The sequence below is a fragment of the Oncorhynchus tshawytscha genome, linkage group LG33 (genome assembly GCF_018296145.1).
Source record: "Oncorhynchus tshawytscha isolate Ot180627B linkage group LG33, Otsh_v2.0, whole genome shotgun sequence".
Taxonomy (NCBI): domain Eukaryota; kingdom Metazoa; phylum Chordata; class Actinopteri; order Salmoniformes; family Salmonidae; genus Oncorhynchus; species Oncorhynchus tshawytscha.
Genome location: NC_056461.1, coordinates 32778557 through 32922735, shown reverse-complemented (window position 1 = coordinate 32922735; position 144179 = coordinate 32778557). Strand labels below are relative to the sequence as shown.

Here is a 144179-nt window from a genome sequence, read left to right as displayed (position 1 = left end):
CTAACACCTAAATACCGCTATTATATACCACCAACCAACACCAATAAACCACTATTATATACCACCAACTAACACCTAAATACCACTATTATATACCACCAACTAACACCAATAAACCACTATTATATACCACCAACTAACACCTAAATGCAGCTATTATATACCACCAACTAACACCAATAAACCACTATTATACACCACCAACTAACACCTATATACCACTATTATATACCACCAACTAAAACCTAAATATCACTATTATATACCACCAACTAACACCTAAATACCGCTATTATATACCACCAACTAACACCAATAAACCACTATTATATACCACCAACCAGCGAATATATACCAATATTATATACAACTATAATACACCAACTAACACCTATATACCACCAACTAACACCTATATACCACTAACCAGCAAATATATACCAATATTATATACAACTATAATACACCACCAACTAACACCTATATACCACTATTATATACCACCAACTAACACCTACATATCACTATTACATACCACCAACTAACACCTATATACCACTATTATATAGCACCAACTAACACCTGCATTCCATTATTATATACCACAAACTAACACCTATATACCACTATTATATACCACCAAATAACACCTATATGCCACTATTATTATATACCACTATTATATACCATTTACTAACAAATATATACCAATATTATATACAACTATAATACACCACCAACTAACACCTATATACCACTGTTATATACCACCAACTAACACCAATAAACCACTATTATACACCACCAACTAACACCAATAAACCACTATTATATACCACCAACTAACACCTAAATACCGCTATTATATACCACCAACTAACACCAATAAACCACTATTATACACCACCAACTAACACCTATATACCACTATTATATACCACCAACTAAAACCTAAATACCGCTATTATATACCACCAACTAACACCAATAAACCACTATTATATACCACCAACCAGCGAATATATACCAATATTATATACAACTATAATACACCAACTAACACCTATATACCACCAACTAACACCTATATACCACTAACCAGCAAATATATACCAATATTATATACAACTATAATACACCAACTAACACCTATATACCACCAACTAACACCTATATACCACTAACCAGCAAATATATACCAATATTATATACAACTATAATACACCACCAACTAACACCTATATACCACTATTATATACCACCAACTAACACCTACATATCACTATTACATACCACCAACTAACACCTATATACCACTATTATATAGCACCAACTAACACCTGCATTCCATTATTATATACCACAAACTAACACCTATATACCACTATTATATACCACCAAATAACACCTATATGCCTATATACCACTATTATATACCACCAACTAACACCTATTATATACAACTATTATATACCACCAACTAACACCATATACCACTATTCTATACCACTATTATATATATACCAACTAACACCTAAATATACCACTATTATATACCACCAACTAACACCAATAAACCACTATTATACACCACCAACTAACACCTATATACCACTATTATATACCACCAACTAAAACCTAAATAACACCTAAATATACTATTATATACCACCAACTAACACCAATAAACCACTATTATATACCACCAACCAGCGAATATACCAATATTATATACAACTACCAATATTATATACAACTATAATACACCAACTAACACCTATATATACCACCAACTAACACCTATATACCACTAACCAGCAAATATATACCAATATTATATACAACTATAATATTATACCAACTAACACCTATATACCACTATTATATACCACCAACTAACACCTACATATCACTATTACATACCACCAACTAACACCTATATACCACTATTATATAGCACCAACTAACACCTGCATTCCATTATTATATACCACAAACTAACACCTATATACCACTATTATATACCACCAAATAACACCTATATGCCACTATTATTATATACCACTATTATATACCATTTACTAACAAATATATACCAATATTATATACAACTATAATACACCAACTAACACCTAACACCTATATACCACTAACACCTAATTATATACCACCAACTAATATACACCAATAAACCACCTATTATACACCACCAATACTAATATACACCAACTAACACCTATATACCACTATTATATACCACTATATATATATATACCACTATTATATACCACCAACTAACACCTAAATACCGCTATTATATACCACCAACTAACACCAATAAACCACTATTATACACCACCAACTAACACCTAAATACCATACCACTATTATATACCACCAACTAAAACCTAAATACCGCTATTATATACCACCAACTAACACCAATAAACCACTATTATATACCACCAACCAGCGAATATATACCAATATTATATACAACTATAATACACCAACTAACACCTATATACCACCAACTAACACCTATATACCACTAACCAGCAAATATATACCAATATTATATACAACTATAATACACCAACTAACACCTATATACCACCAACTAACACCTATATACCACTAACCAGCAAATATATACCAATATTATATACAACTATAATACACCACCAACTAACACCTATATACCACTATTATATACCACCAACTAACACCTACATATCACTATTACATACCACCAACTAACACCTATATACCACTATTATATAGCACCAACTAACACCTGCATTCCATTATTATATACCACAAACTAACACCTATATACCACTATTATATACCACCAAATAACACCTATATGCCACTATTATTATATACCACTATTATATACAATTTACTAACAAATATATACCAATATTATATACAACTATAATACACCACCAACTAACACGTACATACCACTATTCTATAACACTATAATATACCTCCAACTAACACCTATATACCACTATGAAATACCAATATTATATACCACCAACTAACATCTATATACAACCATTATATACCACTATTATACACCACCAAGTAACACCTATATACCACTATTATATACCACCAATAACACCTATATACCACTATTATATACCACCAACTAACACCTACATACTACTTATATACCACAGACTAACATCTATATACCACTATTATATACCAATATTATATACCACCAACTAACACCTATATAAAACTATTATATACCACAAACTAACACCTATATACCATTATTATATACCACCAACTAATACCTATATACCACTATTAAATACCACTATTATATACCACCAACTAACACACATATATTAATATTATATACAACTATAATATAACAGCAACTAACACCTCTATACCACTATTATATACCACCAACTAACACCAACATACAACTATTATATAGCACCAACTAACACCTGCATTCCACACTTATATATTACTATTATATACCACCAACTAACACCTATATACAACTATTATATACCACCAACTAACACCTACATACCACTATTATATACCTCCAACTAACACCTATATAAAACTATTATAATCAACCAACTAACACCTATATACCACAATTATATACCACTATTATATACCACCAAATAACACCTATATACCACTATTAGAAACCACCAACTAAGACCTATATACCACTATTATATACCACCAACTAACACCTAAAAACTGCTATTATATACCACCAACTAACACCTATATAAAACTATTATATACCACAAACTAACACATATATACCACTATTATATACCACCAACTAATACCTATATACCACTATTAAATACCACTATTATATACCACCAACTAACACATATATACCAATATTATATACAACTATAATATAACACCAACTAACACCTATATACCACTATTATATACCACCAACTAACACCAACATACAACTATTATACACCACCAACTAACACCTATATATAACTATTATACAGCACCAACTAACACCTGCATTCCACACTTATATATTACAATTATATACCACCAACTAACACCAATATACCACTATTATATACAACCAACTAACACTTACATACCACTATTATATACCACCAACTAACACCTACATACCACTATTATATACCACCAACTAACAACTACATACCACTATTATATAACACCAACTAACACCTACATACCACTTATATACCACCAACTAACACCTACATACCACAATTATATACCACAATTATATACCACCAACTAACACCTGTATACCACTGTTATATACCACTATTATATACCACCAAATAACACCTATATACCACTATTAGAAACCACCAACTAACACCTATGTACCACTATTATATACCACCAACTAACACCTACATACCACTATTATATACCACCATCTAAAACCTAAAAACTGCTATTATATACCACCAACTAACACCTATATACAGCTATTATATACCACCAGCTAACACCTTTAAACCACTATTATATTCCACCAACTAACACCTACATACCACTATTATATAGCACCAACTAACACCTGCATTCCACAATTATATACCACTATTATATACCACCAACTAACACATATATACCGCTATTATATACCACCAATTAACACCTACATACCATCAACTAACACCTTTATACCACTATTACATATCACCAACTAACGCCTACATACCACTATTATATACCACTATGATATACCACCAACTAACATCTATATATCACTATTATATAACACCAACTAACACCTACATACCACTTATATACCACCAACTAACAGCTATATACCACCATTAGATACCACCAACTAACACCTATATATCACAATTATATACCACTATTATATACCACCAACTAACACCTTTATACCACTATTACATACCGCCAACTAACACCTACATACCACTATGATATACCACCAACTAACACCTATATACCACTATTATATACAACCAACTAACACCTACAAACCACTATTATATAACACCAACTATTGTATGTTCCTAAGACCTTTTTCACTGGGAAATAAGTATTAATAACTAAATAGAACAATAACCGTATAAAGTCAGAGCAGACCTGTATGCCCTTTAAAACAGTATCTTAGTTACTGTATACATAAAAAATAAATACAACTTTCAGTCTTCTTCGTAAGTTTGAAAATAATTTAGGCCTTCTGGTCATACAAGAACAAACTAATAAATTGAGGAACCTGAGTATTCTGAAAAATAGTCACCTGATGCATGTTAGGTAACATTAATCAATACAAGGAAAATGAGAATACCATGGCCGAAACCATCAATATGTTCCTTCTGGTGAGATTCTAGGGAGGAATATGGATTTCTGGACCGTTGATGAAGCCTCGTCCTCCAACGAAGTAAGCAGCCTTTCCCTCATTTCGTGCTTTCTTGGTCGTGGGCCACAACTTGTTCCTTCTTTCTATGTCCTCTGGGCTGAGATGCTCTGCGAAACACATACCATGGCTCTGAAGGAAGGGGTTCTTCCTAGCAGCTTTCCAGACAGCATCCCGGTAGAATCTGGCAGTGAAGAGGATGGTGATACCCCTTGGTCTTGAATCATTTTGCTGTTGCTTCTTGCTGAGGTGATGCACAACATCGATGGTATCACCAACTTTGTTCTTCTCTGCAGGCATAACTTCTTGGCAGATGCGGATAGCCTCTCCTCGCACATCCTCATTCTCCACCTCTGGCACACCTTATAGTCTGACCACACCGCTCGCGTCGCATGCGCAAGAGTTGCAAAATACATTTAGAAATCCAAGGGCTAAAATAGAACTCCTTTCTATTTCTGACACAGATCGCGCTGCAAGTCCTGCCTCTCCCATCTCCTCATTGGTTTATAGAAGCAGGTACCCACGTACCCTCTCCTCATTGTGTCAGGTAGTTAGTTCCTTTTCTATGTCTTTATTTTAGTTGGTCAGGGCGTGAGTTGGTGGGCATTCCATGTTGTTTTTCTCTGTTTTGTTCTGTTATATTTCTATGTGTTTGGCCTAGTATGGTTCTCAATCAGAGGCAGGTGTCAGTCGTTGTCTCTGATTGGGAGCCATATTTAGGTAGCCTGTTTTCTATTGTGTTTTGTGGGTGGTTGTATCCTGTGTTAGTGTTTTCACCATACGAGACTGTTTCGGTTGTTTGTTTTTACTTTTTTATTTGAATTTTACCCCTTTTTTCCCCCAATTTCGTGGTATCCAATTGTTGTAGTAGCTACTATCTTGTCTCATCGCTACAACTCCCGTATGGGCTCGGGAGAGACGAAGGTTGAAAGTCCTCCGATACACAACCCAACCGCACTGCTTCTTAACACAGCGTGCATCCAACCCGGAAGCCAGCTGCACCAATATGTCGGAGGAAACACCGTGCACCTGGCAACCTTGATTAGCGCGCACTGCGCCCGGCCCGCCACAGGAGTCGCTGGTGAGACAAGGACATCCCTACCGATCAATCCCTCCCTAACCTGGACGACGCTAGGCCAATTGTGTGTAGCCCCACGGACCTCCCGGTCGCGGCCGGTTACGACAGAGCCTGGGCGCGAACCCAGGGACTCTGATGGCACAGCTGGCGCTGCAGAACAGCGCCCTTAACCACTGCGCCACCCGGGAGGCCCTAGAAGTTTGTTTTTACTTTTGTTCAGTGTTCTGTTGATTTATTAAATATATCATTATGGACACTTACCATGCTGGACATTGGTCTGACCCTTGCTACTCCTCTGAAGAAGAGGAATTCCGTTACACATTGGTTATACCCACGTGGGTGATTGAAAGACGAACTGAGTTGCCGGTAGGTGTAGTAATACTATGAAAGTTTAGATGCCAATCACCATATAAGTTCAAAGATGAAAAAGCCTGGAAGGAGGAGAGCTGACTAGAAACGATTCGGTTGACCGTTTTATGTGTGGATGGTGTAGTGTTATGTTTGTTCCTTATATAATAACAAACCGGGGTGTAGGTTTAACTACTTTTAATGAACATATACTTCAGCTCGAAAACTCCATGTTTAGTCATGCAAGGCGTTCTTTAACCATCCACCTCCCGCATAGCCTGCTGGGTAACGTAGTTTAAATGTTTGAACATAAAACAACACATTTTCTTTATTTTAAAAGAAAACTACTTTTCTATGTAACTACACGTCACATCACATGTGTTTACTCAACCTGCATAACATGCCATTTTCAATAGCACACATTTCTTTCCCCAATTTCTTTTCCTTAAAAATAAATATTTTTTCAACTAAATAGTCTGTCCAACAATACTCTATTGTGGCCCTATTTCTTTTCACATAAACCAAACATTCAGTCCAGGTGCCCCTTTTTAAATTTTTTAGCAATTCTCAATAAGCCTTTCAGGGTCTCTGACAGTCCTTTTTGGTCGTTCTGCTGAAGTGCTTCCTGAAACAGTTGGACAGCGTTCATTGTCAGTGTTCTGACTGAATTGTCCATTTCTAAAGGCATTTGACGCTTCAGCAGTATCCTCCTGATGATCCTCAGTCCCGTGAGTGAATGGCTGAAGCCTTAGATCCACTCGGTTTCGTCTCAGTTGTGATCCATGCTCCGTTTGGATCTCATAGGATCGTGGTGCAACTTCTCTCTGCACACACCCTTGCTGAATCCAGGTTCCTGTAGTGATGTCTCGGAGTCGTACATGATCTCCATGTTTCAGTTCAGGTAAGTGTCTTGCACTTTTGTCGTGTCGCTGTTTTTGTTTGTCTTTCTGTTTTTCCTTTGCGAGTTTGACTTTCTGAGCACCTCTGGGTGTTAGCATGTCCTCATGGATGGAAGGTTGGTTCTGATGGAAGGTTGGTTCTCATGGAAGGTTGGTTCTGATGCAACGTCCCATCAACATTTGTGCAGGTGAAAGTCCGTTCTGCAGCGGTGCGCTGCGGTAGATCATCAGATTTTTTAGGAAATCCTCCTTTCCATCGTGTGCCTTTTTCATCAGACCTTTGACAATTTTGACTGAACTCTCTGCTAAGCTGTTGGACCTTGGGTAGTTGGGGCTGGAGGTGTTGTGTCAGAATCCCGTTAGCGAACGATCGGAATTCGTAACTTAAACTGCGGGCCATTGTCCGAGTACAGTTCAGACGTAACCCCATGTCTTGCAAAGACTGATTTCAGGTAGGTGATTACAGCTTTGCTGGAGGTCGTTGGCAGTGTTGCTACTTCAGGGTAGTTTGAGTAGTAGTCGGTAACAACAATGTGACTTTTGCCATTGCAGTCAAAAAGGTCAACTCCAACTTTGTAGTAGGGTCTGTTGGGTACTGGATGAGGCATTAGCGGCTCTGCTTGCTGCTTTGGCATGTAGATCAAACACAGTTCACATGAAGCAGTGGTCTGGCTGATTTCCTGGTTCATTCTTGTCCAGTACATTACTTCTCGTGCTCGTCGTTTGCATTTTTCCTCTCCCAAGAGGCCCTTGTGTATTTTCTGTAGCATTTATTTGCATAGTGTCATGGGAATGACAATCTTGTTGCCTTTGAACACTATGTAATCCACAACGGTGAGCTCTGCTCTGCACAGCCAGTAATCCTGTATTCTCCGTGGATAGTTGTTTTTCTGTGCAGTCTCTCTTTTGATCTGCTCCATTCTCTCAGAAGACACAGGAAGTGATGCTATGATCATGTCAACATAGGCCTGAAACTCAGTGTTTTTCTGTGTGTCGAAGCTCTCCTTCTTGTCGACTGCTCGAGAAAGAGTGTTGGCAGCGAACATGAACTTTCCCGGGGTATAGATCATCTTCACATCATACTTTTGCAGTCTGATCAACATTCTCTGGATTCTCAATGGACAATAATTCAGTGGCATACACATGATTGACACCAATGGTTTGTGGTCAGTTTCTACTTCGAAGTCTCGTCCGTAGACATATTGGTGAAACCTTTCGCAAGCGTATGTGCTTGCCAGTAGTTCTTTCTCTATTTGTGCATACCTTGTCTCTGCGCCTGTCAAGGCTCTGGACGCATATGCGACAGGTTGCCATCGTCATGCTGTTGCAGAAGGACAAACTGTGACGCGTCTGCAGAAAATCCTTGTGCTTTTCTCTGGATCATACAACCTGAGCACTGGCTCTTCTGTGATTGTCTTCTTCAGGTTTTTGAAGCAGTTTTCCTGTTCATGGGACCATTCACATTCATTTTTCTGTTCCAGAAGACATCTGAGTGGAGTGGACTGTCCTGACAGTTGAGGTATGAACTTTGCAAGGTAGGTGATCATGCCCATGAAGCGTCTCACATCGTCCTTGTTTTTCGGGCGCTCAATGTTGTTGATGGCTGATGTTTTCCTCGGGTCTGATTTGACTCCGTCCTCAGAAAGTACATCTCCCACGAAGGTAAGTGTTTTCACACCAAACTCGCATTTGTCCTTGTTTAGTTTTAGGTTCACTTTCCGTGTCTGGTCCAGCACTTGTCTCCCTCTCGCATCGTGCTCTTCTTTTGTGGACCCCCAGTTGATGATGTCATCCATCATAGTCTCCACTCCTGGAAGGTGCTCGCAGATCATGTGGATTGTCTTGTGGTAGACCTCTGGCGCTGAGAGAATCCCATATGGTAGACGAAGAAATCTGTACCTGCCCTCAGGTGTGTTGAATGTGCATAGCCTTGAACTTGTATCATCTAGCTTCATTTGCCAGAATCCTGATGAGGCATCAAGCTTGCAAACTGCGACATTATCTCTTCTCTGGTTGGCAACTTAAAATGCTCTCTCTTGATTGCTTTGTTGAAATCTCTCGGGTCTAGACATATCCTGAGATCGCCGTTCTTTTTCACCACAATAACAAGTGAGCTTACCCAGTCTGTAGGTTCATCCATTTTTGTGATCTTTTCCATGCGTCCGAGTTCCTCTTTGAGCTTTTTCCTCAGTGCAAATTTAACTTTTCTGCATGCATGCACAACTGGAGTAATTTTGTCATCGGTACATATTTTGTGTTCTCCTGGTAAACATCCAAGACCCTCAAACACATCCTCATACTCAGCCAGTACTGATTCTTGGTCATTTTCAGTCTGTGATGTCACTACATACACTCCTTTCAACAAATTGAGCTTTTCACATGCATTGATTCCTAGAATAGGCTGTACACTCTTTTCCAAAATCAGCAGCTGTGCTCTGAACAGTTTTCCTTTGTGCTGTAAAGTTACTATGCAGCTACCTTTGACTGGTATGTTCTCCCCAGTATAACCAGTAACCTTAATTTTCACCGGGTGTATTTTACTCTTCACCTTCAGTGTTTTGTAGTCATCCAGCGATAACAGGTTTACCTGTGCTCCAGTATCAAGCTTGAATGGTATTATAGTTTCATTCAGTCAATGGCACAATCCATTCAGCATTTACTGCATTGCACATTTCCACAGAATCAACAAAGAATTCTTCCATCTCGACTGTGTGAACCTTTTTCTTTGTAGCCTCAGCTTTGCAGCATTTTGAGTAATGATTATTTTCCCACAGTTGTTACATGATTTGCCATATGCAGGGCATTTTTTTGGCTTGTGGATAAATCCAGATTTTCCACATGTAGTGTTGATATCTCTCTTTTGCTTGTTTTTGTTTTGTAAGGCGTTGTGTGTATTGCTCCTCTCTTTTTATTGCATACACTGACGTCTCATCCCTGCACAGCTCTTTAGCTTGTGCTCTGGTGGTTTCAGCTGCTTGACACATATTCACTGCTTTATCCAAAGTTAAATCTTGCTCACGCAGCAATCTCTCCTTGAGTCCATTATCAAGTATGCCACAGACTATCCTGTCTTTCACTAGTGAGTCTTTCAGATTTTGAAATTCACACGTTTTGCTCAGTGTTCAGCTCAGCCAAATACTGGTCAAGACAGACTCCGTTTCTGAACATGAGAGAAAAACTTGTATCTCTCAAATGTGACGTTCTGGCTTGGTACAAAGTACTCCTCAAATTTAGCCATTAGCACAGTCAATGTCAAGTTTGCCTCGTCTTGCTGAAAGCTATTGTAACTGTCCAATGCATCCTCTGCAATAACATGCAGAAAAATGGAAGCTTTCAATTTGTCATCATCTCCCCCTGCACCACTGGCTGCTAGGTAGATATTGAATCTCTGCTTGTTTCCAATTGTCAGCTAAATTGCCTGTCAACTGCATAGGAGTAGGAGGACTAAGCCTATCCATGACGGAGAACAGGAACAGTGTAAATTTCTCTTATGTTGCTCATCAACTTGCTCATCAACAGATTCCAATGCAGCCTCGCTCTCGCTGCTGTCACTCTCGCTGCTGCGGCTCATTGCCCTCGCTCTTGCAAGCTAGCATCTTCGACTACTCACGTCACTTGACTTGTGGTAGAATGTTCCATTTTCCTCATGGAAATTTGCAGAGTTACTTCTCTCTTATCTTTGTCTCGTCATAGCGACTACCAATCTGACACCGTGTTATGTTTGTTCCTTATATAATGACAAACCGGGGCATAGGTTTAACTACTTTTAATGAACATATACTTCAGCTAGAAAACTCCATGTTTAGCCATGCAAGGCGTTCTATAACCATCCGCCTCCCGCATAGACCTTGTGCATTTCAGGTAAAATAACAACTCAATGTTTATATCCCAGGACAAATTAGCTAGCAACTTCAAGCTAGCTAAATAGGACAAATTAGCTAGCAAGTGCAAGCTAACTAGCTAAATTGACATAAATGTTTAATGCTTTTCGACCTGTTCCCAAATTAATGTAATTGGTTCAGAGTTAGTTTTGATATTTTAACCTGCATGTCGTGATCGCGTTTGGCGTATAGGGACAATATAAATTTCTGCACGATGGCGCATTTGCGCACCCGGTTCGGGTTCCGTGTTAGTTTCAGGTTCCATCTTCTTGTGTATTGTTCCAGATCAGTGAGATATCTATGGTAGACAATGTTATTCTTTTCCACACTTTTTTCAACTTCTGCCACTCTCGTTTTCACATCCTTGATTTCACCACATACAAACTCCACAGTCTTTTTCAAGCCTTTGATAACCATGGTGTTCGCGCCTACCATTTTCTCAATGGCTTCAGACCTGGAATTGATTAGTAAGGAGAGGGTAGTCACGATGTCAGAGTTCACGTTGGGTTTTTTGGAGGGTGGAGGTTTGCATGGAGTAACCGGTAAAGAGGGGAATTCGTCATCTTCAACAGCATTCGAAAGCATGATATTATCCATAGGGCAAGCGTAGTTATGGCAGTTGTCTATAAGCAAGTTTCTCTCTTGTTGATTAGCAATAGAACGGCTAGCTTTTTCCTTTTTCTTTTTTGTCACAACTTCGCATGCCAAAATAAATGATCCAATTCTTATTCCAGTCACAGGAAAGTTCTTATCTTGAACAAATAAAAATAGTAATGACTGTAAACTAGTTTTTTTCACAATCTTTCTGAAGTTTGGTGCGGAGCTCGGTAAAAAAAGCGTCTGTTCAAGCCCGATCTTGGACTCCAGGCAGCTAACCAGCTAAAGTTAGCCAAGCTCGCTAGTTGACGTGCTGATCCCACCTCTGTCACCAATTTGTAACGAACCTGTGAGGCCACTGAAACTCGCACGCCTATTGTTTTTCACATTTTTACTAACTACTATGGTAATTTAAACATCTGACAACATGCAGCCTTTCTCCACCATGCCAACTTTTTCAGTCACCAATTAATCAATAAACAGACAGTGGAATTAAGCAATGGGAATGTCACAGAATTCAGAGCGTGCGCAGATTCAAAATTTGCAAGTGTATTTTTGATTCACAGCAGAATATTCAAACTCGTAAATGGCTTTGTAATAATTCTTAAAATTGTCCTTACAAATCTTATTGAATGCATTCAAATGTAAAGTTACAAGTTACAAGATCGTTGTTTAATTTTTCACGCATTATGATATAAGCTTGCAAAATTAAATGACACATTTGCCAATTTGACTTGCAACCACGAAATTCAAAATACAAACTCATGTGGTTCTGTCATTATAATCGCATATCCCTTTATGTTCACCTGTGGTGCCGCGTTCAAAACAACTGGGAACTCGGAATTATCTGCCTTCCGACTGGGAAAATCGATTTGAACGGTCATCCAACTCGGAATTACAAATCTCTAGAACCCAGATTTTCCGAAGATAAAATATTTGACCACGTATTTTTCCGAGTTCCCAGTTCTTTTGAACCCGGCATGAGTCTTGAACCTGGTCCAAACACTCACATCCTTCCACGTAAACGGTGTTTGCGAAAGTAGTAGCCAGCCAGGATCCAGCCCAAAACAACATCAGAACTCGAGGCATCTCACAGGCAAGACATCTTCCTTCTCCAAGAAAAAAATATTTGTCGTTAAAAACGGCAAATGCTGTGTAAAACGTAACTTGTATTTTGGGATTTAATTTCTACCTTGATAGCTATCTGACACAATGGTCGCAGTAGCGGTTAGCTGGCTAGCTAACTAACGTTACAATGCTATTTGCATTGGATAACGATACACTTCACGAGCTACTTACTGCTAGCTAGTTAGCTATCTGCTAGCCTCTTGGTTGCATAACACTGCAACCATTTGTCATCTTCTAAAGTATGTGTCACTGTTCAGAGTTTGCAAATCAGGTGAACGTAGTATTTAATTTTGCGTGGTGCTTAATCAACTCTTTCCAACTTTGACCACCCAAAAATATGTCGGCACCAATCTAGTCAACGTTAGCTAGCTACTGCCAGTTTGAGTAACATTGAATGTGTAGCAGGCAGCATTCAAAAAAACAAATATATTCACTCTGTCACAACAGTAGTGCAGAAGGCTACTAGCTATGTCATGTTTCAATTCCACAACACCTAATAGGTAGCTAGCTAACAAGTTAGCTGCCAATTTGTAAAGCTACCATTTTACATCAACTAGTTGTTTTTTGTCATGGGCCTGTTCTTTAGTCATTTTAGCATGCCTAAACACAGTTTAGATTAGGATTATAGGTATCCCATTTTGGTTATGTGAAGAGAAGGAGAAATAAGAACAACTTGGCAATGTGATGTGTTTTAAGCTAAGCACACACAAAAGCAGTCTACAATTACAGCCTAGGATTACTATCCAGGACATCCATGAATTGTGTGCATTGAAAGACAATGGCTTCAAGCCGTGTCAACAACATGAAACCAAAGAACAAACAGATGTGAGTGAAGAGGAAAAGAGAATTGTTCCACTTCAGTTATTTTTCCTTTTGGATGGCGGGAGTATATAGATTAAACACCACAGTGAGTGTACAGCCAAGGTAAAGTAGCCTACTGTGAATTCTGTTGTCGCATAAGCCTCTGTCACAGGCATTCACTGAAGCCTGGGTGCCCAAGGCTAGTTGTTGCATAATGCCCTGGTGGAATGCTATAAATGCAAGTAGGTAGTGTCGATGAAAATGTAAATATTTCTTAATTCATGTCCAGGTACAACAGGCAGAAGAATTGAGTGACCCACCTTCGTTCACATGGACTGGATTTTCTCTGAATTTAAACTTTGCACCAGTGAAAAATCAACAAAATAATTAAAAGTAGGCCTAATGCTTTTTATTTTTACATTAGTGACAATGATTATGAAACTTCCTCAGAATGTTGTGTCATCATGGGATGAGTGATCAGGGGTACTGGTGCTCTCTACCCAGTTATTCCTTCTGTGGCTGCTGCAGAGGAGAACTAGATGTCGTAAACCAAGACTGAAGCCTACCACATTTTGGGGGATTTGACGCTGAACATCTACAACTGAGAAACCATGGGAGTCTGTCCTGCTGTGTCTATGTTTTTCCGCAAGTGCAAGTATATGATACTGTTGCTGCTCTCCGTTTCCATCTTGGCTTGGTACGCCACTTTTTCCGGTGAAACAGTGAAAGCAATTCAGGGAACCCTTTTGCCAGTGCAAACACTTGCTGATAATACTGAGGTCCTGAGTGGAGGAGAAGGAAACTCGTGGAGATCAGTGACACAGGTCTTCTCCAATCCTCTCCCTGACACCTCACCACCAAAACAAAGCTGTCCTGAGAAATCGCCACTGCTCCGTAAGTACAGACTCCAAGTATCCACAGATGTAATTGTAAGCTTGATATACAGGCCTTTCTATAAACTACATACTGATGATGCCATGTTACTGTATAATTCCTTGTAAAGAACGATGATAATGCCATGTTACTATATCATTCCTTTTAAAGAACATTATGTACGGTGTGGCTTAATGTGGAGAGAATAACATTGGTAATCAAGTAAATACTTTAATGTTTTATGTAGGGATTGTGTAACAAGCATTTGTTACTCCTTAACACTGCTAGGCTATGGCTCGTTTAAATTATTTTCACATACTGTAGCAATCTGTGATTATCTCATTCCCAGTCTGATGGACCAACACGTCAAATTTGGCCTTCGTTATTCAGTACTGAGAGCCATGAGAATCTCCCGGCACGTAGGCATTGGCTTAATCATCTCCTACAACACTACCCCTAACAGGCTGACTATACCTCTCGCATCATGTGCGCAAGCATTGCAAAATAAATGTAGAAATCTATATTATTCAATTATTGCACCCACACTGCTCGCGCGCGCCAACAAGCGTCTGTGTTGCCAAGGGCTAAAATAGAACTCCTTTCTATCTCTGACGCAGATCGCGCTGCAAGTCCTGCCTCTCCCGTCTCCTCGTTGGTTTATAGAAGCAGGTACCCACGTGCCATCTCCTCACTCGTTATACCCACGTGGGTGACAAAGACGAACGAGGTCGGTGGCGGTAATGCACCTAATTTATGATAGTTCCCAATCACAATATAAAGTCGAAGAGAAGAAAAAGCCTAGAAGGAGGAGAGAACTAGAAACTATTCGGTTGACCATTTTATGTGTGGATTAATTGTCGGAGTAGAGGACTTCGTGCATTTCAGGTAAAACAACAACTCAATGTTTATATCCCTGGACAAATTTGCTAGCAACAGCAAGCTAGCTAAATAGGAAAAATTAGCTAGCAAGTGCAAGCTAGCTAAATTGCCATAAATGTTTAATGCTTTTCAACTTGTCCCCAAATTAATGTAATTAGTTCAGAGTTTTTGATATTTTAACCTGCGTGTCGTGATCGCGTTTGGTGTGGGGGGGACAATTAATTCATGCACGATGGCGCATGCGCGCTGCCAGTTTGGGTTCCGTGTAACCCTCCCTGTACTCTAGCACACCACAAGCACAGAGCCACGCCTCAGTCGTGTGATTCGCTAAAATTAAATGATGACAGGTACTGTACTAAGTTATTCACTCCCATATAATTATATGGTCACTCCCATTAAGGCTAAATTTGAGTGGTTGATATCCAAGGCTATATGCACTGTGCGCAATAGCTTGGGGACTCAAAGACTCCGTAATGTTTCATAGATTGGTGGTATATGAAGCTTTACTGCTTGCTCTGTAATATGAGTAGGATTCTGAATTCAATAACAATTTTCTTACATTAATTTATGAATATTAAAATATATAAACATGAATTTTGAAAAAATCCATGATTATTCCCAATTTGTTGAACAAAAGATACTCTACGGCCATATCAAAGTTCCAGAGTGAGATCTCTGGACTATTTTATACTGAGAAATTGGCATAGTATACAATGTAACCAATCACAGCCCTCCTGTTACTTGTATCATTACTTATCATACAAATCACCAGGATAGGGTGACCATTTTGAATCCATTTTCACATTCACTCTGTTGGTGATGCTTACAAAATGGATCATAACTCTAAAAGTAAGGTGGGTAAGGCCCACATGTCATAAATATGCCAACTTGGATTTTTAAAGATATATTATTATTCTGCTTTTAGATATAAATGTCAACAATCCTTCCTCCAAAGGACCATTCTATAGATAAAATCTTGTGACAATCCCCCAAATCATTGTCTTTTTTTGTCCTGGCATCATATGGAATCAATCTATAGGCCTACACCTATGGGATGCAGATTGCACAGCATTACAGTGGGTTTCCATAAACACATTCAAGTTTGAAGACAGTTTGTGTTTGTCAATGGCCCAAACAAAACAAAAAAGAAAGTAAAAGTGCAATATGTGCCATGTAAAAAAGCTAACTTTTAAGTTCCTTGCTCAGAACATGAGAACATTTGAAAGCTGGTGGTTCCTTTTAACATGAGTCTTCAATATTCCCAGTTAAGAAGTTTTAGGTTGTAGTTATTATAGGAATTATAGGACTATTTCTCTCTAAACCATTTGTATTTTATATACCTTTTGACTATTGGATGTTCTTATAGACACTTTATTGCCAGCCTAATCTCGGCAGTTCATAGGCTTGAAGTCATAAACAATGCTGTGCATCAAGCATTGCTAAGAGCTCCTGGAAAATGCAGTAAAGTGCTGTTTGAATGAATGCTTACGACCTGCTGCTGCCTACCACCGCTCAGTCGAACTGCTCTATCAAATCATATACTTAATTATAATAAAACCACACAGAAATACGAGCCTTTGGTCATTAATATGGTCAAATCCGGAAACAATAATTTTGAAAACAACGTTTATTCTTTCAGTGAAATACGTAACCGTTCCAAATTTTATCGAACGGGTGGCAACCCTAAGTCTAAATATTGCTTTTACGTTGCACAACCTTCAATGTTATGTCATAATTATGTAAAATTCTGGCAAATTAATTACGGTCTTTGTTGGGAAGAAATTGTCTACACACAGTTCGCAACAAGCCAGACAGCCCAAACTGCTGCATATACCCTGACTCTGCTTGCACTGAATGCAAGAGAAGTGACACAATTTCCCTAGTTAATTTTGCCTGCTAACATACATTTATTTTAATTACATATGCAGGTTTAAAAAAATATACTTCTGTGTTGATTTTAAGAAAGGCATTGATGTTTATGGTTAGGTACATTTGTGCAAAGATTGTGCTTTTTTCGCAAATGCGCTTTTGTTAAATCATCACCCGTTTGGCGAAGTTGGAGGCTGTGATTCGATGATAAATTAACAGGCACCGCATTGATTATATGCAACGCAGAACAAGCTAGTTAACCTAGTAATATCATCAACCATGTGTAGTTAACTAGTAATTATGTGAATATTGTTTTTTTAAAATAAAATAAGTTTAATGCTAGCTAGCAACTTATCTTGGCTCCTTGCAGCCACAAGGTCCTTTTGATGCTGCACTCGCGTAACAGGTGGTCAGTCTGCCATGCCGTCTCCTCGTGGATTGCAATGTAATCAGCCATAATCGGCGTCCAAAAAGGCTGATTACCTATTGTTATGAGAACTTGAAATCGGCCCTAATTAATTGGCCGGCCTCTATTCATTATGCCTACTATTGTCTATCTACAGAGGGAGCCCTAAACCTCACATTTGAGTACTCTCTAACGCTTAAGGAGGTGGAGAGTGAGAACAGTGGAGTGGCTGAGGGCCAATACCAGCCTCCAGACTGCCTCGCCCAGCAGAGTGTGGCTATCCTCATTCCCCATCGTAACCGGGAGAAACACCTCCTCTACCTCCTGCATCACCTGCACCCCTTCCTTCAGAGGCAGCAGCTGCACTACAGCATCTACGTCATTCACCAGGTATTACTCTCATGATGTGTAGTAACAGTAAATTATGTCAGTTTCACTCTAATAATTTGTGAGTGAATTCAAATTTGTATAACCGTTTCATGACGAGTATTTAAATGTTCAACATGTTTCACTTGACTGGAGAATATTGATGGGGGAAAGTGCTGCACTGATTTTGAGCCTGATATGAAATTGATGTTTGTAGTTGATTTGTTCGTTTTGACAGGCTGGGGAGGTGACGTTTAACCGTGCCAAGCTACTTAATGTTGGGTACTTGGAGGCACTCAAGGACTACGATTGGGATTGCTTCGTTTTTCATGATGTGGATCTGGTTCCAGAGAACGACTACAACCTATACAAGTGTGACCAACAGCCCAAACACTTAGTGGTCGGCAGGAACGCCACAGGGTACAAGTAAGTATCTCAGCTCTCAACTCCTATCCACCTATATCTAAAAGCAGGTAAATGTCTATAGCCCATCAAAACAGCATCCATGCTTTTGTATAAAAAGTGATGTTGCCGCTATCAATATAAGTATTCATTACCAAGTCCAAACATAAACATTTCAGTTATTAATTGCATTCTGGGGACAGGTCTGTAATGTCTTGTTTTTTGTCTTTTTGCTCTCATAGATTGCGATACAAAGGGTACTTTGGAGGGGTGACGGCCATGACGAAGGACCAGTTTCACAAAGTGAACGGCTTTTCAAACACTTACTGGGGATGGGGTGGGGAGGATGATGACCTTCGCATCAGGTGAGACCACTGCTAAATGTTGGACCTCTCTGCATATCTCTCATTACATCTTAGTCAATATGGAATGTTATTGATTGATTTAATTTGTCTCTGTTAGGGTGGAGCTCCAGAAAATGGAAATTATACGACCCCCCCCTCTCATAGCACGCTATACCATGGTATTTCATAAAAGAGATAGCGGCAATGAAATCAATAAAGACAGGTGAGTCACGGTGGACACATCAATAATAAATAGCTTGCTGTATTCTAAATATTAATAGTCGTTGAATTCATCTCATTCTGAAATAATGTCCTTCACAGGATGCGTTTGCTAGCACGGACACCTAAAGTCTGGAGAAAGGATGGCCTTAACACCTGCTCCTACAGTACTCTATCAGTTGAGAGGCCACCTCTGTACATTAATGTCACCGTTGACATTGGCGAACCAATGCACTGAGGCTTCAGAGCACCTCTCTTCGTTTACTGCAGTGTGTACAGGATTATTGATCTGGCATGTCCATGCCTACATGTTACTTACCAGAGGGTCGCAAACAGAAGGTTAGTGGCAGTAGCTGTTGACCATAATTCATGTGATCTACTCAGTTTTCACTGTAAACCATTCCAAGCAGGGCATGTAAAATTGCTAGGTCCTCATAATGTAAGTCTGGTAGCCCTATACAGTCAAACCTGGTGACCAGGTTCTAGGGGTGAGAGTAAGACCAAAATATATATTTTTCTCTACAACAGAGCATTATTTGATTTATCCTAGACTTAAAGGGGCAATCGGCAATTGCTAAATCAATTCAGAACCCAACATATATAAGCATATTTTACACCAATGTTTGTAAACATTGTACATGTAAATAAACACTGTAAATGATATTTATCCATTGATTCTTGAAGAATGTAACTTTTATAAATGCCTAATGAGCTTAGTTCAACTGTTGTACCCCATCAGAACCCAACATATATAAGCATATTTTACACCAATGTTTGTAAACATTGTACATGTAAATAAACATGGTATAGCCTCAAAACATGCTTAAAAATATAATTTTGATATATTGTATGGTCAGTACTTTGCTCTGTCGATTTAATTTGAATGTTTTGCATTTCTCCAGGCCCGTCACTCAGCTTTTTGCCAAAATTAGTCAGGTGGCGCTTTATTGTTTCAACTAAGGATTTTCCCGCTAAGATGTGTTGTTACTTGATTGTTTCAACAAGTTATATGCATTCGAATAGAGTATGTTGTCATGTTTTTGATTCTAAAGAATCCTGGGTGTTAGACCTGGATTTGGTCATTTCTTAAAATCTCTTGTTGTCAAATGAAAATGGGAACAAAGAATTGCTCTCAATTCATTCCTATTTGATGAATGTAGTAGCTAATATGGGACACAAGGGACTCATTTACATATATTGATCATTCTCACATGGTTCCATGTTTATGAAAGTATGTTACATTAAGATGAAATGTAATTTTTATGAGATCTTGTTACAATATTACAGTGTAGATGGCTTCATTTTATACACTTATCACAAGTTTGATATTTTGGATCAACATTTTGGATATGCTGATTCAAGATTTGTAAAGTAACTCATACTTACGTCAAATGTGTAATATTGTATGATAATTTCTGTTGCCTTAAAGCTGCAATATGTAACTTTTTGGGCGACTTGACCACATTCACGTAGAAATGTGTTATCGATCTGTCATTCGCATTTGAAAGCAAGTCTTAAGAAGCTGCAGATCTGCTCTGTGTGCAATTTCTACTCTTCCCGTTTTACTTTTGGTTTTGTACACCAGCTGAAATTACAATATTTTTGGTTAAGGGAAATCTATTTCACAGTGGTTTAGATGGTACAATGATTCTCTACACTATACTTTGATTGCATAATTTCAGTTTGAGACTAAACAAATTATTATAATTTTTGCAAACCGGAAATAGCGGAGTGATTTCTTCATAGTGCATCTTTAAATAATGCCTTTTTAATAGACCTAGAGGCCTACTTTGTTTGTTATTGCTGATTCATAGTTCCTTGTGGGTTGTCACATTTAGACTGTTATGAACCACACACTCCCTTTATATGTGACACCTTTTTGATAGGCATAAACCAAGAATACATTCTATTTTAAAAATGTTATCCAATGAAATAGGACTATTGTGTGTTATATATATATACATACATACATACATACATATGGATTTGCTATGGCCTGCTCTTTTACATATACAGTACCAGTCAAGAGTTTGAACACACCTACTCATTCAAGGGTTGTCAAAAAAAATAAAACTATTTTCTACATTGTAGAATAATCGTGGAGACATCAAAACTATGAAATAACACGTATGGAATCATGTACTAACCAAAAGTGTTAAACAAATCAAAATGTATTTTATATTTGAAATTCTTCAAAGTAGCCACCCTTTTGCCTTGCCCACTTTTGGCATTCTCTCAATCAGCTTCACCTGAAATGCTTTTCTAACAGTCTTGAAGGATTTTCCACATATGCTGAGCACTTGTTTTCTGCTTTCCCTTCACTCTCCGGTCCAACTCATTCCAAACCATCTCAATTGGGTTGAGGTCGGATGATTGTGGAGGTCAGGTCATCTGATGCAGCACTTCATCACTCTCCTTGGTCAAATAGCCCTTACACAGCCTGGATGTGTGTTAGGTCATTGTCCTGTTGAAAAACAAATAATAGTCCCACTAAGCTCAAACCAGATGGCGAATCGCTGCAGATTGCTGTGGTAGCCATGCTGGTTATGTGTGCCTTGAATTCTAAATAAATCACTGACGGCAAAGCACCATCACATCTCCTCTTCCATGCTTCACAGTGGGAACAACATACAGAGACCATCCGTTCACCTACTTTGCGTCTCTCAAAGACACGGCGGTTAGAACAGAAAATCGCAATTTTGGACTCATGAGACCAAAGGACTGATTTCGACTGGTCTAATGTCCATTGCTCATGTTTCTTGGCCCAAGCAAGTCTTTTTATCTTATTGTCCTTGTCCTTTAGTAGTGGTTTCTTTGCAGCAATTTGACCATGAAGGCCTGATTCACGTAATCTCCTCTGAACAGTTGATGTTGAGATGTGTCTGTTTCTTGATCTCTGAAGGATTTATTTGGGCTGCAATTTCTGAGGCTGGTAACTCTAAAGAACTTATCCTCTGCAACAGAGGTAACGCTGAGTCTTCCTTTCCTGTGGCGGTCATCATGAGAGCCATTTTCATCATAGCGCTTGATGGTTTTTGCGACTGCACTTGAAGAAACTTTCCTTGACATTTTCTGGATTAACTGACCATCATGTCTTAAAGTAATGATGGACTGTCATTTCTGTTTGCTTATTTGAGCTGTTCTTGCCATAATATGGCAAAATATGACCAAATAGGGCCATATTCTGTATACCACCCCTACCTTGTCACAACACTACTTGATTGGCTCAAACGCATTAAGAAGGAAAGAAATTCCACAAATGAACTTTTAACAAGGCACACATGTTAATTGAAATGCATTCCATGTGACTACCTCATGAAGCTGGTTGAGAGAATGCCAAGCGTGTGCAAAACTGTCATCAATGCAATGGGTGGCTAAATATAAAATATATTTTGATTTGTTGCTTTAAAAAAAAAAAAGAGGTTACATGATTCCATATGTGTTATTTCATAGTTTTGATGTCTTCATTATTATTCTACAACGTAGAAAATAGTAAAAATAAAGAAACCCTGGAATGAGTAGGTGTGTCAACTTCGGACTGGTACTGTATGCTTGGGCTCCCGAGTGGCGCAGCAGTCTAAGGCACTGCATCTCAGTGCAAGAGGCGTCACTACAGTCCCTGGTTTGAATCCAGACTGTATCACATCTGCCCGTGACTGGGAGTCCCATAGGGCAGTGCACAATTTGTCCAGCATTGTCCGAGTTTGGGCCGTCATTGTAAATAAGAATTTCTTCTTAACTGACTTGCCTAGTTAAGTAAAGGTTAAATAAAACATGTAAAAATTCTGTAAGTTATGCCTCATTGATATTTGAATATTTTGAGGTTAAAGCTATATAAGTTCTTCATTGTTTTGGTGTGTTTCTGTGGTCCTACTCTACCTGAACGATACTGAATGATTCATGTTAGAAAATATTTAGGGATGCCATAGTGACTGATTCATTAAGAGTGCCATGTTGGGTGAGGCCTTTCTGTTTAGAATTTTTTTGTACATTTCCTTTAAAAACCACATGTTTAGTCTTTTAGGTTTTCATTGGGTGTATGTGTAACTGGTGTGAAATGGCTAGCGAGTTAGCGGGGTGTGCACTAATAGTGTTTCAATCGGTCACTCGCTCTGAGACCTTGAAGTAGTTGTTCCCCTTGCTCTGCACAGGCTGTGCCTTTTGTGGAGCAATAATAGTTTGATGCTTCGAGGGTGTCAGTTGTTGATGTGTGCAGAGTGTCCCTGCTTCGAGCCCAGGCAGGGGCAAGGAGAGGGACGGAAGCAATATTTTTTTTAATTTTTAATTTTTTTATATAGCCCTTCGTACATCAGCTGATATCTCAAAGTGCTGTACAGAAACCCAGCCTAAAACCCCAAACAGCAAGCAATGCAGGTGTAGAAGCACGGTGGCTAGGAAAAACTCCCTAGAAAGGCCAAAACCTAGGAAGAAACCTAGAGAGGAACCAGGCTATGTGGGGTGGCCAGTCCTCTTCTGGCTGTGCCGGGTGGAGATTATAACAGAACATGGCCAAGATGTTCAAATGTTCATAAATGATCAGCATGTTCGAATAATAAGAAGGCAGAACAGTTGAAACTGGAGCAGCAGCACGGCCAGGTGGACTGGGGACAGCAAGGAGTCATCATGTCAGGTAATCCTGGGGCATGGTCCTAGGGCTCAGGTCCTCCGAGAGAGAGGAGAGAATTAGAGAACGCACACTTAGATTCACACAGGACACCGAATAGGACAGGAGAAGTACTCCAGATATAACAAACTGACCCTAGCCCCCGAAACACAAACTACTGCAGCATAAATACTGGAGGCTGAGACAGGAGGGGTCAGGAGACACTGTGGACCCATCTGAGGACACCCCCGGACAGGGCCAAACAGGAAGGATATAAACCCACCCACTTTGCCAAAACACAGCCCCCACACCACTAGAGGGATATCTTCAACCACCAACTTACCATCCTGAGACAGGGCCGAGTATAGCCCACAAAGATCTCCGCCATGGCACAATCCAAGGGGGGGCGCCAACCCAGACAGGATGACCACATCAGTGAATCAACCCACTCAGGTGACGCACCCCTTCCAGGGACGGCATGAGAGAGCCCCAGTAAGCCAGTGACTCAGCCCCTGTAATAGGGTTAGAGGCAGAGAATCCCAGTGGAAAGAGGGGAACCGGCCAGGCAGAGACAGCAAGGGCGGTTCGTTGCTCCAGAGCCTTTCCGTTCACCTTCCCACTCCTGAGCCAGACTACACTCAATCATATGACCCACTGAAGAGATGAGTCTTCAGTAAAGACTTAAAGGTTGAGACCGAGTTTGCGTCTCTGACATGGGTAGGCAGACCGTTCCATAAAAATGGAGCTCTATAGGAGAAAGCCCTGCCTCCAGCTGTTTGCTTAGAAATTCTAGGGACAATTAGGAGGCCTGCGTCTTGTGACCGTAGCGTACGTGTAGGTATGTACGGCAGGACCAAATCAGAGAGATAGGTAGGAGCAAGCCCATGTAATGCTTTGTAGGTTAGCAGTAAAACCTTGAAATCAGCCCTTGCTTTGACAGGAAGCCAGTGTAGAGAGGCTAGCACTGGAGTAATATGATCAAATTTTTTGGTTCTAGTCAGGATTCTAGCAGCCGTATGTACCACCAACTGAAGTTTATTTAGTGCTTTATCCGGGTAGCCGGAAAGTAGAGCATTGTAGTAGTCTAACCTAGAAGTGACAAAAGCATGGATTAATTTTTCTGCATCATTTTTGGACAGAAAGTTTCTGATTTTTGCAATGTTATGTAGATGGAAAAAAGCTGTCCTTGAAATGGTCTTGATATGTTCTTCAAAAGAGAGATCAGGGTCCAGAGTAATGCCGAGGTCCTTCACAGTTTTATTTGAGACGACTGTACAACCATTAAGATTAATTGTCAGATTCAACAGAAGATCTCTTTGTTTCTTGGGACCTAGAACAAGCAAGTCCGAGTTTAAAAGTAGAACGTTTGCAGCCATTCACTTCCTTATGTCTGAAACACATGCTTCTAGCAAGGGCAATTTTGGGGCTTCACCATGTTTCATTGAAATGTACAGCTGTGTGTCATCCGCATAGCAGTGAAAGTTAACATGTTTTCGAATAACATCCCCAAGAGGTAAAAATATATAGTGAAAACAATAGTGGTCCTAAAACGGAACCTTGAGGAACACCGAAATTTACAGTTGATTTGTCAGAGGACAAACCATTCACAGAGACAAACTGATATCTTTCCGACAGATAAGATCTAAACCAGGCCAGAACTTGTCCGTGTAGACCAATTTGGGTTTCCAATCTCTCCAAAAGAATGTGGTGATCGATGGTATCAAAAGCAGCACTAAGGTCTAGGAGCACGAGGACAGATGCAGAGCCTCGGTCCGATGCCATTAAAATGTCATTTACCACCTTCACAAGTGCCGTCTCAGTGCTATGATGGGGTCTAAAACCAGACTGAAGCATTTCGTATACATTGTTTGTCTTCAGGAAGGCAGTAAGTTGCTGCGCAACAGCCTTTTCTAAAAATTTTGAGAGGAATGGAAGATTCGATATAGGCCGATAGTTTTTATATTTTCTGGATCAAGGTTTGGCTTTTTCAAGAGAGGCTTTATTACTGCCACTTTTAGTGAGTTTGGTACACATCCGGTGGATAGAGAGCCGTTTATTATGTTCAACAGAGGGCCAAGCACAGGAAGCAGCTCTTTCAGTAGTTTAGTTGGAATAGGGTCCAGTATGCAGCTTGAAGGTTTAGAGGCCATGATTATTTTCATCATTGTGTCAAGAGATATATTACTAAAACACTTGAGCATCTCTCTTGATCCTAGGTCCTGGGAGAGTTGTGCAGACTCAGGACAACTGAGCTCTACGCAGATTTAAAGAGGAGTCCGTAATTTGCTTTCTAATAATCATAATCTTTTCCTCAAAGAAGTTCATGAATTAATCACTGCTAAAGTGAAAGTCATCCTCTCTTGGGGAATGCTGCTTTTTAGTTAGCTTTGCGACAGTATCAAAAAGGAATTTCGGATTGTTCTTATTTTCCTCAATTAAGTTAGAAAAATAGGATGATCGAGCATCAGTAAGGGCTCTTCGGTACTGCACGGTACTCCAAGCTAGTCGGAAGACTTCCAGTTTGGTGTGGCGCCATTTCCGTTCCAATTTTCTGGAAGCTTGCTTCAGAGCTTGGGTATTTTCTGTGTACCAGGGAGCTAGTTTCTTATGAGAAATGTTTTTAGAGGTGCAACTGCATCTTGGGTATTGCGCAAGGTTAAATTGAGTTCCTCAGTTAGGTGGTTAACTGATTTTTGTCCTCTGGCGTCCTTGGGTAGACAGAGGGAATCTGGAAGGACATCAAGGAATCTTTGTGTAGTCTGTGAATTTATAGCACGACTTTTGATGTTCCTTGGTTGGGGTCTGAGCAGATTATTTGTTGCAATTGCAAACGTAATAAAATGGTGGTCCGATAGTCCAGGATTATGAGGAAAAACATTAAGATCCACAACATTTATTCCATGGGACAAAACTAGGTCCAGCGTATGACTGTGACAGTGAGTGGGTCCAGAGACATGTTGGACAAAACCCCTTGAGTCGATGATGTCTCCGAAAGCCTTTTGGAGTGGGTCTGTGGACTTTTCCAATACTGTCACATATGGTGGTTTAACCCATATGAATAAGATGGAAGTTGTGAATTCAAGATCATTTATATATTTCTATCAGCGAAAGGTCATTCTCAACTGTGTTTCAGTTAAGGATAGTCTTTTATTTGCAATGTAGCATTTTTGCAACATCGCTTCAAGTAGCATATAGTGTAAAGTTGTTTTAATGTTTTTAATCGATTGACTGATTCATAAAGTAGCAGAATTTAAACCGAACTACCTGTTCTTTACCCACTTTGCTTCGCTCTCCATATTTATTTTACTTAACTAGGCAAGTCAGTTAAGAACAAATTCTTATTTTCAATGACGGCCTAGGAACAGTGGGTTAACTGCCTGTTCAGGGGCAGAATGGCAGATTTGTACCTTGTCAGCTCGGGGGTTTGAACTTGCAACCTTCCGGTTCCTAGTCCAATGCTCTAACCACTAGGCTACCCTGCCGCCCTATGTGATGGACTATGCAATGTAAAACATTTGTATCTAGTATTCTGACTACCAAGTTTGAAGGATGTGCTCTGAAAGGAACACTAGTTTCACCAGTACAGTCTTGTGGAGGGACTCAAAGAGGGGAAGGAGTGTGATGTCTGAGCCTTTGTATGGACAAAATGATGTCATCCCTTTTTCCTGTTGTGCAGAAAGAAAGCAGTTCAATGGAGGCCAGGATGGCCAGAGCACCATTGGAAAGTTTAAACTTTGAGCCCAGCAAACAAGATATCACATGATACCATAGGATGTAGGATTTGAAATGTAAGCCAACTTCACACTACAGCCGACATAAAGGGCTTAGAATAAGGATAACGCCACGGCAATACCTCCTACTTACATGTACTATTAGTCAGCTGTCCTTGAAAAAAAATACCAATGAAGGCAATGGGATATGTCGAAACTGTTGACTCCCTGTGTGGGTTGTTAGATATGGCTCAGCAGGCCTGGTCACTTGACTGGAAACTTTATTTTAAGCAAAAACAAATGTTCCGTTAAATAACCCTTATGGCTAAAGACCAGGTGCTAAAGTAAGGGTCCTGACATGATCTCACCTGGAAAAGCTATGGGCCGAGTTATAACTTACAACTACTATAACTGAAAACACCCTTATTTGACCCTACATGACAGTCATACAGTGCCTTCAGAAAGTATTCAGACCCCTTGACTTTTTCCACATTTTGTTATGTTACAGCCTTATTCTAAAATGGATTAAATTGTTTTTTTTACCCCTCATCAATCTACGCACAATACCCCATAATGACAAAGCAAAAAGAGGTTAAGAAATGTTTGCTAATTTACTGCAAATAAACTGATGTCAGAGTTGCTTAAGTATTCAGACCCTTTATTCAGTACTTTGTTGAAGCAACTTTGGCAGCAATTACAGCATCGACTCTTCTTGGTTATGATGCTACAAGCTTGGCACACCTGTATTTGGGGAGTTCCTCCCATTCTTCTCTGCAGATCATCTCAAGCTCTGTCAGGTTGGATGGGGAGAGTTGCTGCACAGCTATTTTCAGGTCTCCAGAGATGTTCAATCAGCTTCAAGTCCGGGCTCTAGCTGGGCCACTCAAGGACATTCAGAGACTTGTCCTGAAGCTACTCCTGCATTGTCTTGACTGTGTGCTTAGGGTTGTTGTCTTGTTAGAAGGTGAACCTTCACCCCACTCTGAGGTCCTAAACTGCTCCAGAGCGCTCTTCATCAAGGATCTCTCTGTACTTTTCTCTGTTCATCTTTGCCTCAATCCTGACTAGTCTCCCAGTCCCTGCTGCTGAAAAACATCCCCACAGCATGATGCTGCCATCACCATGCTTCACAGTAGGGATGGTGCCAGGTTTCCTCCAGATGTGACGCTTGGCATTCAATCTTGGTTTCTTTACACCACAGATTCTTGTTTTTCATGGTCTGAGAGTCTTTAGGTTTCCTTTTGGCAAACTTTACTGAGGAGTGGCTTCCGTCTGGCCACTCTACCATAAAGGCTTGATTGGTGGAGTGCTGCAGAGATGGTGTTCTTCTGGAAGCTTCTCCCATCTCCACAGAGGAAATCTAGAGCTTTGTCAGAGTGACCATCAGGCTCTTGGTCACTTCTCCCCCGGGCAGCTCTAGGAAGAATCTTGGAGGATCCAAACCTCTTCCATTTAAGAATGATGGAGGCCACTGTGTTTATGGAGACCTTCAATGCTGCAGAAATGTTTTGGTACCCTTCCCCAGATCTGTGCATCAACACAATCCTGTCTCGGAGCTCTACGGACAATTCCTTCGACCTCATGGCTTGAAATTTATTTTCTTTTGTTATAATTAAAACATAATTTCACTTCATCATTATAGGGTGTTGTGCATAGATTTCAGAGGATTTTGTTTTTATTTAATCCATTTTAGAATAAGGCTGTAACGTAACAAAATGTAGAAAAAACCAAGGGGTCTGTATACTTTCCAAAGGCACTGTATGTGTGTGTATACAGTTGAAGTCGGAAGTTTACATACACCTTAGCCAAATACATTTAAACTCAGTTTTTCACAATTCCTGACATTTCATCCTAGTAAAAAATCCCTGTCTTAGGTCAGTTAGGATCACCACTTTATTTTAAGAATGTGAAATGTCAGAATAATAGTAGAGAAATATTTTTGTCAGCTTTTATTTCTTTCATCACATTTACGGTGGGTCATAAGTTTACGTACACTCAATTAGTATTTGGTAGCATTGCCTTTAAATTGTTTAACTTGGGTCAAATGTTTCGGGTAGCCTTCCACAAGCTTCCCACAATAAGTTGGGTGAATTTTGTCCCATTCCTCCTGACAGAGCTGGTGTAACTGAATCAGGTTTGTAGGCCTCCTTGCTCGCACATGCTTTTTCAGTTCTGCCCACACATTTTCTATAGGATTGAGGTCAGGGCTTTGTGATGGCCACTCCAATACCTTGACTTTGTTGTCCTTAAGCCATTTTGCCACAAATTCGGAAGTATGCTTGGGGTCATTGTCCATTTGGAAGACCCATTTGCGACCAAGCTTTAACTTCCTGACTGTTGTCTTGAGATGTTGCTTCAATATATCCACATACTTTTCCACCTCATGATGCCATATATTTTGTGAAGTGCACCAGTCCCTCCTGCAGCAAAGCACCCCCACAACATGATTCTGCCACCCCCGTGCTTCACGGTTGGGATGGTGTTCTTTGGCTTGCAAGCATCCCCCTTTTTCCTCCAAACATAACGATGGTCATTATGGCCAAACAGTTCTATTTTTGTTTCATCAGACCAGAGGACATTTCTCCAAAAAGTACAATCTTTGTCCCCATGTGCAGTTACAAACCATAGTCTGGCTTTTTTTTTCTTCGATATAGGACTCGTTTTACTGTGGATATAGATACTTTTATACTTGTTTCCTCCATCTCAACAAGGTCCTTTGCTGCTGTTCTGGTATTGATTTGCACTTTTCGCAACAAAGTACGTTCATCTCTAGGCGACAGAGCGCTTCTCCTTCCTGAGCAGTATGATGGCTGCGTGGTCCCATGGTGTTTATACTTGCATACTATTGTTTGTACAGGTGAACGTGGTACCTTCAGGCATTTGGAAATTGATCCCAAGGATGAACCAGACTTGTGGAGCGCTAGAATTTGTTTTCTGAGGTCTTGGCTGATTTATTTTGATTTCTTCATGATGTCGTGCAAAGAGGTACTGATTTTGAAGGTCGGCCTTGAAATACATCCACAGGTACACCTCCAATAGACTAATAGACTCCAATAGACATCATTTGAGTCAATCAGAGGCTTCTAAAGCCATGACATCATTTTCTGGAATTTTCCAAGCTGTTTAAAGGCACAGTCAACATAGTGTATGTAAACTTCTGACCCACTGGAATTGTAATACAGTGAAATAATCTGTCTGTAAACAATTGTTGGAAAAATTACTTGTCATGCACAAAGTCCTAACTGACTTGCCAAAACTATAGTTTGTTAACAAGAAATGTGTGGAGTGGTTGAAAAACTAGTTTTAATGACTCCAACCTAAGTGTTTGTAAACTTCCGACTTCAACTGTATATATATTTTTGACTCATTACGGTTTCTGTCTGAACATTCCTATGAGTGCCACTTCCTCCTCCATAGCCGTTGCTCAGTGATAATTGACACTTCCGCATTGTGCTGTTTATTTCTGATAGTTTTCAAAACCTATGAAGATGTCCAGTGAATGCAAATATGCCATTTGTTAACACAACACGGTACAGACTTGGAAAGACATTATGCTGAATTTTAATCAATAAAAAAACATCTGTTAAATTCACTGCTATGTTTTGCTTGTTTACATTGGGTCAAGTCATAGGGTATTGAGGGAGGAATTCTCGTTTTGTTACAACACCAAATTTTTTTTTTAATAAAGGTGCTAAAATGGCCTTACTCTATATACAGTGTGGCTCTGACACTACCTAAGAAACATCAATGGTATGTCAATAGGGTGGCAGGTAGCCTAGCCGCTAAGAGTGTTGGTCCAATAACCGAAAGGTTGCTGGTTTGAATCCCAGAGCTGACTTGGTGATAAATCTGTCTGTGCCCTTGAGCAAGGCACTTAACCCTAATTGCTCCTGTAAGTTGCTCTGGATAAGAGTGTCTGCTAAATGACACATGTAATGTAAAATGAATTAATTTGGTAGTGCACTCATTTCTTGTTTGAACAAGGAGGGCAACAAGACTTTGAGCAGATCTACAGATTTCCAAGAAACAATTTAAATCAAACAAATGTATAACTGTAGCAGTTCATTAAAGTTATTTTTCATTCATGTCTGTTTTCAGACCTCAAATGGTCTAATGTTGAGTAGTCCACATCCTACACCATTAGTGTTATAGATCCAGCTGCATGCTTCAATTTTAAATGAAAACCCTGAATGTCAATCAACCTACCCAGTAGCCTTGTACACTGCTCAAAAAAATAAAGGGAACACTTAAACAACACAATGTAACTCCAAGTCAATCACACTTCTGTGAAATCAAACTGTCCACTTAGGAAGCAACACTGATTGACAATAAATTGCACATGCTGTTGTGCAAATGGAATAGACAACAGGTGGAAATTATAGGCAATTAGCAAGACACCCCCAATAAAGGAGTGGTTCTGCAGGTGGTGACCACAGACCACTTCTCAGTTCCTATGCTTCCTGGCTGATGTTTTTGTCACTTGAATGCTGGCGGTGCTTTCACTCTAGTGGTAGCATGAGATGGAGTCTACAACCCACACAAGTGGCTCAGGTAGTGCAGCTCATCCAGGATGGCACATCAATGCGAGCTGTGGCAGGAAGGTTTGCTGTGTCTGTCAGCGTAGTGTCCAGAGCATGGAGGCGCTACCAGGAGACAGGCCAGTACATCAGGAGACATGGAGGAGGCCGTAGGAGGGCAACAACCCAGCTGCAGGACCGCTACCTCCATCTTTGTGCAAGGAGGAGCAGGAGGAGCACTGCCAGAGCCCTGCAAAATGACCTCCAGCAGGCCCCAAATGGGCATGTGTCTGCTCAAACGGTCAGAAACAGACTCCATGAGGGTGGTATGAGGGCCCGACTTCCACAGGTGGGGGTTGTGCTTACAGCCCAACACCGTGCAGGACGTTTGGCATTTGCCAGAGAACACCAAGATTGGCAAATTCGCCCCTGGCGCCCTGTGCTCTTCACAGATGAAAGCAGGTTCACACTGAGCACATGTGACAGACGTGACAGAGTCTGGAGACGCCGTGGAGAACGTTCTGCTGCCTGCAACATCCTCCAGCATGACCGGTTTGGTGGTGAGTCAGTCATGGTGTGGGGTGGCATTTCTTTGGGGGGCCGCACAGCCCTCCATGTGCTCGCCAGAGGTAGCCTGACTGCCATTAGGTACCGGATGAGATCCTCAGACCCCTTGTGAGACCATATGCGGGTGCGGTTGGCCCTGGGTTCCTCCTAATGCAAGACAATGCTAGACCTCATGTGGCTGGAGTGTGTCAGCAGTTCCTGCAAGAGGAAGGCATTGATGCTATGGACTGGCCCGCCCGTTCCCCAGACCTGAATCCAATTGAGCACATCTGGGACATCATGTCTCGCTCCATCCACCAACGCCACGTTGCACCACAGACTGTCCAGGAGTTGGCGGATGCTTTAGTCCAGGTCTGGGAGGAGATCCCTCAGGAGACCATCCGCCACCTCATCAGGAGCATGCCCAGGCGTTGTAGGGAGGTCATACAGGCACGTGGAGGCCACACACACTACTGAGCCTCATTTTGACTTGTTTTAAGGACATTACATCAAAGTTGAATCAGCCTGTAGTGTGGTTTTCCACTTTAATTTTGAGTGTGACTCCAAATCCAGACCTCCATGGGTTGATAAATTTGATTTCCATTGATCATTTTTGTGTGATTTTGTTGTCAGCACATTCAACTATGTAAAGAAAAAAGTATTTAATAAGAATATTTCATTCATTCAGATCTAGGATGTGTTATTTTAGTGTTCCCTTTATTTTTTGAGCAGTGTATTTGGGCCTACTTAATTGTATTAATGTTGTTTTTTTAAAGCATTGGCTCATTCTTATCAGTTGAACATTTATTTCGATAGGAGGAAGCGTGCTTTAAACATGTGGTTGGAAAGCTTCAGTCTGCTGTAGAGGGAAAATGATGAAACGGCTAAGCAGTCAGTAACAAGAACCATGTGTCCACCCCCCTTTCCCCATCTGCGCCCCCCCACTTCCCTCTTCCTTCAGAACTGTTTTTGTTTTCCAAACAAGGCTCTCTGTACAGGAAATTGTGTACTTTGGGAGCATTCAGGAAGGCAGAGAGCACATTTCCTGTTAGGACCATGGCAACAAAAAAAGTGTGGATAAAAAGGGTCAGTAATCTCTAAAACAGAGAAACAGCAGTCAGCTATTCCCCTCCCCTGACTTCACTTCCCTCCCCTTCTCACAGTCTTGAAATTTCAAACCTCCATGCCACTCCAGTGCCACAACTACCATGACCTTCGAAACATGGATAAATTGAAAACTGGAAGCAAGAAGGATAAAGAAACAAACACAGAAACAATATTCCTGCGCCTCACTGGGTACATCTCCACAGATACAGGGGAGCCAAAGAAAAGGGAGAGTGTCTGGGCGGAAGGAAAAGAGGAGCGAGAAAAGACAGAGGCAGACTGAGTAAAAAAAACTACAACAGGAAACCAACTAATTCTGATGCTGTTTCTGCAAATCCTTCTGGGATAAATCTCTTCAGAAGACTGCCTTTCCCAATCCACATTTCCAGATATTTCACTGACTATGGTTTTTCCCTTCTATTTTTGCTAGATTGATTTGGAAATGTATAAAGCACTAAAAAGCTAAAAGGAAAAGTGACGTCAACTTTATTCTTCTCACAAGGACTTTTCAGTCTCTCAAACTGTTAGTGTCGTTGGTCAAGATGTGAGTGGATGAATCTTTTTTGGGAGGTTTGTATGGTTTTTACTTTTGGGCTACAATTTTTGCCTTTCCCAGGGTCTGTTGGATCAATGGTTGTATATTTGAGGATTTGTTTGTTCTGAACTCCTGGACTAATAACTGGATCCAGATGAAGAATAAAGGAGCCAAGCAGAGGTCCAAAAAGAAAGGATGTGACAATGCATTTGACTGTGACTTGACAGAACATCTACAGAATTCAGGCAAAGACGGTAAACTAGTTTCTTTCAATGTTTATTATGTTGCTTCCCTTTCCTGCTGCTTCTCTTTTCTAGCAGATTTCAGCATATTTCATCATGTCCCATAATAATGACCTCATGAATTCAGAATGCAAACAAACTGTTACAGCAACAGAGCCCAATTATTGGTCCATATATAGTCATTATTTAATGTGTACTGGATTTATTGAGGGCATTGTCATATTTCATGTTTTCAGATTTATTAGACATAGTAATAACCTGAATAAATAACAAATAATAATAGTTATTATAATGACACAATAATAATACAGGATGATTTAGAAAACACTCTTCCAAATCCACCTACATTGAGAAAAGGTGTTCTCAGACCAAACACTTAACAATTTAACAACTTGGTCTAGATTAGGTAGGCATTTTTATTTTTTATTGAGCTATTACAATGTTGGTACTTTGGTCTGAGAACAGCTTTTCCTAAATTCACAGCGAATTCTCGATGACTGTTCGATACAGGATATGTAATCGTGCAGTTTAATTATCAATACATGTTCTGTATGGAACACCTCTAAGGTTTTAGGAGAATTCTGAATTAGATTGAGCCTTATTCAACACCTATGTTTTCGGGCAAATAATATGTTAAACCTCTGCTTTGGATGATTTGGTAAACTTAGTGTGAAAATGGTTAGGAATGATCCCTGCTGTTTACATAGTTAACAGTTAAACAGTACATTATTTTGTTTATTCAGGTGTGTGATGCAGATGTATGTTGCAATTTGGACATCAATGGACATATGTTTTACATTTCATGAAGTCCTTTACGCAATAACGGAGGGGATTTGTGACTTAGGGTGTGGCTCCTGGTGTTTTTATCAACTTCTCACCAAGAGGCCTGGGTCTTGCTCTCTCTCTGTCTCTCTCCCTCTCCGTCTCTGTGTGAGGATTCTGGGTGGGCAACACTGTTCACGGGGCAGTAGCAGCCGACAGATCATAATTCAGACAACAATTTGAGGATGGGTGTGTTTACCCAGATAGTATTTGAATGGAGGTTTAAAAAAAGAAGAGTTATATGAAGTGAGATCATGCGATGTGACTTGGAAACCTTTTACTTTGAACAGATTGAACCGATTTAACAGCTAAACAGATTTGATAAAGTAGATCCTTTTTACACAATACACATGTTTCTGTTACAGGGGGAGAAGGGACTATAATTTACTGTATATGGCTAATATGATCATATTTAGTTTTTATTTGTTAATTACAAGTGGCTTGTGATGATATCTGCTTTTGTTGACATGACACTGCGATATCAGCTGTTGTTGACTGTCACTAACTCTGTCTGACCCTAGACAGGGAAGAGAAAGAATGTTTATAATGACTTCATTTACACAGACAATTTACCTACGAGGATGTTATCCAATTTAACAATCAACAGCATCTTATTCAATAAGCCGTATTCTTAGATTCCTTTTGAATCCACGAGAAGATTTCCAGGCAAGCAGGAGTTTTGTTCTGAGCCAATACTCAAAAGTAATGGTGAATCAAATCCCATTCGGACCAGGCAGCTACCATTTTGACCACAGGCATGTCAGTGCGAGTGTCTGTTCAGATGTGGGAGAACAGACTTTCATTCATACAGCCCATGGGAAACTCTGGGCAGGTTGTTTCAAAGCTCCGAAGATGGAATGAATTGTTTTCGTTTTGCTTGGCTAATGTTCAGCTGCATATCAGCGACATCCTCATGTCTATGTGCTTACTGATTTTATTGTTCAGGTTGAGTTGTGTTGTTCATGAGATATGTTAAGAGTATGAAAGTAATGGAAACAATGTTTAAGCTGACATTGATCTATGCCACTGTTCCACTATAAGGTATTGTATAGCTTATATACAAGAGCTCTGCATTCTCTGGGGACAAGACATCCACGCTTGTCATTGTGTGGCTAAAATGTTAAACAATCCACTGCCACTGGGCCACGCCAATGGCCAGATGGTTCCTCATCTCATTGTAAAGAGTTCTGGGAAGGGCCTCATCATGGGGCGGCAGGTAGCCTAGTGGTTAGAGTGTTGGACTAGTAACCGAAAGGTTGCAAGAATGAATCCCCGAGCTGACAAGGTAAAAAATCCGTCATTCTGCCCCTGAACAAGACAGTTAACCCACTGTTTCTAGACCGTCATTGAAAATAACAATTTGTTCTTAACTGACTTGCCTAGTTAAATAAAGTATATATATATATATATTTTAAGGGCCTCATCTAGTGTATCTGTGAAGTGGGAATGCCTGGTAGCAAAGTGGGAAGTTGAGCTGTGTGTCTCATGCTTTCCTTGTGGAAAAGAGGAGCTCACAGGAACATTGAGCACTGTACAGCTACATTTCTCTTCTAAGGTTGTTCAATATAATGGTTTGCCGATTTCAGTCCAGAGTGGAATCATTTTGGCAAAACGAAGTTAGCTATATCCGTTTGTTTTTCTTTCAGCATAGCAAGGAGGTAGACTAACATATTAACTGCTGTAGTCTATGCTATACTGTGCAAAAGAGGAGCTATACATTTTTTATTTTCAGTTTAAATGTATTATACAGGTGTTCCTTGATTTCCAATTATATATTAGTGTAGAAAGCGACCCTACGTTCCTCTTGAATACAGAATTGTAGATAACATATTTTAAGAAAAGCGATACCCCACTAGGGAATAAAGTTTCGAAAGCAATAGGGAATTGGGTGGTAACATTTTGAAAGGCCGTTTTCTATTAGAGGAAGTGTCACAAGTAATACCAGCTGCAAGGATTGGGTGTGTCCACCTTCCTCTGAAACAAACAAACCATCTTTTACTTCCTGAGAAATTCCACCTTCTTCACAATCAACAACCTTATGGAATAAAAAGCAGAGCTACTGTCTAAAGTATGTTTAGAAGAAATAAGTACTGATACAATTTATTCTAATGGCATTCGGTTTCTCCCAAACTGCCCTTCTCTATCCTTCTCTGCCATGAAAAAAAGGGTTGACTCAAAGAATGAGCCAAAGATCCAGATTCTGTTTATAGCACACACAGTATTAAAGGCCCAGTGCTGTCAAAAAATGTGATTTTGTGTGGTTTATTTGTATTTCCACAATACGAGGCTGGAATAATACTGTGAAATCCTGAAAATGATTGATTGTGCCCTTTTAGTGTAATAGCTTTTTGAAAATACAGCCTGAAATGTTTGCCTGTTTTGGTGGGATGGCATTTTGGTCTCACCAGTCTGTAAATTAGTTAATAGACCAATAAGAGAGATCCAAACCTCTCTGCCAAAATCAGCAAGTTTTCTGTTTTCCCCTACCCACTCAAATCACTCCCAGACAGTCCTAGCCAAAAAGCTATTTTTGTTTCTTGTTGACCATTTTAATTGAAAACAATCACAATAAGGTACTTAATCGTTACCCAGAAATGATCTGATATCGAGATAAAATGGCTGCATTGGACCTTTAAACTGACCCTGTCTTGTTCATAGAGGCACTCCTCTTTCTGCTTCATGTCCGCAGTTGAAATGGAATGCCAGAATTTTCCTAACTGCTAAACCCCAAGTTGCCACGTTTTCCATTCACCTCCCTTGACTGAAAAAGTTGCCTATTACAGAAAACCTATATTACGATTTCTCTCACAAATCATAGCTTATTCACATAACTTAGTAAACAAAATCATAGTGACGACAGTGTTATATGTTGACCTTCACCGCTCAAAATCTGTATGTTGCCAGACTGGACCCTCCATTTTTTAAATTTGGTTTGCTATGTATGTGTGTCTTTTGATGTTGAATGTATGGTTAAAACAATCTTTTTTTCAATATTTTTTTTCAGTTCCTCAAGTTTTAAGGACATGTGCAGAGTTCATTGAGAAACATGGTGTTGTGGATGGAATATACAGGCTCTCGGGAGTCACCTCAAATATCCAGCGACTAAGGTAACTATTTTAGCCACATAAAGTGCCTTCCAAAAGTATTAGAACAAGGAAGTCACAGTTGGTGTTTGGTGCTCTATACTTAGCATGTTTGAACAGTAAGTTTATAGATTAAGGACATTGTGAACATACCATGTTGGACAACTTATGTCTATCCAATATAAACACACGTTTCTACATTTCAATCTTACAAAACATACATATACATTACTAGAGGAGTGTGGAAGCGTCATACGTCTCCAGATGTATTGATACCCATGTATTTGTGTTATTACTTACAGACAGGAATTTTGCTCTGAGTTGTGCCCTGACCTCACAAAGGAGGTGTACCTCCAGGACATCCACTGTGTGGGCTCCTTGTGCAAGCTGTACTTCAGGGAGCTACCCAATCCCCTGCTCACTTATGAGCTTTACAAGAAATTCACTGTGAGTACTGTTCAAAGAGGTAGGGTCTCTACCGTTCTGTAATGCGCCCACTTTGTTAACCAGAATGTCTCTTTGATTTATATTAGGAATGAGTCCTTTAATAGTGAGTCACATTCGAAGAAAGAATGACAAGCGACATTGATAATACTTGACTTTTACTGTGTAGGATGCAGTCTCAGTCCAGGAGGATCATGAAAGGCTACAACATATCCAGGACGTCATTAAAGAGCTACCACTCCCCCACTTTAGGTAAAACTCACTTCAGCCCTTTTGCTGCCTCTGTGATGTACCTTTCCATTGTTTATATGTGGTTAAAAAGCTAAACAAATTGTGTTTGTCCTCTCTATTCAGGACTCTGGAATATCTTACCAAGCATCTGGCCTACCTGGCCACCTTAAGTCCCCAGACTAACATGCACACCCGCAACCTGGCCTTGGTATGGGCTCCAAACCTATTGCGGTGAGCTCTACACTAATTGTACACAAACCAATATCATCTTATCCAAGAACATACTAAAACACTTGTATGATAACTATTTTGTTCTTCCATTTTGTTTGAGTTATACTCCAGCTGATATTTAATGTAAAATACCTCCTTGGTTGTGACTGAAAGCATTTCTACTTTCTCGTTTGGCTATGTGTTTTGTAGCTCGAAAGATATTGAAATTGCATCCTGCAATGGGGACATGGCTTTCCAGGAGGTGCGGGTTCAGCAGACTGTGGTTGAGTTCATTTTAAATCACACTGAGCAGATCTTCAACCACGCAGCTGCACCAATAAAAACGAAAGAAGGTACGCTGTTTGAAAGTGTTGATTGTGTGTATTTAGAGATTTCCTGAATGTTGCCCTCTTGCTTGTTGCCCTCTTATCCTAATTTTATGTTGCCATTGGAAAACACATTGTATTTACTGTCCTCCTTTCTACCTGATGCCAAAAGGAATTTTTTTTAAGACATTGTTTTGCTACAGGACCCAGTTTGATGTGTGGGGAGAAGTATGCCACTCTTCCTATCAGTGGCCAAGGTGGGCCAATGAAGCTGATGAGCCTAGAGGAGGCCCAGGCCCGCTCCCTGAGCCCTAACCACCCAGCACGGAAAGAACGACAACGGGACAACAGTCTACCTGACACCAGCGCTGCCACACTATACCATACCGTCATAGACATATCGGATACCAAGTGAGCTGAATGAGAATTCAACTGACTGATTTATTTAGTATACTTAACAAACATGCTTAATACACATCCTCTGGGCTGCCAGGCACCTGGATATATTTAGCAGTGAAAACATGAATCAAAAACACCTGGTCAAACATAGTATACAATCTAACAATAACCCCAAAACAGAGTACACAGTAAAATACCCTGCAAATAAGTCTAGGTTGATTGTACTGTTTTAGCAATATGTATGTTAATTTGTATTGTTTTGTTGTACATTTAGCTTCTGCTCTTCAATGCACACATTGAACTTCAACAAATAACATCCGAACAAGCCATGTTGTTAACGTACTTCATCTCCCTGTCTGTCAGAGGAAAGGTTTCTGGGAAATCAAAGAAGTGGAAGTTCATCTTCAACCTGGGCAAGTCTGTGACGGACTCTAAGGGAAGACTGAGCCGGAATGGGAGCGTGTTCATGAAAGCACAGAACATCACAGGTAAAGCATGATGAATACGCTTATCAACCAATATAGTGAACCCCTTTTCACTGCTAAGGCTAAATGATATATCAAGGTTGCAATAGAATGTGTACTATCTCACTATGTTTCCCATGATAAATTGAATGATCAAATGAAAATGAATATCACACAAATAAACATGCTACTTGAAATAATTGAGATTATGATACAGAATAAAATAACATGACTATATTGTTTGTTCACAGAAAAGGCAGCTATCCGACCAGCGAGAAGCATGGACTCTTTGTGCTCTCTGCAGGCAGGTGGGGCTGAATGCACTACATTGTATACAAAACACTTGTGTCATCGTTAAATCTACTCACAGCAGTTCTCTCTCCTATATACAAATCTTAATTTGCTTTGTAAATAAGGCTGAGATGATGTGTATCTAACAATTTGCTTCTCATTTGATTTCCAACACAGATGATGACAAGGCAGGAAATTTCAGCTCAGCAGGCGGGGCCAACGGTTTCTTTGCGCCCGGCATAAAATCCAGAACACTTGAATCTGGCACGCTCCATGATGTCAGTGAACAGGACCAGAGGCGGGAGTTTGAGATGAAGAGTTTGAGCGAGGCCACAGGTGGCAGCAGCCCTAATATGAAGAGAAGGGGCTCTCCAAGTGTCTCACCAGCACAGCAGAAGGCTCTACCCGAACAACTGAAGGTTTTCAAAGGCGATGATGACCTCAGCAGCTGCCAGCCCAGCTCCCCTAAGAACAGGAGGATGCTGTGTTCTGGCTCCACCCACAGCAGTGCATCCAGGCCCTCCTTCCCTGGAAGTCTCTTTCCAGAGTCCTCCCCCAGGCATCAGCGCAAGGCTCTCAACATATCAGAGCCCTTTGCTGTGTCTGTGCCCCTGAGGGTGTCTGCAGTCATCAGCTCCAACAGCACTCCCTGCAGGGCACAAGGGAAGGAGAGGCCTGCTGCAGCTGCTCTGAAACCAAGCAGAGAGACCTCCCAGTCAGAACAGAGTGACAGTAGTGGCAGCTCAAGTTACAGAGAACACCCCCTTGGAGAGAGCAGTGTTGTGAGTGAGAGCAGTATCTACAGTAACAGCAGCTCAACCCCAGTGGAAAAGGAGGAGAGACCAGCAGAGAGGAGCAGAGAGGAGGCAGGTTTCAAAAGGGTGACAGAAGGTAGGTCATGTTCACCTGTTTACATAGAAAAAAGCCTGTGTGTGTGCGCTCAGATTAAAAACCTTCCTCATCATCCATGGTAATATTGTCTATTAATAAAATAATTACATATCTATTTATTTTATTAGTTTCAAGAAGTGAAGGAGAGGTGAACAATGTTCAAGGGAAGGTGGGAGTATCTGACCTGAGACAGTCTTCCACTCCCACCACAAGAGAGGAAGATCAAGAGAAACTGCAATTTCCTGGGGAACAACTGGACAACCCGCCAGCACCACAGTATGAGCCAAAAGAACTGACACAACTGGTATGTTTAAACTCCAGTTTAACACTGTGCTTCATCACAGATAATATACAAATAATAACACAATGACTGCCGCTTTAATAAGCATTTGTAATTCATGTTTTGCAGGATTTGGGATATTTACCTATCAAGGAAGAGTTGTGGTCTGACCTCCATCTTGAGCTGAAAATTACTGAGCCTGAGATTGACATAATGGACGAGGAGATAATGCCTGTTTTCTGTTCCACTAAGAAAACTTGTGAGGATGTTAAGGAAATGCCAGATGCTCCAGCAAAAAGAAGAAGCAGCCTTCCAACTCACTCATTATTATATAAGGGACAGCCTTTGATGCCCACCAGGCCTGCACTGACCTATCACGGTGCTGACACTGTAGCACATTCAGCAAGAAAGCACTCCTCAGACACACAATTTCCAAATGACAAAATGTTACATTTCACGGTTGGCACAGATATGAAAAATACACCTCTACACGCTGCTGATTCAACACATAAAACAAAAAACAAACTACACACTTCCTCAAAATCTAAGCTCCCAGAAACCGATAAACCCACTTTCGTCAAGCCACGGCCTGTGGTTACTCACCTCGCAGAGCCAAGTTTACATTCTACTCAACAAAGCCAGGTCACAAAAAGTTTGCAGCCAGGGGATGTCGTAACAGACATAGGCACGTCTGTAGCAGAGAAAGGAAAAGAGCCATCGGGGAAAAGTAAAAGTCAAGATGGGGTCAAAGGGGTTTTCCATGACAATGGAAAGAATGCTTTGTCAGTTGTCATGGGAGGCATTGAGAGGCTTTCAATATGTTTGGAAGAAAGACCCCACCACACCTTGGGGCTACCACACCAAGACGATGAGGATGGATGTGGAGGACACTCCGAGTTGGAGGACTTGGAGGAGGAACCTTGGGAGGAGGTCTTCCGCTTCACCAAACAGTGGGTGACCAGTCCTCTCCATTCACCCATACTTAAGGATTTGTTTGGAAAACTAGATGTGTCATCGTCTTGTTCTGCAGGAGAAGGTTTGAGCTCCAAAGAACTAAACGTTCCTCCTCTATCTAGAGATGACAAATCAACAAATGGATCATGTCCTTTTAGGAGCATAGAAGTGTTCCCAGGAAAGAGGTCCCAGGCATGCAGCAGCAAAACAGAGACCAAAATCACACATCTACTTCCCTTACCCTCCAAAACCACCCTGGTTGGTGATGATGCAATGAGAACACAAAGAGGAAACAGCTGCACAGTCAAACAGAAAAACACCTCCTCCTCCCAGAGGTTTCACAGACAGATGTCTTCTGAAGCATCTCATTCAGGAAAAATAGAGCAGAACAGCTTTTCCAAACACAGGCCCTACTCACTTAATTTGGATTTAGGACATCGACGCATCAGAGACATTTCCAATCAGCAAAATCTTGAATCAGCTGAGTTGTCCTCCATTCAGAGAGGGGCAGTGACACTGTCTGAGACCAAATCCAACGGCCTGTCCCAGGAACTGGAGCTGTTCCTGAGCCATCGACAGGCCCCTGTGCGCCGGAACTCGGCCCCCGTCAGTGTGTCGTCTGTCAGGACGGCCTTCATGGTAAAAACGTGTCAGGCCAAAGCCGTGCCTGTCATCCCCCCCAAGGTGCAGTACAGCCACATACCTCATCCCAGGCAAGACAAGGGCTCTGGTGCAGGAAAGGGACCAGAGAAAGAATTCACAAAAACCAGGGGAGATAAACTAGATCCTGTACCTCTTCTTCCCTCTATGAGGGATCTAAAGGAGGAGTTGGAGAATAAGGAGCCAGTGCCCAAATCCCAGATAAGGCAGCCTATTGCAGAGAAATCTACAGAGACTAATACAACTACACCTACTTCAGACCCACCGGTGCTGAGGAGGAAACGCTCCTCCAATGCAGAGGCCTTTTCTGATTGTCCAAGACCTGAACGGTCTACGGTTCTACAAAGGCCGTCCTTTAGGAACCGCCAGAGACCACAGAGCCTCATCTTGTTCAGTCCACCCTTTCCCATCATGGATCACCCACCACTGGGGGATGATGCCAAGCTCATCCTCTCGCCCATCAGACGTCCAACTGAAACATCAACACTTGATGTCTTTTCCAAAGAGATGGCAGAGAACCTCAGGACCCCAGAGGGGGTGACACTGCAGAACAAAATGACAATACCCAAGAGTGGACAGAGACTGGAGACCTCGACCAGCTGCTTTTATCAGCCACAGAGGAGGTCCATGATATTTGACAGCAGAAACCACAGGCAGATTGAATGAGACACCGGACAGTTTAACCTCAGACTATGTTTCTCAACACTACTCTGGTTATCCTCCTTTTCATCCACCCTGTTCTTGGACTTATGTACATGATTTGAACAATACTAGGTCTATAAATCTACCTTTTGATATGAAACTATTTGGGGAAGTGAACAGTTTCTTTGTTTCCAATGCTCCACCAATCACCTCTCTATCCTGCACTAAAAGAAGTCATCTGGACTCGTGGTATGTGAAGATGTGTGTATTTCCTTCAGCCCCAAATCACATGCAGTAATTATCAATATGTAAATGATATTTTTTTAAATCAAATGTTAGACATATTTTGTAATGTGCATATGAAGGATAGACAGCCAAAAAGAGGAAAATGTTACATCAACCCATATTGCCATTGGTATTTCAGAAAAGCCATGTACCGGTAGTTTATTTGTTTACATCTCGTCATTAGCAATCACAAGATTGCCTTTTGGCAAAGAGAGTTGTGCCTTCAGTACTAGCTAGCTACTTTGTAATTAGTTATACCTTATGTCTTAAATATGTTGCGAACTGAATAATGACTTCATATAGTATGAACCTGCTGACGTCCAGCTATTGTCACTGTGATCAGCTTTTATCCTAACAGTATCAGGGTAGTGTTTTTCAACATTCTATGTAATGAGAACTGCAGAAAACTGCTCTTTTAGTTTTAATTGAATTATGGACACTAATAGTATTTATTTATCCAATTATTAATCTATAGATGGTCATTAACACACTTGACCAATTTTTAGTTGTTTTGTTGTTGTTACTTTTAAGATGGACAGTGTGTTCTCTTTATAGGTTTGTAAAGTAATGTTTTGGTAAAGTCCAATGTTCTTTTAGAATGAGGAGGACAGATGACAGAAATACCTAAAGTAAAGTGTCTGATGTGATAACTTTATCTTAAAAACAAAGCTTTGCTGAGAAATGTTTTGAGTTACAATCCAAAGGAATTGAGGGAAATGGATGTGCTGGCACTTATAATGGTGTAGATTGTGAAAAAGAGGACTCAAACACTATGCATTAAATGTTGTGAAGATTTAAAAAAATATCAGAACAGGGATTCTGGTTGTTTGCAGCTGTGTTGACATACTACACTTGTAACCTGTACAATTTTGTATTGAGCAAAATTGAATGTATTATGTATAGCAACAAAAAATGAACAGTACAGATTATTTTATGGGACAATTTCCTAACTTTTTTGAGAAAGGACATTTGAAAAATAAAATTGTATTTAGTACATTTATTGGTTCTTTTCATTTTGATTAGAGACATTCAAATGTAATGAATTGTAAGGTTATTAGTTGATCATAACAAAAAAGTGTTATATTTGCATGACTTCTTTACTGGTAGGTCTGAACTGAAGCTTATTTGAAGCTTTCTTTGTTGGTCATCCTCAGATATCCAACTGAGTGTAGTGGAAAATGACTCCCAGTATCACAAAGAACTGCAGGGGAAAACAAAGAAAACCGTTGATCCAATTCTACATGTCGCTTTTTTCTTCTTTCTCCCCCACCACATTTAAAGGGGCAATCAGCAGTTGCTACATCAATTTTTGAGATGATAAATTTCGCTATATGTACCCACTGATTCTCATGACTCATGAGCTTAGTTTAACTGTTGTACTCCATCAGAACCCAAAATATAAGCTTGTTTAACTCAAATCAGATTTTATTTATCACATGTGCCAAATACAACAGGTATTTACCGTGAAATGCTTACTTACAAGCCCTTAACCAACAATGCAGTTCAAGAAAGAGTTAAGAAAATATTAACCAAATAAACTAAAGAGAAGATTATAAAAAAGTAACAATAAAATAATAATGAGGCTATATATAGGGGGCACCGGTACCGAGTCAATGTGCGGGGGTACAGGTTAGTTTAAGCTAATTTGTACTTGTAGGTAGGGGTAAAGTGACTAGTGTTTGTAAACAAAGTAAATGTAAACAAACACTTCTATAGCCTCAAAACATGGTTAGAACTTCCATTGTTATGTCATGGATGGTCAGGTCTTGCATCCATTGCTCTGTTTCTGAAATTGAGAGTGATTATATTTCTCCAGCCCTATCCTTCACTTTTTTAAAAATCGAAACAGTGATGGGGACATTTTTTTATATTGTTTCTACTGCTGATTGGCCCTTCTAAGGGGAATTTTAAGTAATGCCATTTTACAATATTTAGGTCTACATGATGAAACAAAACTTATTTTGATTAATGCATACATTGTCTCAATGCTAGAGCAACTACATTTGTTTCTGCACTGCAGATTTGTTTGAATACTATAATATTGCATACAAATGGATAAGGAAGTCTGTACTCACTGTCCAACACAATATGGCGAATCCAAACCATGAGACTCCAAAGCTGTGTCTAATCAAAGGACCAGCAATGTAATCATAACAACCCTAAAAGAAAGATAGATGACATTTTATATTAGAGCATTGTGCTGTTTAATGCAGCATAACCCCTCTAGGCACCTCCATAATTTTACCACACTTTATTCAGATCGATGCAACAAAAACAAAAAAAGTTATTCAATTATTATTCATTGTCCGTTCATGGAAGAACTATTCACAATAAAAACTCGGTAAATCATTTTATAAAAAATATTACTTATGATTTTTTTCAATGAACAATTATATGTATTTTCATGGTAGCTTGAACATGAAATTATCTATCACGCTGGCAATCCTAGCTAACGTTAGATAACGTTATTTACTGCTAGCCAGCTTGTTAGCTAGACCTTTGCTAAACCATTTTTGCTGCACTCCCTCAGTCTTTTGGGGTTTGTGGGGCACTCAATAATGAGGGGATGATGAACATTTCAGTGTGGTCACTGACAAAGTCAGCTTTGAGAATTACCTGTGCATGCAGGAAAGGGCTAACCCCAATTTTGCAGGCTTCTAAATGGCTGATGGCTCCCATAGCATCCTGCTGACAGCATTGTCTGGGCCAAGGATAATCAGCATCTGTGTTCTGCTGCCTGAAGTGGGACTCATACTTCACCCAATCCTCTGGCCCGTACACTCCACAGCACTTAGACTGCAAGAGGAGCACTCTGGTTACTAAAATGAGTTAGTTAATAGGGACAGTTCAAGACCATAAACGATTTTACATTACCAAACTGTGATAGCATAGAACAGTAAGTAAATAATAAATCATAATAAAGTAGTCAGTACCACTGAGCAAAAACTGGTTGAATCAACGTTGTTTCCACATCATTTCAACCCAAAAATTTGATGTTGAATCAATATGGAAAACCGATTGGATTTGCAAAAAGTCATCAATATAAGGACATTTAATCTTTTTCTCACCCATCTTTGAACCTAAATCCAATGACATGGTGACATTTGTTGTTGATTTCACAGTGAATTTATGTTAGTTGTCAACTCAACCAAATGCAAATCAAAACTAAATGGTGAACTGATGTCTGTGACCAGTGAGGCAGGCCTCGCTACCTCAGTCATGAACCGGTTCCATGCTTCTGTTATCCCGTTGATTACATAGATCTGGTCCTGGGTGCTGGGCAGATTATCTGGTAGAGGTTTGTTGTAGTTCTGTAGCATTTGCTTCAGGAAGAGTTCAGGGACAAACTGAGGAGATGCATCAAAATGTTGAGAAGATAGCTTATTTAAACTTTATTTAACTAGGCAAGTCAGTTAAGCCCTATGGGATTCCCAATCACGGCCGGTTGTGATACAGCCCGGGATCGAACCAGGGTCTGTAGTGATACCTCTGGCACATTTTTTAAATAATAATATTGAGTGTAGCAAAATCTGAAATATAATATGCCAAGACCATTTTAACAATATATTAATCTTAATGATTTACCCAGTCTTTATGTGTTGCAGCAGTAATAGCTGATGCCACCTCAAATGCATATATGATCACCATCAGGAGGATGTACTGCAGGTAAGACCATTAAAACAAAAACATGTCTGAGTCATGGGTTTTCTGGCCAAATGTTCCAGCAGGCCAAACCAATTATGTTTTTCAGTCAAAAGGATAATATTAGAATGCCTTTAATAACATAAGTATAGAGGCATAGAATGTGTTTAAAATATTATTGTTGGAGATGTGACAGGGGTATAGCAGAACAACTCACAGCAAGTAGGATATTTCTTTTGGACACAACTATGGCGTGCATTCCAAAGATCGATGTGCAGAAAAGGGCAAACCCAGTGAAAAGGCCTATCCAGGCTCCCCTCCAGATGCTGTCATTTCCTGTAGCATAGACCAAAACATACAATCCGGCTCGATCCGATATGAAGAAGATACACATGGCCATCAAGGCAATCCCGCAGCACTGAAAACAGAGGGGGAAGGGGGATACCTAGTCAGTTGTTGAGACAAATGATATCAGAGGTAAAGTCTTTTTTTAATATATTTTTTTAAACCTTTATTTAACTAAGCAAGTCAGTTAAGAACAAATTATTATTTACAATGATGGCCTACCGGGGAACAGTGGGTTAACTGCCTTGTTTAGGGGCAGAACGACAGACTTTTATCTTGTCAGCTCGGGGATTCAATCCAGCAACCTTTAGGTTACTGGCCCAACCACTAGGCTACCTGCTGCCCCTCACTATTTCATATTTGTCAAACTTACTGCAATGATCAAATTGCCTTGGATAAGCAAGGCCCTAAAGCAGCGGTCCTTGGTGTCCAAATCAGGTGTCATGTTTCTTCTCTGTATCAAAAGTAAAGCATAAATGAGTAGAAGTGCTTAACATTTGTGCGTAGACGGTTATAAACTAAACCAGTCACTATAGTCAAGGTAGTGGCATAAACATTTTTACATCTATAAATGTATTAATGAACAACAAGTCAATTCTAAAAGTGCAAGACTGGTCTGAACTTAAAACCCAATGTGTTATGATGATTCAGGTGACACTGTGGCCTGTAAATACAGGTGTGGATCAAATGTACATGGTGTCAGATTGAGAGGTGTTGTTGTTCTCCGGGAGACAGGAATCTGTGTGACAGCAGAATCTCATGAAGAAAATAGAACTATAAAACCGACCAGTATGATTGATACCGGTCTACAACCTTCTTTCAGAAAGACTGAATACTAGATCAGAGAGTCAGACAAAATCACTCATTTTCATGCAAAACCCTATAATCCTGTAAATAACACTGTTAGTAGGGAACTGATCCGTGCCCTGTCATTGCAAACCACAATACAAGTGGAGACCCTACTAAATTAAACTCAAGAATTGTCATGCAAGTTGCAAAAACGAGTATGTTTACAGTAAGATGTATTTGGCAACAACAGTAGCCCAGGCAAAACTGAGGTACAATCTAGATCAACTCACAGACCTCTTGACCTTCATGAGTATCCCATTATTATGGTACACTTAGAAAAAAGGTTCCAAATGGGTTATGCAGCTGTCCACATAAGAGAACCTCTATGGAAAAGGTTCTACATGGAACCCAAAAGGGTTCTACCTATGGGGACAGCCGAAGAACCCTTTTTGGTTCTAGATAGCACCTTTTGTTTTCCAAGAGTATATTTTAAATATCACTGAAGTGTCATATGTGTAGTAAATGTGAAAACAAACACAGATAAAGGCTTACCTCGGTAAACGGAGTGACCTGTGAGACACATCCACAACCAAATAAAGAATGAACGCTCCCCACGACTGGTCTTTCATTGAAGTAACGTGAGATTGTGAAACCTGTTTGGTTAGTTTTGAGTGTTTATTGTAAAAGCAAGACGATCCTGAGTGACAAACCAAACAAAAGTGACCCAAGATACCACCTTGGAACAGACAGTTGGTTCTCAACTTTAATGACTGTATTTCCGCAAAACCAAAACTTAGAGGTCCAAAAAGTGTTGTCATTGTTGCTAAATTTCATGTAGGCTGCTCACTTATAACAGTTCTGCCAAGTGCCAATTGAGTATGCCTAGGCCTATTCTGAAATGTGAAAGTATGACCAGGTTCTTGGTTTAAAGTTATCCACAGCATACAGTATGTCATAACTGGATGATCACTCGTTATAACCATAGCATTATGTTTTTCTGTTTCCTCCATCTGCCATGGCTTGCGGTCTTTACAATGACATCTTGAAACATGAAAAACATAGATCAGATAGCGTGCTTCGCTTGATCTATTACTATGTGAACTACACATGGTATAGGTCTGTCTCCATGGTGACATAACATGGCACTTTCTTCAGTCCTCTTGCTATGATGGCTAACAGACCTAGTTACCATGGTCCTATCTATTATCAGTGATGGGCTTAAAGAAGATAGAATTCAAATTCTGAAGAATTACTTTGAATTTAAATTCTGAAGAATTATTGTTTCCCCAGAGTCTCATTATTTACAACGCTGTGGTGCCACAGGGGCTTACTCAAATTAAATGAAAAGCATCAGGAGTTTCAAGGTCGATGTGTTGCTGTAGCAGACAGATAGCACAAGGGTCTGTAGTGGCCATTCCTTCACAGGCAGAGTACAGTATGTTTTTCTAAAATGAAAAAGTGGAGGAAGAAAGTGGGGAAAATTATTATAAAAAATTATTATATTAAGCATATAGGTTATTTTCTGAGATTAAATAGGCTAGAAAGGGAGCCCAGATGATAGCAATACATTATAGAGATAGAGAAAAAATAATAATTCTCAAAAGATTAAAAGAGAATCAATAATTTTGTTTTGATTCATGTTGTTAATGCTTTTTAATGAACTCTAACATACAATTTATGACACTTTGACTTAATGTCTTGAAAACATCTAAACACAGATTGCTTCATTATAGTGGCTCATCTGAATAGCCTATTTGGTGACTGGCTGAGCATTGAACAGTCTGCCTGGGATACTAAATCAAAAATAATATTTGTTTTGTATACTTCTGTTGCAATGAAGTTATTCTGCATTTGAGATATCAAAATTGTATCACAAGGTTGTTTGTATGTCTGGTCTTGCTAAATTGTCATTTGGACTATAAGATAGCTAGCCTACTTCACAATCATTGCCATTTTACTAAGACTTGGTCTATAGATTGCTGAGGCAGTTTATAGTGTAACATAGCCAATGTGTATTCCTGTGAATGGCCTATGCTCGCTGGTGATTTGGAGTCCCCCCAGAGATATACAGACGACACTGTGAGCAATGAATTACGTTTTACTCATGATTGAATGACGCAGGTGTCTTCTGCAGTGCATGGTAGAACAGGCTGCTAGCCTACTCTATTTTCTCTGGTTTGCAGTTGGATTCTTCTCTGTTTCGAATCTTCAATTGTACCTGAGCAGGAAAAAGGGTGACTTTCCATTACTGAGCAGTTATATCCTTAAGCAATAAGGCACGGGGGGTGATACATGGACAATATACCATGGCTAAGGGCTGTTCTTAGGATAAGGAGTGCCTGGCTAAGGGTAAGGGCTAAGGGCTGTGTATATTGGTCATATACCACAAACCCCCGAGGTGCCTTATTGCTATTATAAATTGGTTACCAACGTAATTACAGCAGTAAAAATAAATGTTTTGTCATTCCCGTGGCATAAGGTCTGATATACCACGGCTGTCAGCCAATCAGCATTCAGGGCTCGAACCACCCAGTTTATAATGTAGGCTACATAGTGAGGGGGATTCATGGTGACATTACAGGGACCCAACAACAACCCACCACCTCTGTTAAACAACCCACCTCTCACCCTCTGTTTATATGGGGCAATACACACAGGGTAAAAAATAAGAGCAATGAAAGGATTTAAAAGAGTTCAGGTTGCCTGGGCAGTATTACTGCCTTGATGCCAACATCCCAGGCAAACATGTAATAGGCCTTGTTATTATATCTGTATTGTCTCTAGGCCTTTATCTAAAAACATAAAGGAGTCATCTAACCTGTTCTAACATGAAGTGAAGAGGATCGTCTGGCCTGTCAAAAACCAGGTTCTCAGCAATCTCCTGAAGAAAGATCACACAAAAAGATGATTAGATTGGAAACACTGTATGCCCATGTTTCATGATCACCAACTTTTGTTTCACTTCAGAATAAGGTGTTTTTCTCACCTGAAAGATCTGAAGAATTTGATGACTTTCCATGTATTTTACAGAGCGCTCATAGGGGTCAAAGTAGGATGGCACAGAACGTGAAGACAGTTCAGCCGTCTCTGTTATAAGTACTTTGTCTGTTGCTGGGTCTGCCATCTAAGCAGAGAAATTATTACATTGTCATTTTTCCATACTGCATGATATGACACTCCAAAAACCTGCATACAGGACTAGGAGGAGTTTCAATGATGAAATTGGCATGAACAATGACCTCTGAAGAATGAAAAAGTGAAATGGTCTGGCAAATGATCCATAACCTGTTTTTAAAAGTGACAGGTTATTAGCACCACTGTCAAGCATCACTAATTTGGACGGTTCTGACTTAGAATATGTGGACAACTACAAATATCTAGGTGTCTGGCTAGACTATAAACTCTCCTTCCAGACTCATATTAAACATCTCCAATCCAAAATTAAATCTAGAACCGGCTTTCTATTTCGCAACAAAGCCTCCTTCACTCACGCCATCAAACATACCCTCGTAAAACTGACTATCCTACTGATCCTCGACTTCTACAAAATAGCCTCCAACACTCTACTCAACAAACTGTATGTAGTCTATCACAGTGCCATCCGTTTTGTCACCAAAGCCCCATATACCACCCATCACTGCGACCTGTATGCTCTCGTCGGCTGGCCCTCGCTACATATTCGTCGCCAGACCCACTGGCTCCAGGTCATCTATAAGTCTTTGCTAGGCAAAGCACCGCCTTATCTCAGCTCACTGGTCAAGATAACAACACCCACCCGAAGCACGCGCTCCAGCAGGTATATCTCACTGGTCATCCCCAAAGCCAACACCTCTTTTGGCCGCCTTTCCTTCCAGTTCTCTGCTGCCATTGACTGGAACTAATTGCAAAAATCGCTGAAGTTGGAGACTTATATCTCCCTCACTAACTTTAAATATCAGCTATCTGAGCAGCTAACTGATCACTGCAGCTGTACACAGCCCATCTGTAAATAGCCCAGCAAATAGCCCAGCAAATAAATACCTACCTACCTCATCCCCATATTGTTTTTATTTACTTTTTGCTCATTTGCACACCAGTATTTCTACTTGCACATAATCATCTGCACATCTATCACTCCAGTGTTAATTTGCTCAATTGTAATTACTTCGCCACTATGGCCTATTTATTGCCTTACCTCCTCACGCCATTTGCACACACTGTATATAGACTTTTTTTTCTATTGTGTAATTAACTGTAAATTTGTTCATTCCATGTGTAACTATGTGTTGTTGTTTGTGTCGCACTGCTTTGCTTTATCTTGGCCAGGTCGCAGTTGTAAATGAGAACTTGTTCTCAACTAGCCTACCTGGTTAAATAAAGGTGAAATAACAATAAAAAGTGACAGGTTGTGAGAAATGAAGAAAATAGAACGTAGGTAATTGCGTTCTCTCGCATTACTCTATATCAGCACATAACTTCATGAACAGTAAAACGAAATTACTGAAATTCATTGACAAACACCCACCTTTTCGTATGACAAGTTATTGTTTTTCCTCAGTTACTACAAAATGTCAATGCCACTGATCTTTAGGCGCAGTGGTGGCTGAATGTGAACCTCCCCGGGGCGGGTATTTGACGTTTCCCCAGCAACTGTAAACAAGAGCTTTTGTGAAGTCATTTATACAGCTTTCAACGGTATAGAAAGGCGCCCAGTTGTGAATTTGAGCTATTGCAGAGGACACCCGTCTGTCTGCCTAGTAGTAAAGAAGTGCTTGATACGGGATGCCTTAGCAATATTCTTCCAATACCTTATTTTCAGTTGAACAATAGGCCTATATAAAATGTTTTATTATATCAATCATTCATGGAACAGCTCCAAATGCCACTTATTGCTGAAATAATTTAGTTCATTGCATCAATAAATGGTGCTGTGTTTAACATAATAAATAACTGTAGAAACGATTTAGACCAGATGAATCCATAAAAACGATTTAGACCAGATGAATCCATAAATATGCCTGTAATGCCTAATTGATTTTAAAGTGTTAGGAAATGTTCAAAAGAATGGTCGTTGTATTCATTTGGTGTCATGTCTACAACCGAATACTGTTTTTATATGTAGGTTAATAGTCTAGCAGTTAACAGCCTCTGTGACACTGAGTGTCCTCCCCTGAACCCGAACCCGTAATAAAATCACATACAAATATCCGCCAGATGGCGCTCGTAATCAACTAAAAGTACACGTCTCACAATATCCGGAAATCTACAAATCGGGATGAACATTTAGGCTACTGCCGTAAGAAATGGCGTTTGTTTGACGCAACACCCAGCTAGCTATACTGTACATTGTTTGTAGTTATGAGATTTGTCTTGCTGTACTAAGCGAAAAAGGAAATACGGTTATTTCATTTTAATGGGCTACATTTGCTCAATGGTTCTCTTCCTGTTGTCTTTCATAATCTAATATAGTAGGCCGAAGCACGCGCATAATTATTATGCTATAACACGTAGCCCAATTATCCTACAACATAGCTTTATTCATGAAACATAACCTCCTGATATAAGTATCATTCCGTATGAGAACGTAGATGATACTTGGGATTTTGCAGATACGTTCAACATCGTGGTGTTTGTTGCCTGCAACTAATACCCCACGTTTAGAATATACAATAAACATTAACTTCAGCTCCGTTTAAGGTTGATTATTCCAGTCTAGACATCAGACAAGCGCGCGCGCACACACCACACACACCTGTCACTGTCTAGACGAGGAGGGGGCACACGGAGGGGGTACGAGGAAAGGGGGGTCACTATTTCTTTATTTCTTGCCAGTCAGAACATACTGTAGGTCTGTCTACATGTGAACGCATTGGAGAACAACATTTTTTAATATTGCTTTACTCAATCTGATTGGCCAGCTAAACCGTCAGCATTTTTTCCCCCACTTGGCTTGAGGTCAGCTAGGGACGTTGAAAAATAAATAAATGAGAAAATAGAAATGCGTAGAAAGTAAAAGACACGGCAGGCAATCTAGCTTGTTGGTACTAAAAATGATAGGCAGGTACGTCATCCAATATAAAGCTGCAAACCAATCGGTAGCGGTTACTGACAACGACATTGTCCAATGCAAAGTACAGACACATGATCGACATAATTCTCAATTGACTGCCCTTTTGGTCGAGGATGGAATATTGAGAGTTGAGAGTGCTTCTGTTTAAATTATAGACCAAGTCATAATTCCAATATAGGCCTGCTTCATTATATTTTAGGATAAAAGCTTGTGAGACGAAATAAACACTTGATGACCACTATAACAATGATTTCCTTAGAGAACATTCTGCGAACAAGACATACATTCTACATGGATGAGCATTTTAAGACCCAGAGAGCAGAATTTAATTAAGAAACTACAGCCTTCGGTTGTCCATATTGGATCAAACAATTTCCCCGTCTGCGTAGGTGGAACATTTACTATTTCAGAGCCCCAATGGAGCCAGTTTCACCGTCCCACCGCGCTCCGTAGAGAGGGTATACGACTCAATGATTGGGGCAAAACCACGCTGACCGATATATCTTCCAACCTACACCGCTCAAGAGATGGCTCTCTGTTCCAATCGTAAATGAAAAGGCGTGCCTGTCCAAAATATTCAACGTATAGTTAAAAAATGGGTGGGTACATTTTAAACTCGTTTAGGTCCTCTATGAAGGTAGGCTGCAGCGTGTGTTTATTGATGAGATGAAAGAAGATGGAAGTGAGAAATGAAACAAAGTAAGGGAAAATATTAAAAAACTCGAAGCCTTGCCGGGGAAAAACCGGGGAAGCTGCAAAACGCTGTCGCCACTGGAGAACAAGCTTAGGACAGCAGGTAAGAAATAGGAAAAGTGAGGGAAGGGGCGGGTGTTAATAGTATCTATGTTAGGCTATTTATAAGAAGAGAAACGACAGTTATTCCCAATATATGAGATATACAAAACTTAATTGTAAGTGAAGCTTAGAACATAGCCTACGGAACATTTTCCGCTGAGTTCCATTGCCTCCATTTCTTGATTTCCCACCAAAATATACATCAGAATCAAAAAACTTTATTTCATTCTAGAGGCTCATTGAAGTAGAATTTAAATGCAGAATGACATATGCTATTGTGGGGTTTATTGATTGCAGACAGTCTAGTTTTACAATAGCCTGGTCCGTTTACATTGCACCCGACAAAAAAGACGCGCTGCACACTGTCATGACGTCCCAGGTTGTCATCTGTCATTATTCTCAACATCAATGCTTATTTCCTTAGTTTTACTCCTTCCGATTTTTGACAGAGATATTAATTGTGTTGACTCAGTTCTACTTCTGTCTGTTTGAAAACGTCATTATGAATGAGACACCATGGTTAAAAATGGATGAGACAAGTGAGACAAAATAAGGATAATTTGCTCGAAACATCTGGAGTCCAGTGCAGGCGGTGTAGTAAGAAAAGCGGAATAAACACATTTATAATGGTCTTTAATTTGTGAATGAGAAGGAGCGGGCATGCAATTTAAAACCACCATGTAACTCAGTCTGTTAGCTATTTTCCCGGACTATGCCCAAATTTGCCCAACCTTTATCAAGTCAACACTTGTTGGCACGAAATAGAAGTAAAATTGCAATAAAACCCTCAAACCAATGTTTTGGCACATGCTGTACCAGAAGTTAAAATTGGGATGCATGGTGTCTGACATTTGTCAAATTAAATTATACATTAACATCTGCCTGACTCAGAAAGGTAGCCTACATTTTGAGCCAATATCCTCCGCTAAAAGTATAAAAGACAGTGCTGATTTAGTTCACCGATAAAATAAAGATTGTCCATCTGCTCTGGATTTTGGTGCCATGTTTTACAAAATGAATGCCCTCTTTTATTGTCACGATCTGTGTTGCGCAATTCCAGCTAGGCTATATTAACGCACATGACCGTATAGGAAATTAGAAGAGGGACCATTTTAAAAAGATTTTAATCTAGAAATAATATACGAGTAGTTTATAATCTACTTCTCACCATTTCACCCATAAATGTGGCCTATGAGAGACCGTCCGATTTGTATTATAAATTACAGCACACGGGTGCTTGAGATAGAGCATTTGTTCATCAAGAGGTTGTCTTATCCACTGAGATGTGGGCCTACCCCCGAAAACACAAACAGTTTTATTAGTTTTAACAATTTTAGTTACGATTGATTAGACAGTTGATCACTTGGGCAAAACATCCTGTCCATCTCTCAAAGTTGTTGAGACTGTTGCCTCTGCGCCGCATGTGGATTTCAGCACCGGACTTGGGCATCAAGGTTAGGAGTATAGCATATTAGAATGAAACGGCAGAGAAACATCAATCTTCGAATCTTTTGAGGTGATTGCAAAAGATAGGACTCACACAGCACCGGTTAGGGAGTTGACAGCACATTTGAAACACTCAAAGAGATGACCTTGGAGGCACGATTGACTCAGTATGAGCCCCCTCGGTAGGCCTATGTGTTGACTTGCTCAATATTAGACCAAACTCGGACTACACTATATGATCATATCTAACATCTAAATTTTTTTCGCTGAAATATCAGATTTTGCATAATGGTACAAATGTTGCACGTTGAAGGGGTTTTTGGGTGAATAATAGGCTACTGTAGGGCTATATCACGTCGTCCATTATGTCAAACTTTATTGAATCAGTTAGAGATTGTCCACAATGTCCTTTTCGGATAATTACATTTTTAAGTAGAACTTGTTTCGGTTCGGCTTGTATCCCATTCACCCCCTTACAACTCCCTACTAATGGTTATAGACTACTAATGAGTATTTTCTGTCCTATAGACTATATATAATAGGCCTACTTTATGTAGCTTGATATACCGGTAACTCCACAACAGAAACTTTGCTTGGCACTGTGAGTTGTGACGAATGACCGGCCACACGTTTTGACCGCGCATCTACACTGGCTGCTACTGACATGCGTGTGTTGCATGTCGCATCTCCTCCCAAATACATGTAATTTGGTCGTACTTGTGACGTCATAGACCACACCCAATGAACGTTAAATTGCGATCAGATATTTTGTGGATATATAAAAACAATTAGGCTCAGAAGTAGCGTATCACTATGGATGTTCAATTATTATTATTATTATTATTAATAATATTATTGAGGGTGCCATAAATTGCTGGTATGCAGTCTGTGCTTTCAGAGAGTTGTGAATTACTAAGCACCTATAACTCTGTGAGTTTTATGAGGTTATATAGTTGACAGGTGTAACCTAAATCTTACACAGGTCTTTATGAAGTGAAAACAGATTCAAAATTAATTCACAGCCTTTCTTTGGCCTGATGCCAATATGTCTCATTGTTGGGCCTATACTGCATTGGAGGCCTAAGTCCTGCAAACTTTGGATAACAATCCCTTCACAGAATCCTGAAATTGGTATAGCCCTACATATGGCTAATAGGTTTTCAATAAATGGTCCATGAATCATAGGCTGTTTTCTATATACATCATGAAGAATAGTGTCATGTGTGCTGAACTGTAGTATAGCAAACATACATTGAGGTATCCGTTGTTTGAAATGCCTGTTGACAAGGAGCCTCAAGATACACATCTCAAGATAAAACTCATAACTCAAATGTACATTATAAAGAATAATTGTACCCTCTACTTTTTCTGTATCATGATCCATTTTCCCTTTGATGATGAGATGGAAAGATGCTATTTTATGTTAACTATTTTGGTTTGATATGGCAAGTTTGGACTGAAAACATCCACTATTGTAGTGATTTGAGGATGTGTGCAGAGTATGCTATGATGGATGAAATTGTCATTGTTGTAATAAGTGCCAGTATCGTGAAGTATTGCAATTTAAGCCTGTTTGCTGGCACATTTAGGCCTATTCTTTAGAGGGAGTTTGGCATCCAACATCCATCTATGCTGTTCCATTTCTGTTCAATCTGATTTTCATACAGAGTTCATTAATTGAACCACAACAGATAGTAAACAGGCCCAGTTGTCCCATTGTAATTGTAATAACAATAACAGTGTAACTACATGCACATCATTACATAGTACCTACAACTATCACAACATATTTTCAGTTTGTGAAGGAAAAACCTTTTTATTCTGGCTACAATTTAGAGAGGCTAGCAGAGTTGAAGGAGTTTGTTTGCAAACCAATGTCTTACAAGAACTCTTCATATGAGCAATCACAAAAGAAAAACTGTTAAATTCAAGATGTCGAGCTTTGATTCATATAATAATTGATTCAGTATTTTGTCCATAGCGATAGTTCTGGATTGGCTCACGAAGGCACTGCCAGGACATCAAATGTGATCTGGGATGTCATTGCCAGGTGGGGAGGTTTCGGAGGCGTCCAGTTTAAATTGAAAGGTAAGCCATGTAGCCTATTTGTGCTAACAGAACAAAAGTATGATGAAAATGTAATGGTATACCCTTCAGCTCTCAAGGGTACCACGTGCTTGTTTGTGTGGTTAATTCCATAATCAAGCAATGGGTTCCAAATCTTGTTTAGAAATGTATTTGTTAATGGATTACAAAGCCAGAGGAAAAATGTATTTGCAGTTTAGTATGACTTCCTCTCCACTTTTGCTCAAGCACATAGAAAGGATTCAACCTCTCAGTTTTCATAGTTCCATCTTAGAACTGATGTTCAATCAAAGCTGCCTCCTTGCAGAGAGTGTTCTGCAGGGTTAGCAAGCCCAGCTGTCAGCTCTCTGGCAACTGGTCACTCAAATATTGACATATTGAGATATTTGTAAATGGAGGACCCACTCTTATAGTGCCTCCCCTCCGCAGAACGCTGGGGCCTCCCCTTCTCTTCAGCACAGCAAGCCTTTAAACTGCAGACATAGAAAACCCTCAATTAGCTAAACAACAGCCGTGTTGTTCTCATTGGCTGAGTAAATCAGTAAATGTGAAACTGAGGCTCCCCGACACATTATGTAATGATATTTGAGCATTAGGCTATAATCAACTAAGAAACGTATAATCGTGTGTAATCTGGGGCACGGATGACAATATTGGTCATTTTTTTGAAAGCCCATTATAGGCCTTTCAGGAGCACGCTGTGAGATGTCATGCTGGAAATAGCTCATTTTAGTCCTGAAATATATCCTGACAATTTGAAGATGTGTAAAATTCAGTAACAAGTTTACATTACCATATCATGTCCTCTTAAAGATACTTCAAAAATATAATTGTATTTGTCACATGCGCTCGAATACAACTGGTGAGGACTTTACAGTGAAATGCTTGATTACGAGCCCTTCCCAACAATGCAGAGTTTTAAAAAGAAAATAGTAACACAAGAAGAATTAAATAAAATACACGAAATAGCGAAATTCAGGGAGTACCAGATCAATATGGAGCTATATACAGGGAGTACCAGATCAATGTGGAGCTATATACAGGGAGTACCAGATCAATGTGGAGCTATATACAGGGAGTACCAGATCAATGTGGAGCTATATACAGGGAGTACCAGATCAATGTGGAGCTATATACAGGGAGTACCAGATCAATGTGGAGCTATATACAGGGAGTACCAGATCAATATGGATCTATATACAGGAAGTACCAGATCAATATGGAGCTATATACAGGGAGTACCAGATCAATGTGGAGCTATATACAGGAGTACCAGATCAATGTGGAGCTATATACAGGGAGTACCAGATCAATGTGGAGCTATATACAGGGAGTACCAGATCAATGTGGAGCTATATACAGGAGTACCAGATCAATGTGGAGCTATATACAGGGAGTACCAGTACCAGATCAATGTGGAGCTATATACATGGAGTACCAGTATCAGGTCAATGTGGAGCTGTATACAGGGAGTACCAGTACCAGATCAATGTGGAGCTATATACATGGAGTACCAGTACCAGATCAATGTGGAGCTATATACAGGGAGTACCAGATCAATGTGGAGCTATATACAGGGAGTACCAGATCAATGTGGAGCTATATACAGGGAGTACCAGATCAATGTGGAGTTATATACAGGGAGTACCAGATCAATGTGGAGCTATCTACAGGGAGTACCAGATCAATGTGGAGTACCATATCAATGTGGAGCTATATACAAGGAGTACCAGATCAATGTGGAGCTACATACAGGGAGTACCAGATCAATGTGGAGTACCATATCAATGTGGAGCTATATACAAGGAGTACCAGATCAATGTGGAGCTATATACAGGGAGTACCAGATCAATGTGGAGCTATATACAGGGAGTACCAGATCAATGTGGAGTACCATATCAATGTGGAGCTATATACAAGGAGTACCAGGTCAGTGTGCAGAGGTACAAGGTATTTGAGGTAGATATGTACATGTGTTCAGGGTAACGTGACTAAGCATCAGGATAGATAATAAGAGTCAAATAAAGAACAGAGTAGCAGCCCTTTGGAATATGAACATGTAAAGAGTAGCCTTTACCTAAAGTTCTAGCAGAGGAGGAAAAGTGAGCTTAAAATATTTTGTTCAGTAGTAATTGTCTGAGCATATACTCTATGAAATGATTTCATCTTAATAGTGCTATTTTCCCTAAATTGTGTGACACAGATTTCTCTCACAGGCCTAGCCTACATGTAGAAATGTTGTGTGACACAGATTTCTCTCACAGGCCTAGCCTACATGTAGAAATGTTGTGTGACACAGATTTCTCTCACAGGCCTAGCCTACATGTAGAAATGTTGTGTGACACAGATTTCTCTCACAGGCCTAGCCTACATGCCGAAATGTTGTGTGACACAGATTTCTCTCACAGGCCTAGCCTACATGCAGAAATGTTGTGTGACACAGATTTCTCTCACAGGCCTAGCCTACATGTAGAAATGTTGTGTGACACAGATTTCTCTCACAGGCCTAGCCTACATGTAGAAATGTTGTGTGACACAGATTTCTCTCACAGGCCTAGCCTACATGTAGAAATGTTGTGTGACACAGATTTCTCTCACAGGCCTAGCCTACATGTAGAAATGTTGTGTGACACAGATTTCTCTCACAGGCCTAGCCTACATGTAGAAATGTTGTGTGACACAGATTTCTCTCACAGGCCTAGCCTACATGTAGAAATGTTGTGTGACACAGATTTCTCTCACAGGCCTAGCCTACATGCAGAAATGTTGTGTGACACAGATTTCTCTCACAGGCCTAGCCTACATGTAGAAATGTTGTGTGACACAGATTTCTCTCACAGGCCTAGCCTACATGTAGAAATGTTGTGTGACACAGATTTCTCTCACAGGCCTAGCCTACATGTAGAAATGTTGTGTGACACAGATTTCTCTCACAGGCCTAGCCTACATGCAGAAATGTTGTGTGACACAGATTTCTCTCACAGGCCTAGCCTACATGTAGAAATGTTGTGTGACACAGATTTCTCTCACAGGCCTAGCCTACATGCAGAAATGTTGTGTGACACAGATTTCTCTCACAGGCCTAGCCTACATGCAGAAATGTTGTGTGACACAGATTTCTCTCACAGGCCTAGCCTACATGTAGAAATGTTGTGTGACACAGATTTCTCTCACAGGCCTAGCCTACATGTAGAAATGTTGTGTGACACAGATTTCTCTCACAGGCCTAGCCTACATGTAGAAATGTTGTGTGACACAGATTTCTCTCACAGGCCTAGCCTACATGCAGAAATGTTGTGTGACACAGATTTCTCTCACAGGCCTAGCCTACATGTAGAAATGTTGCCTCACTCTGCTACATAGAAGTTTGTGGACTTGTATTTTGGCTGTTGATATGATTTGTAATTATTTTAACATTCCTAGTTTTGTATTTGTGGTTTAAAACTTTTGTACTTAGCATATTGTAGTGTCATTGCCATTAGCAACCATTATTTGACTACTGCCAAGGACATATGCCTAGTAGGCCAAGGAGGTAATAAGCGTGTGTCTACGTCATGTGAAAGTGTTGGAAAGAAAGTTGAGGGGTATGTGCCTTCCAGTGCTAAGTGTACTACAACCACTGCTATGGGAGTTACTCTATTTTCACAGGAAGAAGAGTTGTTAACACATGTTACTGATGGAAGATGTGGAAGAGGGTAAAACCACAACACTATTTGATCACTAGGCTTGATCATTTATTTGACAAAACTATTAAACGTCACAATAGTGACAAGCTTGTAAACTACCAAACTCTGGTAATTGACTGGTTAGTTGGCATTCAAGCTATCTGAGAAGATTGCCCGCTGCTGTTAACATTCTTACCCTGTGACAGTCACTTAGGAGTCTAATCCTGACTTGAGAAATGGTCATATAACTCAAATAATACTTGAGATAGCAAAACCCAACTGGTTTATCAAGTATAGGTGAGACTTTGTTGAAAGGATTTCAGTTAGGCAATATTCTAGTTTATTTATTTGCCAGTACTCTGTCAATCAGTTTTCTGTGCCAGATCTAAGGTGACTGCTTCTTAAAATGTACAGTGAATCGACTTGATCATCAGATAGATGGGGTGAATTCAACCAAACCCACACTGCAGCCAAGCCGCACCATGGAAAATAACATTTCCTTTTTTATGTCATGTGAGTTTTTTTAGATAATATTTGAGTAAAAAAAAAATAAAAAAAACATTATTATTCAAACCATGCATTTTCTCAGCACTCCCCCCCCCAAATACCACAGTGGGGGGTATTATAGGATTGGCAAACATAGCACTAACACTTGTTAAAATATTTAGTGAACTTTAAGGTAGATTGTCATTTCTCTCATGTGAAGATCTAAGGACTTTGTAACGTACAGACATTTATTGTTTCAGAATCTATTTTAGCCTGTACGGTAGTGTCTCTGTACTTTCTTTGTGTGCTTGAATTCCTTAAACATGTATTTTATTTGGGCTAAAGACAGGGGCATGTAAATACTTCTCCGTCTTACTCTTTAAACATACACGAGGGCTCAGGCATTTCACCGATGCCAAAAATGTATCTTGGTTTCTAATAGAGAAATGGTATGTTTGCCAAAGTGCATGTGTGTCCTTAGCTAACCCTTCTACCCATATGGTTTTCTACAATTCATGGTTAGATCACTGTGTATTCAAAAGGGAAAGTATCTGGAGATGGTTTAAGAAAATAAATCAAATAGAGACTCTTCTGTATCTTTTTGTGGATAATGCCAGAGTAAGTTTATATTCTATTTGTTTACATCTAGGCCTCCTGAAAGGCCTTTTAGGCCCCATGCTAGTGAAAAACACTCTTAGCATAGTGGCCAAAATTGTATGACGGACAAGCCTACAGCTCATTAAAAAAGGCACAGTGACACTGGTGTGCAGTGGAAAAACCTGAGACGTATTATCTACACAATGGCATTTGTGTTATAAAGCCAGAGTTGACCCACAGAAGTCAAGGCTATTAGGACTTTCCACACCTCATTGTTACTTTATTATTAATAGGGTAGCAATTTGTTTTTTGGGAAATAGCCGACAGTCATATCTTTAGATGTTTTGTTTTACCCATGAAAACAGTTAAACCTGCTATTATTAGGAAATCCTTTTTGTTTATGCACAAACAAATCTCTCTTTTCCTAATGAGTATCCACTGAAGAAACAGACGGTCTCTGATTTTTCCATTATTGTTCTTTACGAACACTTCCTGCATGAAATGGATCACGATTATCAAATTATACGGATCATAGACACTTTATAGAAGCTTGCTTCCCAGTATTATTTTTAGGAAGGTGTGCTGACTGATTCAGACAATTTAACATCTAGGTAGCTAACATTTTAGGGAGCTTTTGACAAGTGTGCTTTCTTGTAAGGGTAAGGGAGAACAGGTAACAATGGGGATATGGCCTAACGATCCGGACACACTGTTATTTTTCTTTCAATTGAAACATGTTTGTTTCTAAGAATTTCAGGTCTCTACTTGCCTTTACATGTTGTATCAACTTGCATGTCAAGCACATTAAAAGTAGCTTGTCTTACGTGTTTAATCTCTTATCGATTGTTATGCTGTGTGGGATAATACATGGCAGTATGTTCATGCAAGCTATGGTGGCCTGCTGTAGGACATTTTACACTGAAAGGGACAATTACATTTAGCCCAAGGAAATATTTGGCATAATGACATATACAGTTCCTTCAGAAAGTACTCACACCACTTGACTGTTTCCACATCTTGTTGTGTTACAGCCTGAATTTAAAATGTATTACATTTAGATGTTTTGTCTCTAGTCTACACACAATAGTACATAATGTCAAAGTGGAATTATGTTATTTGATTATTATTATTATTTTTTTACAAATTAATAACAAATAAAAAGCTGAAATGTATTGAGTCAATAAGTATTCAACCCCTTTGTTATGGCAAGCCTTAATAAGTTCAGGAGTAAACATTATGATTATTGTGATTTTGCTATTCATTGTAAATGTTTGTGGTCTTATGTAGCCAAATTGTATCTATGATCATATGTTATCCATTCATGCTTTTTATATGTTCTATTTATATCTGTAAATTAACCAATGAAATCAAGCCACACCCAGCCATGATTAAAGACACCTGTGTGTCCTTTGAAACGATATAAACTAGTGACCCACAGTGTTTGTCATTATACCCTGATGAAAACAGCTCGTCTGTTGAAACATTAGTTATTAGGTTATTACATTTTTGAATCTGAGCTCCTAGAGTGTGCGCCTCTCCTTTTCTTTTTCAAGTGTTCTACTCCGCTAGCCAGCACCTCACCTAAACAGGTGTTCTACTCCGCTAGCCAGCACCTCACCTAAACAGGTGTTCTACTCCGCTAGCCAGCACCTCACCTAAACAGGTGTTCTACTCCGCTAGCCAGCACCAGCACCTCGGTGTTCTAAACAGGTGTTCTACCAGCACCTCCGCCTAAACAGGTGTTCTCCGCACCTCACCTAAACAGGTGCCAGCAGCTCACCTAAACAGGTGTTCTACTCCGCTAGCCAGGTGTTCACCTCGCCCAGCAAACAGGTGTTCTACCGCTAGCCAGCACCTCAGCAGGTGTTCTACAGCAGCACCTCGCCTAAACAGGTGTTCTACTCCGCTAGCCAGCACCTCACCTAAACAGGTGTTCTACTCCGCTAGCCAGCACCTCACCTAAACAGGTGTTCTACTCCGCTAGCCAGCACCTCACCTAAACAGGTGTTCTACTCCGCTAGCCAGCACCTCGCCTAAACAGGTGTTCGCTAGCCAGCACCTCGCCTAAACAGGTGTTCTACTCCGCTAGCCAGCAAACAGGTGTTCTACGCCCAGCACCTCACCTAAACAGCCTAAACAGGTGTTCTACTCCGCTAGCCAGCACCTCGCCTAAACAGGTGTTCTACTCCGCTAGCCAGCACCTCGCCTAAACAGGTGTTCTACTCCGCTAGCCAGCACCTCGCCTAAACAGGTGTTCTACTCCGCTAGCCAGGTGTTCTACTCCGCAGCACCTCGCCTAAACAGGTGTTCTACTCCGCTAGCCAGCACCTCGCCTAAACAGGTGTTCTACTCCGCTAGCCAGCACCTCGCCTAAACAGGTGTTCTACTCCGCTAGCCAGCACCTCGCCTAAACAGGTGTGCGTTTCTTTTGCCTCCAGTAAAAATGTGCTTAACATGTCATGTAATAAGTTCGATGGACTCACTCTGTGTGCAATAATAGTTTTGAACATGATTTTTGAATGACTACCTCATCTCTGTATCCCACACATACAATTGTCTGTAAGGTCCCTCAGTCAAGCAGTGAGGCATTTTCCAATGCCTCACAAAGAAGGGGGCCTATTGGTAGATGGGTAAAAACAAACAAAAGCTGACATTGAATATCCCTTTGAGTATGGTGATTTTTTTTTTATTATACTTTGGATGGTGTATCAATACACCCAGTCACTACAAAGATACAGGCGTTCTTCCTAACTCATTTGCCGGTGAGGAAGGAAACCGCTCAGGGATTTCACTATGAGGCCCATGGTGACTTTAAAACGGTTACATAGTTTTAATGGCTGTGATATGGTAAAACTGGGGATGGATCAACAACATTGTACTTACTCCACAATACTAACCTAAATGACAGAGTGAATAGATGTAAGGCTGTAACACAACAAAATGTGGAATAAGGTGAGGGGTATGAATACTTTCTGAAGGTGCAGGACATGTGGCTGGTCAAGGTTTTATTTGTTCACTGACTATTTGTGTCTGCAACAGCCTTACACATTATCCAGTGGTTGTGCAAATGATAGTTTTTTGCTACCTAGCCTAAATCACACTCAAATGTATTGTCGTTAAATTGATTGATTTAAGAAATACAGTACATTTTACATGTCGTCTTGTGAAGATGATAGCAGCTAGGCTTTAACTATTTCAGAATTTGGTTGTTGCGCTTTTCTTGACAGTTTCTGGTGATCAACGACAAAATATTTGTGTTCACGATTAGCCTATATAATATAATTTCAACTTTATTTTACCAGGTTTGTCAAATTTGTCTTATTTAGGGACCTTTTAAGAGTCCCTCTGTCATTATAAATTGGTTTATGGTTTATTGGATTAGTAAACTTTTAGTACAACACTGTAGTCATCACAGATTATACAGTATGTTTGTCTCTTGATAGTTCACCCTTGCTATTAGCCTAAATCACGTTTCTATTTTCTGAAACAAGCAATGAGCTTCTGGCTCCTAGGCTTCATTGTTGTGAAATAGCTGGCTTTCTTAACAAGTTACCCTTACAACACAGTTATTAATCTATGGGTCAAGTTTATAAAGACCGTATATTTTCAGATTGTCCATATGCATCTACCCATTCTGGACTAACAGAAAACAATACCTTTGTTTCCTGAATGACACATACTTTATAAGTGTATGTTTGTGTATGTGTGTGTTTTTACATTTTCTCTATCTCTGATGCAATGTGTAATTGGGACTAAACTTTTGTAGATCGTTACAGAAGCTGCATGAGAAACTGGCCAGCAGGCCATTGGCACCAAAGTAAGGCGAGATTTCATCTGCAAGCATAACAATTACAGAGAGGTCAAAGGTTATGAGAGCTAACAAGATATAGTGACACTGTAGGGTAGATACAACATACCCGTCTTCAGAAGTCTATGTTGTGTATGGCTTTGGAGTGTGGTATGGTGTAAAGCAATGACATCGCGCTTTGAATGTAAAATCTATGATTGTTTTTTCAGATTCCTCATTACATCCTATAGTACAAGTGATTACTGTTTCTCTTGAATATATATGTTCCTTTTCCCCCCCTCCAAATGTAGTTGTTGCAATGGACACCTGCCATGCCTAAATAATAAGACTCTATTTGTGCAACTATCTGCTTCTGACTTAAAGTATTTTAAAGACTGTCCATGAATGGCCAAATGCTTCCTCTTCTGAATGACTTTGTGAAACACCAAACCCAATAAAGTTAGCATATTGAAAGGCAACCAATCATTGGATTCAAACAACATCCTGATATTGACCGTTTTTTTACTAGTACTGTATGTAGTAAGCCTACTGCAAGATTAACTTGGTCAATGGTTTGAGAATAATTCATCGTTGAGCCTCAACTTTGTTTTGAGTTCCGATCTTAATTATTGTTAAGAACATTTGAGTATCATGTAGTAGCCTAAACTTATCGATGTTACATTGAACAGGGGGAATGGAATAATAGAAATATTCTGTAATCGAAATAAGGCCAATCTCATGAACAAAAAGAATTGTCCTTCCTTATTTTGAAAGGCACCGACTGCCACTGAATTACCTCTATTTGAAGTATTTTGAAATATTTTGAAATTACTTTCTATAAATAGCCAAAATGGTTTTCAAATACTTATTTCCAAATACTTATTTCAAATACCCCTAGGAGCAAACCGACCAGGGTTCAAATGCATGTAGTATTTAAATATTTATATTTGAAAATACACTTGTCTGTGTTTTTGAGTATTTTCAGATATGCCTATACTTACCAAGTGTATCTACAAATCCAATCCAATATTCAACTACTTGTATTTTCAAAGAAGAAACAACAAAATACTTATACCAAAATGTCTATGAAATAACCTAAATAGTATTTGAACCCAATTCTGGATGTGGTTACTAAAATCCGATTTGGATATATTTTTCTGTTTTTGCAGCATGACATTTAGATGTCCATTTTGGGTGGTGTTTTTTGTTGTTGATGCTAAATGCTAACTACTGTTTGGATACGCTTGAAATTGATTGGTGGAATTTGCACCCTTATTTACGTATAATGCAGGTATTGGGGACGACATCCATACAAGCATTATTATCAGATTTTTACCCCAACATAGTGTGAAATACACAAATAAACAGTAGCCTTAATTAATGTAGGTACATTTTGATTTTGATTTTGGCAATGAGGAGATTCTGGGGAAGCCAGAGAGGAAGAGGCAAAGCAAGAGGACTGACTTCACCCCCAAAATTTTCCTCCATGAAAATAAACCGTTATCAAGTAGAAGTGGGGATTTTTTGGTAGGCAGGTCAATGGGAGAGTGTCGAATTTTGTCATCAAAAAATGTAATTGCTAATTTGCTACATGAAGCTTATTTGATCAAATAGAAGTTTTGTCATTTTTAGGTTGCAACTTTGTGCCTGTTGTTCACATGCGAATCTGCCCTCTCATTGGCTAAAATATTCCCACCTCCTCCCCCCTGCTTTCTGCCTTTGCGGAAATTTATTCCAGTCACTTGTCAGTATATAGATGCTCATTTTGGTCGAACTCCGACCTAATCTATGTGCTTTTAAAGTAATAGTTTACTACAATAGCCTATATGTGTCACGTAATCATTTGAGTATTTTCAATATTTTCGATGAATTCTGTACCTTTATTTTGTTTTTCTTGCAAACAGCCAACATTTGCATTGGTCATTGTTGGAAAAAAACAGCAAAATCAGCTATTATGTACCAAATTTGAGCAAATTAACCATACAGTAATGGTGGATTGGAGACTGTAATTATGGAAAATAATTCAGCAATACAGACTTATCCGCTTCAGGGTGTAATTTAAAGTTATTAAGTTATTCTTAAGACTTCATTGTGTTGAAGTACTTTTGAAGTCTGAATGATTTTGGATCAACGAGATTGACAATAACAGTGAGTTAGCCAGCTAGCTGAGTTTGGTTAATGAATTAGCTATCTTATCATGAAACGTCACGACTTGTAAACTAGGGGCACAAAGATGATACCAGATTCTTCCACTTGTATTTCCGACTTGGAAGCTCACGTGAACAGTTTTTCAACGTCAGACTGATAATCCGAAAATTCCGATAGCACATGAATGCAGCAATATATCCATCGCAAGTAAGAGCATTCAAATGAAATGTACAGCAGGCCTGTTCACATACCTCATGTAGCAGCTTGGTCTCGTAATCTTTGTGCTGGGAATTAGTCCAGAGGTGGAAAAAGTAACCAATTGTCCTACTTGAGTAAAAGTAAATCTACCTTAATAGAAAATGACTCAAGTAAAAGTGAAAGTCACCCAGTAAAATAGTACTTGAGTAAAACTCTAAACGTATTTGGTTTTAAATATACTTAAGTATCAAAAGTAAATGTAATTGCCAAAATATACTTATGTGTATTTTTAATTGACAGATAGCCAGGGGCGTGCTCCAACAATCAGACATCATTTACAAACAAAGCCTGTGTTTAGTGAGTCCACCAGATCAGAGGCAGTAGGGATGACCAGGGATGTTCTCTTGATATGTGTGTGAATTAGACCATTTTATTGTCCTTCTAACTATTCAAAATGAGTTCTTGTGAGTGTCAGGTAAAATTAGTGGAGTAAAAAGTATATATTTTTCTTTAGGAATGTGGTGAAGTAATAGTTGTCATAAATAAAAATAGTAAAGTACAGATACCCCCAAAAACTACTTAAGTATAACTTTCAAGTATTTTTACTTAAGTACTTTACACCACTGAATTAGTCCTATTCAATATTGGGGTTGGCATGTGAAGGAACAAGTTGATCAAGAAGAACGCTTACGTCCACTTTGTGCTTGAGTAGCAAGTCACATTGGGCTCCCTAGTGGCACAGCGGTCTAAGGCACTGCATCTCAGTGCTAGAGGCGTCACTACAGACCCTGGTTCAGTTCCAGGCTGTATCACAATTGGCCCAGCATCGTCCGGGTTAGGGTTTGGCGGGGGAGGCTTTCATTGTAAATAAGGATTTGTTCTTAACTGACTTGCCTAGTTAAATAAAAAAAAACGTTGGCTACACTGCCCCCTGGTGGAACATTAAGTGTTGACATCACTACTGAAGTCTTTTAATATGGCCATTCAAACAAACTACTCTTTACCTTTGTTATCTCATGTGTTATCTCACTGTGTCCATGTGGTGATCAGGAGATAAGTTTCTCATTATCTCAAAAATATATTTTGTTTCAACGGCCTTTAAAGACTTACGTACGTTAAACATTTTGGGATGTACATTTATTAACACAAACGTGCAACCAAGTGGGGTGGGCTCTTGTGTGGCTACGTCGAAGACACTCATTACTAAGACGCTGGATTGTTAGCATTTCCCATAGGAAAACATGTCACACTTAGCCGCTATGCTAATACTAGCCAGGCATGTACAATTCTACCGGATAGCTACGAAAGTGCCATAGACAAAGAAGAACAGCTTTAGCTAAGATCTGCATTATGTGCATCGGGGTTTTCCCCACTCTGAACATTGGTATCCATGCACCTGTCAGTATCTCAGTTGAATACTTATTCAATACTTATTGACTCATGACTTTCAGCTTTTAATTTGTAATTAATTTGTAGAAATTTCGACGAACATAATTCCACTTTGACATTATGAGGGTTTGTGTGTAGGCCAGTGACAACAAACAAATCAAAACATAATCCATTTTAAATTCAGGCTGTAACACAATAAAATGTGGAAAAGAACAAGGGTTGTGAATAGTTTCTGAAAGCACTGTATGTATGTCACAACCAAATGGGACCTTTAATTTAAGGCAACATCTCTTCTAATATATGTTATAGATTGATGCATAGTGTAACTTCTCAGTAGTGCTTTTACTTCTGATATTTCTACAATGTTTGGTGAGTTCCTAATCTAACATTTTGTTGTTATTTTAGTCAGTCATATCAACAGCCCCACCCTGCCTTCGTTTGGTAATCTGAGGGATGGACCAGGGACATGTAACCGCTGTGACATTCATAGATATGGATGCATGGATTGACAGTGCTAATGATGATTTTTAAACAATCTTTGAAGCTATACATTGTTTTCAAAGACTCAAATGACCAAAGAACATTAACAATTGAGTAAGATGACCTTAGATTAGAACATTACCTAACCCTCAGGGGTCGTGCGGGGGCAATCATTACCTAACCCTCTTTTTGTTGGGGGCGGGGGCGGCAATCATCTCATTTATCATTTATGAAATCATCCTCATGTTTTGAGTGGTGGTATTGCTTTGACTTAAATGGCCTGTAGTATTGGCACGTACTGTACCAATCACTATACCTTTATAAACATGCCAATTGTGTATGTTTCAACTTTGTTTTGGCCAACACGTTATTAAAATTAGAAACATTTGTAAGGAATGTTAGGCTACACAGCACATCACGACAATGTGGCCTTATTTTTGGGGGTATTTTTATATATTTGAAGCTGTGTGTAGGTGTTTTGTTAATGTTGTTTGATGGATTTTCTGACATCAGAGTTCATATGCAGACCAAAGGTTAATGAATTAAAACCTGAGACTGAGTTGTTGTTTTCCAGTATGGGTGCATTGAGTGTATTATCAGGTCATTTTCATGTTTATAGTTAATAACACAAGGGCTTGATTTTAAACCACTCAACTGTAATAAGAGATGTAGTACTGTATATTGCTCATTAATTTAATTACCCAACAGAATGTTGTTGGGAGAGAACTGAACATTCAATTGCCAATAATTTATTCAGATCAGAGTGGCATTTGCAGTATTGTTCAGATGTGGTATACAAATTGGTGCAATGATGTGCAATGTAGCTTCCTGCGGTGAATTAATAGATGTAGACCTATGTGTATTTTGTTATTCAAGTTATTCAAATCCTTTTGGAATGTATGTGAAATTATAGAAAGGCTGTGATGAAACAGTGAGCCTGCTGCTACTGGGTTTGACCTCTGTCAAACTGTACCTCAGCAACAATACTGGAACAGAAGAAAAAGAATAAGTCTAAATCACATTTGCTACTCTTACGATATTTGTGACTATAATTGTTTCATCTGGTGTGAAAAAGTTTTTGGGGCAATTTCGTCAGTGTTCAAATACTTACCCTACTATTCATAAGTGTTGAAAGCTGACCCATTTTTTTATGCTTAATTTTTGGCAGTAGAAATAACAATCGTGATGAAATGATGGTTGAAGCAGATTGTTTTGACAGATTTGATAGATTTCCTTTTACTTTACAGTTATTGATAGTATTCATGTGCCACAACAAAAAGTAGCAAAACACTGCATGCTGCGTTAAATGTCTGTTTGCTGTTAACACTAAATAGAATCAGAATAGGCCAGAATATCCTTCTGAATGGTACAGTATGCACAAAACAATACACATCACAGATTATTCATCGCCCAAGGAAACAAATGGGTTGGTTCATTTCCATTCAAATCCCTCTGTAGGCTCACATGTATCAAGGAGAAAATATATGCTTGTGGTGTGTATTGTAAGTCACATTTGCATATTCAAGATGTATATTATTCACATGGCTAACATCGTCTCCTTTCACAAACCCGCCTCTCATCTCTGTCCTCAACCCCATCCCGCACCCCCACCTTCTTTTCATTTTCCCCCTAGATTAAACTGATTTCCAAATTTGGCGCAGTATTCTTCATGAGGTTGCCAACTAATTAAGGCAGGCTAGGCAGCTCTGATTAACCTGAAGTCAGACTGGTGATGCTGCTCTCTTCCCTTCTCTCTTCCTTTTTTTTCTCCTGTGGTCTTTGTTGTGGCAGCAGGGCATGGCACTGGCAGTCTGGAGCATTGTGTCTGATTTCTAGCAGACGAACTGACCTCTGGGGACTTATTGACAGCTAACTCTACAGAGAGGGACACAGTGCAGTGCAGAGAGAGAGCGAGAGAAAGAGAAAGGGAGAGCTGTGGAAAGGCTTGGGGAAGATCAATATCAGACACATAAATGCATTATAATAGTATAGTTTGATTCCCTCTGAACAGGGATGAAAATACAAAATTATACAGATTTGGCAGAGGCATAAGTAGTGGAAGAAAATGGCTGCCTCCAAAAAGGATCTAATTAATTTTGAAGGATCATCATCAGCCCCTTTCGTCCAAGGCAGGGGAGGGAGGAGGGAGACCCCTGGACTGATTAGCATTCACTGCAGGTAGGAGCTGGCTGCTGCTCACCCACTGTGTCACAGCTAAAATGGAATCACTGTTGTGAGTGGCAGTCTGGGCAGCAGAAGTCTGCTTCCCTTAGTCTGCTCCTTTGTGCCCCTATTCACCTCACTTCAACGCTCAGGCAGGTGGATTTACATGTCTAGATTGCAACTGAGACCAGGGAGGAAGTAAATATGCTTGTGTTGTCTAAAACTGGCCCTGTAGAGGCCTTTGTCATCAGGTCACCATAGAATGACACTAACCTGACGTTAACACACTATTAAACCTGCATTCACTGGCTTTTGTAAACTAGTGAAATATCCCTCTTGATTTCAGCACTTTGTGACACTTTTAAAAAAAGAACTAGAAAAAGGCCCCTTAATGTTCTTTCTATTATTTTCCTCAAGTTAAAAGTGAGTGAGGGAGTGCATACTGTGCGTGTATGTGTGTGCGTGATGAATGGTACAGCTCTATGATGTTCTTTATTATAGAATGTACAATTGTACTTGAATTCAAATTCTATAGGAATAGGTCTGACATTTAGTTGCTCAGTGTTGGGCAATGGGCATACTGTGTAGGCAGTGTACCCACATAGAGGTTAACCAGTGACTACGGTCCTGGCAAGTGTGCTTACACATTAAACTTTATCAGGGGTCCGCAAGGGTAGCTGCTGGGATCTTATTGTGATTGTATGGATTATTAGGGGTCAGAAGACAATTTAGGGTGTTGCGTTGGTTTGTTCTAGCTGTTGCCACGCAACACTCAAAATCTTTTCAGTTGCATAGCAATTAGGGGTGTGAACGTTTAAACGTTTAAATGGAGTTGGGATCCTTAACGTTAAGAAAAATCCCTAACCGAAAAACAATGTTTTTTCGCCCACATAATTCAAATCAGAGTGCAGTTATCACAAAACATGATTTTCTGTGCTATAGCCTAACTAGACTATATGGCTGTAAAGGCCTGGGGAAAGTTGTGTCATTTAAATAAAACCAGAGAGGAAAAGGCAAACTTTAAGCTACTTTGGTGAATTTGCGAGGCATGCTATACAATTAAGATATTGCGAGATGCAGATTACCAAGACATATGCACACGGTTCTGTCTGCCCCTCCTCTCTCTCCCTCATGCTGGCCAGCCTGCTCTTTCTTTCCGTGAATGACACTAGTGTGTGTTCAGTCTTCGGTCTGTTGCATGTAAAAAATCCTAGCTTAGGCTATTCATGAACTGATACAGTATATTCAGACCAGTCTAGCGAGCACTGTGTAGGCTACTCTTCGTTGCAGAGTGGGTGGGGGTGTTTTTGTCTCATAATATGAAATTACAGTAGGCTACCGGTATACTGTACCCTGTATCAATTACCCTTTTCAGATATAATGGTATGTGGCCCCTTGAAAGCGCCCCGGCTACAGCATGTTTGCTTGCCTGTTAGGGCAGGAAATACTACGGCTTCATAAACGCTGACACAAAACCTTCTCTGGAGACATGAACGGCCTTTTACTTGTCTGTAAAGTAACGCCGCTTCTGAAGCGGGACTTACTTTCATCACTAAGCAACCAGACCTGTCAATCCTAGCCTGCCTGCTGCCTGAGCACAGACCACTCTTTCCTAAAAAAGTATTTTAAAGTTACCATAATTTACCATAAAAATAAACATAAACAACACAACTGAACATCAATCAGCAACGTATATTGTTGTCAGGGAAACAATAGAACATTATATGCCAGGGCAGAATTCTACTGTCTGAAAAGATACAGATGCTTCTGATGCTGCACTTTTTGAAATTGTCTTAAAAGTGATCAATTATTGACATGCTACTGTAGCAGTGTTCTATGTCTGTAAAGGGTTGTGGTTGATATAACTTCATTGCCCGGCCCTAGTGGTCTTACATACGTAATAGGACCATTATTCTGCATTGTGAATTGACGTGGAATTGTATGTTTTTTTCTTCTGATTTAAAAAAAAAAAACAATGCAAAAATTGCAGTTTAAACGTTAAGAAAAATGGTCCACTTGTCACATCCCTAATAGCAATGGCTTCAGACTTATTTCTTAGCATCATTGGAAGGTGTTTCGCAAAGTCCCTATATATTAAAATAATATGGCTGGTGGCGTAGTTGGTGAGGCTAACCAAGGCTTGTTTCTGTTGAGCTGTTTGACCTAAAACCACAGCAGTGGCTCGTTATGGAAACATGGTGCCATTTTGTCCAATATGGAAAACAAACAGCAACACATGCTTATAGCTATATTTACTGTGCCTCAAACTATAATTTGATAAAACAATAGAGAAACAAACATTGTTCATGGCGGGGAACACAACTATTGGCATAGAGGGGACGCTGTATGTCTTCTGTGGTGTAACCACAGGCATTTGGTTGTTAGGAAACAGGTTGAAGAGGTCCACATTTCTTTATTTTACCTTTATTTTAACAGGGAGTCCCATTGAAACTAAGAATCTCTTTCGCAATAGAGCACTGCGTATATCCAGGTAGAACCCACATGGGTTCCATGTACTGTATAATCCTTTCCACAGAGGGTTCTACATGGAGCCTGAAAGGTTGACATTATGTGGACAGCAGAAGAAACATTTTGGAGCCGTTACATTGAGTTTTCTTAGTTTATGATATTTTGTTTTTCCAAAGGTTTGTATCTGACTGCTTCTGTGCATCTACAGATGTAGGATCTTCATTTGATCACCCTGTTGCAGGATAACTTTCCTAGAAACCCCTACAAAAAATGTCCAATCATTATAATCCACATTATAATTCATATTTCCTGTTGCTGCAGGATTATTTTCCTGCTGTAGCAAACTGGCTCAAATTAAGATCCTACATCTATACAAAGCAGTGTTTAATTACATTAATCTGGCTGGTCTGCCAGAGGCATAAGCCTACTAATACAATGGAAAGTATGCAAGGATAAATAAAGCCCTTTTTAGAAAAATAAATATCTATGCTCAGAGCAGACTGGGAAAGATAACCAAAAGCAGAGAATACATCTGATGAATAGATAAAGGACATAAAGCATTTATGGAGACAGTTCAGTATTCATTACCGTCACATGCTATGTCTTGTTTGTCTGTTGCAGTCATTACCTTTTGATTAGTCGCTCTTAAAGTTAATACAAGTTGTTTTACTTGATGCCAGTACATTTTCCCAGAGTCAAATATTTGAAAGGTTCCTTGGAATGATTAAAATGGTTGTTGGTTACCCCCTCTACTAATGTTTACAGTTTAATCAAGCTTAGTGCTTTAACCAAGGAATAGTCGCTTCAGTAACAGCTAATGGGGATCCGAGTAAAATACCAAATACATGATATTCCTACAGTATAGTGTATGATCATATTCATGAAGATCATTCAGTAAATAGATTGCAATATATGAAAGACACATGGCAGGAAAAGGGAAGACAAAAGAAATAGGAACGGTTCAAAGCAAATATGGGTATTTATCCTTTAGGAAACTTCATGATATAATCAGGATTATTTGAATTTGATATATGGAAATTTCCTCCATGTTGTGAACTGTTGTGAGGACCTACAGTACAAACCTGAGGATGCTCACATCGTCTACAGTTGGCCTTTTACAGTTTATGGCCATGCACACATATGTATGGCTTAGAGTCTCTGTAAACCTGAGAATGACACCCTGGGTGTCGTTAAATGCCTTTTTGTGTTTCTTCAAGAATACCTTGTGTTACAGTATTTCTCAGTTGACTGTTACTGATCGTAATGTCTTACTATGGTGCTCCATAGTAACCCCATGTTGTCTATTTTAGTATCGATATACAGTACCAGTCAAAAGTTTGGACACACCTATTCATTCCAGGGTTTTTCTTTATTTTTACTATTTTCTACATTGTAGAATAATAGTGAAGACATCAAAACTATGAAATAACACATATGGAATCATGTAGTAACCAAAAATGTGTAAACAAATCAAAATATATTTTATAATACATTTGACTACAGACCCGGGTTCGATCCCAGGCTGTGTCGCAGCCGGCCGCGACCGGAAGACCCATGAGGTGGCACACAATTGGCCCAGTTGACCCAGAGGGTTTGGCCTGCATGTCCTTGTCCCATCATGCTCTAGCGACTCCTTGTGGCGGGCCAGGCGCATGCATGCTGACTTCTGACGCCAGTTGTACGGTGTTTCCTCCGACACATTGATGCGACTTGCTTCCGGGTTTAGCGAGCAGTGTGTCAAGAAGCAGTGCGGCTTGGCAGCGTCGTGTTTCGGAGGACACATGGCTCTCGACCTTCGCCTCTCCTGAGTCCGTACGGGAGTTGCAGCGATAGGACCAAACTGTAACTACCAATTGGATATTGCGAAATTGGGGAGAAAAAGGAGTAAAAATAAATAAATAAACATACATTTGAAATCACATTCAGTACTGCCTTGGCACACACATATATACACACACACTCTTGCAGTCCTTTGTATTGGAGAACAATCCTTTCACCCTTGTTGCAACCTTTTATTCAAATAAATCAAGCTCCTGAGTCCTCTCTAGGCCCTCTCAAGGCATGTTGTAGAATTTTCTGGTCTCTCTCAATGCTTTTCTGATAAATCGATGAGATCTTGAACAAATGTATATAGCCTTTGACCTTTGTACTTTTATTCAGAATGGGAAAATATGATACAGTATGAGGAGTATAATATCTTTGTGGGTAAATCAGACTGGAATGTGGAAGGATCTCCTTTGTAGGGTGTGGTTCACTGACCAGTAGTTTAGATAACGACTGAAAAGAGATTTGGCCCTGTGACCATATGATTTCTAACCTTGACATATAATTGGCGGTCAAGTGTCCACTAGAGTAAACTGCCTTAAATTGGTCTAGAAGGTTCACTCACTCTTTACCTTGGAAATTATAACACATCCAGATTGCATTGCTCACTTCATTATCTATGTATGAAGGTTAGACACCAACACATTTCTTTCTCAGTATGAACATGTTGATTTATGAATTCTCTCTTTTCCCCCCAGGGTGGTATTGAAGAGACCACTGTGGCCCTGTGGCAGAGCGACCTATGATAGTGGCAGCAGAGAGGACTGAAGGGACAGCCTAGGACTGGTCTTTCCATAGCCACCTTCACCAGCAACCTGTAGCAGTGTGCCCTGTGCCTCATCACCAGCCTCACACACATCTTCCCAACAAAGAGTCATCTGACTGTGAGTATATTTCTGTGGTTGGTCAGTCTGTCGGTAGTTAGGCTACTCTGGCCACTGTATCTCTAGCTACATGGGTGTGTTTGTAATTTATTTATAAATATATACCCAAGCTGTCCTGCTGTCACAACATGTTGCAGCCATCCCATTTTTCTCTTTCTGATTGTATTAAGCCTAATGGCTGTGATTAGAGGATGTTTGTTTTCATTGTTTTTTCCCCGGTTTTGTATATTATAATGCTTTCGATCAATTGTTTTCCCAAGAGTAAATAAAACTAAATGGTGTTCATTAGTTCTTCCCCTGGTTTTGATAGCAAGTCTTATATAAAACATGAAACTAAATAGACATACTGTAGATTCAAGGCTTTTATTTTCTCTGGCAGATGGTCAAAGGTAATCACTTGACCTAAAAGCAAGGCATGGCCATGAATATACATTATCTAGGAAGATCTTGATGATTGTGTTTAACATTAAAGGGAAGATTGCAGAATTAGGTTGCTGTTAAACATTCGGATTGATTTCATCCTTCCAACTAAAAGTCCCAATACGACATATCACTTTACATGTATATTTTGTCCGAATTTGACCGAGGTCATGTCAGAAAAGCGTTCGGATAAGTGACTTTAAGAGAAGGACACAAGTGAATACACAGCAGGAGTGAGGCCACTGTCCACATAAGACGGTAAGGACCCCCATCATACCAAGTCCAGCATTTCTCATACAGTTACACAAAATCAAGATAAACCTTATACCATCATAGTAGACATTGAAAGTCTATAACCAAACTGGCTAAAACAATTGGCCAATGGTAGCTATAGCTAGCTGCTAACCTGAGTGCTAACGTTACTAACGTTATTAGCAGCAGTAACAGTAAATCCAGGTATAATGTCTAACACAAACATTGGCTACCATGATATCCTGCAAGTTTTATCGGCCAAGAAAGATCAGGCAGTACAGCTAAAATAAAGGCCTACCTTGAAATAAATAATGGCATTAATCCGATTGGTATTTGACCATTCATTTCTAAAAAACGTATTGATGGGGTTGTTGTAGCTTGCTTGCTAGCTAGTTAGCTTATTCCATCCCCAAACACCATGTTAGATCTGAGTGGGCCAGTTAGTTTTGCATGGCCCGGTGCACTTAGATAGCTGGCTATCTTCATTTTTTATAATCTACAAACAAGATAACATGACAAAACTCTTTGGGCACTTTAGTACCTACTTACCCGATTAGCCTCCATCACCAAAACCACCAGCCGGCTGTTCCTTTCTTGACGTCAAAGCTGCATTGTATTGTTGGTATAGGAGTTTTTGATGAATGTAATTCAAATTGCGAAAATATTTTATACACTTTTGCATAAAGACCGTTTAGATGGAATATAATCAATCTACGTTGTTAGATTTTTGGAATATATTGTATATCATGCCACTTTTCATTTACGATTGCATAGGAGAGAAGTCTGATTTAATTGTAGTTTTACTGCTATTGCATATGATAATTACAAGGGTGATAGTAGTGAAAGGGGGTCAGGTGCTATACGAATAAACGTGTGTGTGTGTGTGTACAGTATGTACCCAGAGGGTAAAGGGGGAGGTACTGTATAATAGCCGTGGTTTCAAGAACCCCTGTGCTCTGGGTGTGGGTTATGTGGATGAATGAAATTATGTAAAACATATACGATTGTATGAACAGGTGTTCAGTCTTACAGAAAAGCCATTCATGTTTTTTTAAGGACAGTATAATGTAGAGGCTGTTTGCTTGAGGGCTAATGCTAAATAATATTTTGTGATTTGATACTTGTTCTGCTATCAAAGTGGTTAATAAAATATGTTATTATGATGAAATGGTAGAAAACCAATTTAATTAATCTAGATTCCATGTGTGGAATGGCAAAGCTATTGGATGCCATTGTCTTTCATTGTCATATCCAGTCTTTTCAACTGATCTTCAAATGTCAGCTAGAAAAGTCAAGCATTATTCAACAAGTCAGTTATATATTGTCTTTATAGCATTTTGTTAATACTACATTTACATGTCTAAGAGGAGCTTTAACATTGCATGAATTGAGAGCAATACTGTTACGCTTGGAATATAATGGAGCTATCTTTGAAGATTTGTTTAGTTGCTGAGCCAATTTCTAGATATGTATTTCAGGTACAGTTTGTGTTCAGGGCAGCCACAAATCCATTCATGAGGGTGGCCAAAACATTGTCAGACCAAATTTTAGCAAAGGACTCTGGCACAAATACCAGCTTAATTTGTGTAATGTCCCCAAAACTGGGAGAGCAGAGGTAAGATAGTTAGGGAGCACCATCACTGAGCACGCAGGTGGACAGCTGATAAACTAAGTCTATTAGTTTAAACCCAGAGCACCACCTACTGGGGGTTTAGAGTCTCAGAGAAAATCTACCACCAGACTTGTAAGATGGGAACAAAACTAATGAGATGGGGATCCATCTTGATTGTCTCTTTCGCTCTATCGCGCTACAGATCCTTTGTTGTGCAGTTTTGTGCAGACATTCATCCAACTACTAACCAGCTAGCTAGTTTACCTTGACTAATTTGATTGTTTCAATATCAAATGCCAACATGTTATGAAAATAAGATGACCACTGAAATGTGAGGAAAGCACATGGGGTGGATGGAGAAGGTCATTTGTTGAAATTGATTAAACTTGGCATTTCTCTGCTAAATATCCTGATTATGTCCCTGCAGTGCAGCTATGTTCCATCTTAAAATGTATTTGATAATCATTATAATTTTTTTTGTATTAGATAGTACTCATCATGTGGCCCACATTTTTACTTTCTCAAGGTTTATTAATTATTTTTAAAATGAAGCCTTTTTTTCTTCTGTGTCCAGGTGACATCTGTTGCAAGGGGATGACCGAGCGCATTCATAACATCAATCTCCACAACTTCAGCAATTCTGTACTTGAGACCCTCAATGAGCAGCGCAACCGCGGGCACTTCTGTGACGTGACTGTTCGGATCCATGGAAGCATGCTGCGAGCCCACCGCTGCGTGCTGGCCGCTGGGAGCCCCTTCTTTCAGGACAAGCTTCTCCTGGGCTACAGTGACATTGAGATCCCCTCGGTGGTCTCGGTGCAGTCCATCCAGAAGCTGATAGACTTCATGTACAGCGGGGTCCTGCGGGTGTCCCAATCAGAGGCTCTCCAGATCCTCACTGCTGCCAGCATCCTGCAGATCAAGACGGTCATCGATGAGTGCACCCGCATCGTGTCCCAGAATGTGGGCCTGGCCGGTCCAGGGGGGTTCCCTGTCAACCCAGGGGACTCTGGGCAGGAGACGCCCCGGGGCACACCTGAGTCAGGCACCTCTGGGCCCAGCAGCGATGCAGAGTCAGGGTACATGCAGGCCACGTCCCAGCAGAGCCTTGAGCGTGCGTACACATCGCTGTACTCCTACTCGGGCCTCTCACTGCAGAATGGAACCCGTGAACGCTCCCACTACGTAACCAGTATGACAACAAGCTACGACCCAGCCCTTAGCATGCAGAAGGACCAGCACGACCAAGACCCGCCGTGGATCACCCGCATCCATGAAAGGTCACAGCAGATGGAACGCTTCCTATCCACCCCTGAGACCACCCACTGCCGCAAGCAGCCCCGACCGGTACGCATACAGACAGGAGGCATTCACATAAAGCAGGAGGCAGAGGATGAGTACAGCTGCTATGGTATGGATGAGTGCACAGAGGACACTGACCACGTTGAGGGTGTGGAGACTGAACCGAAGGGTGAAAGCTTTGACTCAGGGGTAAGCTCCTCCATTGGTACTGAGCCAGACTCCGTGGACCAGCACCAGTACCCCGTGGGCTTTGGGAGGGAAGGAGGTGGAGAGGGGACCCCAGTGCAGATTGAAGTCGATGACTCCTCCCCAGAGCAGATTCATGAGACGGAGGAAGGGGGCACATCCCACAGCACTAGCGACAGTAACATGTTGCAGCCCCTGCCCAACCCAATCATGGCCCAGTCTCTGCCAAGTGCCCTACTCTATATGCGTCAGGTCGAATCTCACACCAGCAATCTGAGGATGCCGCTCACCATGACCAGCAACACCCAGGTAATGGGCATGGCTGGCAACTCCTACCTGCCCACTCTGTTTCCCACACAGTCGGCCAGCAACAACAAGCCCTTCCTCTTCAGCCTGCAGCAGCCCATGGGAGGCCAGCAGCCCCAGTTTGTGTCCGGGCCTACCCCTAGTATGCCCCCCTTCCCTCAGCAATTGACGGTACAGCAACAGGCAGCGCGGGAACAGCAACAGGCGGCCTCGATGGGACAGGGGGAGAAGAAGCCCTATGAGTGCACTCTCTGCACTAAAACCTTTACTGCTAAACAGAACTACGTCAAACACATGTTTGTGCACACTGGTGAGTACACTGGCTCCGTTTCAAATCATTTCCCTATACATTTGCAAACATAAAAGACAAACACAATGAATCATTATTTTAGTTTAGATGTAGCAATGGATTTTTAAAAAACTAGGCTGAGACAAGGTCTCTTTCACAGATGAGCCCTCTATACACATCAATACATATTAAACACATCACTATACACATCAATAACACATCAATATACACTATACACATCAATATATACATCACTATAAACTATACACATATTATACACTATACACATCAATATACACTATACACATAAATATACACATCAATATACACTATACACATCGATATAGACATCAATATACACAATACACATCAATATACACTATGCAAATCAATGTACACATCAATATACATTATACACATCAATATGCACTATACAAATCAATATACATATCACAATAGAAAATACACATCAATATATACATTAATATACACTATACAGATCAATATATAAACCAATATACACAACACTATACACATCAATACACATATCAATATACACTATACACATCAATATTCACATCAATGTACACTATAGACATCAATACACACTATACACATCACTATGCACATCAATATACACTATACACATAAATATACACATCACTATACACATCAATATACACATTAATATACACATCAATGTACAAACCAATATACACTATACACATCACTATACACAGATATGTATACACTATACCCTTCACTCTGCACAGCAATATACACTAAACACATCAAAATGAACATCAACGTGCACTATAAGCATCAATATACACTATATACATCACTATACACTATACACATCAATATACATATTAATATACACTATACACATCAATATACACTATACACATCAATATACAAACCAATATACACAATAGACTACACTATACAAATCAATAAACACTATACACATCAATATACACATCACTAGACACTAAACACATCACATCACATCAATATACACTATACACATCACTATACACCAATATTCACATCAATATACACTATACACATCAATATGCACATCAATATACACATTGCTGAACACTACACATCAATATACACATCAGCATACACATCAATGTACACATGAATATACACATCACTATACATTAATTTACACATCAATATATAAACCAATATAAACTACACTATACACATCAATATAAACATCACTATACACTAAACACATTAATATATACATGAATATACACTATACACATCAATAACAGACCATTATACACTATACACATCAATATACACGTCAATATACACAGAAATGTACTCTATACAAATCAATATACACATCAATATACACTATACACATCAATATACACTATACACATCCCTATACACATCAATATACACTAAAAATATCAATATACACATCAGCATATGCTGGGGAGGCAGGTAGCCTAGTGGTTAGAGCGCTGGGCCAGTAACCAAAAGGTTTCTGGATCAAATCCCTGAACTGACAAGGTATAAATCTGTTGTTCTGCCCCTGAGCAAGGCAGTTAACTTGTTCCCTGGGGGCAGAAGACGTGGATGGCAGCCCCCTGCGTCTCTCTGATTCAGAGAGTTTAATGCGGAAGACACATTTCAGTTGAAGGCATTCAGATGTACAAGTGACTAGGTATCCCCCTTTCCCTTATACACTACACTATACACATCCGTATACACTAGAAACATCAATATACCCTCCACTAATATTGTCAGCCTTGGTAAATAGGAGCAAAACAGGCTGTGAAAAAATTGTCTTTATTGTTTATCTTCTTGATCTTTCATTCAAAATCATCCCAAAATGTTTATTTTTTAAGTAAAATAAGTAAAATAATTATCATGAAACAAATATTTTTCTCAAATATATGTGTGCCACAATTGTTGGCACCCCTTCATTCAATACTTTGTGCAACCTCCCTTTGCCAAGATAACAGCTCTGAGTCTTCCCCTATAATGCATAATGAGGTTGTAGAACACATGGCAAGGGATTTGAGACCATTCCTCCATACAGAATTTCTCCAGATTCTTCAGATTCCAAGGTCCACGCTTGTGGACTCTCCTCTTCAGCTCATCCCACAGGTTTTCTATGGGGTTTAGGTCAGGGGACTGGGATGGCCATGGCAAAACCTTGATTCTGTGGTCAGTGAAACATTTTAGTGTTGATTTTTGAGGTGTGCTTTGGATCATTTTCCTGCTGGAAGATCCAATCACGGCCCAGTTTAAGCTTCCTAGCAGAGGCAGTCCGGTTTAGATTTAATATATGCTGGTACTTGATGGAGTCCATGATTTCATGTATCCTAGCAAGTTGTCCAGAGCCTTTGGAAGAAAAACAGCCCCACAAAATCAAAGATCCACCACCACACTTCACAGTGGTGACGAGGTACTTTTCTGCATGGATATCTTTCTGTCTACGCTAAACCCACCCCTGGTGTTTGTTTCCAAAACTCTCTATTTTGGTCTCATCTGACCATAGAACCCGGTCCCATTGAAAGTTCCAGTAACGTTTGGCAAACTGTAGGCGCCTGAGTTTGTTGTTTGATGACAGCAAAGGCTTTTTTTATGGCAACCCTCCCAAACAACTTCTGGTTATGTATATGGCGTCTGATTGTAGTTTTGGAGACTTTCTGACCCCAAGACCCAACTAACATCTACAATTCTCCAGCTGTGATCCTTGGAGATTTTTGGGCCACTCAAACCACCCTCCTCACTGTGCAAGGTGTCAATATAGACACACATCCTATATACAATATACACATCAATATACACTATACACATCAGCATACACTATACACATCAATATACACTATTCACATCAATATACACTATACACATTACTATACACATCAATATACACTATACACATCCCTATACACATCAATATACACTAAAAACATCAATATACACATCAGCATATGCTGGGGCGGCAGGAAGCCTAGTGGTTAGAGTGTTGGGCCAGTAACCGAAAGGTTGCTGGATCAAATCCCTGAGCTGACAAAGTAGAAATCTGTCGTTCTGCCCCTGAGAAAGGCAGTTAACCTGTTCCCTGGGGGCAGAAGACGTGGATGGCAGCCCCCTGCGTCTCTCTGATTCAGAGAGTTTAATGCGGAAGACACATTTCAGTTGAAGGCATTCAGATGTACAAGTGACTAGGTATCCCCCTTTCCCTTATACACATCAATATACACAACACTACACTATACACATCAATATACACAAATATACACTATACATATCAATATACACTATACACATCAATATACACTATACACATCAATATACAAACCAATATACACTATTTACATCAATATACAGATCAATATACAGTACCAGTCAAAACTCTTGGCATTCTCTCAACCAGCTTCACCTGGAATGCTTTTCCAACAGTCTTGAAGGAGTTCCTTCACTCGGCGGTCCAACTCATTCCAAAACATCTCAATTGGGTTGAGGTCGGGTGATTGTGGCGGCCAGGTCATCTGATGCAGCACTCCATTCCACAAATTAACTTTTAACAAAGCACACCTGTTAATTTAAATTAATTCCAGATGACTACCTCATGAAGCTGCTTGAGTGAATGCCAAGAGTGTGCAGAGCTGTCATCAAGGCAAAGGGTGGCTACTTTGAAGAATCTCAAATATAAATGATTTGTTTAATAACCTCTCTGGGATATAGGGGACGCTTGCGTCCCACTTGGCCAATAGCCAGGGAAAATGTAGGGCGCCAAATTCAAATAAAATACTATAAAAATCAAACTTTCATTAAATCACACGTAAGATACCAAATTAAAGCTACACTTGTTGTGAATCCAGCCAATATGTCAGATTTCAAAAAGGCTTTTTGGCGAAAGCATAAGATGCTATTATCTGATGATAGCACAACAGTAAACAAAGAGAGAAAGCATATTTCAAACCTGCAGGCACTACACAAAACGCAGAAATAAAATATAAATCATGCCTTACCTTTGACGAGCTTATTTTGTTGGCACTCCAATATGTCCCATAAACATCACAAATGGTCCTTTTGTTCGAGTAATTCCGTCGATAATATATCCAAAATGTCAATTTATTTGGTGCGTTTGATCCAGAAAAATACCGGTTCCAACTTGCGCAACGTCACTACAAAATATCTCAAAAGTTACCTGTAAACTTTGCCAAAACATTTCAAACTACTTTTGTAATACAACTTTAGGTATTTTAAAACGTCAATAATCGATCAAATTGAATACTGGACAATCTGTGTTCAATACAGGAAGACAACAAACTCACGCTGCTTTTCAAGTCATGCTCCTCTCTCAAAAAGTTGACTTCAAATAACACTCATTCAAGATGGCCGTACTTCTTCATTTCACAAAGGAATAACCTCAACCAATTTCTAAAGACTGGTGACATCCAGTGGAAGCGGTAGGAACTGCAAACAAGTCCCTTAGAAATCTAGTTTCCCAATGAAAACACATTGAATAGACAGTGACCTCAAACAAAAAAAATCTGAATGATTTGTCCTCTGGGTTTTGCCTGCTACATAAGTTCTGTTATACTCACAGACATGATTCAAACAGTTTTAGAAACTTCAGTGTTTTCTATCCAAATCTACTAATAATATGCATATCTTATATTCTGGGGATGAGAAGCAGGAAGTTGAAATTGGGCACGCTATTTATCCAAAAGTGAAAATGCTGCCCCCTATCCCGAAGAAGTGAACACTTTTTTGGTTACTACATGATTCCATATGTGTTATTTCATAGTTTTGATGTCTAAACTATTATTCTACAATGTAGAAAATAGTAAAAATAAAGAAAAACCCTTGAATGAGTAGGTGTGACCAAACGCTTGACTGGGACTGTACATAAGGGATAATCAACGAGGGGCTATGCGTTCTCATTTGTAAATGAGTTTTGGAGCGCGCCCCTGGTCGTAAAAAAATGAAAATGGTGCCGTCTGGTTTGCTTAATATAAGGAATTTGAAATTATTTATACTTTTGATACTTAGGTATATTTTAGCAATTCCATTTACTTTTGATACTTAAGTATATTTAAAACCAAATACTTTTAGACTTTTACTCAAGTATAATTTTACTGGGTGACTTTCACTTTTACTTGAGTCATTTTCTGTTAATTAAGGTATCTTTACTTTTACTCAAGTATGACAATTGGTTACTTTTTCCACCACTAATGAAAATCGAATTCAACAATACCAATACTGTTTTCAATTTGACTTTTGCTTTCAAAAGCAGCTCAAACAAAACATGTAAAAATGAACTAAGGCACCTCTGGGGTTTCTGGTATATGGCCAAAAGGCTGTACTTTCACTGCTTTCACTGCAAAAGGCTGTACTTTGGCACGACGCATCTCGGTGTATATTGGCCATATACCACACCCTCCTCAAGCCTTATTGCTTAAATATACACTATACACATCAATATACACTATACACATCACTGTACACATCAATATACACTATACACATCACTATACACATCAATATACATTATATACATCAATATACACTATACACATCAATATACACTATACATGTCAATATACACTATACACATCAATATACATTATATACATCAATATACACTATACACATCAATATACACTATACATGTCAATATACACATCAATATACACTATACACATCAATATACCCATCAATATACACAACAATATTCACACAAAAAGCATCAGTACAAAGGTCCTCAATCACCCTTTTTTAATTCCCTCCTAATAAATGTGTATTTTGTTTAATTGCTTGATGTATATGGGTTATTTCTTGATGGATGGATGGCTGACTCTGATTCAGAGGGGTTGGGTTAAATGCGGAAGAAACGTTTCAGTTTCTTGAATGCATTCAGTTGTACGACTGACTAGGTATCCCCCTTTCCCTTTATACAGTGTATTTGTTTTCTGTGCATGAAAGAAGTAGTGATTTTCAGGGATTGACATTAAAGGTTGTGCTACTGGCCAGGCAAGTGAACTTTCTGGTTTCTTCCCTTATGGAAGGAATGGCAGTTGGGCAAGTTGAGCCTTCTCTGTGGTTTCCCCATTGGTCAGGTGAAAACAACCAAACTTTCCAGTAGCCTAAAATGTGTATTTTTGGTTCCTCCCAATTGTTTATTAAGTGAAAGAGAGACAATTTATGGCACTTTATGGCTCTAGCTGTTTGCACACAGAAGTGTCATAAATTGTCATTCCATGGAGGGCCGAGTGTCTGTAGGTTTTTGCTCCTCCCTTGTACTTAGTCACTAATTAGTAAAGAACTCCCCTCACCTGGCTGTCTAGGTCTTAATTGAAAGGAAAATGCAAAAACCCGCAGACACCCCTGACTTCAAAAATGGGGAGGAACCATAAATATCTGTTTTAGGTTACCTTAATGTCAATCCCTGATTTAGATTCAACTGATCTATACAAATGAGTTATAAGGCTCTGTCACATTGAAAAGTGAACTGTGGCTACCTGCATCATGTAGCTGATATTATGTTTTCGATTACATTATAGTGGGTGATATATAATGCCCAGTATGGTTGCCCATTAAGCTTGTTCTGTAAGATATCACACATTGATTAGGTACTATTTGTCATTTTAAAGTATCAGTGGGTGGTTGGTGCATAAATATTAAAAGTAAAAAATAGGGAAGACAACACCGAGCAGGATGTTGGAAGGGGTTCAAATTTGACCTGAATTCATAATTGGGCCATTTAAGAGCAGAATGAAAGAGCAGTGAATATTAAAAATTATATTGTTTTTGATTAGTTTAGAAAATATATTCAAACTGAGATACTCGTTCATACACTGATAACATGTTAATGAGTAAGAGGGAAATATCGGTGCCTATTCAAATGTAACGAATCAGACACTGGAGGATGAGCGTGCCCATAAACAATGGCTGCTTGACAGTGAGTTCATGGACTGAGGTGTTGGGTTTACTGTTGTTTTGTGATGGGCACCGTCCTCGTTAATTAGCAAAAATCATGCAACATTCTCAAGGCTACATTCGAAGAATGGAGCTTCACTGTCAGTCAGTGTTCTTTGTTGTTTAGCAGGGTTTTGTGTTTTTCTGTCTCCTTTTTCCTCCTAATGACTGTGACTTCTTTGTACATCCAGGTGAGAAACCACATCAGTGCAGCATCTGCTGGCGCTCGTTCTCCCTGAAGGATTACCTAATCAAACACATGGTCACTCACACAGGGGTGCGTGCCTACCAGTGCAGCATCTGCAACAAACGCTTCACCCAAAAGAGCTCCCTCAACGTCCACATGCGGCTGCACCGTGGAGAGAAGTCCTATGAGTGCTACATCTGCAAGAAGAAGTTCTCTCACAAGACCCTGCTGGAGAGACACATGGCTCTGCACAGCACAGGGGGCGCCGTCACAGGGCTGTCGGGGGCAGCAGGTGCCGGTGGCCCTGTTTCCATTCCCATGGCCGTGCCCGAACCTGGCGCCGGCGTGGTGGCCCTCGCCATGCCCGTCGGCGGTGGCGCAGGAGTAGGGGGTGGGGTCGGACCAGGAGTGGGTGTGGCTGCGGAGGCAAGCTGCCAAGAAGGGACCACCTACGTGTGCTCCGTCTGCCCTGCCAAGTTCGACCAAATTGAGCACTTCAATGACCACATGCGAATGCATGTCTCCGATGGATAAGTACAAATAGATACACTTCTTTAAAAAATATTAAATGAAAAGAAAAATGGCACTAGATTTTTTTTTATTTTGAGGCATGAAGAATAATCAGTATAGACACTGGCACATTAAGTTTCCCAGAAATGAGTTTTTTTTGTTATTCTAAAAGAAAAACAAGATGGTGGCCTTAAGGCTTTGTAGTTTGATATTGATCCACTGGATGGATCCTTACTACAGGCCTCTAAATGTATGCTTTCCTAAAATACTGATTTATGTGTTGAACACTACCGAAAGGCCTATGAAAGAAACACACACACATACACAAATTCAAACTCACACACCTATATACAGTATAAATATATCTTTGTATGAGTGTATGTGTTAATCTGTGTATGTGTGTACTTGTGCGTGTGTATTTGTATGTGTGCGTGTGTGTGCGTGTGCAAACATTGCCATGGAATTTGGAACATGGTAAATGTAATCCCATATTGACCGTTTTGGACACTATTAGGAGTCCAAGCTTACTGTGGTATAATTTTCACAAAAAAATATAAAAAATCTGGCTTGGGCTAAAGATTCCCTCTGAAAAATATTGTTGGTCACAAGTTTGCCTTCTTATGTAGGGTAAGAAAAGGAGAGTAATTAATTTGACACTGGGTTTTTATTTATTATTATTAAGGTATTGAGGGATTACAATACAGCTGTTGTGAAGGTACAAATTGATATTAATAATTGTACTGAAATGTAACTTCCTGTGAGTGGGTATAGAAATGGGTATTTAGTATATGTGTTATTGTCCATGCATTTTGATGGTTCAGGTTAAGTTTACAAAATTAGGGTTGTTGATAAGACAGTATTTGAGCAAAAATGTAATATTATTAGGAGTTTATTTCATTTGCATACACTGCCACTAATATCTTAGAAGACTGTTAAGGCTATTAGACCTCTTCCATTTACAACATGTGACATAACAAAAGACTAAAGGTTCTTCTTGACATAATGAGGTTATAAATGATTGTTTAGTTCTATGAAGAGGATTTGACATGTGCAGTTGTAGCAGGCTTGATTGAGTATGCTACCAGACTCATCGTGACTGCTGCTTCGCAATCTGCACCAGACTGTTATCAGCTGTAGATTACAACATGATTGGTCAATATTACTATTAACGTTTAAATTAAGAAACTAAAATATATTATAGGATAATGGAATGGTTTACCAGGATAGTTTAAGACAGCTGTCAGATAGATTACCGGTAAATTGAGTGATTCTGTGAACTTGCATTGGACAAAAATATAATTGTATGACCTAAATCTCTGTATATCCTGTTCCTATGGACATGACACAGCTATTTGAGCAGGTGGAGAAACTAAAATGCACTACTCCTGAAATGTTAGCTCCACCTGGTGGCCCAAATGGCATGTCACGTTCGGACATTTAATACAGACACCGAGACAGACGAGGCGAGGCAAAAGAAACCACAATAACATATAATCCCGGTCAATAATTACTTCATAATATAACACAACTTGCAGATGGACTTCCAAGACAATAAGATACATTCCTGATTTCACAGATACCTAGACACAGTGTGTACAGTATAGATTTGGGAGTAAAGCAAGTGTCACGTCACTCAAAGGCTCTGCTCTGATATTTGGCTTACTGTTCATGCATTTTATCCAAACTAAGACACACACGTCTGCCTGCAACTGCAATCTGAAGATTTTGCTCATGTCTTTGAGTAGACACCTTTTTAGTTACCATGACGAGATAGTAACTTACCAGAATTACAGTACAGTCTGAAAACAATATGTTGTAGATAAAAACAAAGTGCTGCTTTGCACATTTTCTTCAAATGCCTGTGCTTAATATTTTATTGTTTTACTTAATAAATGAAATTCTATTATTTTCATTTGTTCATTTTTTAAAGGAAAACATCTTTCTTAAAAGCTTGATAAGAGGACTGCATTATTTTCTTGCATAGCCTATATGTTGCACTGCTTGAGCCGATAAGTGCACTACTGTTACCAGAGATATTATAGTTTTAGAGAAAAATAATCATTTTTTATCTAATAATTTGTTGTAGAATTAACGTGTTAGAATAGCTTTGTTCCATTTTACGATAAGGTCATTTTATGTTTCTTAGCTTTTGTTATCTCTTGTTATTATATGTATTTACTTGTGCTGTGTTTGTGCAAGCGTTTAGTTCTATTTAAATGTGATCCATCGTGTGAGCTTGTCTCTGTTTTCAACCTTTTAATGTATTCTTTTCAAGAGGTAATCCCCTTCAACAGCAGTTATCCCATTGCATACATTAGAACAGATGCTGAATTTTCATACAAAAGCATTCATGCCAAACTAAATCCCCCCCCAAAAGAAAAAAATATTTTATAGTGTCCTTGGACATAAATTATGTGGTTTTTTTTAGAACAAGTTTCTTTAGGAATTACAGGGTGGGTGGGAGATTGTACGCAGCTATTATTTGCTATTTGTAAATTGTACACAAGTCTGCATCTCTTGTGTTTGTCTGTGTGAGTGTTTGTGTGTGTTGTATAATCAAACTGTTGGTGTCCCAAGTGGAGGTGTAAAACCTGAACTGTAGGGCTTCCTTTGCAATATGCAGTGCAGGTACTGTGAGACGCAGCTTTAGCTAACCCTCTTGGGCTAATAAACACATTTGTTGTGCACATTTACAAAGACATCTATTGATCAAATATTGATAGTGGTAAATACATTGCCCCGAGTGGAAGAAGTGCATGGCATCTTGTGCCTAGTGCTTTAGTTAGCTTCAGCTGGTTGATATTTGGATAAGGCCTACCTAATACTCTTCTATCATCTTCACCGTATTCTATCTTTGTCTCTTTCAAATTGAAAACAAGGAAGTGATGAGGGCTATTAGTTAGTAATCAATCCCAGAGTTTCCTCATATCATCAGAGCGAGGGCCTTGCATTATGTTTCATAGAGTTTCATCTGGTCACTGAAATAGCATGTGGTTGTCAAGTAAAGGGAACAACATATGTGACTTGTGATTGGGCCGCAGTTTGTTATCCTCTGCTGCAGAGGTCTCTATCGGGAACACAAGCCTATAAATGCTTCTACTCTGTTGCTCCCATTGCTACTCTGTAGGACCAGGAACTGCATGTCTGCATACAAGGTTAATTGTGTCTGTAGTCTTAGAGGACTCTGTAGTCTCATGTTTGATGAGACAAAGTCCTTAACAGATGGTTACAGTATGTAAGGAACTGCTGAGATCTATTTTGATCACATGTTATTGCTCTGGCATACAGTTGTTGTTGGTGGTGGTAGTGGTGGTGGTGGTAGTGGTGGTGGTGGTGGTGGTAGGGGTGGTGGTGGTGGTGGTGGTGGTGGTAGAGGGAGTAGTGGTGGAGGTGGTGGTGTTGTCTGCTCTATGGAACAATATAGAAATGGTCAACCAGCTAGGCAGAGCAGTACATTCACCAAGTTAGTCCCAGTAAACACAGTAAGAACCATGCACTGTGAACTAAGTCCAACCTTCAGTTTCAGAAACAGAATAATGAATGCTAAACAATTTAACCATCACTTATTTCTTATGAAACCAAGACCAGACTATAGTTGCTTCCAAATGTATTATCAGTGAGATAATCTAGCATTATTTTGACCACTTTGCAGTCTCTTACAGTCAGCCTAAATGATATTTATGTAATAAATGAATCAAATGCACTATTGACTGTAGATGTTTTTCTAAAGTACATCATTTTCTCGTTGTCATAGGTTGTGAAAAAAGATAATAGCAAAGGAATAGTTTAATGTTGGTTTTGAGATATTTCGAGAGTGGATGTGGGCTATATAAATCACCCATATTATCACACAGCTCACGAGAAAGGTACATTGGAAACATAACATAATCTTTGACAATACTGAGGTATAGACCTGTTGGCTCTCCCCTGCCCATAGATGGTTGACCTCACTTATACCTATGTGTGACTTACAAGCAGACGTTTAGCATTAGTATCATCTTATGATACTATAAATTGACATGACTTAAGAACTTTCCAGGATTTGTTTTCCAACAATGCCATGTTTTGTCGGCAGTCCCTCCCTGGCCTTTCTTGTCATTCTCTCTTTTGTTTGATTAACTTATTGTACCAGTGGCTCATGTCATTGTGTTCAATTAATAGTTAGTTAAAAAGTTGGGAAAACATGCAATGCAACCCTGAAATACGCCCCTGTCGCTGTTGTCCTTGGTTTATATACTATACAGTCAAGAAAGAGTTTAGAATTTATGTTTGTAAGATTACTATAACATAATGTATTTTTCAGCTATACAATATATTCACAAGTATAGAATTAGTTAGAATTAAGCCTACAGCTTTTTGTTTGGTGTTTTAACTGTCATGTTCTTATATTTCACGTTTTTACTTAATTGTAGAGACACAGGATCAGTTTTGCAGTGTGTTTGAATCATCTATGTGCTTGTGTGTTCCAGGGCTTTAATTTGCCTATTTTTCTTGCAACCATTATGTACCGGTGCATTTGTAAATAGTTTTTAGTTAGTGGGCAAAGGATAGACAGCCATTGAGTAAGACATCGTAGCTTGTCAGAAGCGCCTATCTTCTCGTTGGACATGAACCCTCTTTTCAAATGGGAGATACTGTACTTTCAGTTGAAGAAAAAAAATAGGAAAATATAACAAACGTAGTGCGAAGACTAATGTCAGTTACTAGTATAGCTCTTGTGACTAAGCAGGCTTTTAGAGAAAAACCCATTCTGTTTATCTTACAGTTCCTGATTTACTTTCCTTCAGTGTCCTCACATTCATTTTATTCACTCACCTAGAGTAGTAATACGTAGTAACTCAGAAACGAACAATTACCATGACAGTAAACCTGCTGGCATACATTATACAGATACAGTCCAACTACATAATATCAGTTGAATCTAAAGTATATATACACAGTTTTTTAAATCAATATGTTCTTCATCAACAACTTTAACACATATAATGGAAAGCGTTTGAGATACAGACAGAAATGTAACTATAGGAATATGCTTTGAGGGATATAAGGAGTATGCCTAGCTATCAAGTGCCTATTTATACATTACTATACTAAATCTTCATAAAGTAGTTTTGCTCTCCTACCGTACATTTTCCAAATATATACAGTAGCTATATACACATGATAATCTATACACAAATTATAACAATATTTATACTACTATAACAGCAATGTTGGTCACAGTCATAACACAGTGCATCCTAAGAAAGCCCTTTAAAATATCTTTATCCTCCTCAAATCTTCTATTTATATAAGATAGATTTGTTATTATTTCCTGCTGACATACTTAGTTTTATAACTAGTACATAGGAGAAAACTGCTAAGATAAACAACTGGAGTTCATGAACTGTAGTAAAGGTTCGCTTTAAGGGGCCTAGCCATGAGGCATTCAACTAACTCTTCTTCATTAAAACAATGAGTAAGCATGTGTAGTAATATGATATAGTAGCTAGTCCCTATCTTAATGTTTGCCATTACAAAAACACAACATTGTTTTGTTCGTCTAAAGCTACAGGTATGTTTCACGAAAGATTTTGAACAGTTTTGCGTAGTTTGCCCAGGTTTGTAAGCACACCTAAATTGTCAAGACTTCTGGCTTATCAGCACCAGCCATCATTCTTCTGCCACACTGAATGTCTATAATTACATTTGGGGGGTTTTTGCTGTTAAAAATAATATAAATAGTAGTCACTAAACCACTTCTTTTCTTACCTTTCGATGTTTGTTTTGATGCAAAATACCTACCACAATCAAATGTTGTCCTTAGACATAGCCTAGCTGTTCTCTCATAATACAGTGATTATGATCTCACATAAGACATGCCAGTCAGTTGAGCACATTCCTTGTGTTTGTTCTCTGGTTGTAGCTCATAATGATGGATAAAGTGTATACTATTGTCTTTGTGCTGGTCGGAATGTTTCAGACCTAGCAATCAATGATGCTACTCGGTCCCTGCAGCTAGCTACACGTGCGCGCCTACGTTACTGTACTTGATCAGTGACATCAGTGCAGTGCTATATTTGCTTCAGCTACTACAGCCTACAACAACACAGCAATATCAGTTAGAAGTGCAATCAAGTTTTACATGAAGAGTACCAAGCATTTGTCTGAGTGCTAGCTGTAATTAAAAGTGTCCTTGTAAGCAAGAATCAGACCGCTAGCAGTCTTGTCATAATCTATCGTTTTATGAGAGTGTTACTCTACAATATGATTTGGAATCAATATTCACCAATTGTGTGTCTCTACCTTGAATTGATAAGGAAAGTTAGTGTCATAAATGATTAGGACCCAATACCCGCAGCATATCTGAAATATGCACATTCCTGTAATGTCCAGAACATTCCTGTCCCTAGTCTGGCCTCACTCTACGAGATTATGTTGTCGATTATTTCAGACTCAGTAACAAATGATGTGACCCCAACAGCCTTACTAGGACAATAAATCAATGACTTTCTTTTCATTACTTGCTGGTCTGCTCTGCTGGTTCTTTTGTCATGTGACATTTACCCCTCTATGTTGGTTTACGTTTAGTTGAATCTCCACAATAATCATCCTCACATTTATGTTTATTATAGTGTCACTGGCTTGCTAAACTGTATATGATTGCAGATGCGTCTCAGAAAAGCACTGCTTAGCATCTCTGGCATTGATGGTCCCATCATTGGATTTTGTTTAGCTTCTAACCATAGTGCAGAATACGCCCCTGCATAAAGGAAAATGGCCTGCTTGCTACCATGGTGTGTTCTTCTGGAACATGGTGTGTCCTTCTACCTATCGGATTGTGTTCCATATGCAATATATCTCAAACTCTCCCTTAAATGTTGTCTCTTAGTTTACGGAGAATACTGAGTCATCTAGAAGATGTGGAGTTTGAAAGGTGCTGAATAAAAGAGCCTCAACAGTAGCTTGCTTAGCACCTTGAATAATTGTCTTGGGGCTTTCAGCAGGTCTCTTGCACTTCTCACATGTCCAAAATATAATTTATGTCTATGGTGAGACTAAGCAACATGCACTGCACTGTATTACCCATATGTTTTTCTACGTTTGTCTCTCTTTTACCTAATAGGTTTGGTGAACATATTTCTGCCCACTTTCTGCCGTGTACCAGACATACTTGTGGTCTCAATCAGCATGCAATCATATATAATTAGTTTGGACATGCAGAGCTTCCATTACAATACGTTGCTTGGTGTTGTTAAAGGTGCCGGTGGTAGTAATGATTTGTTGTGATATGAAACCAAACCATCAGGGGGCTATTGAACATGTTGGATGACATATGCTTGTTTCCGTAAACACCAAAGAATGATAATAATATCACAGTGTCTGAATTTCAAGCAGAAAGAACATTATCTGTTGTGTAAGCGATAACAAAGACTACCAAGATGTACGTTCCTATAAATTTGTATGTGTTCAAATCTGGCAAGATGGCTAAAATTATATTTTCTTTGATACTCAAGACAGGGTGCTTGTGAAAATGCTTTTCTGCGTTTTGTCCTCTGATCGCTATTGGTAGACTGTAGTTTAATTGTTGTGTTAATGTGCCTACTGTAGACCAAAATAGCTTTTCTAAAGAAATTCAGCAAAATATAAAAAGAAACCTGACACGTAGTAGTTGTTGTAGAACTATAGCATGTTATAACATGAATAAGATTGTAAATGTTGCATTGTTCCTCTGCTTAAAATTAATACTCAATATCCATTAGTTATTTTTTCTACACACACTTAGCAAATTGATTTAGGCCTTTCCAATACACATTTGATTTTGTTTGATTGATCCGTTTATCTTTGTTTAATCCGTTTGTCTGTTATTCCAGTTTTCAGTCATTGATTTCTTCCTTCCGTCTTGTTGATTTCAAAGCTTTTATTCTCTGATAAACTAAATGCACTGGATTAGTGGAGAACGGATACTAAATTGACATGCCATGCACAATGTATCTGTTTGTCTGACTAATATTCTAAAGACATCTGTCTCAAAATGTTATTCAAACATATAGTGGAAGATCCATACTGAATTTAGACTGTTTTTTCAAACTTTGAGGTGGACCAAAATATGAGTTGCTTTTGCACATCCTTGTTCTGCAATGTGTTGATGCCATTGAGTAAAAGAGTAGGAAGATTAAACTTGCCGCTGCCCAGAACAACCGAACCAAGCAACACAAAGAGGCCTAAATCTGATTTAAGGGCAAATGATTTATCCCACAATACGATATTATAACATTTTGATGGCTTACCTAGAGCCTGCTACAGATACATTTCCCCCAGAGAGCTTTAAACTCAAAAGCCAGCTGACATTTGATGAATAATTAAGGCAAAAACAACAAAACAGTGTAAAGATATTACTATTAATTGAGTTGTATTAACATCTTGATGAGTTGGACCAAATTTCTTATCAGTTGGTAGCATACAGTACATGATGTTGATTACTACATTATATATTTGTTGTAATATGAATTGTTCATATCAAAGAAAAATGTAAACCGTTGGAAAATATGTATGAGTAAAATGTCACTTATTGTGGAGGTATGACATCCTTTGTATGAGTAAAATGTCACTTATTGTGGAGGTATGACATAATTTGAAAGTTTTTTTCAAGCTGGATGTTTGAAATATGATTAGTTATTTGGGTCATGCTTCTTTAGTGTGGTAGTTGAATGAAGTCAGTGTCTACATTGGTCATTGTAAGATCCACTCAGTGATGAATCAGAAAGTCAGTATGCTCCCACAGTACATGTGTAGATTTATGTTACAGAAAGCTTCGGTTTTTAATCAGATATTCAAGCTTTTTTTCTGCCATCTTAAAGCTGTTTATTTAACAAATGTACCTGCAGTGAAAAATAAGTTGCACTTACACATATATATATATATATATATATATATATATATATATATATATATATATATATATATATATATATATGTGTGTGTGTGTGTGTATGAACATGTTTTTAATTAAGAATCTTTTGTTAGGTTTTGTTGCCTGCTTTGGCTTCTGATTTCTTTATCTTCCTGATCAAATACTCCTTATATATTAGAATAATAAACTTGGCAGAAGTGGAGCTGTTGTAGTAAAGGTATATAACATCACAAATAAGCAACCCTGACTTATATGCTGCAGTAATGTTGTTTTTTCAGTTTGTTTTCTTTTATGTGTGCTCTAAGTTGGTTGGTATTTTTATTACTGTTATGAAACAACCTTGTTTGAATTGTAAGACTGCTGTTTTGAAATAGGTGATGAGTTTTTTTTATGTATGTAGGTAGGTAGGTATGTAGGTATGTAGGTAGGCTACAAGGAAGTGTCATACTTTGACTTGTCAAACACTGGACTGGAGTGAGTTTTCCAACATTTCCAAGTTGAGAGCTACTATATGAGACATGAACCGACTGCACAGAATAAAGCCTTATCGCACCCATTACCTGACAGACAGAGAGGGTCCAACCTGCTACAGAAGGAATAGTGACTTCTCTGATTGGAAATTATATTTCCACCATTTAATAGATAAGGTGCTGAAATATATCTGCCAAAATGTTGCATTTGTCAGGCTTATAAAATCTGGCCATCATAATTTTACAATAATGATTTCAAAATTCCCTGTTCTAACAAAATAAGTAAATGCTAAAATATCAAAAGGGATACCACTTAATAGCAATTCATTAATCAAAAGAAACCACTTGGTATATGTTGTCTTACTATGTCAATCAAACATATAGATTGAACCCTGTAGTGATCTTAATGTCAGAGTCTTTTTTAGAGCCAACTACCACTTATCAAACCAGAAAAGAGATTTGCACTAAACATATTTTGGTCTTCGTTGATGGAAAGCAATATGACACAGAACAATTGACACATTCTTCAAGCCACAGTATCTCAAATAAGAGAGCTGTCTGTGCACAGGGGTAATGCTGTGTAAAAGGTGATATTTGAAAGGTTTGTTGGGGGAAAAAACTGTGTAAAGGTACAGAATGGAAACTTGTTGTCTTTGAGACGCACATTATAAACTTGGACACGCACACATTGTTGTTCAGAGTTGACATATTTGACCAATCAGAAGTGTCCGAGTCTGAGGTGCATAGTTTCCTCTTGTGATTGTTTTGGAGAAAATGAAACGGCTCTTACTAGCCCTAAATGAGGGACGGGAAGGAGAGGAGAGCTACAACATATCCCATAAACATGCAATCATTGTAAAATGTCCTCATCAAAAAGATAACTGAACAAAAGGTAAAAAAGGTTTATGTTACGTAGAAACATTTTTTTCCCAAATGATTCCAACATAAGACATTAAACTTCCTCCATGTTAAAACATACAGTTTTCTTCACTGATTTACTCATTTTTGTTTTAAAACACTCATATGATCTGTAAAGATTCGAGGTCAGTTCAAGGTCATTTTTCTGGGAAATGATTGATTAAAAATATTTATGAAAAAAAGACTACAACATTTGTGTCGTAAAACACTGATGGATGGGAAATGCAACTTTCCTTGTCAATTGTAACATCAGTTTCGCCATCCAAAGAATCAAAGCCCACCCACATATATTGTAATTCATAATTATCCATAAGAAAATAGACAGAGTAGTGAGGTGAAATATTGTTGACGCCTAAATGTTCTTTATTGAGAATTTTAAATCATCAATCATTTATGATAGCAATCATGACAACTATGATTTTTGGTATCTGGAAATATTAGCTTTCCTGTTATTAGGCCTACCGTTTTGTGGTGCTGCAGTTTGTCTAAATATGTTGCGTGTTAGAGGAAGCATAAGTATGTGCCTTCTTGTAATCTCCTTGGTGAGCTTGTTATTATTGAGAAGCTTAAGCCAGCCAATTGTGTTTGCACTAAAACCAAATTGCTTTTGTGATGTAGGCTATTTAAAGCAAGCTTGTTGCGTCACTTTAACCGTACAGTATGCATGAGGGTGAAATTGGTAAGTGATAGGGCTAGAGCTCCCATCTGTTGAACTAGTGCAGCTTAGGGAATCCCCTGAACATATCAGCTTTGTACTGCGTTCAGTTTTTGATTCCATCTCATTCATTACTCTTCTAAATTATCACAGACACATGTTCCACAGTAAATAGTCTCTGTGGAATATCCACACTCTAAAAGATAAGTAAATAACATAAGAAATCAAATACAGCTCTCCTTTTATATTTGTTTCATATGCCACAGCTGAACAGCTGCATTACTGTAGTAAGAGATATTCAACCATTCTCTCAGCCCATGGAGGTGCATGATTACAAGAGGTCGCCACGAGACTTGGTCAACGTTATTTTTATGTTTTGTGAAAGTTTCTGTTTCTAAGTTATTTGTGTTTGTTTAAATCTAAGAGAAAGACCTACAGTACATGCTTTGAGTCTTACAAATGCACCTTATTCATGTCAGTCTGAGTGGAAAAGACTGGCTATGTAATATCTCTGGTTTAACACCTTACTACACAGCATGTTTTCACTTTATGACAGTTTTGCTATTCTTCCGTGCATATGATTTCCAAAATAAACCTTATATATTTTGTGAAAATGTTTAAAGGGATGTGCCAAAGTTTGGAGGCGATCTCCCAAGTTTTTATGCTAATAAATTTGTTCTTTCTTCCTCCTTCAGTTATCACAATGGTATGTCAGACCTTTCCTATCAATGTGTGAAAGCAAGTTATTTCAGCAAACAGTATCATTACCTGCCATTTTACAGCAAGCCCTGTATTTCACGTATATTTACCAGTGATGTGTATTTGTTATTATAAAGAAAAATAGCCGTAAAGCTTCATTATGTTACATAATATTGTGACTTTTTTCGAAAAACTGTGAAGACTTATCTTGCATATACTTTATACAGAAGTATTAAGCCTTAATACAAAAGACTAAAAAAAGTGAGGAAGAATAAACTGATTGTTGCTAAGTAAGGATGATTTTTTGTAAATGTTACCAGCACTTTTTTTGTAATTTTCACTCTGAGGTATTGTACAAGTTCACGCTGTTTGTGAAGTTTGATTATGAAGGAATAAAAACTAGTACTTTCCTGTACTTCACAGAAAGTAATGTTGTGTTTTTATTTCATTAAAGGATTTGCTTAGTGGACCAGCCATATGTTGCTACTTGATGCTTCAATAATTCAAAGGTCCATACTACATTAAAGCCACTGATTTCCAAACAATTTCAACTACTGAAATGTACTCTTTGATGGTCAGCCTATGCAGAGTGTGGTTTTGATCATGTTAAAAAAATTCATCCCCAGACCATAAAGTTCAAATCTTTAGTTCAAGAAAAAAATAAACATTTTATGATTCAAGACATTAGTTATTGTTGATTGCACCTTCTAGTTGGCTATATATAGCTGTTCAGGAAACTACATGCCTCTCCAGAATTAAATGATGGAATGAATTCAAAGCCATCAGATGGCTGTATACATTGTTTTACCACACAAACTATGTACAAAAAGACATGAAAACAACCCAACTATTATAGTCATCCTCACTATATGAGCCACATTACAACTGGGTATGTTTATTTATTTATTTTCTCCACAATTTTGTGGTATCCAATTGGTAGTTACAGTCTTGTCTCATCGCTGCAACTCCCGTACGGACTCGGGGAGACGAAGACTCGACCCAACCAAGCCACAATGCTTCTTGACACAATGCCTGCATAAACTGGAAGCCAGCCACACCAATGTGTCGGAGGAAACACAGTCCAACTGGTGACCGTGTCAGTGTGCATGCGCCCGGACCGCCTCAGGAGTCACTAGAGAGTGATGGGAGAAGGACATCCCTGCCGGCCAAACCCTCCCCTAACCTGGATGACTTTGGGTCAATTGTGTGCCGCCCCATGGGTCTCCCAGTCGCGGCTGGCTGCGACACAGCCCAGGATCAAACCCAGATCTGTAGTGACGCCTCTAGCACTGCGACGCAGTGCTTTAGATCAATGCGCCACTTGGGAGGAAATGACATTATATGTACCTTAGCTTTGATTGGACTGATCATGTCAACATCATACTTTCAAAATCTTAGCTAGCAAGCTAGACAAGCAGTCATCATCATAAATCACGTTGACAATCTACTGGCAAATCATTTTCAATCGTTGTCATATAAAGAGGAAATTATAGATAAAACGTATCTGTGCGCATCGGCCATTGGACACAAACGTTACACAACAAGTTGGAAATCGCTAATTCAACAATGAGTGGTTTGGAAGGAAACAGTGGCTAACTCAGAGTGTTGCAAAGCAATCACTAGCCTACTATTCAGTGTTGTGGGTGTGTGGTTCAAGTCTGGGTTTATTGGTCTCTTTTCCAAGCTTAAAAGGATAAACTTTCAACACCGTGGGCAAGAAAAGTTTGAATACATTGGCCATGCTGTCAATCCAGCATGACTTTAGTGAGTTCAAGACAACTGGGAACTCTGAAAAAAACTAGTTCCGACTGGGAAAATACGTTTTGAACAGTCATCCAACTCGGAATTCCAAGTCTGGAACTTGGAATTCCAAGTCTGGAACTCGGGCCTCTTTCTAGAGCTCCGACTTGAAGATCACTGACGTCATGATTCGACCTTGTGTTTTTCCGAGTTCCCACTTGTCTTGAAAGCACCATAAATTCAGATAATGCCAGACTTTGATGACAAAATTTGCCCACAAGGACTTCCGTGCCACCTTTCTGTTCAAGTGAGTACAGCACAACAAGGTCCAAAAAGTCCAAAAAAAGTCCAAAAATGTATTTTATGCTACTGCATAAATTATGTAATATGCCAGGGAGATATATATACTGTAACTAAGAAATTAATACTAAGTGTATGTTCTGTAGTAAACTGTTTGTAGCCCATGTGCCTCACCCTAATAATTTGTTCCCTTTCCCCCTCATAACTTAGCCTACTGTTCTGGCTTGGTGGTGCACTGTAGCCTATAGCCAGTTTTAGAGAAATTTAATCATCAAATATTGTAAGAGCTTTCATTGTCTGCTTATATGCCCCCCTTTATTTATCCTGCGGTTCTGACTTGGTGTACAGGGAGAATACTGTAAGAACGGCCCATGTTCTGAATTCTGTCACTGTACATTTCTAAAGTTCTGAACAAATGGTTATGACTACATCCGTCCCAGCTCGCTCATTAATGTCTTAATCGAAATTATGGATTGCCTCTTATCCGCTCGTCGTCCCCTTATGCCATAGTTTGTACGTCTCAATTGTCAGTAGAAACCACATTTGTTTAGGCAAGTCAGCCATATCAGCTATGTTTTTTAAAAATGCAGTAAATGAGGCTATATGAACTGTTTTGCTGCCAGACAAGGCTCCGTTGATAGCCAGGTGTAGCAGTTCTAACGATTCACTCCATTGTGCTGATAGCTTTATGTAGGCCCTAACAGTTTGTAGGGGGAATTCGTGTTCCAGAAGAAGATCAGTCATTAATTATGAACTACTACTACTGTGTGGCGCAGCGGTCAAAGGCACTGTATATCAGTGCTAGAGGTGTCACTACAGACCCTGGTTCAATCCGGAGATGTATCACAACTGGCCGTGATCGGTAGTCCCATAGGGCACACAATTGGCCCAGTGTCGTCTGGGTTAAGGGAGGGTTTGGCCAGGGTAGGCCGTCATTGTAAAATAAGAATTTGTTCTTTACTGACTTGCCTCGTTAAATCATTTTATTTAAAAAAAATTATAAACTGGATGGTCATGATTTGAGCCTAGCATTATTTTTCGGGTAATGGGTAACTGCATAAATGGAGTGTGTCTGTAAGTGGCCGTGTCAACAGAAGTGGGAGGATCAAGAGAAGTGGGTGTATGGAAAGCGAATCAGCTAATTGGGCAGATTTGTTGTCACTCAAGACCGTTTTGCGTCGCTGATTGCTACTGCTAACCTACAAAGCATTACATGGGCTTGCTCCTACCTATCTCTCTGATTTGGTCCTGCCGTACATACCGACACATACGCTACGGTCACAAGACGCAGTCCTCCTAATTGTCCCTAGAATTTCTAAGCAAACAGCTGGAGGCAGGGCTTTCTCCTATAGAGCTCCATTTTTATGGAACGGTCTGCCTACCCATGTGAGAGACGCAAACTCGGTCTCAACCTTTAAGTCTTTACTGAAGACTCATCTCTTCAGTGGGTCATATGATTGAGTGTAGTCTGGCCCAGCAGTGTGAAGGTGAACGGAAAGGCTCTGGAGCAATGAACCGCCCTTGCTGTCTGCCTGGCCGGTTCCCCTCTTTCCACTGGGATTCTCTGCCTCTAACCCTATTACAGGGGCTGAGTCACTGGCTTACTGGTGCTCTTTCATGCCGTCCCTAGGAGGGGTGCGTCTCTTGAGTGGGTTGAGTCACTGATGTGATCTTCCTGTCTGGGTTGGCGTCCCCCCTTGGGTTGTGCCGTGGCGGAGATCTTTGTGGGCTATACTCGGCCTTGTCTCAGGATGGTACGTTGGTGGTTGAAGATATCCCTCTAGTGGTGTGGGGGTTGTGCTTTGGCAAAGTGAGTGGGGTTATATCCTTTCTGTTTGGCCCTCATCGGATGGGGCCACAGTGTCTCCTGTCTCAGCCTCCAGTATTTATGCTGCAGTAGTTTATGTGTCGGGGGGCTAGGGTCAGTTTGTTATATCTGGAGTACTTCTCCTGTCTTATCCGGTGTCCTGTGTGAATTTAAGTATGCACTCTAATTTTCTCTTTCTCTCTCGGGAGACCTGAGCCCTAGGACCATGCCTCAGGACTACCTGGCATGATGACTCCTTGCTGTCCCCAGTCCACCTGGCCGTGCTGCTGCTCCAGTTTCAACTGTTCTGCCTGCGGCTATGGAATCCTGACCTGTTCACCGGATGTGCTACCTGTCCCAGCCCTATTGTTTGACCATGCTGGTCATTTATGAACATTTGAACATCTTGGCCATGTTCTGTTATAATCTCCACCTGGCACAGCCAGAAGAGGACTGGCCACCCCTCATAGCCTGGTTTCTTCCTAGGTTTTGGCCTTTCTAGGGAGTTTTTCCTAGCCAAAGTGCTTCAACACCTTGCTTGCTGTTTGGGGTTTTAGGCTGGGTTTCTGTACAGCACTTTGAGATATCAGCTGATGTACGAAGGGCTATATAAATAAATTTGATTGATCCGCATGACTAGTCGATTGTTGAAAACTGTCTCATTTTTAGCTAAGCCTAACATTCTGCTAACCTACCACCTTAATGATCCTAACCTGCTACGTTAGATCTCTTAGCCTGATATGTAAACATTAAGCTACTCATCACTGTTGATCCAGCCACTGATGTTTTTTGTTGTTGCTGTTGTGTTACACCCATCGCTGTTGATCCACCAACTTCTTTTGCAACGCCAACTTTCAGACACTCCAAGCAAATCATTTTTTCTAACTAACCTCATTGTTCTACCTGTGCTGCAAATATCCAGTTACCCACACTTGTCAATTTCAGCAGATCTGGGCCACGAGTACCAACTGCGTAGTACGCAGCATTGATGTCCCCGAACATGCCAGCTATGGAACTCGCGCTTTTACGACAGCGTACGACAGACTTGACTCCCATACGGCATTTACATTGCACGTGTGTTTCTAGCGAGTTTCTAGTCAAAATGGCCAAGTCAAAAGCTGCACGAAAGAGTGGAGAAACTATGAAGATTGCAAGGTTTGTGTACTGAACTCACATTTTCAATAACTCGGGCCTCTACTGATATTCTTTACAGTGCGACTAATGACTTGAAAGGAAAGGTCGAGAGCCAGTGATGGTGCCAAATACATCAAATTACGTTAAGTAGCTAACATTTGTGTTTTAGCTAGCTACCTGGCTCACCAAAGGAAAACGCTTAATGCATAGTACCAACTAAAGTTTGGTGGATGAAGAATAATGGTCTGGGCTGTTTTCGTGGTTGGGGCTATGCTCCTTAGTTCCAGTGAAGGAAAACCTTAACGCTACAGCATACCATGACAGCATACAATGATATTAGCCAAATCGCTAACTAACGTGATTTGGTGTATTTGGCACCATAAGTGGCTCTCGACCTTTCATTTCAAGTAATTAGTCGCACTTATTTCTTACACTACATGACCAAAAGTATGTGGACACCTACTCTTCGAACATCTCATTCCAAAATCATGGGCATTACTATGGAGTTAAAATCCAATTTTATTGGTCACATACACGTGATTAGCAGATGGTATAGCGGGTGTAGCGAAATGTTTGTGCTTCTAGCTCCGACAGTGCAGTAGTATCTAACAAGTAATATCTAACAAATTGCACAACATACCCAAAAATCTAAGTAGGAATGAATTAAGACTGTCTATGGACGAGCGATGTCAGAGCAGAACGGACTAAGATACAGTAGAATAGTATAGAATACAGTATATACATATGTGATGAGTAATGCAAGATATGTAAACAAAGGGTCCCCCCTTTGCTGCTATAACAGCCTCCACTCTTTTCCTGGCATCCACCAAACCCAGATTAGTCTGTTGGACTGCCAGATGGTGAAGTGTGATTATCACTCCAGAGAACGTATTTCCACTGCTCCAGAGTCCAATTGCGGCGAGCTTTACACCACTCCAGCCGACGTTTGGGATTGCGCATGGTGATCGCTTGGCCATAGAAACTCCTTTCACGCAGCCCCGGATGAACAGTTATTGTGCAGATGTTGCTTCCAGAGGCAGTTTGGAAGTCCATAGTGAGTGTTGCAACTGAGGACTAACAATTTTTACTCACGACACACTTCTGCACTCCGCGGTGCCGTTCTGTGAGCTTGTGACAATTCTGCACTCCGCGGTCCCGTTTTGTGAGCTTGTGACAATTGTGCACTCCGCGGTCCCGTTTTGTGAGCTTGTGACAATTCTGCACTCTGTGGTTCTGTTCTGTGAGCTTGTGTGGCCCACCGCTTCGCGTCTGAGCTGCTGTTGCTCCTAGACATTTCCACTTCACAATAACAACACTTACAGTTGACCGGGGCAGCTCTAGCTGAGCAGAAATTTGACGAACTGAGTTGCTCCATCATATGACGGTGCCACATTGAAAGTCACTGAGCTCTTCCGTAAGGCCATTCTACTGCCAATGTTTGTCTATGGAGATTTCCTGTGCTTGATTATTATACACCTGTCAGCAACAGGTGTGGCTGAAATAGCCAGATCCACTCATTTGAAGGGGTGTTCTCATGCGTGTGTGTGCTAGCTAACTGTGAGGATGGTCTTTGGTAGATTAGTCAAATATTGATGGAATAAAAAGATAACTAAGTGCAAAGTAACAGGTAGCTCTTTTGTCCCCCATTCCAGTTCCTGTGAGACGGTGGTCCAGGGGATGGATGACGAAGATGACGAGGAGCTTCAACGTGCACTGGCAGATGACATCATTAGTGCTAGTGAGGATGAGGTAGGATACATACACACCTGCAGTAATTATCTTGAGCAATAATAAGACGGTAGCTTATCTGTCTATTTGGAATTTGAAACATGCAAGAGGAGGTCACTATATTGAGAATCAGTATGGGCTGACTTTTCAAAGCACGCACATGAATTCTGTATTGGTCGGCTCATTTAGGGTACAGTGTAGTGCTCTACGCTGACCTTTTTTACAAGGCACATGTTTGCTCCTAAGTTGAAAATGTATGCATACAGAAATACATTTAGGAGCATGGAAAAAAATGTCACCGGGTAATAAAGCTAGAATCCTTCATTTTCTCAGTCACTGGTGCTCCTAAATGAAAATTCCAGACCGCACTGCAAAATATTTATGTGCATATGCGAGTAAAATGGACGAATGTAGAGCCCTGCTGTGTGTTTTGACTGATACAGGGAGGCAGCGATGATGAGAGGAAACACTGCAAACTGCTGGAGGCCATCAGCTCGCTTGGGGGGAAGAAGAGGTGAGAGATGTCAGAACATTGTGCTCCTATAGTACCTTCCTAGATGAGTTGGGCTTCTGGAGTTATACAGGAGAAATGAGGACTGGGGAACTTGGCCCACCAATTCATTATATTATTCACCAGTATGTAATGTTACATTTTTACTTGTATTGCTTTTGTAGCCATGTTTGATCTGTTTTTTGTCTGATGTGCATTGTTCTCACAATCAGGAAGAAGCTTACTGAACGGTCTGAAGCAAGCATTCAGGTGTCAGAATTCACAGTCAATGCTGAAGGTAAAATATGCTAAATGTACCTGATTTACTTATTTGAAAATAACTTGTGCTTTTATCAAGGTGTTTTGTTAGTTTGTGAAAGTTAAATGTCTGTAATGTCAGGATCCAGGAACCGTGATGGAAATCCAAAATGTGTTTGAACAATAAGCTGAGTCTGAACTGTATGTCTGTCTGCGTGTCATGACTGACAGGTGAAGGAGACAAAATAAATTTGTCTGACCTCATTGGAACCTTGGATAAGACCCCCAGTGCCTTAATCAAGACGAAGAAGCAGCTGAAGAACCTTCAACACAACCAGAGCACCCTGGAGACGCCCCTGACCAGGAAGGAGACAGAGAAAGTAAGACCACCGACAGAGGCAGGATGTCTAGTCTTGAATGCAGGCCACTGTGCACAACTCAGACAATTGAACAAATATTCTTGTACAGATCCAAAGAGAAGTGGCTTTTGAGAAAACGTCGAAAGAGGTGTCTCGCTGGCAGAGTGTGGTCCTACAGAACCAGAAGGCAGAGCAGCTGGTCTTCCCACTGAACCAGGAGCCCTCTGGCCCCAAACGCATAGAGCATGTGGTGGCTGGATGGAAGGTGGCTGTAAAAAGATCCTTTTAATTTTTCTGTTTATGTAACATGATTATAAACTAATTTCAGATTCATATTTTATGTTCAAGGCCCAAACCCCCCTAGAACAGGAGATATTCAGCCTCCTACGCATGAACAAGCAGCCTCTCCATGACCCTGTCTTGACACCCACTGAGGAGGCTTCTCTCAGGGCCATGAGTCTGGAGGAGGTGAGTCCCCGCCTCAAGCATGACATCCAGCATGTGGTCAGATGTGTAAAATAAGCTGAATATGGTGTGTTAGTGCTGGGCAGGGACAGAGGCCTGCACGCACTACTAATATTGACTTCATTCTGTATGTGGCCAAAACGGTCAATGTACTGAAAAACAACAATGTACAAATTAGGGAGTTTTTCTAAATGGTTCTTGGTTGTCACATATCTACAACCAATATATAATACATTGTTACATTTTTTTGCAGGCCAAGATCCGTCGTGCAGAACTCCAAAAAGCCAGAGTACTACAGTCTTATTATGAAGCGAAAGCCAAAAGGGGAAAAAAAATAAAAAGCAAAAAGTGGGGGTTTGATATAATACTGTACCATGTAGTTCCCTATATTAATGAGGGTTTGATATTAACGTACCATGTAGTTCCCTATATTAATGAGGGTTTGCTATTAACGTACCATGTAGTTCCCTATATTAATGAGGGTTTGATATTACCGTACCATGTAGTTCCCTATATTAATGAGGGTTTGATATTACCGTACCATGTAGTTCCCTATATTAATGAGGGTTTGATATTAACGTACCATGTAGTTCCCTATATTAATGAGGGTTTGATATTAACGTACCATGTAGTTCCCTATATTAATGAGGGTTTGATATTACCGTACCATGTAGTTCCCTATATTAATGAGGGTTTGATATTACCGTACCATGTAGTTCCCTATATTAATGAGGGTTTGATAATACCGTACCATGTAGTTCCCTATATTAATGAGGGTTTGATAATACCGTACCATGTAGTTCCCTATATTAATGAGGGTTTGATAATACCGTACCATGTAGTTCCCTATATTAATGAGGGTTTGATAATACCGTACCATGTAGTTCCCTATATTAATGAGGGTTTGATATTAACGTACCATGTAGTTCCCTATATTAATGAGGGTTTGATAATACCGTACCATGTAGTTCCCTATATTAATGAGGGTTTGATATTACCGTACCATGTAGTTCCCTATATTAATGAGGGTTTGATATATCCAAACCATGTATTACGTACCCTGTATTAATGAGGGTTTGATATATACAAACCATGTATTACGTACCCTGTATTAATGAGGGTTTGATATATACAAACCATGTATTACGTACCCTGTATTAATGAGGGTTTGATATATACAAACCATGTATTACGTACCCTGTATTAATGAGGGTTTGATATATACGAACCATGTATTACGTACCCTGTATTAATGAGGGTTTGATATATACGAACCATGTATTACGTACCCTGTATTAATGAGGGTTTGATATATACAAACCATGTATTACGTACCCTGTATTAATGAGGGTTTGATATATACGAACCATGTATTACGTACCCTGTATTAATGAGGGTTTGATATATCCAAACCATGTATTACGTACCCTGTATTAATGAGGGTTTGATATATACAAACCATGTATTACGTACCCTGTATTAATGAGGGTTTGATATATACAAACCATGTATTACGTACCCTGTATTAATGAGGGTTTGATATATACGAACCATGTATTACGTACCCTGTATTGAGGGTTTGATATACAAACCATGTATTACGTACCCTGTATTAATGAGGGCTTGACGCTTCATTTATTTTGCACTACAAAAGTGAACTGTTGTATTGATTTTCCTAAATTGTGCGGGTAAGAAGAAATTCCTAGCTTCTGTAGCTGTAAATTCTGCTGGAGGATGAGCAATGCGAAGTAAAAGGAAATTAGCTGATCCAGGAGGAGGTTTATTAACTGAGATGGTGGAAGGAAGGTGGCTTGTGAATGGTGTAAGGGAACATCGGAGGCACAACATGATGAATAACATTCCCATTTCTTCCCCAGATACCACAGGGTACAGAAGAAAGTGATGCGCAAGGAGTATCTAAAACAGTTTGATGAAATGGTTAAGACAGACCCTGCTGCTGCCTTGGAGGAACTGAAGAAGATGGAACTGTCACGAATGAAGGTAGTAGGCTTTGTGAGACCTTTACATGAAAGGAGAGAGTGATGGAAACAACTTGAAAGAAACTAAGAATAAACTGATTATTAGCATTAAACCTGCTTATTTTCTCTGTTTCATCTCTATTCCCACAGGAACGAATGTCTCTGAAGCACCAGAACAGTGGCAAATGGGCCAAGTCCAAGGCCATCATGGCAAAATATGATGATGGGGTAATGTGCTTTTAAGCCGTTTTTAGATGTTTGTTTAAAAGATATTACGCTACCAGTCGCAATATTTTATTAGCAAAAATATTTTAAATGTATTGGCGGGCAGTTTGAGAGAACCAGTGTTTTCAGAAAAGAGCTGTATCATGTGGAGATAGAAATGTATCAAAATGTTTAAAATATAAGTAGTGAGTCACAAAGATACCAATATTTTTTTCAAGACTAAAATCAATATAATCTGCAAATGATAATGAGAAAATGCAAAGATGGTGTGCATGTAAACATGCTGACTCTGGTCAAACGGTAATATTGTTTATACAACTCTTTAGCAATCTTACACAATGTAATCAGTCACCAAAGTTGATGGTAATTTCATTTCTAGTTTAAATTCTGTAGGTTTTTTAAAATTAAAAAGTGTGTGTGTGAGGGCTGACCTCTGACCTGTCAAATATGGAACCCAATCCAGCTCTGTGGGCACTGCTTTTGCCAGAAGGATCCCACCTGAGGAAGCGCTAATATGGATGCTGTGCTTTAATCTGCACAAACTGAGCCGTAAAATACAACTCACAAATATGGAATGGCAGTCAAAATGTAATGCCAGTTTCAAATATGTAAAATGCAGGTCACAAAAGTAATCTGTGGAGTCACATTCACAAAAACCTATTCGACCACTTGTTTGTAAAGTAAGAAATATGTTTGTAAAATGTGCTGTATTAACCAGAAAAAAAGCTATCTTGCATTTATTTGCTAATCTGTTTTCGTTAATGTTGACTCCTTGGCTTTTGGATGACATACTGTGAAACGACAATGAACAAAAATATTAAACCAACATGTAAAGTGTTGGTCCCATGTTTCACAGAAATGTTCCATATGCACAAAAAGCTTAATTCTTTCAAATGTTGTGCACAAATTAGTTTACATCCCTGTTAGTGAGCATTTCTCCTTTGTCAAGATATGTCACACATGTCAGGTGGATGGACTATCAAGAAGCTAAACAGCATGCTCATTACACAGGTGCACCTTGTGCTGGGGACAATAAAAGGCCACTCTAGCATGCAATTGGCATGTTGACAGGAATGTCCACCAGAGCTGTTGCCAGAGGATGTAATGTTAATTTCTCTACCGTAAAATGTTGGCGGCGACGTTTTATAGAATTTAGCAGTATGTCTAACCGGCCTCAACTGCAGAGCATGTGTATGGCGTTGTTGGCGAGCGGTTTGCTGATTTCAACATTGTGAACAGAGTGCCCTATCGTGGCGGTGCGGTATGGGCAGGCATAAGCTACGGACAACGAACACAATTTCATGTTATTTATTTTATTTTTACCCCTTTTTCTCCCTAATTTTGTGGTATCCAATTGGTAGTTTCATCGCTGCAACTCCCGTATAGACTTGGCAGAGGCGAAGGTCGAGAGCCGTGCATCCTCCGAAACACAACCCAACCAAGCCGCACTGCTTTTTGACACAATGCCCACTTAACCTGGAAGCCAGCCGCGCCAATGTGTCGAGGGAAACACCGTACACCTGGCGACCATGTCAGCATGCACTGCGCCTGGCCCGCCACAGGAGTCGCTAGTGCACGAGGACATCTCTGCCGGCCTAACCCGGAACAACGCTGTGCCAATTGTGCGCTGCCCCATAGGTCTTCCGGTCGCGGCTGGCTGCGACACAGCCTGGACTCGAACCCAGAATCTTTGGTGGCACAGATTCACTGTGATGCAGAATCTCTAGTGGCACAGCTTCACTGTGATACAGTGCCTTGGACTACGGCGCCAATCAGGAGGCAACAATTGCATTTTATCGATGGCAATTTGAATGTACAGCAATCCTGATCCTGAGACCCATTGTTGTGCCTTTCATCCACCGCCATCACCTCCCTGTTTCAGCATGATAAAGCACAGCCCCATATCGCAGGGATCTGTACACAATTCCTGGGAACTGAAAATGTCCCAGTTCTTCCATGGCCTACATACTCACCAGACATGTCACCAATCTGGAACGAGGTGTACGACAATGTGGTCCAGTTCCCGCCAATATCCAGCAACTTCGCACTGCCGTTGAAGAGTGAGACAACATTCCACAGGCCACAATCAACAGCCTGATCAACTCTATGCAAAGGACATGTCGTACTGCATGAAGCAAATGGTGGTCACACCAGATACTGACTGGTTTTCTGATTCACGCCCCTACTTCTTTTAAAGGTATCTGTGACCAACAGATGCATGTCTGTATTAGGGTCTAATGAATTTATATCATTTGACTGATATTCCTTTTTATGAACTCTTTGAAATTGTTGCATGGTGCGTTTTATATTTTTGTTCAGTGTGTATATACGGGCTAATTTACAGACAGGTTTTTATTTAAAAGTTGCATTCTATATTTGCACAACACTTTTGTTTGACTCACTACTTTCATTTCTATCAAAATGTTTAAAATATATCGCCATAGGTATGTGTCATGTGACTGAAATAAATTGGAGACTCATTTGGTTTCTCTTGGTCCCCAGGCTCGCAAAGCCATGCAGAAACAGCTGGAAGTGAACAAAGATCTGACGCAGAAGTTGGTAATACCTGCTGACGAAGATGAGGAGGATGAAGAGGAGTCAGCAGAGACCTTGCCAGACTTTGTGAATGACGTAGAGCCTATACTGGACCAGGTGAATCCATGGATGAGAGGCAAGCTTTCTACAGAGCCTATGATGGAGGAAAGCAACCGTTTAGATCCTCCTGTTTGGCCCAGAGAAGTGGGAAAACCAGGGGAAGGACAGGACGACCAAGAGGAGGATGAGGAGCAGATGGAGGAAACTGAAGAAGAATCACTTTTAAGAGGGTTTGAAGAGAGGCGGAAATTGCGTCAAACTGAAGATGTTAAGGTTGCACCTATGCCTATGGTGGAGAATGACGGTAAGGTGATTGATATAGTGTGTCACAATGTAGCATCAGGTCTTTGCAGATTAGTTTCACTCTATCATGATCAGGAGTGAAATGTCAGTGGGACAAGTTCCCAGTTTTGTGTTTGTGTTGTCTCTCACAAAGTACAACTCCTTTTCCATTCAAACTCCAGATGGGAAGAAAGCTGAGATTTTAGAGATCTCTGACGATGATGAAGAGGCTGTAGAGATTTCAGATGATGAAGAGGCTTTAGAGGTCTCTGATGATGATGAGGAGGCTGGGCTCTCAAATTTCACCAGCCTGTTCCATGGGCTAGTGAACCACATGGAGCCTCCAGCTGACCAGCCCAAGGCAGGCCCAGGTCTATGCCAGGGGGAGAGCCCTGCCCTGCTGGAGGAGGGCCTGGTACGGGTTAGGACCCTGGAGGATGTGGAGCTGCTCAGTCAGGACATCTCTGCCAGTGACACAGCACTTCTGACCACCCAGATTCTGGGCACAGAGGAAACAGACACTCAGTCTGCAACTCAACAGGCAGACAAAAAGAGAAAGAAAATGATTGATCCCAATGAGGTTCTGACCAAGGAAGCAAAGATCATCGAAATGCCGTTGGCTCCAACAGCTGTTGAGGATGTTGAGGTAAGGGACACAGTTCAAAGACCAATACATGTATTTTTCAAGGTGCATCTGAAACGAGCGCCCTTCGGTTTGCAGAAGGCTTCAATGCACCAATCAGCTCACCTTCCTGCAAAAAGATCTTTATGTATCCTATGCTGTTACCTGGGAAATTAAACTCTGCCTTTTCTGTCATGTATTGCCATCTCAGGACAAGGAGGAACAGAGGGTCATCATTAAAGAGGCCTTTGCAGGGGATGATGTCGTCTCCGACTTCCTGAAGGACAAAAGGAAACAGGAGGAGGCAGGAAGGCCGAAGGTTATTGACCTGACGTTGCCTGGATGGGGAGAGTGGGGGGGCCTCGGTCTCCAACCTTCTCGTAGCAAACGCAAGAGGTAAGTAGATGGCAAAGGCATTGAATTGTGGTCTTTTGACAAACTGCTCCAAGTAGTATCATGCAGGCTTATTGAAGGTATTTTTGAGTTTGTCCCCCTAACATGGTTTGCTTTTTCGTCCACTTAAGATTCCGGGTAAAAGTTGCTCCACCTCCACCAAGACAAGACCAAAAGCTCCCTAACATCATAATCACAGAGAAGCGGGATTCCTCCATTGCTGCACACCAGGTGACCTAGCTCGCATACTATTTACTACAAAGATATGACATTGTCAGAAGAGGATGCCCCCAAAAAAAAAAAGTATGACAATGAGTTCTGGTTTAACTTCTTCTTTCTTCATCTCTTGCAGGTGTGTCAGTTACCGTTCCCATTTGAGAAACCCATACAGTTCGAGCGCACCATCCGTTCTCCTGTTGGCCGCACCTGGAACACCCAAAACGCAGTGCAGAAGATCACAGCGCCAAAGGTCGTCACCCAGTTAGGTGCCATCATTGAGCCAATTGCTCGGGAGGACTTAATAAAGCACAACAGACAGGCAGTCACAGGGCCCAGTATTAACCTGGAGTCAGACCAAGGACCTCAGAAAAGACGCTCGCAGCAAAAGAAGAAGCACAAACGCAAAAAAAACTGATGGTCCTACTGGTTGTCATCACTGAAATGTCTGAGACTGTTGATAAGAACTCATTCTGTTCATTAGTTTAGGGGCTTGATTCAATCCGTATCGCTGAAGTTCAGCGCTATAGTGCAATTTGAAATGTCAAGGTGTCAATTGAGCTGACATACAGCATTTATCGTATATGCCGTCTCTGCGAACGCAGACACGTTGCCTTTTAAATGTCAATCACGCTACAGATTGAATCGAGCCGTCCGGTTGAATTTGACTGCAGAGGGTTCTGTGTCTACTGGTTATGTCTATTTTAGTGGTTGACTCCGATGAGGGGAACCAAGCTGTGCGCTTTCTGGGCAGTTCTGACTAATTACCATACCTGCCTCTGTAAGGAAAGCCAGTTGACCTGATGGTTCTTGGGGAGTTCACTCCAGATACATTTTTTTATAAATAAAACCTTGAAATGAGACCATGATGTCATGAAATAATATTGTAAACCTTCATCTGGGATATATCAACAAAAACCAGGTGTTCAAATGGAGGATATTAAAGTACACTTTCAAAGGAAAACATCTGTTTATATGAAATTGTTTTGTTGGTGTAAAGTGCTTAATAAAACAAGTGAAACCTAATAAAGCTCACTGGCCCTTTCAGGACTATTCTGTATGAGGTGCTGTTTTCTTTTAACATTATGTTTAGAACATTTTGCTACATGGAGTGCGTTTGCTGGAAAAAGTTGATTCTTGAGAGATATTCCATTAGCAAAATAATTGTTCAACTCATCCAGAGCAATGGTCAGTAATCCATAGATTAGAGCTACTCATGGTGTAAAAGCTTGCTGTTGATGACATGACTTGGTGATTAAACAGTTTACGTGGTCACATTGCACAATAACTTTCCATTGCATTTCAGAGAATTTGACATCAAGCCACGAGTCCAGTGAGCATAATTGTTATTTTTCATGGCTGTATGTGGAGTAGAAGGAGTTGCTTTGTTTTGCCATGCATAGAAAAACATGTTTTGGGGGGAAATAGAATGGGGAACTGTTGCTCTTGCGCGTGGTCAAGGGTTCACCTGACACCCCTGTTGGTGCACGGGCATGTGCACGAGTGGTGAGTAAAATTGTAATTTTTCACAGCAGAGTGTGAAGAAGAAAGAGTTGCTTTGTCTTGCCATGAAAAGAGGATAAAGCTTTTTTGGGGTGGGGGGATAGAATATGGGGACTGTTGCTCTTGCGCATGTCAAGGGTTCAGCCCTGTTAGTGCACAGGCATGTGCATGAGTGACTCAGCAGTAATTTGCTTCAAAAGAGCATCTCTTGATTCAAGGCTCCCATTTCACTCTTCCCCCACCTGCCCTCTGGACGTAGTGCTGCTGTGCTGGATTACTTTGACTTGACCTGATGGAGCTGTTGATGTTTAGTCTGGTCCTTCTACAAGGGATCTCTCCCTGCTTTAGCTTTCCCAACGGTGCACCCACCTCCGCCTGTGATGACATGGTTCCTCGTCACACTGGGGTGCAGCCACAGCCCACCCCAGCACCCTACACCATCCTCACCAGCACCAAGACCCTTCAGACTGGCCAGCCCATTACAGGTAAGATGTTGGACATCCTACCTACACCTTACAGCTTTGGACATGCCCAAGGAACTAGATGTGATTTCTAATTTGATCGGACCAGTAACACTTGTCTACTGACATTATGAAATAACCCTAACAAATAGCTCACAACTTAGAAAAATGTGTTGTCTTAAAAATTACAGTTCTTAATTCATAGTGGAAGGGATAAGGCAGGCCAATGATAGTGGTCACATCTAGGCACTTTTCGATGGGTAAGACGGTGTGTCTGAGGCTTCTTACATTTTCTGTTATCATGCCTGAACATTGATTCAAGATACGACATTTCTGCAGATGAAGGGGAACGCAATGGCACATTTGTATCTCTCTGTACTGTTTGTTGGTGTATTTTCCCATAAGTGACCATAACTGGAACAAACTACAGAGGCGTGCTTCTGGAGGCCAGATCGGCAGCCAGCACTAGCACTAATGCTTTAGGAAGTTGGCAACTTCCTCCTCCAGATACCAAATTCCTGCAGGTAAGTTAATAGCTTCCCATGTGTAACCTAATTGGGGTGAAAATTCCATGATTAAACTAAACATTCTAGAAAGAGGTTGACAAATCTGATTGTGTCTCCAAGTGCTCAGGAAATAAAGAAGGTGCCATCACCCATGCCAATACTAATGTGAAAGACGACACTACTGTGTTTACCTGGTTACCACCCAACAACACTACCACAATCTACTTCATGTAAGAACATAACACCAAGGGCTCTATTCAATCTGTATAGCTGAAGTTCAGCGTTACATTATTAAGTTTAGAGCCTCATCACCCTTACTACACTTTTCTAAAAAATACCATAGGCTACACACATTACTCAAATGTAAACTTGCGTATTTGCTAAATCTCGACCACTACCTCCAGAGGCAATGTTAAAAGCAATGTTCAGGCATTCACGGTAAAGACTGCATATGTCTGCTCAATCGGGAATAATCTTTACATTTCCAGTGCGCAATCCTTCGGTTTCAGCGATCCAGATTGAATAGAGCCCTGAATCTAATCTTGAACCCTTTGTGAGTCTATAAAACTAGATGATCCGTTTTGCTCCGCACGTATTACACAAATGATATGACAATGTTAATGAATTCTTATAATACATGACATTAGAAGAATAAGGGTACATTTACCATTAAATTATATGCCAATTTAAATCAAAAGTCAGATTTAAAAAAATCTGTTTCTCTCACACACAGCACTTTGACAGGCAAGCTTTCATTAATCTGCATTGCACTTTTTTTTCAGGGCCACTGTAGCCCAACAGCGCACTGTCTACTGGTTGAATATCAGGTCAGGAACTTTGATCCAAGGTGGGTGTGAATGTACTACAGTAAATTAGATTATGATCCATCTCACTTTCTCTTCCAGGGGTCTGTGCTGACCTCTTTCTACTGTCTTGTGTCTCAGGATCAGAGGGCATTGGTCTGGCTACAGGTGGAAATCCAGGGATGGCCAGTAGAGGATTTCTGCTGCTCCTTGCCCCATGTATGCTGGTGTCACAGATGCTCCCAAGATAGTTTCATTCCATTTTGATTCTACCGAAGCAGCTTCCATCTGCTTTTATTGGAAAAAATATTTTGATTGCATAATATATATCGTATTAGAAAAAAGTACTTTCCATACAAAAGTTTGACTGATTAAAGGTAGTATCATGCAGCCATTTGTGATACATTTGTTTTGTCTTCATTCAATTGGGGACTAAAATCCATCCTAATTATTTTACTTCACTATAACCTCATTTATACTTGTTAACATATCTTGATATTGTCCATATTCTGATTGTCAGAAATATGCCTACACACGGTATTAAAATGTCATTTCTGTCCACTGTGTCCGCAATGTGACCAGATGTCATGGTTCCACCTTGTATGCTTTTTATTTTAAGACAAGTCAATGGTGGCACTTGTCAATTTGTTTGAAGGCTGATGATTATTTAAATACCTTACTGTCCAGATCCATCAACACATGAGTGCCTGACTAGCTCTGGAGTTCATCAGGAAGATCTCCCCAATGTCTTTAATTCTACACCCATGTAAAAATGTGAGCATAGAACCAGGTTTTAAATGGGGGAAGCTGGACAATGAGTTGTTTACTCTAGAGGGCACTTTGCCTACCATATGTAAGGCAACTATGCCAGATTTCCCCACCAGACTCCTTCAATTCTAATGTAAAGCATACCATAAAATGTGGACAGGAGTTGAACTACATTCCAACTGTAGAAATGAGAACTGTGCGGTCACAAGCCAAAAGGGAGTGTTCTGGGATCATGTAACACGCCTATGGCAAGACTAGCCAACAAGGCACCGGACACCATTGGCACAAACTAAATATTATTTTAAGTCTGTTCAAACTTGTCAGCTACTATATTTCACTTCTTGGATCATTATGCCATAACTCAACCAAATCCAAGTATGAATGACTATGCATAGGGCAACAGACCAGTTAAACCAGATAGTGCAAATTCATGCAAAGGGTTCAGTTTACACTGTAAAGTCTCCAGATGTTTCAAAATCTTCATATTCCATCTGCTGAAAACATCCTGGAAGTTTATTACATGCTGAAACACTGGTAAAGTAATTTCATTTAAATTTTAATAGACTATAACCATAGCTTTAAGTCAGAGGCTAAGTAGGCAATAAGGCTAAGTAGTTGATAAGCACAAAACTATAGCTGTAAGTGGTGTAATCCACTTCATGCACTTGATTAGCCAATCAGTGCACATTTCCCATAATCTCTGAAGCCCAGACATTCAACAAAACTGCATACCAATAGAACAGTTAACTTTGCAGCCCCCCCCCCCCATAAAAAAAACACCACTGACATCATCCAGTGTAGGTTTGTCCATTATAATGAATTTATTCAAGTGGTGGTTAGAAACATACCCACTGGAGGACAGGAGTAGTATTTGAGGTTTCTTATACAGGAATGACATTGGTAAATGAGAATGGAACGTTTGAAAGATAAAATGCACAACTTACAGCCGCCACCCTCAACTAGTAGCAGACCACTAGCTGGTTCACATAAATAAGGCAGAATGCAGGATCCATAGGAGTGGAAAGTTGTTACATTTAGCCATTTAATGTAAATTCAACAGTGATGTTAAAAAAACAATAATTTAAAGGACTTTCTTTAGCTCATCGTACAAGACCAGCACAAAGGCACCACCCATGCCTCTGAGAACATTGGACCAGGCTCCCTTGAAGAAGGCCTTGCCTCCCTCATCACGAGCGATCTTCTTCCAGCAGTCAATGGTACCAGAGTACATGATATCAGCTGGAGAAAAAAGTTGACCCAAGTTAGGACATAATGTCAATTTAGTTGTATTTGGAATTGAATGTTTCTACTAGTCTTCCAATGTACAATTTCTCCCTAAACACTGGACAGTGTAGGTGACGAGGAAAACTCACCTCCTTTACGGCCAGACTGCATCATCATACGACGACGGACAGTGTCGAAGGGGTAGGAGGTCAGGCCGGCCACAGCAGTTACAGATTGAGCGATTGCCCAGCTCACTAAGATGGAAGTGTTCTTGGAGTCTGGCAGCATACCTGTTACATACCACACATAATATTACATATGCATATCGCACAAACGGACAGCTTTCTGTGAAAAGCTGTTATCAGTGTTAAAGTCTATACCTTTAGCTGTGTCATAAATTCCGAAGTATGAAGCTCTGTAGATGATGATGCCCTGGACAGACACTGCGAAGCCCTGGTACAGACCCCTCATACCGTCAGACCTGAACGTCTTCGCCAAGCAATCTGCCAGACCGTTGTACTCCCTCGCACCAGCTTTTCCGACATCAGCTCCCAGACGGGTTCTGGCGAAATCAAGAGGGTAGACAAAGCAAAGGGAGGTGGCTCCTGCAGCACCACCAGAGGCCAGGTTGCCAGCGAAGTACCTCCAGAACTGCTTTCGCTTGTCTACACCGTCAAGGAAGACACTCTTGTACTTGTCTTTGAAAGCAAAGTTGAGGGCCTGGGTGGGGAAGTATCTGATGACATTAGCCAGGTTACCTCTCCAGAAGGCAAGGAAGCCCTGCTCCTTTGGAATGCGGGTAACACAATCAATGATACCCTTGTACTGCATTTCTTTGCTGATCTGCTTGCTGGCATGTTGGACCTGTTAAGAACATGAGAACACTTATATGATAAAATGTATAAACCCTTAGATGCATGCTGGTAAAGCTGACGTTTCCTGCCCTGCAGTCATCTCTGAGCGCTGCTCGTCTCGACCTTGCCACCTGCTTAAATCCGGTCTTTCTGGTTGCTAACGATTTGCATCAACTATTTAATTGAACAAGACAGACCAAGAACACTTGGTTACTGTTTGCCGGTCAAATTACCCTGCAGACTTTCAATGCCAGCCAGGTATTTAGTTTAACCTCAGTTCTACCACTGTGGCTGCAGTAACTACACAACTACTCGATTGTTCAATTCGTGATAATGTATATTTTACTGGTATGATTTACTACGAAACCAAGCTAGTTAGTCGAGTAACGTAACTAAATTGTTACATGTAAATGAGTTGTGTAGTTAGCGCTATCAGGTGCCATCCAGAAAGAGGAAATGCCCAATGTCATAGACTGGCCCTGGCTTTGTTAGCTAGCTAACGTTAGCATTGTGTGGCTGAGCTAGCCAACCTGTACTAATGACGGACTACGTTAGCCAGCCGGCTAGCGTGTAGGTCATTTGAAACATCTCATGACCTCGAATTATGGCAACCAGCAGAAGATGCTAGATAACCATCCTGCGTTTATTAAACATATCAAATCAATATAACAGCCTCAAGACATTGAAAAGACATAGCTAGCTAAATGTAAGTTGCCGCAAGGGTGATAAGCAGCGTGCATTTCTCTAGCTAGTGATAACGGCTAAGTTAGCTAGCTGATGCTTGCCATGCAGCAGAGGCGGCATAACTTTAGCTAGTCATGGACCAATAGCTACCTGAAGGAGAAGCTTGACTCTCTCGATGGGCGCAACCGCCGTTTTGGAGATGGCAGCGGAGATGCCACCAGCCAAGAAATCCTTGGCAAATGAAACTGCGGTCTCATTCATTGTGCGATGTTATAAATTGACTTGCAGACAGAAGAACACTTGCCCTGCAACAGCGGATGGCCTACCACGAAATGGCCGATTTTATAGACGCGTAGGAATTTTATGAATTCAGCAGATCGCGAGACACAGCGGGAACTCATATCACATTGTCATCTGACGATAGTCGCAGGGGAGAAATTTATCCGCAATCACAGATTTAGCGTCGTCACTAGTTACCACAAGAACAAAATCATAATTATGTCTACAAATTATCTTCTTAAAATCTGATTTAAACCTAACCTTATGCATAACCCTGACCTTAACTGAAGAGAAAAAAGGAACATTTTGTTTTCATTCATCTTTACGATTTTGTGGCTGTGGTAATTTGTGATAACCCAGATCTAGGATTATATCGTCATACCCATCCTTAATCTCAACAATCAATGGGACCTAAAATATATCTGACCCTGTATCAGTGGAAGGTGCAACTTCTACCTCCCACGAATGCCTTTGTAATAAGGGGTTTATTCAGAAGGGGCACAATCATTTTAAACATTGCAGATAAAATGCAACATGATTTCCTATTATAATCTAAACCCCATGAAATCAATTTGAATATGCCTAATCAACATTGTCATAGCACCCTTCAAAATGTAACAAATGTCAAATGAGAAGTCTACAGTACCATGACCTGATGGTTCATCACCACTACTTTACATGCAATTGTTGGACATAGACTAAATTAGAATTTGCTGTTTTTTTATTGGGTGAATTCTCAAACCCTGCTGTGATTACAAACTATGCTACGCATAGTTGAAGTGGTCGATGGTCACAGATTACAAAAAAATAGTAAAGCCCAGGTCAGGATTTAGTTTAATGTAAAGAGAGGCGACAGTATACAGTATTATATTATACCTTGCTACTCTGTGCCAGAATGTCAGAAGATAGGACACATTTTTATAGTTTGAATCTAATCTACATTGATGACATATCTGTATCAACTAATATTTTTTATAGAAAAAGTGGTATCAACACAGTGTTTGAAATGGCTTCTGGCAAATAAATTACATTCTATATATTTACAATATGGCAAAGCAAGATGGGGCCTGTCCTAACAGTGACAATTGTGAATCTGGACAATGTAATGATGCAGTTGAGAATGTCCATGATCAACATTCTCGTATGATTACATTTGTATTTTAGGCTACACACCATTGAAACAACTTAAGAAGCCATTAGATTGGAATCTCTTTCTTGATTCCAATCACTTCACTTGAAATGGACATTTCATATTCAATTTTTCCTTACAAGAAATCAAAATAGTCTAGCCATGGTCATTTTCTTTTTACAAAGATTAAAGAACTAGCCATGGAGCCGCAATGTTCTGCCCTTTTCAGTCCTTCTGCTCTTCCCCACGCCCCAACATATCCTCTGGGACATCCTTGTCCTCTTTGCTGCGTTTGCTTTTCTTGTGCTTGTGTCTGCGATGCCCCTCCCCCTCATCATCATGCTGCTTGCTGTAAGGAAATTAATAATATAATATAATTCTGTTAACATTTTTGTAAGCGTTTATCTTAAGTCTTAAAGTGAGTAACCACACAATGCTAGTGAAAAAGAACCACAAGCTTATCAATGTAGCTTATGTTCATCAATCTCATAAATGTAGGCCAGTAAAGTAAAACCTAACCAGTGTGTATAATATATTTGCAATAAACCACAAATTCTGTCCTACTGCATTTTCCTTTTTCTCAATCTGACAATACTAACTTTCCCTCACCGTTTGGAAGACTTGTGTTTACCACTCTCCTCCTTGTCACGATGGCGTCTGTCTCGCTGATGCTCCTCCCTCTCCCTGCTACGCCCACCGCTGCTGTCGTGAACATGAAGGTAACTGTGCTCAAATTCTCGCTCACTCTCTCGATCATGGCTGTAGTAGTGGTAACGGTCATCCTCACTAGGCCAGATATCAGGACAGATGAGAGAAAGTTAAGGCATGCGAAGGTTCAATTTCACCACAAAACATAAGCAAATGTATCTACACTGTTTAACTTTCTTTTTCTTTGTTTACGCACTTATATTCGGTGGTGGTTGGAGTATGACCTCTCTCTTGATCTCTGTCTCTTTCTCTATGACTTCCTTGGTACTCCCAATGCCCTCGTCCTCTGTCTTCCCCCCCTTTCTCCAGCACAGAGCCCCAAGGCATGTGTGATGATGAGACTGGAGGGTAGCTAATGAAGCTTGACTCTGAAAGAAAATACACTGCATTAACTGCAATACAAGGGGAAGTTATTTGATGTGTGGAGTATAAGGCATGACAATTGTATTTTGAACCTGCCAGGTAAACACGATACATACCTCCACTGTTGTATCCAAAAGGAAGAGGGGCTCTACTGCTGTAATTCAGGGAAGGACAAATTGTCAGGATTAAGACCATCACTTAAACATTCACACAAACGCGGCAGAGTAAAGAGAGGCTCTGACTGGTACTGCTTATGAAACAGAAGTTGTCTGAGTCTGATGCCTCACTGCAGTCCATAGTAGAGCTGCAGGAAGATGTTTTGGGGTGGGGGTGCTACGAATTGTTTCAGAAAGAATTTTTAGCATGGTCTAAAGACTGCTATATTGGTCTGCTAATACAGGACTATTAAATGCCTAGTGCACTACTTTTGTGAGAGAAAAAACATTTCAGGGGTACTGCAGCACCCTCAGCACCTCTACTTCCCGTGGCTATGGTTGATAGCACAGCAGAGGTACCTGTCCTATCATCAAAAGAGTGGCCCGGCAAACCGGTTTGCAGACATTTGGGAGTTGGGCGTGGCTTTAGAGCAGCGTCTGAACGTATTGCCTTATTAATGCATTAGTACATTTTAATTAGTCTATTGACTCTCACATACCTATCCACAGGTGGCATCATCAAGGTAGGGGGAGGAGCAAGGGGAGGTAGGAACAGGCCTAGGGGAAAAGCAGTATGTAATCATCACCAAACAACAAATATTTGATCTTGAGTATAACTTTGTAGCATAGACATTCAGATTACATTTCTAGATTAATGTTTATGCATGTTTACAGCCATTTCAAAGCATGTTGTATAATATTATCATACTACAATAAAAATGCAGTTCTCTTGCATCCTCTGAGAAACTAAGGACTACACAGAGTTTTGTGGTCTAGCTATAAAAACTTACCTGTAATGGAAGGTGGGGGCATACCTGAGAATGAGACCAAACATGTAAAGGTATTATAACATTATGTTATAATTTCTCATGGCTCTCCTTATCATATCACAAGACTATGCATTTGGTATGCTTTCATTCATGTTCTGGATAAAGAACGATACCTTACCTGGGGGGTGAAGAGGTGGGGGCATAGCAGATACTGGTGGAGGAGGATGCAGGAAGTGTGGTGGGGGCATACCCATTGGAAGAGGAAGGGGAGGTCCTGCTGGTGGAACCAAGGGTTGTACCTTGTTACCATGGTCTCCGAGCACCTGCAGAGTTGTTGAGAACATTGAATGATGCAGAACAATAGGTGTAGGTGTGTGTCTTACTCTCCTTAGCCTGCAGTTATCTTTGACTTCATCACATAAAATCACTGAATGTGTGAACAGATTAACCTGGATAGGATTCTGTTCCTGCATTTCCCTCCTTCGGCCTTCAACCCGGCGAATGGCTCCTGTCTGTCCACCAATCACATCAATAGTTCCACCCAATTTCCTACAGAAAGAGATGACAGACATCTGTACTCTCTCTCACTGCAGTCAGGAGCCATTTATGCTTCACATGATTTCTCTACCAAGTGTAAAATAAGTATTTAACAAGCGTAGCTCTTTTACAATCCAGTTCTTTTGAGGAAAATGTTGTCCCAGATCTGAGTTAGCCTCGTAGATCCCAGACCTAGGGCAGCAACAGCACTTGATCTGGGATTAATGATTGAGACAAAAAAAATGTTTAAAGCCAATACATCACGAGGCAGATATGCCAGAATGCCACGATTCGAAACCAAAGTTTGCAGGCAAAACCTTTGCAGTGGTTTTAGTGAAGGTGGTTGATGCAAACTAGCCACTTGCGAAATGCACTCATGAAAAAGAACCCCTGTGATCTCCATTTTGCTAGCTACTATTTTGTGTCCAGGAATGTTTACGTTAGGACAACAAGCTAATAACGCAAAAAGAGGATAAGGCAGTGATGTAAGAAAGCCGAATGTCCCAACACCGCCTTTCCTCTATGCCAAACTGACATTGTATACATACTGTTAAGCTGGAACATTGGAATATTGTGGGAGACAAGACTGAGTTGGTGTGATGCTTGAACAGGTAGAGGTTATTACTTCCATATTTAAGCATAACTTTATTAACAGGTTTTCTTCAAATAAAATCAAATGTTATTGGTCACATACACATGGTTAGCAGATGTTATTGCGATGGTAGCAGAATGCTTGTGTTTCTAGTTCCGACAGTGCAGCAATATCTAACATGTAAGTTAACAATTCCACAACAACTACATAATACACACAAATCTAAGTAAAGGAATGGAATATATAAACCTAGCAACAACAAAAAAGTCCTCTGACTGTCAACTGCGTTTATTTTCAGCAAACTTAACATGTGTAAATATTTGTATGAACATAACAAGATTCAACAACTGAGACATAAACTGAACAAATTCCACAGACATGTAACTAACTGAAATGGAATGATGTGTCCCTGAACAAAGGGGGGGGCGGGGGGGGGTCAAAATTAAAAGTAACAGTCAGTATCTGATGTGGCCACCAGCTACATTAAGTACTGCAGTGCATCTCCTCCTCATGGACTGCAGCAGATTTGCCAGTTCTTGCTGTGAGATGTTACCCCACTCTTCCACCATGGCACCTGCAAGTTCCAGGACATTTCTGGGGGGAATGGCCCTAGCACTCACCCTCCGATCCAACAGGTCCCAGACGTGCTCAATGGGATTGCGATCCGGGCTCTTCGCTGCCCATGGCAGAACACTGACATTGCTGTCTTGCAGGAAATCACGCACAGAACAAGCAGTATGGCTGGTGGCATTGTCATGCTGGAGGGTCATGTCAGGATGAGCCTGCAGGAAGGGTACCACATGAAGGAGGAGGATGTCTTCCCTGTAATGCAAAGCGTTGAGATTGCCTGCAATGACAACAAGCTCAGTCCGATGATGCTGTGACACACCGCCCCAGACCATGACGAAACCTCCACCTCCAAATAGATCCTGCTCCAGAGTACAGGCCTCGGTGTAATGCTCATTCCTTCGACGATAAACGCAAATCCGACCATCACCCTTGGTGAGACAAAAACGCGACTCGTCAGTGAAGAGCACCTTTTGCTAGTCTTGTCTGGTCCAGCACGGTGGGTTTGTGCCCATAGGCAATGTTGTTGCCAGTGATGTCAGGTGAGGACCTGCCTTATAACAGGCCTACAAGCCCTCAGTACACCCTCTCTCAGCCTATTGTGGACAGTCTGAGCACTGATGGAGGGATTGTGCGTTCCTGGTGTAACTCGGGCAGTTGTTGTTGCCATCCTGTACCTGTCCCACAGGTGTGATGTTTGGATGTACCGATCCTGTGCAGGTGTTGTTACACGTGGTCTGCCACTGTGAGGACGATCAGCTGTCCGTTCTGTCTCCATGTAGCGCTGTCTTAGACGTCTCACACGACAGACATTGCAATTTATTGCCTTGGCCACATCTGCAGTCCTCATGCCTCCTTGCAGCATGCTTAAGGCACGTTCACGCAGATGAGCAGGGACTCTGGGTATCTTTCTTTTGGTGTTTTTCAGAGTCAGTAGAAAGGCCTCTTTAGTGTCCTAAGTTTTCATAACTGTGACCTTAATTTCCTACCGTCTGTAAGCTGTTAGTGTCTTAATGACTGTTCCACAGGTGCATGTTCATTAATTGTTTATGGTTCATTGAACAAGCATGGGAAACAGTGTTTAAACCCTTTACAATAAAAAAAAAGTAAAGTTATTTAGATTTTTACGAATTATCTTTGAAAGACAGGGTCCTGAAAAAGGGATGTTTCTTTTTTTGCTGAGTTTACATAGAAATATATGGATGATCAATGACAGAGCGGCTTAGGCAAGATGCAATAGATGGTATAAAATACAGTATATACATATGAGATGAGTAATGCAAGATATGTAAACATTATTAAAGTGCCATTATTAAAGTGACTAGTGATCCATTTATTAAAGTGGCAAATTATTTCAAGTCTGTATGTAGGCAGCAGCCTCTCTCTGTTAGTGATGGCTGTTTAACAGTCTGAATCCCTCTGACGTGTTTACCTGTTAGGTGGGGGTCCTGCCTTCAGTCTGTTGGCAGCGAGGGCCAGGACTGAAGCAGGGGGAAAGTCTGGTTTGTAATCAGGCTTGACGGAAGACGGTTCTGTATCCTTTTCTAAAGTGGTTGCCCTTCCCTGCTGAACCTCGAAAATAAAACAATTATCCAATTATTTACCCGCAAAATATCACTGTTAATATAATCAAATCTATGTTAGTACTATATCACATTTAGAAATAAGATAGAATATTATTTTATATTAACATTAGTAATATTATTATCAATGTAATTATTAATGTATTATTTGACTTGGGGCCAAATCCAGTGGGGTCTGGTCTTGATTTAAGTGTGGGATGAGAAATCTGACACAGGAAACAGCAGCTTTTCCTTGGCTGGGTCAGTCTATTTTATTTCAGTTCACATAACTACATTTCCTGCCTTTCTTGATGAATAAAGATAGAATCATTAATTGCTACATACATTTTTGACTTATAAATGAATGATACAGTACCTTTAGAAAGTATTCATACCCCTTGACTTATTCCACATTTGTTGTGTTTGTTACAGCTTGAATTCAAAATGAATGAAAAACATTTTTTCTCACACATCTACACACAATATCTCATAATGAAAAGGTTAAAGCATGGTTTTAGAAATGTTTGCACATTTCTTGAAAATGAAATACAGAAATATCTTATTTACCAAAGTATTCACACGCCTGAGTCAATACATGTTAGAATGACCTTTGCAGCGATTACACAGTGAGTCTTTCTGAATAAGTCTCTAAGAGCTTTGCACACCTGGATTGTACAATATTTGTCAATTATTATTTTCAAAAATTTCAAAATTCTTCAAGGTTGTTGATCATTGCTAGAAAACCATTTCAAGTCTTGACCATAGATTTTCAAGCAGATTTAAGTCAAGACTGTAACTCGGCCACTCAGACACATTGACCGTGTTCTTGGTAAGCAACTCCAGTGTAGATTTGTCCTTGTGTTTTAGGTTATTGTCCTGCTGAAAGGTGAATTCATCACGCAGTGTCTGGTGGAAAACAGACTGAACCAGGTTTTCCTTTAGGATTTGCCTGTGCTTAACTCCATTATGTTTATTTTTTATCCTGAAAAACTCCCCAGTCCTTAACGACTACAAGCATACCCATAACATGATGCAGCCACCACTATGCGTCAAAATATGAAGAGTGGTACTCAGTAATGTGTTGTATTGGATTTGCCACAAACATAACACTTTGAATTCAGGACAAAAAGTGAATTACTTTGCCACATTTTTTTTGTAGAATTACTTTAACGCCTGCATGTTTTGGAAGATTTTTAGTCTGTACAGGCTTTCTTTTTTTCACACTGTCAATTAGATTAGTATTGTGGAGTAACAACAATGTTGCTCCATCTCAGTTTTCTCCTATCACAACCACTAAACTCAGGAACTGTTTTAAAGTCACCATTGACATGGTGAAATCCCTGAGCGGTTTCCTTCTTATTCGGAAGGACGCCCGTATCTTTGTAGTGACTGGATGAATTGACACATCATCCAAAGGGTACTGAATAACTTCACTATGCTCAAAGGGATATTCACTGTCTGCTTTTTTTTTTTTTTTTACCCATCTACCAATTGGTACCCTTCTTTGCAAGGCATTGGAAAATCTCCCTGGTCTTTGTGGTTGAATCTGTGTTTGAAATTCACCGCTCGACTAAGGAGCCTTACAGATAATTGTATGTGTGGGGTACAGAGATGAGGTGGTCATTGAAAAATCACTATTGTTGCACACAGAGTGAGTCCCTGCAACTTATTATGTGACTTATTAAGCACAATTTTACTATTGAACTTATTTAGGCTTGCCAAAACAAAGGGGTTGAATACTTATTGACTTAAGACCTTTCAGCTTTAATTTTTTTATTAATTTGTAAAAATATCTAAAAACACAATTCCACATTGACATTATGGGGTATTGTGTGTAGACGAATGACAAAAACAATCTCAATTGAATTCATTTTAAATTCAGGCTGTAACACAACAAAATGTGGAAAAAGTTATGAAAAGGTTAAGGGCTATGAATGCTTTCTGAATGCACTGTATATACCCATTCATTTTTTAAGAATATAACTTATAAATGCCTCATGAGCTTAGTTCAACTGTCATACCCTATCAGAACCCAAAATATAAGCTTGTTTCACTCCAGTGTTTGTAAAGAATGTAAATGTAAACAAATACTACATAGCCTGAAAACATTGTTAAAAATATAATTTGTAATAATAACTTTGTAGCTTTGTCTTGAATTTGAGAGTGGTTACATTTCTTCAGGCCCATCTCTCAGCTTTTTACCAAAACTGAGGCAGGGTGGCGCTTTGTTATTATATAATTTCAGGATTCTATCTTAAAGGTTAATTACTCTTAACAAATCAAATCAAATTTATTATATAGCCCTTCTTACATCAGCTGATATATCAAAGTGCTGTACAGAAACCCAGCCTAAAACCCCAAACAGCAAGCAATGCAGGTGTTAACCATCACTGTTTGGAGACAAACACAAAGTTTTACAGTAGTGTGATAAAGTAGGTATAATTAATCAATGTTTTGAGGACTCACTGTTATCTTGTTTTCAAAACTGAGAGGAGCACTGGGCTCCAGGCCAAGCTGTAGTCTGCGCTGTCTCTCACAGTATCCCTTCCACGATTCCTCATTAAAACCATAGTTGAAGTAGTCTGAGAGGTCGGCACCTAGAGACAGAACAACATACAAAATAACAAATTGATGTTGTAACAATCTGCAGCAATTTTATTTCAAAGATTCAAATGGTCAGTTCAGTATACGTAAACAACCCCCTTACCTGGCTTTCTCCATGGTTTGTCCTCAAAGATGTCCATTTCCACCTCCACAACTGGTGCACCATTGAAGGCCCCTAGTGTCTCTATATCTATTCCTTTGGGCTGCAGCTTAACTTGTAGCAAAACAATAACATTATGAATTAGTCAACAAATACAATAAAACCATTATTGCCCACCTTAAATAATCCCCCAAAACAGGACGAGTTCACTCACTGGCTGCTGCTGAGGCATAGCAACGAGCTGGTTTCAAGCTCAGGTTCATGCCCGTTCCCCTGCAGAGATTCAGAAAGTTTTTTTTTTTAAATGTATCCAGTGGCCTTCATTAGCTCCCCAGATTTTAAATCAAGTGTGATACTGTCTTTATTATTCATTACAGCAGTATACACAGCCCCTCAGAAAGTATTCACACCCCTTGACATTCCAAATGTTGTTGTGTTACAGCCTGTTGTGTTGTGTTACAGCCTGATTTCAAAATGTATTTCAAAATGTATTCAATTTTGAATGTACTTTTTTTTTTACCCTCACCTGTCTACACACAATACCCCATAAATGACAAAGTGAAAACATGTTTTTGACATTTTTGCAAATGTATTTAAAATGAAATACTGAAATATCTCATTTACGTAAGTATTCAATCCCCTGAGTCAATACATGTTAGAATCACCTTTTGCAGCGATTACAGCTGTGGGTTTTTCTGGGTAAGTCTGTAAGAGCTTTGCACACCTGGATTATACAATATTTGCACATTATTCTTTTTTAAATTCTTCAAGCTCTGTCAAGTTGGTTGTTGATCATTGCTAGACAGCCATTTTTATGTCTTGCCAGAGATTTTAAAGTTGATTTAAGTCAAAACTGTAACCAGGCCACTTAGGAGTATTACATGTAATCTTGGTAAGCAACTCAACTATATTTGGCCTTGTGTTTCAGGTTATTGTCCTGGTGAAAGGTGAATTTGTCTCCTTGAGTCTGTTGGAAAAAAGACTGAACCAGGGTTTCCTCTAGGATTATGCCTGTGCTTAGCTCTATTCCATTTTCTTTTTATAAAAAAAACCTCCCTAGTTCTTTCCGATGACAAACATACACATAACATGATGCAGCCACCACCATGCTTGAAAATATGAAGAGTGGTCCTCTCCGGCAGCTGAATTAGGAAGGACACCTGTATCTTTGTAGTGACTGGGTGTATTGATACATCATCCAAAGTGTAATTAATAACTTCATCATCTTCAAAGGGATATTCTATGTCTGCTTTTTTTTTTACCCATCTACCAATAGATGTCCTTCTTTGCGAGGCATTTGAAAACCATGAATCTGTGTTTGAAATCCACGAGGGACCTTACAGATAAAAATGTTCTCCTGAACTTATTTTGGCTTGCCATACAAAGGGGTTGAATACTTATTGACTCAAGACATTTCAGCTTTAAATTTTGTATTAATTTGTAAAAATGTCTAAAAACAAAATTCCACTTTGACATTATGGGGTATTGAGTGTAGGACAGTAACACAAAATCTAAATGTAATCAATTTTCAATTCTGGCTGTAACACAACAAAATGAGGAAAAAGTCAAGGGGTGTGAATACTTTCTGAAGGCTCTGTATTTAACCCTCTGACTTAACACAGTTTTTTGGAAAAGCAACTGTCTCTCGGGATGCGCAAGTACACTTACATGTAGGAAGGTGCACCAGTTTTGATGTTACCAATGGTGACCTTGACGTCATCATCGTCATCACTGTCACTGTCCTCCTCCTCTTCACCTTCAGTACCTTTGGCTTCCTGTTGAAAAAAGGGAGGAGCATAGTAACATTAACCCCGTTGAGTCGCCCATTTTGTACTTCTAGCCCCTTTTAAACATTGTGTCTTTGAGCTACAGTAGGTTGTACCGTTGGATTAGTCTATTTCTTCTGCATCCGTAGATACCATCCATTATTCTATGTGATTAACGGGGCCTGAGCTAAAGCTGTGTTTCTGAGAAAAGGGCAGATCCCGAATGGTCTGAATGGTTTACGCTACAAACTATTAAAAGCTATCTATGAAAAGATGAGACTCTCACAAACACAAGCATGTTTTGCTCTGTGACGCTAACAAGCTAAACAACCCTTAAAAAACAAAGATTGCAGTTTTGAAACTGCCGTAAAAGTGCAGTAACTGCAGTCGACTGTGGTATTCTGGACACAGTAATTGCAAAATAACTGCGGTGTACTGCAGTTGAACTGCAGTTACACTGCAAAATTACTGCAGTAAAAAAACAGTGTTATTTTGGATGCAGTATTTGCAGCATACTGCAGTTATACTTCACTCTAACTACAATTGTTTTCGTAAGGGAAGAGTCGTTAGAAGGTAAGGGGTTCTTCTACATAGATCATAGGAAATCCCAGGACAAAGGGTCTATAATACTGTAATAAGCTCACATATAGCTGCTGTCATGAACTCCAAACTTCACACAGTTGTCACTGACAAGTTGGATATTCATTTCCCAGTAAGCAAACCATTTCTGTAATTACAGCATTCATACAAATACATTTTTATCAGGTTTTTGCTTTGACGGACCTAGTTTTTTAAAATTGACATTTGTCAAAAAAACGCATGAAAACAACTGTTTATGTTAAATATTTTGTGTTCTACTTAAAGCCCTTGTTGTCCTGAAAAGAAAATGGTGAAACACTTAATTGTGAGGCTAAATATAAAGTCTAGACATGCAGATAAATGAAAGTCAGATAAGCAGATTTTTGATGGAGTCTCGGGACTGATAGGGTTAACACTACAAAATGAACGCTCACACCTGCACCATTACGTAAACCAACACACACCTCATTGGTTGCCTGTGAGAGGTTCCTCTATTTCTATTGGTTGGATCTCATCGCTGTGTTACAGTATGAATGAACCATCAGAGGTTTTGGAATATCCATTTTCTCCGAGAGAAAAGCTATGCAACTAATAACACCGGTGTACTATTATGTAACAACTTACAACAGCTGTTAAGATACAATGGTAACTCTTTAGCCTACATTGTGAAAAATGTTTTAGAACTAACTATTTATCTATGTGATAAGAAATGTAGATGATATTGCCCCATGCCATGCCTGTGATGCAGCATCCTTCTCTTCGGTATTGCCCATTGAAGTCAGCTGAAGGGTATTGCCCATTGAAGTCAGCTGAAGGGAGTCACCAGGCCTAATAAGCAGAGGGGGGAATTATTGTAGTTACATTGTAATAGCATGTCAAATAATATTTGGAACATCATGTGCCTTGAGTGAATTTGGGTGAGAGGATCAAGTGAGCAGGAAAGTTACATTCTTACCCAGGCAAACCCTCGGGGGCATTTTGTTTCTTGGTGTTTTCCCCTAAGAAAAGATGACATGATGATTGAAGGTCGATGCATTTATTGCCAGTCGCCTAGCATTTAAGACAAGAGCGTTTTGGAGCCAATTTGTTTTGGGCTGAGCTGCCAAACCATACTGCAGATTTTGCAGGGGAAAATGTACATGATAAACTCATCTTAGGTGTGCATCCTAAGATAAATCAAAACACTCCACAAAAAAAGACACCACTAGATGTGCACAAATGTGCGATGCGTAGGATTCCTATATGTTTTGGACCAAGCATCATCCGTGAAGCCGGTGGTTGGGTGTTGTGCGTTTGTTAACTGTCTCAATTAATCTTGATCAACATCTGAGGGAACTGTTTAGCGCATGCCTTGTGTATCCATGTGGATACATTGTATATTCACCCCCATACAGCCAATGCTCTTCGTCTTCAACCTGATGGGGCTCACTCAACGGGACTGCTGATTCTGAAATGGTCAACTCAGTAGCCATGGTGTAAATTAGATGCGTGGTCTATTTTTCCGGTTTTCGACCTTGTCCGGCCGCGACTGTTCGCCGAATAGCAAAATCCTATAACAAATCATGTGCCTGATAACACCTCTGCCATTATCAAGTCATCAAAATCCGCTAATTATCACGAACTGATGATAGTAACCTCTATGACAGACAGCCTACCTCTTTCCCAACAACACCCGCCTCCTTGTACAGTGGCATTCAAAAGGCAAAACAAAAGGTCCTGGGTCCTAGTGCCTTGACAAGGCTTTGTATTTTAACTATTCAATTTAAGGGGCTTTATTGGCATGGGAAACATATGTTTACATTGCCAAATCACGTGAAATAGATCATAAACAAAAGTGAAATAAACTATAACAAATTTACAGTAAACATTAAAGTAATAAATACATTTAAAATGTCATATTATGTCTATATACAGCGTAGTAGTGATGCGCAAATAGTTAAACATAAATATGGGTTGTATTTACAATGGTGTTTGTTCTTCACTAGTTGCCCTTTTCTTTTGACAACAGGCCACAAATCTTTCTGCTGTCATTGCACACTGTGGTATTTCACCCAATAGATATGGGAGTTTATCAAAATGGTTAGTTTTCAAATTATTTGTAAATCTGTGTAATCTGAGGGAAATATGTGTCTCTAATATGGTCATACATTTGACAGGAGGTTAGGAAGTGCAGCTCAGTTTCCACCTCATTTTTTGGGCAGCGTGCACATAGCCTGTCTTCTCTTGAGAGCCAGGTCTGCCAGATCCTAATTGGTAGGTCGTCGAATTTTATGTTCATTTTGATGGCATAGAAGGCCCTTCTTGCCTTGTCTCTCAGATCGTTCACAGCTTTATGGAAGTTACCTGTGGCGCTGATGTTTAGGCCGAGGTATGTATAGTTTTTTGTGTGCTCTAGGACAGGTATTCCTAAACTGGGGTACTCGCAATGCCAAATAAAAATGTGATTCACATTTTTAGAAATGTGAATCTATATTTTAGAAATATAGATAACATTTTCTTCACATTTTCAAACAGTACATTTTCCAACGGGGCTATACATTTGGGTGAGGTTTTTTCTCGCCTGAGTAGCCTCGTTTCACTGCCAAAAATAAAATTAAACCATCTAGTGTTCAGCGAAATAACAACACAATGTCAAATACAGGTAGCCTAGTCAAATAATTAACATTCAATCACATTAACCGTTACTCTCTCAGGAAATCTTCAATCTTGTGCAGACATTTAGAAACGAAACATGACAATTTGAAAAATAAGCCACAGGAGGTTTTTTTGCGAGAATAAAGACGACTTTTGAGGAGTAAGACCTGTACAAAAGTAAAAGATATGTCACGCCCCGACCATAGTTTGCTTTGTATGTTTATATGTTTTGTTTGGTCAGGGTGTGATCTGAGTGGGCATTCTATGTTGTATGTCTAGTTTGTCTGTTTCTGTGTTTGGCCTGATATGGTTCTCAATCAGATGCAGGTGTTAGTCATTGTCACTGATTGGGAACCATATTTCGGTAGCCTGTTTTGTCATTGTGGGTTGTGGGTGATTGTCTATGTTATGTTGCTTGTTAGCACAGTGGTTCAGTAGAGTCACAGTTGTCACTTTGTGGTTTTGAAAGTGTTCAGTTTTTCCATTAAAATGACGAACACTTACCATGCCGCATCTTGGTCTGACCCTTACTCCTCTTCAGACGAAGAGGAGGAAATCTGCCGTAACAAGATAACAATAATAAGAAGGGACAAGGAGCATCTTATATGGTGAGCTACCAAGTGTCTAGGACAAGCAAGCCCCATACTATTGGACTTAATTCTTCCTGCTGCCGCAGATATGGCTGGGACAATTCTGGGGGAAAAGGCCCTAAAAACTATACAGACAATGCTTTCATCAAACACTGTTTCACGACGCATCAGTGACATCGCAGGAGATGTTTTGAAATTACTGCTTTGCATACAAGCCAGTGAATTATATGCGTTACAGCTGGATGAGTCAACAGACGTGGCGGCCTTGGCACAGCTCCTGGTATATGTCCTCTACGTTTATGGGGGGTTAATTAAGGAAGACATCCTCTTTTGGAAACCAGGACAACATGAGAGGATATTTTTGAAGTACTGGACAACTTTGGGACATCAAATGGAGTTTGGTGGTCAAGATGTGTTGGTATCTGTACTGATGCCACAAAAGCCATGACAGGGATACATAGTGGAGTGGTAACGAGCATGCAAGCAGTTGCTCCCGATGCCATTTGGGTACACTGCAGCATCCACCGAGAGGCTCTTGCTGCCAAGGGAACGCCTGAATGCTTGAAAGACGTTTTGGACACTACAGTGAAAATGGTTAACTTTGTTAAAGCAAGGCCCCTGAACTCGTGTATTTTCTGCATTATGCAATGATATGGGAAGTGACCATATTAACGCTTTTACAACATACATAAGTGTGCTGGTTATCAAGGGGCAAAGTATTGACACAATTTTTTTTAATTGAGTGATAAGCTTAAAGTTTTCTTTACTGACCATAATTTTCACTTGTCTACCTGTCCCTCAACGTAACCAAGGCTAAGGAGATTATTGTAGACTACAGGAAAAGGAGGACCGAGCACATTCTCATCGACGGGGCTGCAGTGGAGCAGGTTGAGAGCTTCAAGTTCCTTGGTGTTCACAACAACAAACTAGAATGGTCCAAACAAACCAAGACAGTCGTGAAGAGGGCACGACAAAGCCTATTCCCCCTCAGGAAACTAAAAAGATTTGGCATGGGTCCTGAGATCCCCAAATGGTTCTACAGCTGCAACATGGAGAGTATCCTGACTGGCTGCATCACTGCCTGGTACGGTAATTGCTCGGCCTCTGACCGCAAGGCACTAGAGAGAGTAGTGCGTACAGCCCAGTACAACACTGGGGCTAAGCTCCTTGCCATCAGGGACCTCTACACCAGGCGGTGTCAGAGGAAGACCCTAAAATTGTTAAAGACCCCAGTTATAGCCTGTTCTTTCTACTACCGGATGGCAAGTGGTACCAGAGTGCCAAGTCTAGGACAAAAAGGCTTCCCAACAGTTTTTACCCCCAAGCCATAAGACTCCGGAACAGGTAATCAAATGGCTACCCGGACTATTTGCATTGTGTGCCCCCACCACACCAACCCCTCTTTTTACGCTGCTGCTACTCTCTGTTTATCATATATGCATGGTCACTTTAACTATACATTCATGTACATACTACCTCAATTGGGCGGACCAACCAGTGCTCCCGCCCATTGGCTAACCGGGCTATCTGCATTGTGTCCCACCCACCAAACCCTCTTTTACGCTACTGCTGCTCTCTTCCTATATGCATAGACACTTTAACCATATCTACATACTACCTCAATCAGCCTAACTAACCGGTGTCTGTATGTAGCCTCGCTACTTTTACGTAGTTCCCTATATTAATGAGGGTTTGATATACAGTGCCTTGCGAAAGTATTCGGCCCCCTTGAACTTTGCAACCTTTTGCCACATTTCAGGCTTCAAACATAAAGATATAAAACTGTATTTTTTTGTGAAGAATCAACAACAAGTGGGACACAATCATGAAGTGGAACGACATTTATTGGATATTTCAATTTTTTTTAACAAATCAAAAACTGAAAAATTGGGCATGCAAAATTATTCAGCCCCTTTACTTTCAGTGCAGCAAACTCTCTCCAGAAGTTCAGTGAGGATCTCTGAATGATCCAATGTTGACCTAAATGACTAATGATGATAAATACAATCCACCTGTGTGTAATCAAGTCTCCGTATAAATGCACCTGCACTGTGATAGTCTCAGAGGTCCGTTAAAAGTGCAGAGAGCATCATGAAGAACAAGGAACACACCAGGCAGGTTCGAGATACTGTTGTGAAGAAGTTTAAAGCCGGATTTGGATACAAAAAGATTTCCCAAGCTTTAAACATCCCAAGGAGCACTGTGCAAGCGATACTATTGAAATGGAAGGAGTATCAGACCACTGCAAATCTACCAAGACCTGGCCGTCCCTCTAAACTTTCAGCTCATACAAGGAGAAGACTGATCAGAGATGCAGCCAAGAGGCCCATGATCACTCTGGATGAACTGCAGAGATCTACAGCTGAGGTGGGAGACTCTGTCCATAGGACAACAATCAGTCGTATATTGCACAAATCTGGCCTTTATGGAAGAGTGGCAAGAAGAAAGCCATTTCTTAAAGATATGCATAAAAAGTGTTGTTTAAAGTTTGCCACAAGCCACCTGGGAGACACACCAAACATGTGGAAGAAGGTGCTCTGGTCAGATGAAACCAAAATTGAACTTTTTGGCAACAATGCAAAACGTTATGTTTGGCGTAAAAGCAACACAGCTCATCACCCTGAACACACCATCCCCACTGTCAAACATGGTGGTGGCAGCATCATGGTTTGGGCCTGCTTTTCTTCAGCAGGGACAGGGAAGATGGTTAAAATTGATGGGAAGATGGATGGAGCCAAATACAGGACCATTCTGGAAGAAAACCTGATGGAGTCTGCAAAAGACCTGAGACTGGGACGGAGATTTGTCTTCCAACAAGACAATGATCCAAAACATAAAGCAAAATCTACAATGGAATGGTTCAAAAATAAACATATCCAGGTGTTAGAATGGCCAAGTCAAAGTCCAGACCTGAATCCAATCAAGAATCTGTGGAAAGAACTGAAAACTGCTGTTCACAAATGCTCTCCATCCAACCTCACTGAGCTCGAGCTGTTTTGCAAGGAGGAATGGGAAACAATTTCAGTCTCTCGATGTGCAAAACTGATAGAGACATACCCCAAGCGACTTACAGCTGTAATCGCAGCAAAAGGTGGCGCTACAAAGTATTCACTTAAGGGGGCTGAATAATTTTGCACGCCCAATTTTTCAGTTTTTGATTTGTTAAAAAAGTTTGAAATATCCAATAAATGTCGTTCCACTTCATGATTGTGTCCCACTTGTTGTTGATTCTTCACAAAAAAATACAGTTTTATATCTTTATGTTTGAAGCCTGAAATGTGGCAAAAGGTCGCAAAGTTCAAGGGGGCCGAATACTTTCACAAGGCACTGTATATCCTCGCTACTGTATATAGCCTGTCTTTTTACTGTTTTATTTCTTTACCTACCTATTCACCTAATACCTTTTTTTTTGCACTATTGGTTAGAGCCTGTTTGTAAGCATCTCACTGTAAGGTCTACCTACACCTGTTGTATTCAGCGCACGTGACAAATAAACTTTTATTTGTATCAACAAGGTTTTCTGGGTCTATGTTTTTGGTTGGACAGGTTTCTCAATTTCTTTGTTAGGTTTTAGCATCCCTCATCAAACCATTTGTCATTGTTAATTTTCTTAGGTTGTCTGCTTGACATTTTTTAGATTTGATAGTATATTTGACCTCTCAGCTTCCCTGTTTAGGTTTTCTAAGTTTTCACCTTCACTATTACAGTGAAACATTTTGTCTGGGAAATTTGTCTAGAAGGGATTGAATTTGTTGTTGCATGTCTTTAATATTATTTGGCTTTGATGCCTCATGATTGTGCAAAGTGCTGTTCAAGTAGAGTGTCATCTGGTAGGGGTGTCAGTGCACTGACTGTGAATGCTATAAAGAGACTCTGGATTGAGGTCAGTGATAAAGTAGCCTACAGTACTACTGCCAAGTGATGAGCTATGTGTACCTACCATAGGAGTCCCCTCAAAGCCTAATATTGACTACAGTGCCTTGCAAAAGTATTCATCCCCCTTGACGTTTTTCCTATTTTGTTGCATAACAACCTGCAATTTAAATTTGAATTTTTTATTTGGATTTCATGTAATGGACATACACAAAAGTGAAATGAGAAAAAGAACTTGTTTAAAAAAAATTACAAATGGAAAAGTGTGTGCATATGTATTCATCACCTTTGGTATGATGCTCCTAAATAAGATCTGGTGCAACCAATTAC

At 40.0% G+C, this 144179-nt stretch overlaps 9 protein-coding genes across 13 annotated transcripts; 5 read left to right on the top strand and 4 right to left on the bottom strand.

Annotated features, from left to right (window-relative positions):
• The first annotated feature begins 13318 nt into the window (after positions 1-13318).
• Positions 13319-21273, top strand: LOC112231206 (UDP-Gal:betaGlcNAc beta 1,4- galactosyltransferase, polypeptide 4). Of its 2 annotated transcripts, XM_024397831.2 has the most exons (8): positions 13319-14262; positions 14429-14532; positions 14644-15033; positions 18324-18556; positions 18771-18958; positions 19177-19299; positions 19397-19501; positions 19600-21273. In XM_024397831.2, exons 3-8 carry the CDS (start codon positions 14751-14753, stop codon positions 19733-19735), a joined length of 1068 nt encoding a protein of 355 aa, XP_024253599.1. In that variant the 5' UTR covers positions 13319-14262; positions 14429-14532; positions 14644-14750; the 3' UTR covers positions 19736-21273. The 2 variants fall into 2 exon arrangements, with proteins under 2 accessions (XP_024253599.1, XP_024253598.1); XM_024397830.2 differs by having other exon boundaries at positions 14429-15033.
• A 12709-nt stretch (positions 21274-33982) lies between these two features.
• Positions 33983-45732, top strand: LOC112231203 (rho GTPase-activating protein 31). The gene is made up of 13 exons (XM_024397827.2): positions 33983-34547; positions 34667-34766; positions 38581-38683; positions 38962-39106; positions 39273-39355; positions 39458-39565; positions 39755-39897; positions 40074-40281; positions 40633-40757; positions 40985-41041; positions 41202-41915; positions 42044-42219; positions 42325-45732. The coding sequence occupies exons 1-13, from the start codon at positions 34530-34532 to the stop codon at positions 44473-44475; spliced, it is 4131 nt and encodes a 1376-aa protein (XP_024253595.1). The 5' UTR covers positions 33983-34529; the 3' UTR covers positions 44476-45732.
• LOC112231204 (uroplakin-1b) lies at positions 45719-50177 on the bottom strand. The gene is made up of 8 exons (XM_024397828.2): positions 50065-50177; positions 49097-49177; positions 48596-48796; positions 48322-48396; positions 47949-48083; positions 47353-47532; positions 46812-46895; positions 45719-45937 (listed from the first exon to the last, which is right to left on the bottom strand). The coding sequence occupies exons 2-8, from the start codon at positions 49166-49168 to the stop codon at positions 45887-45889; spliced, it is 798 nt and encodes a 265-aa protein (XP_024253596.1). The 5' UTR covers positions 49169-49177; positions 50065-50177; the 3' UTR covers positions 45719-45886.
• A 1420-nt stretch (positions 50178-51597) lies between these two features.
• Positions 51598-54147, bottom strand: tex55 (testis expressed 55). The gene is made up of 4 exons (XM_024397829.2): positions 54017-54147; positions 52499-52636; positions 52331-52393; positions 51598-51730 (listed from the first exon to the last, which is right to left on the bottom strand). Exons 2-4 carry the CDS (start codon positions 52634-52636, stop codon positions 51671-51673), a joined length of 261 nt encoding a protein of 86 aa, XP_024253597.1. The 5' UTR covers positions 54017-54147; the 3' UTR covers positions 51598-51670.
• Positions 54148-56008: 1861 nt separating this feature from the next.
• zbtb20 (zinc finger and BTB domain containing 20) lies at positions 56009-104060 on the top strand. 2 transcript variants are annotated; one of them, XM_024397824.2, is made up of 5 exons: positions 56013-56357; positions 59784-59890; positions 79792-79977; positions 82836-84365; positions 91505-104060. In XM_024397824.2, exons 4-5 carry the CDS (start codon positions 82856-82858, stop codon positions 92032-92034), a joined length of 2040 nt encoding a protein of 679 aa, XP_024253592.1. In that variant the 5' UTR covers positions 56013-56357; positions 59784-59890; positions 79792-79977; positions 82836-82855; the 3' UTR covers positions 92035-104060. The 2 variants fall into 2 exon arrangements, with proteins under 2 accessions (XP_024253593.1, XP_024253592.1); XM_024397825.2 differs by lacking the exon at positions 59784-59890 and having other exon boundaries at positions 56009-56357.
• A 4451-nt stretch (positions 104061-108511) lies between these two features.
• Positions 108512-119289, top strand: si:dkey-251i10.3 (uncharacterized protein LOC553498 homolog). Its single transcript, XM_024397821.2, has 15 exons — positions 108512-108647; positions 110279-110375; positions 110798-110868; positions 111078-111142; positions 111334-111482; positions 111571-111726; positions 111810-111929; positions 112180-112274; positions 113804-113927; positions 114056-114133; positions 116633-117029; positions 117190-117653; positions 117841-118025; positions 118154-118253; positions 118375-119289. The coding sequence occupies exons 1-15, from the start codon at positions 108595-108597 to the stop codon at positions 118654-118656; spliced, it is 2436 nt and encodes an 811-aa protein (XP_024253589.1). The 5' UTR covers positions 108512-108594; the 3' UTR covers positions 118657-119289.
• Positions 119290-119888: 599 nt separating this feature from the next.
• si:dkey-251i10.2 (uncharacterized protein LOC562682 homolog) lies at positions 119889-122077 on the top strand. Its single transcript, XM_024397823.2, has 5 exons — positions 119889-120226; positions 120608-120726; positions 120829-120938; positions 121491-121555; positions 121653-122077. The coding sequence occupies exons 1-5, from the start codon at positions 120034-120036 to the stop codon at positions 121760-121762; spliced, it is 597 nt and encodes a 198-aa protein (XP_024253591.1). The 5' UTR covers positions 119889-120033; the 3' UTR covers positions 121763-122077.
• Positions 122078-123077: 1000 nt separating this feature from the next.
• si:dkey-251i10.1 (uncharacterized protein LOC100038774 homolog) lies at positions 123078-125442 on the bottom strand. Its single transcript, XM_024397822.2, has 4 exons — positions 125192-125442; positions 123884-124367; positions 123653-123793; positions 123078-123518 (listed from the first exon to the last, which is right to left on the bottom strand). Exons 1-4 carry the CDS (start codon positions 125300-125302, stop codon positions 123361-123363), a joined length of 894 nt encoding a protein of 297 aa, XP_024253590.1. The 5' UTR covers positions 125303-125442; the 3' UTR covers positions 123078-123360.
• A 617-nt stretch (positions 125443-126059) lies between these two features.
• On the bottom strand, positions 126060-138444 carry LOC112231197 (pre-mRNA 3'-end-processing factor FIP1). 3 transcript variants are annotated; one of them, XM_024397820.2, is made up of 16 exons: positions 138137-138444; positions 137708-137750; positions 137490-137580; positions 136076-136182; positions 134622-134680; positions 134411-134521; positions 134170-134300; positions 131574-131707; positions 128895-128994; positions 128624-128768; positions 128467-128490; positions 128176-128233; positions 127637-127674; positions 127354-127525; positions 127059-127235; positions 126060-126798 (listed from the first exon to the last, which is right to left on the bottom strand). In XM_024397820.2, the coding sequence occupies exons 1-16, from the start codon at positions 138222-138224 to the stop codon at positions 126675-126677; spliced, it is 1602 nt and encodes a 533-aa protein (XP_024253588.1). In that variant the 5' UTR covers positions 138225-138444; the 3' UTR covers positions 126060-126674. The 3 variants fall into 3 exon arrangements, with proteins under 3 accessions (XP_024253588.1, XP_024253587.1, XP_024253586.1); XM_024397819.2 differs by having other exon boundaries at positions 126061-126798; positions 127637-127671; positions 131574-131713; positions 138137-138443; XM_024397818.2 differs by having other exon boundaries at positions 126062-126798; positions 131574-131713; positions 138137-138443.
• Between the last annotated feature and the right edge of the window lie 5735 nt (positions 138445-144179).

Excerpts from the sequence above, each read along its gene's own strand:
- zbtb20 (XM_024397825.2), top strand. The coding sequence starts at position 82,856 with ATGACCGAGCGCATTCATAACATCAATCTCCACAACTTCAGCAATTCT. Across the intron at positions 84,366-91,504 it reads ACACATGTTTGTGCACACTG|GTGAGAAACCACATCAGTGC; the intron begins GTGAGTACACTG and ends TTGTACATCCAG.
- LOC112231204 (XM_024397828.2), bottom strand. The coding sequence starts at position 49,168 with ATGACACCTGATTTGGACACCAAGGACCGCTGCTTTAGGGCCTTGCTT. Across the intron at positions 46,896-47,352 it reads GCCCTTTCCTGCATGCACAG|GGTTGTTATGATTACATTGC; the intron begins GTAATTCTCAAA and ends TCTTTCTTTTAG. Across the intron at positions 45,938-46,811 it reads TCGCCATATTGTGTTGGACA|TTCTTTGTGATACTGGGAGT; the intron begins GTGAGTACAGAC and ends TTTCCCCTGCAG.
- LOC112231203 (XM_024397827.2), top strand. Across the intron at positions 39,898-40,073 it reads ACCAATAAAAACGAAAGAAG|GACCCAGTTTGATGTGTGGG; the intron begins GTACGCTGTTTG and ends GTTTTGCTACAG. Across the intron at positions 40,282-40,632 it reads ATAGACATATCGGATACCAA|AGGAAAGGTTTCTGGGAAAT; the intron begins GTGAGCTGAATG and ends CCTGTCTGTCAG.
- si:dkey-251i10.2 (XM_024397823.2), top strand. The coding sequence starts at position 120,034 with ATGGAGCTGTTGATGTTTAGTCTGGTCCTTCTACAAGGGATCTCTCCC. Across the intron at positions 120,939-121,490 it reads ACTACCACAATCTACTTCAT|GGCCACTGTAGCCCAACAGC; the intron begins GTAAGAACATAA and ends CTTTTTTTTCAG. Across the intron at positions 121,556-121,652 it reads GTCAGGAACTTTGATCCAAG|GATCAGAGGGCATTGGTCTG; the intron begins GTGGGTGTGAAT and ends CTTGTGTCTCAG.
- LOC112231206 (XM_024397831.2), top strand. The coding sequence starts at position 14,751 with ATGGGAGTCTGTCCTGCTGTGTCTATGTTTTTCCGCAAGTGCAAGTAT. Across the intron at positions 18,959-19,176 it reads AGGAACGCCACAGGGTACAA|ATTGCGATACAAAGGGTACT; the intron begins GTAAGTATCTCA and ends TTGCTCTCATAG. Across the intron at positions 19,502-19,599 it reads AATGAAATCAATAAAGACAG|GATGCGTTTGCTAGCACGGA; the intron begins GTGAGTCACGGT and ends TGTCCTTCACAG.
- si:dkey-251i10.1 (XM_024397822.2), bottom strand. The coding sequence starts at position 125,302 with ATGAATGAGACCGCAGTTTCATTTGCCAAGGATTTCTTGGCTGGTGGC. Across the intron at positions 123,794-123,883 it reads AATTTATGACACAGCTAAAG|GTATGCTGCCAGACTCCAAG; the intron begins GTATAGACTTTA and ends GGTATGTAACAG. Across the intron at positions 123,519-123,652 it reads GCAGTCTGGCCGTAAAGGAG|CTGATATCATGTACTCTGGT; the intron begins GTGAGTTTTCCT and ends TTTTTTCTCCAG.
- LOC112231197 (XM_024397818.2), bottom strand. The coding sequence starts at position 138,224 with ATGGCTACTGAGTTGACCATTTCAGAATCAGCAGTCCCGTTGAGTGAG. Across the intron at positions 128,491-128,623 it reads CCCACCTCTTCACCCCCCAG|GTATGCCCCCACCTTCCATT; the intron begins GTAAGGTATCGT and ends TCTCATTCTCAG. Across the intron at positions 128,234-128,466 it reads GCCCCCACCTTCCATTACAG|GCCTGTTCCTACCTCCCCTT; the intron begins GTAAGTTTTTAT and ends CTTTTCCCCTAG.
- tex55 (XM_024397829.2), bottom strand. The coding sequence starts at position 52,636 with ATGGCAGACCCAGCAACAGACAAAGTACTTATAACAGAGACGGCTGAA. Across the intron at positions 52,394-52,498 it reads AAATTCTTCAGATCTTTCAG|GAGATTGCTGAGAACCTGGT; the intron begins GTGAGAAAAACA and ends ATCTTTCTTCAG. Across the intron at positions 51,731-52,330 it reads TTCACTTCATGTTAGAACAG|GTACAATTGAAGATTCGAAA; the intron begins GTTAGATGACTC and ends TTTCCTGCTCAG.
- si:dkey-251i10.3 (XM_024397821.2), top strand. The coding sequence starts at position 108,595 with ATGGCCAAGTCAAAAGCTGCACGAAAGAGTGGAGAAACTATGAAGATT. Across the intron at positions 111,930-112,179 it reads GGGCCATGAGTCTGGAGGAG|GCCAAGATCCGTCGTGCAGA; the intron begins GTGAGTCCCCGC and ends ATTTTTTTGCAG. Across the intron at positions 118,026-118,153 it reads TCTCGTAGCAAACGCAAGAG|ATTCCGGGTAAAAGTTGCTC; the intron begins GTAAGTAGATGG and ends CGTCCACTTAAG.